This window comes from Corythoichthys intestinalis, chromosome 16 (assembly GCF_030265065.1).
Source record: "Corythoichthys intestinalis isolate RoL2023-P3 chromosome 16, ASM3026506v1, whole genome shotgun sequence".
NCBI classification, from domain to species: Eukaryota; Metazoa; Chordata; class Actinopteri; order Syngnathiformes; family Syngnathidae; genus Corythoichthys; species Corythoichthys intestinalis.
In genome coordinates this window covers 14,650,957-14,754,090 of record NC_080410.1, presented here as the reverse complement: position 1 = coordinate 14,754,090, position 103,134 = coordinate 14,650,957, and the positions used below count along the sequence as shown (strand labels likewise).

The window sequence follows — 103,134 nt, the reverse complement described above, 5'->3', positions numbered from 1 at the left end:
AAATTTTGTGTACTTGTTTTTGACTAGGAAACGAACAAATATATAACCTTGTAGAGCAGCAATTTTCCAATGTTTTTGGACCGGTCTAATGCACATGATCAAATGCAGAAGCAGTTCTGTATGTATAAAAAATATCATGGAATGATTTTACATTTGCCGTATAAAGAATTAATGGTCATCTTGCCTTCTGATTGAAACTACAATATTTTAAGAGTTTAAGATATGCAGTTCTTGAAACTTCCATTTGAAGTACAGTATAACGGTTCAGATTTTAGTCATTATTTTGAATGGAAGTAGTTGACACACTGACGTTGACACCGTATGAAAATGGAGGACCATCCGATACCATCTTGATATATGATAATTGGACAGAAATATAATAGAAAATCGCTCTGTCAGGCTGATTATAAGACACACGTCAATCCAACACTGACCTGTTTGTATGGCTCATTAGCAATGACTTCATATTGGAAGTGGATGTTGATGACAGACCTAATCAGGAGTTTTTTTTGCATGTTTTACATAGTGTATCTGTAAATTTTTGTGAGAGTGGCGGGTTAAGCTTGACTTTTAATGCCCTCCATTTAATCGGCAGGGCAAAAACAAAGCAGGCCATTGAAGGGAAGTGGGGGGGGTGACAGGGCAATGAGGGGAGCCTTGCCCATAGCTCCCTGGCCTGTCACTTCACCAGGATACAAAGAGACTCTCATACCGCCCCACCACAGACCCCATACCCCTCCTGACTGACCCCCACCCCTTGTGTTCTCATCTCATCTGCTGCATTTGCCCCCCAGTATTAAAGAACTGCTTGCACCCTAATGGCATTGAAATCTTTGCCAAATAAAGTGTTTACCAGGGAGAGGACATCAACGTGAGAAATGTGACAGTAAAAGCACAAAGACTACAACCAGTCGTGTACCCTGCTACGACACGGGAGGAGAGAGAAACGAGATGTGTCAGGAAAGGGCCAAAAAATGTGTTGCAAAAGATGGATTTTTAACACAAACTCAGATCAACCAGCACATCTATAAATACAACCGGTGGCATGTAAGAGTATATCTTGTGTGCTGAGAGATGACCAATTCTGCTGAAAACGGATCTGCATTGGTTAAATTAACAACTTATTAGAAAAAGTACTTGCTCGTGATGAGCACATGAGCCTCTGTTGACCCACTTTAACTACCTATATATAATATTCGTACCCTCATTTTTTGTGCTACTTGTTCAAGCTTTGCAGCATACTACAAGATAGCAACTAAACAGATATGTTGCTATTGTTGCTATAAAGTGAAACACTAATTGTTGCATGGTTTGAAGCACAACTAAAAACATACAACCAAGAAAAAAACTAACTATCTAAAGAAAAGAAAGTACCTGGAATGGAAATTACTGGAATAGAAATGAAGAGGTCAGGCAGTTCATTACAATTAGAGCAATACAATTTATTAAATACACTTTCCCAACACTTATTAATCTCAACGGTATAGTATTACGTAATTTTTAAAAAATGGGTTTATTGTAGATGATAAACTCATTCACTGCCATTTACAGTGATAGACATCAAGTCCATTTCAACTGGGATGGCTGGCATTGAGTGATCATGTTTTACTGCCATTGATGTCGATAGTCATCCAATCCAATTTTGCTGGGGGTCAGAGTCAAAATAGATTTGGACGTTAATCTCCGTCAGTGGCAGCCTATGAGTTAAAAATGATAATTGTTGCTGTGCAATAGTGTATTTGTGTAGTTTTTTGTATTTTGGGGGCTGAGAGCACAAATAGGCGGAAGAGAAAAAAATAGTTACCACACAGAGGTTTTGCACTTTATTTACATAGATTTTTTTTTTTTTTTCCAACATTTAACAGTTTCTAATGCTTTATAGGCAAGTGACTATTTTTGGTACTTTAAATAAAACTTTAAATCCAGCATCCACATACAGTGGGGCAAATAAGTATTTAGTCAACCACTAATTGTGCAGGTTCTCCCACTTGAAAATATTAGAGAGGCCTGTAATTGTCAACATGGGTAAACCTCAACCATGAGAGACAGAATTAAAAAAAAAAAAAAAAAAAACAGAAAATCACATTGTTTGATTTTTAAGTAATTTATTTGCAAATCATGGTGGAAAATAAGTATTTGGTCAATACCAAACGTTCATCTCAATACTTTATTATGTACCCTTTGTTGGCAATAATGGAGGCCAAACGTTTTCTGTAACTCTTCACAAGCTTTTCACACACTGTTGCTGGTATTTTGGCCCATTCCTCCATGCAGATCTCCTCTAGAGCAGTGATGTTTTGGGGCTGTCATTGGGCAACACGGACTTTCAACTCCCTCCACAGATTTTCTATGGGGTTGAGATCTGGAGACTGGCTAGGCCACTCCGGGACCTTGAAATGCTTCTTACAAAGCCACTCCTTTGTTGCCCTGGCTGTGTGTTTGGGATCATTGTCATGCTGAAAGACCCAGACACGTCTCATCTTCACTGCCCTTACTGATGGAAGGAGATTTTCACTCAAAATCTCTCGATACATGGCCCCATTCATTCTTTCTTTTACACAGATCAGTCGTCCTGGTTTCTTTGCAGAAAAGCAGCCCCAAAGCATGATGTTTCCACCCCCATGCTTCACAGTGGGTATGGTGTTCTTCAGATGCAATTCAGTATTCTTTCTCCTCCCAAACACGAAAACCTGTGTTTCTACCAAAAAGTTCTATTTTGGTTTCATCTGACCATAACGCATTCTTCCAGTCCTCTTCTGGATCATCCAAATGCTCTCTAGCGAACCGCAGACGGGCCTGGACGTGTACTGGCTTCAGCAGGGGGACACGTCTGGCAGTGCAGGATTTGAGTCCCTGGCGGCGCATTGTGTTACCGATAGTAGCCTTTGTTACTGTGGTCCCAGCTCTCTGTAGGTCATCCACTAGGTCCCGCTGTGTGGTTCTGGGATTTTTGCTCACCGTTCTTGTTATCATTTTGACGCCACGGGGTGAGATCTTGCATGGAGCCCCAGATCGAGGGAGATTATTAGTGGTCTTGTATGTGTTATGTTTTCTAATAATTGCTCCCACAGTTGATTTCATTACACCAAGCGTTTTACCTATTGCAGATTCACTCTTCCCAGCCTGGTGCAGGTCTTCAATTTTGTCTCTGGTGTCCTTCGACAGCTCTTTGGTCTTGGCCATAGTGGAGTTTGGCGTGTGACTGACTGAGGTTGTGGACAGGTGTCTTTTATACCGTCTCTCATGGTTGAGGATTACCCATGTTAAAAATTACAGGCCTCGCTAATCTTTTCAAGTAGGAGAACTTGCACAATTGGTGGTTGACTAAATACTTATTTGTCCTACTGTATGTGGACACCACATTTTGTATCATGTAGGCCACAATATTAACATTGCAGGCATGAAAATGGGTCAGGGGTTAAAAAGGTGAGAAGGGTGTGGAGGAAATATGTTCCAGTACACTGTATTGTACACCCCAACAAAATATTGAGCTCTGTCGACCCACACTGTGTTTCAGCAGGGCCATGCAGAGACCGGTGGAGGGGTGGGTGCTCGTAGATCAAAAGGGGCACATGAACAAGTATTTAATACACCTTAAAACAACATAACTTAAATTTTAACCAGCTTTAGATAATAATTGGCTGCGACTGTGACATACTTTAATTGGGAGGGGGCAACAGTGAATAGAAATCAAAACTGTCATCAACACTTTCTGGCTGTGACTCAGTCAGTCTGCCTCTTTTCTTCCTTCAACCTCTGCATCAAAACTTCCTTCCTCAACTTGTTCATCTGAGAACAAACCACATCAGATGGTCACTGAGCCACCAACAGCACAGTTTTCTTAAAACTATTATTTCATTATTATCCATACTTAACAACTCTAGCACCTAATGATTAATAAAGCAATGACATAAAAATCTTATAGAAAAATAACATTGTAATTGTGTTTATAATTGGATTTAATACCCGACTATCCTTGCAAACTTGTTCTTACCAGGTCTATTCATCCAGCTGATGAGGTATCCACTGCCTTTAGCAGCCTCATCTAACTCCTTTTTTTATCCCTCAATCTCCCTTCCCTACGACGCATGTCTATGTAATGAAATATAAATATTTAAAAAAACAAACAGACTCCCCGGTGGCTTTTAGTTTTAAAGCTTTCTTAATTTCTTTCTCACTCAATAACGATGGAGTTAGATTTGTGTTTTTATTATTAATCAAAAAACAAAGTTACTTCTATCAAAAACAAAGTTGCTTCAATCAAAATACAGTATATACTTTTAATCCCAAAAAGTAGCTTCCATTAAAAAAAAAAAAGTTTTTGATTGCAATAATAAATTTGAGACAAAAAAAGCATTTGAAAACTATTTTTCTTGATTGAAACAAATTTTTCCATTTAAGTAATGTTTTGCGTTTGGGCCACATTTTGGCTAGGACATTTGTGTCTTTATTATTCAATCAAATAAGTTGCTTCAAACAAAAAATATATATATAAAAAGAAAAACTTTGCACATGTGCCAATCACCGTTTACCAAAGCCTGAGAGGGTTTGAGTAGACTCACTATGAAGCTTTTAATAAAGCCAAGCATTTTCTAACTACTTTATTCTTGTTTAAAAATAATTCGGTGGGGCAGTAACATGTTTAAAACTTATCATAATTCTTACATTTTGAAGTGCTTGAAAACCATTTATAAATGATACTTTGGTGAAAAAAGTGAAAAAACATGTCTTATATATATGTATCTTTTTTCCAATGTAAAATCTGAATAAATGCATTGAACACGCACAAAAAAATGGGTGGGGGGGCGCTACTTCGCGGTTTTCACTTATTGCGGCGGGTTCTGGTCCCCATTAACCGCGAAAAACGAGGGATCCCTGTATTTCTGAAAAGCTTTAAGAAGCAGGACTCATTCCCACCACTCGTCGGGCCGCTGTTGTGCCGACACCGGCCGTCAGCTCAAATCCAAGCCGAAAATAACGCGTCTCCGGCGGACGACGGGAGAGATGTGAGGCGCCCCCTCCATCCGAGAGAACGCCGCTTAATTTGACTCAACAGTGTGTTTCTTCGTTTATATTACCGCTAAATACACAAGCTTGACGCCAATTTAACGGGAGCTTTTTTTTTTCATGGGAGATTTGGCTAGCTCTGGCAGTGTTCAACGCAAGCTGCAACGAATGGCAGTAACTTTTTTATATCGCAAAACGTGAAAACGATTGAAACCATTACTCACCAAATTCAATCTGCTGGCAAATACAGGCAAGTGTGTATGCTGCGCTCTGGTCTGCCCCGATGTGGATAAGGCCTGCTTTTTGTTTTCGCTGCTTTGCAATGCAACCGAAGGCTCTCCGAGCGCTCCATGTACACGGGTAAGGAGTGCGCGCGTTTGGAATAATGGAACGCAGCTTGGGCCGATGATTGGTTCTCGTCAGCGAAGCATCTAGAAAGATTTGCTGACTGTGTTCTTAAGTGCTCAGTTTACGTACTAAGTTAATCACATGATGATAATAATAATAATTAAATAAAACCTCCCGACCCCCCCCCCCCCCCCCCCCAAAAAAAAATTTCTCCTCGGATCTACGCAATTCACGTAGGTCGCCCTTTTTGACTTCAAAACGGCGAATTTCGCCGAAAGGTGAGAGATTTTCATGCCTGACATTGGGAATAAAAGCGTGTCCTGCATGACCCAAAAATTGGTGTCCGCATATGTGGATGCCAAATCTCAATTAGAATAATTATTTTATTTTAAAATAAATACAATTATACATTTCTAAAATCATATTAAAACCACTAATAAAGTTAAAATGAATAAAAAGAGGAATATCTTCTCGTTACACTGCTGGCCAAAAGGATTGGCACTCCTGCAATTCTGTTAGAAAATGCTCAATTCCAGAAAATGTTGTCTATCAGCACATGTACGCCAGAGGGGCTGTTTTCTTCGTTCATTCAAATTATAAAGCCAATCTTTGATACAATGTGTCAATCCTAGAACCCAATAAACCACATTAAAAAGGAGCTCTTCAAAGGGGGAACATGTCTGTACTTGTGTGATATGATTGTAAAAACTTTTATTGTTTCGAAAAAACTTGTTGAAATACATCCGACTTTTATACTGTACTAACAACACTGATACTGTCTGAAAGGTTTGTAAGGAAGTAGTGTTTTCTTATTTATTACAGTGCTGGTCAAAAGTATTGGTACCCCTGCAATTCTGTCAGATAATGCTCAATTTCTCCCAGAAAATGATTGCAATTACAAATGCTTTGTTAGAAATATCTTCATCGATTTTGCTTGCAATGAAAAACCACAAAAGAGAATGGAAAAAAATAAAGAAATCATTGTCATTTTACTCAAAACTCCATAAATGGGCCAGACAAAAGTATTGGCACCCTTTGAAAAATCATGTGATCCTTGTCTAATTTGTGTAATTAACAGCACCTGTTACTTACCTGTGGCACATAACGGGTGGTGGCAATAACTAAATCACAATTGTAGCAAGTTAAAATGGATTAAAGTTGACTCAACCTCTGTCCTGTGTCCTTGTGTGTACCACATTGAGCATGGACAAAAGAAAGAAGACCAAAGAACTGTCTGAGGACTTCAGAACCAAAATTGTGAGGAAGCATGGGCAATCTCAAGGCTACAAGTCCATCTCCAAAGACCTGAATGCTTCAGTGTCCACCGTGCTCAGTGTCTTCAATAAGTGTAAAGTCCATGGCACTGTGGCTAACCTCCCTAGATGTGGACGGAAAAGAAACATTGACGAGACATTTCAACGAAAGATTGTGTGGATGGTGGATAAAGAACCTCTACTAACATCCAAACAACTTCAAGCTGTCCTGCAGTCCGCGGGTACAACAGTGTCAACCCGTACAATCCGTCAGCGTCTGAATGAAAAGGGACTCTATGGTAGGATACCCAGGAAGACCCCACTTCTGAACCAGAGACATAAAAAAGCCAGGCTGGAGTTTGCCAAAACTTACCTGAGAAAGCCAAAAAAGTTTTGGAAGAATGTTCTCTGGTCAGATGAGACAAAAGTTGAGCTTTTTTTAAAAACGCATCAACATAGAGTTTACAGGGAAAAAACGAGACCTTCAAAGAAAAGAACACGGTCCCCAAAGTCAATTTTGCAGCAGAATGTAGGGCCCAGTGTGAGAAAGCTGGGTCTCCCTCAGAGGTCATGGGTCTTCCAGCAGGACAATGACCCAAAACATACTTCAAAAAGCACTAGAAAATGTTTTGAGAGAAAGCGATGGAGACTTCCAAAGTGGCCAGCAATGAGTCCAGACCTGAATCCCATAGAACACCTGTGGAGAGATCTGAAAATGGCAGTTTGGAGAAGGCACCCTTCAAATCTCAGAGACCTGGAGCAGTTGGCCAAAGAGGAATGGTCTAAAATTCCAGCAGAGCACTGTAAGTAACTCATTGATGGATACCGGAAGCGGTTGTTCACAGTTATTTTGTGTAAAGGTTGAGCTACCAAGTATTAAGATGATGGTGGCAATACTTTTGTCTGGCAAATTTTTTGAGTTTTGTATAAAATGATAATTATTTTTATTTTTAATTTTTTTTCATCCTCTTTTGTGTTTTTTCATTGCTGGCAAAATAAATGAAGATATTACTACCAAAGCATTTGTAATTGCAATCATTTTCTGAGAGAAATTGAGCATTATCTGACAGAATTGCCAGGGTGACAATACTTTTGGCCAGAACTGTATGTCCCCCAACTGAATTATAAAAGTTGTCTTGTTTTTGAAATTTCAATGTACTGTATGTTACTGTATTTAATGCATTGCCTGTCATTGACAATGATGCAAGTCCAATTCATCAAAACTCTGAGGACTGGCTGTTAGTGGTCACGTTTCAATGCTATTGACGGGGCTAGAAGTACACTTTATTTTGACAAAGTTCGCCCCTCCCAATCAGAATGAGTTGGACATCTAGTGTTGTCAATGGGAGGCAATGAGTTGAACGGGTGCTCTATAAAGTGTTAAGCTTGTTTTAAAGGGATCCACAGATAGAAAGACTTGTAGTTCTTAAAAGACAAACTTTATCATGAGTAAAATAATGTGATATTGAAACACCTCTTAATGTTTTCGTTTTTATACAATTTGTAAAATTAGTTTAACTAGTAGGTCGCCATTGTTGTTGACGTCACATGGTTACGCTGCCGGGCTTCCATAGTATAACTCTAGCGACATAAACATGTCATCTGTTCAGCCCTTTCAATTTGAACCCCAGAGTAACATTAATGAGCATGACAGCACTATCGATAGTTCACAAAACAAGCAGCAAAAGCAAATTGAACAGGAAAGACAGGATGAGACGAGAGTAGGGGAGAAAAAACGGTGTTCTGCCAAAATGTGCTACACCGGTGATACTGTATGTACACAGGAGGCGAATTTGACACCCAAAGTACTACCTTGCACTTTCAGCTTGTTTTGTTTAGATGCATACAGACAGAACATACTAAAGATGCCTTAAGAAAATACTTAAATGTACAGTGGGGCAAATTAGTATTTAGTCGACCACCAATTGTGCAAGATCTCCTACTTCAGAAGATTAGAGAGGCCTGTAATTGTCAACATGGGTAAACCTCAACCATGAGAGGCAGAGTGTGGGAAAAAAAACAGAAAATCACATTGTTTGATTTTTAAAGAATTTATTTCCAAATTAGAGTGGAAAATAAGCATTTGGTCACCTACAAACAAGCAAGATTTCTGGCTGTCAAAGATGTCTAACTTCTTCTAACAAGGTCTAAGGAGGTTTAACGAGGCTCCACTCGTTACCTGTATTAATAGCACCTGTTTTAACTCATTATCGGTATAAAAGACATCTGTCCACAACTCAATCAGTCACACTCCAAACTCCACTATGGCCAAGACCAAAGAGCTGTCGAAAGACACCAGAGACAAAATTGTAGACCTGCACCAGGCTGGGAAGACTGAATCTGCAATAGGTAAAACGCTTGGTGTAAAGAAATCAACCGTGGGAGCAATTATTAGAAAATGGAAGACATACAAGACCACTGATAATCTCCCTCGATCTGGGGCTCCATGCAAGATGTCACCCCGTGATGTCAAAATGATAACAAGAACGGTGAGCAAATATCCCAGAACCACACGGGCGGACCTAGTCAATAACCTACAGAGAGCTGGGACCACAGTAACAAAAGCTACTATCAGTAACACAATGCGCCGCCAGGGACTCAAATCCTGCACTGCCAGACGTGTCCCCCTGCTGAAGCCAGTACACGTCCAGGCCCATCTGCGGTTCGCTAGAGAGCATTTGGATGATCCAGAGGAGGACTGCGAGAATGTGTTATGGTCAGATGAAACCAAAATAGAACTTTTTGGTAGAAATACAGGTTCTCGTGTTTGGAGGAGAAAGAATACTGAATTGCATCCGAAGAACACCATACCCACTGTGAAGCATGGGGGTGGAAAAAATCATGCTTTGGGGCTCTTTTTCTGCAAAGGGACCAGGATGACTGATCTGTGTAAAGGAAAGAATGAATGGGGCCATGTATAAAGAAATTTTGAGTGAAAATCTTCCATCAGCAAGGGCATTGAAGATGAGACGTGGCTGGGTCTTCCAGCATGACAATGATCCCAAACAGACAGCCAGGGCAACAAAGGAGTGGCTTTGTAAGAAGCATTTCAAGGTCCTGGAGTGGCCTAGCCAGTCTCCAGATCTCAACCCCATAGAAAATCTGTGGAGGGAGTTGAAAGTTGTTGCCCAACGACAGCCTCAAAACATCACTGCTCTAGAGGAGAAGGAGGAATGGGCCAAAATACCAGCAACAGTGTGTGAAAAGCTTGTGAAGAGTTACAGAAAACGTTTGGCCTCTGTTATTGCCAACAAAGGATACATACAAAGTATTGAGATGAACTTTTGGTATTGACCAAATACTTATTTCCCACCATGATTTGCAAATAAATCCTTTCAAAATCAAACAATGCGATTTTCTGTTGTTGTTTTTTTCACATTCTGTCTCTCATGGTTGAGGTTTACCCATGTTGACAATTACAGGCCTCTCTAATATTTTCAAGTGGGAGAACCTGCACAATTAGTGGTTGACTAAATACTTATTTGCCCCACTGTAGTAATATCAAATAAGTGTGATTTAGATATGCTACGTGACTAATGTGGTCAACATATAAAAAATAAATAAATAAAGCTATAAGAAAACACAATGCTTAAAAGTATGAGAGGGAAACACCTGCAAAAAGTATTTTGAGGCAATGAAAAAGTAATAAAAGGCTCAATAAAAACACAAATAGTAAGTACTCTCCGCCTTTAACCGATGAGTGCATGTGTTGGACATCTCACCGCGTAGAAGGAATTGCAGTCACCTGGTAGCATTCGTCGAGTGACAGTGACACACTTAAAACATGGCGCCCTCCATAAGTCAAAACATGTGCTAAATATTATAGATTTTCAAATCAATGGGAATATTTTATGTGTTTCTAATAACATATTTTAGTAAAAGAGAACAATTGTGGCTTATTAGAGCCTAAAAGTCTTTAAGTCCGAGGTTCCCTTTAAAGATTTCTGTCTTTTGTTCTTATTGTCTCCTTAAAAAAATAGGAGAGGAGAACAACATCGGAAAAATCATGAGATTTTATTTTTAGGCCATATTGGCCAGCCCTTGCAGAGAATTTTAACATGACTTAACATGACATTTAAGCTGAAAGGTTTTAGGACAGTCACAGCTTGGAACTAATTCACCCAACATTACTTCCTGTGGGAAAATTTGTTTTGTGATAACAGTTGACAACAACTGAAACAACTTGGATTTCGACCAGCAATACACAACGCATTGTATTCAACTTCGGAGGTCCCGCTGTAGATTGTTTGGCTCAAGTTCTCGAGCTTTTATGTCTTTTCCATTTCCTTCAGCCTGAAGTAAGCTTTCGACTAAAATAATTGAAGTCACAAGACATGTTTGGAGCTGTTTAGCAGTGTTTGTTCATCCTCTATCTTTTTTTGCATCTGTAAAATGATCAATATTTTTTTGTTAAACAGTTGGTGGGGCAGCCCTAGAGTGAATACCAAAACAGCTTTTTCTGTTGATTAAATAAAGTTATTTAGAATCGTTTCTTCTGTTCAATTATGTGGTTGAAAAAAACAAACTACTGGCACTCAGACTAGAAACTATATTAAGCAAGAATGGGATGCAGTGGATCATTTCTTGAGAGGGATTAACACATCTATAAATTGAGACCGGTTGCTGGACAGGAGAGTTGTTGTTGGTGGTGATGTGAGCAAGGCCCTGCCACGTCCCAATTGCCGCAAAATTATACAGTTATTAGCTGCAAGAAACAGGATGAACCACTTCTGAATGCAAATCTATTTATGCAGACCTTTTACATAACTCAAGGTAGTTTAAGGGTATTTTCAGATTACTGTACTTCAGCTGCCTTCCACATTTCCGAAACATGGAAGTAAGGTTGGTTGAAGACTTTAAACCAGGGGTCCCCAAACTTTTTCCTGTGAGGGTCACATACTGTAACTTTTCCCTTCTCTGATGAGGGGCCGGGTCAGTTTGTAACAGAAAAAGTGTTACGATTGCAGGAGTGCTTAAATGCCATCCACCCATCCATCCATCCATCCATCCATTCATCCATCCATTATCTTCCGCTTAGTCCGGGGTCGGGTCGCGGGGCCGGGTCGCGGGGCAGCAGCTTTAGCATGGAAGCCCAGACTTCCCTCTCCCCAGCCGCTTCAGCCAGCTCTTCTGGCGGGATTCCAAAGCGTTCCCAGGCCAGCCGAGCGACATAGTCTCTCCAGCGTGTCCTGGGTCGTCCCCGGGGTCTCCCGCCGGTGGGACATGGCCGGAACACCTCTCCAGGGAGGCGTCCAGGAGGCATCCGAACTAGATGCCCGAGCCACCTCAGCTGGCTCCTCTCAACGCGGAGGAGTAGCGGCTCGACACCAAGCCCCTCCCGGATGACCGGGCTTCTCGCCCTAACTCTAAGGGAGAGCCCGGACACCCGACGTAGCAAACTCATTTCGGCCGCTTGTATCCGGGATCTTGTTCTTTCAGTCACGACCCACAGCTCGTGACCATAGGTGAGGGTAGGAACGTAGATCGACCGGTAAATCGAGAGCTTCGCCTTTTGGCTCAGCTCCTTCTTCACCACAACGGACCGGTGCAGAGTCTGCATCACTGCAGATGCTGCGCCGATCCGCCTGTCAATTTCCCGCTCCCTCCTACCCTCACTCGTGAACAACACCCCAAGATACTTGAACTCCTCCACTTGGGGAGGAACCTCCGCGACCCGGAGAGGGCATGCCACCCTTTTCCGGCTGAGGACCATGGTCTCGGATTTGGAGGTGCATCCCAACCGCTTCACACTCTGCTGCGAACCGCCCTAGTGAGAGTTGGAGGTCACGGCTCGATGAAGCCAAAAGCACCACATCATCTGCAAAAAGCAGAGATGCAATGCTGAGGTCACCAAAACGGACACCCTCAATGCTTCGGCTGCGCCTAGAAATTCTGTCCATAAAAATTATTAAAAGAATCGGTGACAAAGGGCAGCCTTGGCGGAGTTCAACCCTCACTGGGAACGAATTCGACTTACTGCCGGCAATGCGGACCCGACTCTTGACACCGGTCGTACAGGGACCGAACAGCCCTTACCAAGGGGCTCGGTACCCCGTACTCCCGGAGTACCCTCCACAGGACTCCCCTAGGCACACGGTCGAACGCCTTCTCCAAATCCACAAAACACATGGAGACTGGTTGAGCGAACTCCCATGACCCCTCGAGGATCCTTCCAAGGGTGTAGAGCTGGTCCACTGTTCCACGGCCGGGACGAAAACCACACTGCTCCTCCTGAATCCGAGATTCGACTTCCTGACGGACCCTCCTCAAGAGTGCCTAAATGTAAAAATGTATTGTTTTTCGGAAAGCCACAATCAAATAACCCTTTCTGGATTCTTCATGGAACAAAAGTAAATATAATATAATATAATATAATTAGGGCTGTCAAACGATTAAAATTTTTAATCGAGTTAACTACAGCTTAAAAATTAATTAATCGTACTGAATCGCACTTCAAACCATCTATAAAATATGTTATATTTTTCTGTAAATTATTGTTGGAATGGAAAGATAAGACAAGACGGATATATACATTCAACATACGGTACGTAAGTACTGTATTTGTTTATGAAACAATTAATCAACAAGATGGCATTAACATTGTTAACATTCTGTTAAAGCGATCCATAGATAGAAAGACTTGTAGCTCTTAAAAGATAAATGTTAGAACAAGTTATATAAATTTTTTTATTAAAACCCCTCTTAATGTTTTCGTTTTAATAAAATTTGTAAAATGTTCAATCCAAAAAAAAAACTAGTAGCTCGCCATTGTTGATGTCAATTATTACACAATGCTCATTCATGGTGCTGAAACCCATAAAATCAGTCGCACCAAAGCGCCAGCAGGGGGCGACAGAACACCAAAAAAACACAAGTAACAAGTGCACATGACACTGTGTTGTCATTTTAATCTGTTTGAGCGGGGCATGTGCGTTAAATGCGTCAAATATTTCAACGTGATTCATTTAAAAAATTAATTACCGCCCGTTAACGCGATAATTTTGACAGCCCTAAATATTAATATAATATAATATAATATAATATGATATAATATATTCATTCATTCATTGATTTTCCATACCGCTTTTTCCTCAAGAGGGTCGCGAAGGTGCTGGAGCCTATCCCACCTAACTACGGGCAGTAGGCAGGGGACACCCTGAACTGGTTGCCAGCCAATCGCAGGGCACAAGGAGACACGCAACCATTCACGCACACACTCATACCTACAGACAATTTAGAGTGTTCAATCAGCCTACCATACATGTTTTTGGGATGTGGGAGGAAACCGGAGTTCCCGGAGGAAACCCACGGCCGTCCACCAAAGATGACTCCATGAGTTCAGCGCAGAATACTCAGAGTGGTAATAAAGAACTTACAGAAATCACTGGCACATCCAATATCTCTGTGCACACATCAACTATATGTAAAACTATGGCCAAGAATGGTGTTCATGGGAGGACTCCAGGGAGAAAGCCACTGCTGTCTATAAGCATTAGTACACTTCACAGAAGTTTTGGCAAAATATTTTGTGGACTGGTGAAACCAAAGTTCAATTGTATGGGAGTAACATACAACACCATGTTTGGAGGAAAAATGGAACAGCTCACCAACATCAACAACTCATCCCCACCGTGACGCATGGTGGAGGGAGCATCATAATTTGGGGTTGTTTTGCTGCATCAGGGCCTGGACAACTTGCAATCATTAATGGAAGAATGAATTCAAGGGTTTATCAGGATGTTTTCCAGGAAAACCTGAGACCGTCTGTTAGACAGTTGAAGCTAAAAAGAGGATGGATGCTGCAACAAGACAATGATCCATATCACAGAAGTAAATCAACTTCAAAATGGTTTCAGAAGAACAAAATACACGTTCTGGAGTGGCCAAGTCGAAGTCCATTGAGATGCTGTGTCATGACCTAAAGACAGCGATTAATGCCAAACATCCCAGGAATCTGACTGGACTACAGCATTTTTGTGGAGAACAATGGGCCAAGATTATTCCTGATCGACGTGCCAGAATGATCTCTTTTGGTTGAAGTTATTGCTACCTGGGGGGGGGGGGGGGGGGGGGGGGGGGGGGCACAAAATATTAAATGTCATGATTCACTTACTTATGTATGTCATTCTGTCATTGTTTGCATACTATGTTCATTAAAATATGAAAACCTCTAAGTGTTTGGGTGGTTTTAGTTGTAGCAGACACTGATTTTACATCAGTGTGATTTTGACAAAGATCAGATCACATTTGATGGTGATTTTATGCAGAAATGTGAGAAATTCCAAAAGGTTCAGATATTTTTTCATACCACTGTATAAACTCTCACCTCAGAAACTTTAGGGTAGGGTTGCAAACAACAATTTATTTTTTTTTTAATCGGATTAATGGCACTTTTTTCAATTACCTTCACATTATAACTATGGGTTGTTTTCGGCATGTTGTAAGTAACAATGAAGACAAAATGGACGACTATTTCCTTTTAAAAAAAATTATTTTATCAATGCTTCCTTGACTTAACTGTAGTTGGCAACTGTACCGTTTTAAGGACATAAAACTTTTTAATAACGGTTAACACATAAAACAAATATCTCTGTATACAAATCAGACAAAAGTCCTGTTCATTCAAATTAAAAAAAGTGCTGCTGACTGACATTTTATTTTCTTGTGGGCCAAGCAATGATATGAATTGTGTCAATGACTCATTTATTTCCTTAAAACAAATAAACAACAAAATTGAATCCGGTGGTGGCAGATTGTAATGAATCAGTTTTTTGCTTTTATCCAACGAGTGTTCATAAAATAAATCCTAAATTCAAAGCACACTCTCTTGTAAGACAATTTACAGTTTGAATGGGAGTTTGTTAAAACTAAGGAGACTCTAAGCTGTTATATGAATGGGTTTGTGTGTGGTTTCTTTATATAGCGAAATGAGACAATTTTACGATCTAGCAATAACTCAAGTGCTAATATGCTTTTCAAAAATCATATAAACGAACACTTAAGGCACAGATTAACATAATCTAGTTTCTCCTAGCTGCCGGCAAAATGCGATTATCAAATTCATCGACAACTAATTTATTGATCGATTCGATTAATTGATTAGTTCTAGCCTTACTTTAAGGTTTATATCATCAACGCATGGATGCGAAGGCAAAATGTTTGATATTCTTTCATCGTTTTCTCAGATTGCGTCATGTTGAATTTCCTAACATTTGAAGGTGAAAATGTGATTACTTTGCCAATGTATGACCAATTCTTAAGTTTTAAAGTTCCCCATCCAGACAAAAATCTAACTATTCCAATTTATAACTACAGAGCGGATTCGGTTGAAGTTGGGAAATTGTGTAAAATGTTAAATAAAAACAAAATACAACGATTTGAAAATCCTTCTCAACCCATATTCAATTGAATACACTACAAAGACAACATATTTAATGTTCAAACTGATAAACTTAATTGTTTTTTGCCAAATAATAATTAACTTAGAATTTCATGGCTGCAACACGTCCAGTAGAAGTTGGGAAAGGTGGCAAAAAATACTGAAAAAGCTGACAAAAGCTCACCAAACACCTATTTGGAACATCCCACATGTGATCAGGCTAATTGGGAATAGGTGGGTACCGTAAAAGGAGCCTCCCCAAAGATGCTCAGTCATTCACAAGCAAGGATGGGGCGAGGTTCACCACTTTGTCCATAACTGCGTGAGAAAATAGTTGAACAGTTTAAGAACAACATTTCTCAAAGCAAAATTGCAAGGAATTTAAGGATTTCAACATCTACGGTCCATAATATCATCATAAGGTTCCGAGAATCTGGTGAAATCAATGCACGTTAGCGCCACGGCCGGAAACCAAGACTGAATGACCGGGACCTTCGATCCCTCAGACTGCACTGCCTTAAAAACTGATGTGAGTGTGCAAAGGATATCACCAAATGGGCTCAGGAAAACTCCAGAAAACCACTGTCAGTAAATGTAGTTTGTCCCAAATCAGTATGTGCGGGTTAAAACTCTACCATGCAAAGCAAAAGCCGTTTATGAACAACATCCAGAAACGTTCTCTGGGCCCGAGCTCGTGTAAAATGGACTGATGCACAATGGAAAAGTGTTTTGTGGTCTGATGAGTCCACTTTTCAAATAGTTTTTGGAAACACTGGACGTCGTGTCCTCCGGACCAAAGAGGAAGCGGACCATTCGGACTGTTATCAACGCAAAGTTCAAAAGCCAGCATCTGTGATGGTATGGGGGTGCATTAGTTTCCATGGCATGGGTGACTTACAGTTCTGTGAAGGCAACATAAATGCTGAAAAGTACATACAGATTTTGTAGCAAAATCTGCTGCCGTCCAAGCGACGTCTTTTTCATGGACGCACATTCTGCACGTGTTACAACAGCGTGGCTATGAAGTAAAAGAGTCCAGGTTCTCCCCTGGCCCCCTTGCAGTCCAGACCTGTCTCACATTGAAAATGTGTGGCGCATTATGAAGCGTAAAATACGACAGAGAAGACCCCGGACTGTTGAACAACTGAAGCGGTTCATCAAGCAAGAATGGGAAAGAATTCCACATGAGAAGCTGAGAATTAGTTTCCTTTCAAAACTTTTATTGTTATCAAAAGGAAAGGTGATGTAACAAAGTGGTAAACATGCCCTTTCCCAACTTCTGCACGTGTTGCAGCCATGAAATTCTAAGTTAATTATTATTTGAAAACTAAAGTTTGAGTTTGAGCATTAAATACAGAAGACGTATGTTGCCTTTGTAGTGTATTCAATTGAGTATAGGCTGAAAAGGATTTTGAAATCATTGTATTTTGTTTTTATTTACATTTTATACAATTTCCCAACTTCAACCGAATCCGGTTTGAATATCTGACTGTCTAATATTGGGGGTATTGCGACTAATTAGTGGGCTGTTCAGGGTATATATTACCGATTCTCCAGTTCAACACTGAAGTGGATGAGTGCCATCACAAGAAGGAGGGATAGTAGAGCTGGGTGATGTGGCCTAATACTAAAGCTCAATTTACAATTTTTTTCCCCGATTTTTTTTTTTTTCTCCTTTGAAAGGAGCGACTCCTAGTCAAAATGAATCCGACGTCTCGCTCCATCAATGGCATTGAAACGTGAGCATTCACAGCCACTCCTTTTAGTTTAAATGAATTGGTCCGATATCCTTGTCAATGGTAGGCAATTAGTTAAATACTTAAAAAAAGATATTTTTTAAAAAATAAAATTGTGTATATACAATTAACATTGGTGATTGATTTATTGTAAAAATACCAAAATAATGAATGGTAAAAATGAGATCTGGTATCCACATATGTGGACATAACTTTTAGGTCATGTAGGCCACAACTGTATTCCAAAAATTAATATTGAGGACTGCATGACCCAAACTAGGATATCCATGTATGTGAATGACAGCTCTTTATGGGTTAATTTTTTTTTTAATTACCAAAAAAGTCACTTGCTCAATTAAGGGTTAAAAAATGTTAAATGTTGAACAAAGTCATTTAAATAAAGTGCAAAACTTCCATCTTAAATATATTTTTCTCTCCCCCCATTTGTGCTGTCAGCCACCACGTAATGGCACAAATAAACTTTCTCCTGAGATAATCTATTGAATTGGTAACTAGATTTTCTTTAGGCAAAAAAACCCCCAAAAACTCCAAATAAGAATTTTGTGTAATCATCTGCAACAACAAAACAACTCGAATAAATTTATAAAAATCGATTTACAGGCCTAAATAATGGTTTAAGACATCTTAACTGCCATGATCTGGCACTCAACTAATGGAACGTGGACATGAGCTCATCCGTTTTTTTGTTGTTTTTTTACATCCCATTTATACTCATCATTGAAGGTACAGTAGTTGTATGGTACAGGGCACATAAAGACAATGAATGTACACTTGCATTCTTAATTCTAGTTATAATATGAATGTCTTATATATTATGTTTTATGAGATTTTAACTCTTCGATATTCACATTTTGAGAACAGGGGAGGAAAAAAATATGCAAACTCTACTCTGGAAATGCTTGACAATTGTGAGGTTGCTATGCATGAATTGATCATTTTTGGTGTTGTACAACATGAAATCTCGAATCAAACGTAAAGGTTTCTTTTTAAAAGAGTGAAACTTGTGATGAGTTTTTAAGCACAATTTTAAGAGATCAAACAGATTCGAACAGTGCTTTGGCTGTTCTAAGACCACTGTCCCAAAGAATTAGAAAAAAAAATGTGTGACTGAATGACTAAATAAAGAGATGACTAATGACAAATGTGGCTAGGCAGCAATCTAATGGCGTGCAGTTGGGAGATTAAAGATATTAGCAGGATCCTCAGCTGCGGGCGACCTGATGGTGTCCTTACTGTGGTTGGCGCAGCTGATTGTCACATGGCCTTGAAAGCAGCCCAAAGTCCCCCTAAGGCGCCGTCATCTTCTCTTATCCAAAGTCTTACATATGAAATCATCACAACCAGCATAAACTGGATTCATTGTGAAATTGTTGCAAATAAAATCACACCAAAGTTCTTGTTTGTTGTTTGCTTTACTTTTCTTAAGGGTTAGTCAACACAATCTTACTGATAGTCATAGATGTCCAGTCATGTGGCTCTTTTCAATCCTTTTGCTGTGAATGTAAATAGGTTTGTGACTAGAAGAAGTCCAGTCTATTTCAAACTCCCAATTCAAATAGACTGGATGTCTGTCAGCGTTAATAGTAGGCAATGAGTTTGGGAGAGGAGTTTGTATATTTTTCTATAGCCAATGATGACACAGTAGTCAAAGCCCTGTCTTACATACGCTGACCTAGTTACTGCCAACAACAGATTTTTCCAAACAATACAGAGACAGTGCCTCCTTTGTGCATGTTTTCACAGAGGGGTAAAGTTTGGTGGCAGAAAGTATCAGCATAGTGAGTAACCAGCTACTGTACATCTTTAAAATTCTTTCTATCTGAATTTGCATTTAACAAATATACATAAAAAGGAAATACAGTGGTACCTCTAGGTACAAAATTTGGTGGTTCTGGAAGTACGGTAGTTTCGTAACTTTAGAATTTTCTAACTAGGGACATGTTTTCCATGTAAATGCCCTAATCCGTTCCAAGCTTCCCAAAATTCAGACATAAATCTTTTGTAATGCACAAAAATGTATCAAAACAAATACATGTTACAATTACAGTGGGGAGAACAAGTATTTGATACACTGCCGATTTTGCTGGTTTTCCCACTTGCAAAGCATGTAGAGGTCTGTAATTTGTATCATAAGTTCTCTTCAACTGTGAGGGACGGAATCTAAAACAAACAAAAAAAAAACATCACGTTGTATGATTTTTAAATAATAAATTTGCATTTAATTGTATGAAATAAGTATTTGATACATCACAAAAATCGAACAAACTAGGAGTTTGTTTTTTCGCCATCTGCGTTCTGCTCGTCTACAATCTTGCTTTTGTTTTAAAGCTAGTATGGCATTTCTCCAGGGTGACCTCTTCTTTCTTGACAAAGTTTTTGTCTTAACCGGGGCAATAGTGTCAATTACAGTCATCACACTGGAACTGAAACTGTTTACAAGTTCTTCCACTAGAGCTGTTGTAGGGGTTAATGGTGAGGCATAGGCCTGTGTGAATAACGCACATGTGTTATCACTTATGTAACGCTTCCTAATCAGCTCTGTTTCCCTTTTCAGAGGATGGACAGGGGTGGTCATTTTAAACATAATGCAGTAGTGATCAGACAGAGCAACATCATTCACTGTGACCTCAGAGATGTTAAGACCTTTGGATATTATTAAGTCCAGTATGTGGCCTCTGTTATGTGTTGGAACTGTGACATGCTGAGATATACCAAATGTATCCAAAATATTTAAAAGCTCTCTAGCACATCCTTCTTCAGGATTATCAACATGAATGTTAAAGTCACCCACTAAAACAACACAATCAAAGTCCATGCAGACAGAAGACAGTATTTTGGTAAACTCATCAAAAAAACATTGTGTTATACTTTGGTGGTCTGTAAATTGAAATAACATACCATTAACAAGCCATCAGTAACTTACCAACGAATGACTTATTAAATATCAGTTGATAGGAATACATGTTATTGGGATGTTTTATTTAAAGTTGCAACTACTCCTCATGTCTTGTTACTAAATGAGGAATAAGTGCAACTTAGAATAATGTCCCAATAACATATATCAGCAAATTACTAATACTTCATATACAGTCTTAACACACACTTTACAGATCAGTTATTCATGTTCATCTGCTAAACTTTGAAGAACAGCAAATTGGTTGAACAGGGTCAAGTTACAGAAATTTCATATCAAATAAATCAATACCAATATAATATCAAAATTTTCTACCTCAAGATTGTTCCGCCCATAGGCCTTTCCGTGTGCTGTACTTTACCAAAGAAACACCACAGATTAAATGTTGATAACTATTGTCTGAGATAAAAGAAAAATTCGACTAATAATGTTGAACATTTTGTTTAATGCATAAAAAACATACATACTGAGCAATCACATGGAAGAACAACAAAATACAACAGTATAGTTTAAAAAACCATGAGTTTGGGATGCTTTTTTTTTTTTTTTTGCTAAACACAGAATACACTGCATTTATGAGGGGCATTTAATGTCCATACATAACAGCATGGGATTTTTGCTCACCGTTCTTATCATTTTTGACTCTTAACAAACACTTAACAATCCAACAATAAATCATTTATTAACAGTTTAGTAATGATGTATTAACTAGTTATACAGGATAGTTATTATAGTCTTTCCTTATTTTTCTCCCAACTAGTCTGCAGACTTTTTTAACGATTAGTCGACTAGTCTAATAATTTTTGTTATTTTTGTTATTTTTTATTTTTTTACTGATCTTGCAATTCTATTTTTGTTGACAATTATTAATTCACAAAACAATTTGGAAGACTAAAATTCTTTATTAAAGGGCAAATAAATACATGAATAACAATAATAAATCACAAATAAACAATGAGATCAAATGCTGATGGCATTAACTAGTGTTAAAGAATGGAATGTAAACAGATTCAGAACACTGTGACTTCACTTTCCCAATATGTTTAAAAACAATTCTTACTTTCTCTTTTTGTGTTATGTATACAGTGGGGAGAACAAGTATTTGATACACTGCTGATTTTGCTGGTTTTCCCACTTGCAAAGCATGTAGAGGTCTGTAATTTGTATCATAAGTTCTCTTCAACTGTGAGGGACGGAATCTAATACAAAAAAAAAAAAAACAGAAAATCACGTTGTATGATTTTGTTATAATAAATTTGCATTCAATTGCATGAAATAAGTATTTGATTCATCACAAAAATCGAACTTAATATTTAGTACAGAAACCTTTGTTTGCTATTACAGATACCAAACGTTTCCTGTAGTCCTTGACAAGGTTTGCGTACACTGCAGCAGGGATTTTGGCCCACTCCTCCATGCAGATCTTCTCCAGAGCCTTCAGGTTTCGGGGCTGCTGCCGGGCAACACGGACTCTCAGCTCCCTCCATAGATTTTCTATCGGGTTCAGATCTGGTGACTGGCTAGGCCACTCCAGGACCTTAAGATGCTTCTTACGGAGCCACTCTTTAGTTGCCTTGGCTGTGTGCTTTAGGTCGTTGTCATGCTGGAAGACCCAGCCACGACCCATCTTCAGGGCTCTCACTGAAGGAAGGAGGTTGTCAGCCAAGATCTGGCGATACATAGCCCCGTTCATCCTCCCCTCAATACGGTGCAGTCGTCCTGTACCCTTGGCAGAGAAGCAGCCCCAAAAAATGATGTTTCCTCCTCCATGTTTCACGGTTGGGATGGTGTTCTTGGGGTTGTACTCATCCTTCTTTTTCCTCCAAACACGACGAGCCGGGTTTAGACCAAAAAGTTCAATTTTGGTCTCATCCGACCACATGACCCATTGCTCCTCTGGATCATCCAGATGGTCAGTGGCAAACTTCAGACGTGTCGAGACATGCACTGGCTTCAGCAGCGGGACCTTGCGTGCGCTGTAGGATTTTAATCCATGACGGCGTAATGTGTTTCCAATGGTTTTCTTCGAGACTGTGGTTGTGACTGTGGTCATTGACCAGGTCCTGCCGTGTAGTTCTGGGCTGATCCCTCACCTTCCTCATGATCAGTGATGCCCCACGAGGTGAGATCTTGCATGGAGCCCCAGAACGAGGCAGATTGACCGTCAACTTGAACTTCTTCCATTTTCTAATAATCGCTCCAACAGTTGTTACCTTCTCACCAAGCTGCTTGCTTATTTTCCTGTAGCCCATCCCTGCCTTGTGCAGGTCTATTATATTATCCCTGATTTCCTTACACAGCTCTTTGGTCTTGGCCATTGTGGAGAGGTTGGAGTTTGTTTGTTTGAGCATGTGAACAGGTATCTTTTATACAGGTAACAAGTTCAAACAGGTGCAGTTACTTCCGGTAATGAGTGGAGAACAGGAGGGTTTCTTAAAAAAGAACTAAGAGCCGAAATATTTACTAGTTGGTAATGTATCAAATACTTATTTCATGCAGTTAAATACAAATGTATTATTTAAAAATTATACAATGTAATTTTCTGGATTTTTGTATTAGATTCCGTCCCTCACAGTTGAAGTGAATTTATGATACAAATTACAGACCTTGGCTTGCAAGTGGGAAAAATAGCAAAATCGGCAGTGTATCAAATACTTGTTCTCCCCACTGTATATAGTTCTTAGCAGAGTAGCTTAGAGTGAGCACCAGCAGAGTAGATAAATAAATGTCACATATCACTGGAGTGAAGTACGTGAAATAAACCTAATGATGCACGTTGATACGACGCTACGATGGAGTATTAGGGCCAAAAAAAAAAAAATTTTTTTTTTTTAAAGAACAAGATTAAAGTCGTAATATTGCTACGAGAAAAAAAGTCTATTACATAGGGGTAATTTAGCTGTGAGTCACTACGCACTTTACATGCATGTACCTTCGCTGCGAGCTATGATGAAGCATTAGTATAAATTCTTTTGATTATACTTTGATATAAATGAAGCAAAATTTTATGGATTTCCTTTTTTTGTAAAACCAATTCTAAAACACAACTTTCAATATTGTTGATTTTAACGGAGGCGACAACGCGCTACGTAAAGTACATAGCTGCTTATCAGCTACATTAGCCCGACATTAGCCACTAACACTGTCGTACGACCCACATAAAGGCAACTTCAATTAAAAAAATGTCGTTATATGGACTTACGATCCGCCAGCTTGTTGTCTCCTGTCGTCTTCCAAAATCATACCTGGGTGACGGCTCTTCAGGTGTTCATTCATGGCCGATGTGCTGCCGTGGTATGCAAGCTTGGCATAGTAGAGACTGCACACGACAGTATAAGTCCATGCTTTGGACACTGGTGCACTTATTTGGCTTTGTGCCACTTTCCCCTCTTGAATCTGAGCGTCTGCCATTCTTAACTTTCCACGCATATATTTTTTAAACCGTTGACGGGAATGGTGTGCTCGTTGACGCATTTACGTCATTGATGACGTAGTCCGGACAGCTCTACAATGAACTAGGGCTGTCAAACGATTAAAATTTTTAATCAAGTTAATCACAGCTTAAAAATTAATTAATCGTAATTAATTGCAATTCAAACCATCTCTAAAGTATGCCATATTTATCTGTAAATTATTGTTGGAATGGAAAGATAAGACACAAGACGGATACATTCAACATACTGTACATAAGTACTGTATTTTTTAATTATAACAAATCCACAAGATGGCATTAACATTATTAAAATTCTTTCTGTTAAAGGTAGTGTTGGGCATCGTTTTAAATTGAACTATTCCAGTTCCAATTCCAATTCTATGTTTCGATGCCGGTTCAGAACAATTCCCGATTCCGATTCTTTTAAGAGGCAGAGTCAAAAAAAAAATGCAGGGTCCAAAAAATTGCATAGTTTATAATAAAGTCTTAACTTCTCAACATTTTTTTTTAAATTAAATGAACTTTTTACAGGGCTAATGATAACTTCTGTGTATGTAAATATCAGTCTTTAAACTCGAGAATTTTTTTTTCGCTCGGCGATCAGGGCATCGAAACAAGGAATCAAAATTAAAAATTCGAACGATTCCGGGAGTACCAGTTCCCGTCGATGCTCGATGCCCAACCCTAGTTAAAGGGATCCACTGATAGAAAGACTTGTAGTTCTTAAAAGAAATGTTAGTACAAGTTATAGTAATTTTATATCAAAACCCCTCTTAATGTTTTCGTTTTAATAAAATTTATAAAATTTTCAATCAAAATATAAACTACTAGCTCGCCATTGTTGACGTTGCCGAGCGGTGACGTCACATGGGCTCACTGTCATTCTTCCACAGTGTCTTTAACTACGTAAGGTTGTGATTGAAATACATGACAAGATGTCAATGGCGAGTTTTACTTAGAAATAAAGCCAATGAGTGTGTTTTCAAGCCAATGAGCGTGTTTTGTCCCTCGACTGATGCCGTAGTTCCCTGTTTACTAGTCCATACAATGTACACGGTCATTTGAGTGCTACGAGACCTCTGATAGTTTGCATATTGTGACTATACATTGCCATCCAGTGTATTTATTGAGCTAAACGAAATGTTTGAATAGAGTTTGACCAAAGTCTGAGTAAGTTTTATGTGTATTTTGCATAGCTATTTTGATTGGGAATGAACTTTTTTTTTTTTGAGAGATAGGAATATTATTTTTGTTGTGCTTTCACTAAATTATACTTATGTTTGTTGTGAAGGAGTTGCCTAAGCTTACGCCAATAAACTGCGCGGTCCAATGAACGCCTGTGTCCACTCGCCTTTCTCTGCCTCTTAGCTCTCAATGTGCAAAAAAACGGCGTCATTGTAATCTGTTTGAGGCAATGCATGAGCGGGTCATTCCGTGCATGCGTTAAATACGTAAAATATTTTAACGTGATAAATTTAAAAAGTTAATTACCGCCCGTTAACGCAATAAATTTGACAGCAGTACAATAAACATAAAATCAGAGTTGTGCATAATGTAAAAAACCAAGAATAAAGAAAAAAAGTTAATATTCATGTAAAGCTGTAGGAACACGAGGGCCGAATGAACAGGATGCTGGGATACACACATACACATACAGTAGAGGTCCCTCTTTGCCAATTGGGTGCCAGGAATGCTAGGCAATAGCCAATGGCAGGGCAGCGATAAGTATGTACCGTTCAGGAAACTCTGGGAGCTGCGAGTACCAGCCATACTGTATTTTTGCCTTTCATATAAGAATTTTGTTTTCATAACAAGAGGCAACATTTTCTCGTTGAGGCGTGTCTCAACCTGAAAATTATGTATGTATAGACGTTTGTAAGTAGAAGTACCACTGTATTATACATAAGCATAATTAAATATATTTACAACAATTATATATATATACACACATATATATACCGGCCACTTTATTAGGTACACCTGTCCAACTGCTCGTTAACACTTAATTTCTAATCAGTCGATCACATGGAGGCAACTCGGTGCATTTAGGCATGTAGACATGGTTTAAGACAATCTCCTGCAGTTCAAACCGAGCATCAGTATGGGGAAGAAAGGTGATTTGAGTGACTTTGAACATGGCATGGTTGTTGGTCCCAGAAGGGCTGGTCTGAGTATTTCAGAAACCGCTGATCTACTAGGCTTTTCACGCACAACCATCTCTAGGGTTTACAGACAATGGTCCGAAAAAGAAAAAATATCCAGTGAGCGGCAGTTCTGTGGGTAGAAATGCCTTGTTGATGCCAGAGGTCAGAGGAGAATGGCCAGACTGGTTCGAGCTGATAGAAAGGCAACAGTGACTCAAATAACCACCTGTTACAACCGAGGTAGGCAGAAGAGCATCTCTGAACGCACAGTACGTCGAACCTTGAGGCATATGGGCTACAGCAGCAGAAGACCACGCCGGGTGCCACTCCTTTCAGCTAAAAACAGGAAACTGAGGCTACAATTTGCACAAGCTCATCGAAATTGGACAATGGAAGATTGGAAAAACGTTGCCTGGTCTGATGAGTCTCGATTCCTGCTGCGACATTCGGATGGTAGGGTCAGAATTTGGCGTCAACAACATGAAACCATGGATCCATCCTGCCTTGTATCAACAGTTCAGGCTGGTGGTGGCGGTGTAATGGTGTGGGGAATATTTTCTTGGCACTCTTTGGGCCCCTTGGTACCAATTGAGCATCGTTGGAACGCCACAGCCTACCTGAGTATTGTTGCTGACCATGTCCATCCCTTTATGACCACAATGTACCCAACTTCTGATGGCTACTTTCAGCAGGATAATACGCCATGTCATAAAGCTGGAATCATCTCAGACTGGTTTCTTGAACATGACAATGAGTTCACTGTACTCAAATGGCCTCCACAATCACCAGATCTCAATCCAATAGAGCATCTTTGGGATGTGGTGGAATGGGAGATTCGCATCATGGATGTGCAGCAGACAAATCTGCACCAAATGTGTGATGCCATCATGTCAATATGGACCAAACTGTCTGAGGGATGCTTACAGCACCTTGTTGAATCTATGCCACGAAGAATTGAGGCAGTTCTGAAGGCAAAAGGGGGTCCAACCCGTTACTAGCACGGTGTACCTAATAAAGTGGCCGGTGAGTCTATGTGTACGTATATATATATATATATACTGGACTGTTTCAGAAAATTAGAATACACAATATTCTAATTTCCTGAGACAGTCAGGAAATTAGAATATTGTGTATTCTAATTTCCTGAGACAGTCCTGTATATATACACAGGACTGTCTCAAAAAATTAGAATATTGTGTATTCTAATTTTCTGAGGCAGTCAGGAAATTAGAATATTGTGTATTCTAATTTCCTGAGACAGTCCTGTATATATACACAGGACTGTCTCAAAAAATTAGAATATTGTGTATTCTAATTTTCTGAGACAGTCCAGTATATATATACTTATATATATAGCAAGAGAAAATTAAATAAAAAAACACAAAATACTTGTAAATTCTAAATTAATAATTTATTACATTAATATTTAAATATAAATTAAAAAATAGAAATATATAAAAATTAAAACCAAAATTCTAATTAAGAATTTTAAAAATATACAGAAATTTTTGAAAATTAATGTTGAAGTAAAACATCTTTAAGAATTAAATATATTAGTGAAAATATTTGATAAAAAATTTATTCATTACTCCTTTATTTTTCCCCAATTTATAATTTAAAAAATAATTTATTTTTTATTTTCAAGTCAGGTTTTTTTTTTAAATTCATTTATTTAACGTTTTATTTTTTAAGCTGAATTTTTCAATTTCAGTATTTTTTTTTTTTAAATCAATACTACATTTTCTGTGCTTATGCATTCCCCCAATGCTTTATGTATATTTGTTAACAGTTTGGCTGCCATTGATGGCCCTTGACGTTCAATCCATATGAAGTGCGAGGATGGTAGCGAATGATTTATTCGCTGCCACCCTCTCACTTCAAATGGATTGGACTTCTACTCGTGAAAAATTTGCATCATTAATGACACAGAGTTAAATGTAAATTCAAGCATCAAGGGGTTAAACACTGATGGCCACAAGGGTGACAAAAGCCTTCAATCATGAAAACCTCCAAATACGAGCATTTTAAAAACTGGCATTAAAACCAATACCGAACAGGGAATTGGAGCATGAATTGTAAAAAAAACAAAACCAAAAATCCATTTGGCAATTTCCGACACAATAACTAGCGCAGGTCTTGCAATAGAAACTTTGTTTGTCACTCCTCTTCTCCACTTCATGACTATGTCAACAGCTCAAGGGCTATTTGGGCAGCACTAAATGGAATTGTCCAAACACTAAATAACTATCAGCCATCGTGTTGTTGTATTCCTAACATCTTTCTTTTGTACGGGAGTATGCTCAAATTAAGTTTTATGTAGATACAGTGCTGGCCAAAAGTATTGGCACCCCTGCAATTCTGTCAGATAATGCTCAATTTCTCCTAGAAAATGATATTGCAAATGCTTTGGTAGTAATATCTTCATTTATTTTGCTCCCAATGAAATAACACAAAAGAGAATGAAAAAAAAAATTAAATCATTATCATTTTACACAAAACTCCAAAAATGGGCCGAACAAAAAGTATTGGCACCCTCAGCCTATTACTTTGTAGCACAACCTTTAGATGAAATAATTACAAACAATCGCTTCCGGTATCCATAAATGAGTTTCTTACAATGCTCTGCTGGAATTTCAGACCATTCCTCTTTGGCCAACTGCTCCAGGTCTCAGAGATTTGAAGGGTGCCTTCTCCAAATTGCCATTTTCAGATCTCTCCCCAGGTGTTCTATGGGATTCAGGTCTGGACTCATTGCTGGCCACTTTAGAAGTGTCCAGTGCTTTCTCTTAAACCATTTTCTAGTGCTTTTTGAAGTGTGTTTTGGGTCATTGTCCTGCTGGAAGACCCATGACCTCTGAGGGTGACCCCGCTTTCTCACACTGAGCCCTACATTGTGCTGCAAAATTTGTTGGTAGTCTTCAGACTTCATAATGCCATGCACACGGTCAAGCAGTCCAGTTACAGAGGCAGCAGGGCAACCCCAAAACATCAGGGATCCTCCGCCATGTTTGACTGTGGGAACCGTCTTTTCTTTGAAGGCCTCGTTTTTTTCCCTTGTAAACTCTATGTTGGTGCTTTTTCCCAAAAATCTCAACTTTTGTCTCATCTGACCAGAGAACATTCTTCCAAAAAGTTTTTGGCTTGCAGAGGTAAGTTTTGGCTAAGTCCAGCCTGTTTTTTAATATCTCTGGCTCATAAGTGGGGTCTTCTTGGGTATCCTTCAATAGAGTCCCTTTTCATTCAGACGCCGACGGATAGTACGGGTTGACACTGTTGTACCCTCGGACTGCAGGACAGCTTGAACTTGTTTGGATGTTGAGGTTCTTTATCCACCATCCGCACAATCTTTCGTTGAAATCTCTCATCAATTTTTCTTTTCTGTTCACATCTAGGGAGGTTAGCCATAGTGCCATGGATTTTACACTTATTGATGACACTGAGCACGGTAGACACAGGAACATTCAGGTCTTTGGAGATGGACTTGTACCCTTCCCAAGTCCCCAGACAGTTCTTTGACCTTCTTTCTTTACTACATGCTCAATGTGGTACACACAAGGACACAGGACAGAGGTATAGTAAACTTTAATCCATTTTAACTGGCTGCAAGTGTGATTTAGTTATTGCCACCACCTGTTATGTGCCCCAGGTAAGTAGCAGGTACTGTTAATTACACAAATTGGAGAAGCATCACATGATTTTTTAAAAGGGTGCAAATACATTTTTTGAGTTTTGTGTAAGATGATAATGATTTGATTTTTTCCCCCAAACTCTTTTATGTTTTTTCATTGCAAGCAAACTAAATCACGATTACTACCAAAGCATTTGTAATTGCCATCATTTTCTGGGAGAAATTGAGCACTATCTGACAGAATTGCAGGGGTGCCAATACTTTTGGCCAGCACTGTAATAAATGAGAAAACACTACTCCCTTACAAACCTTTCCAACAGTATAAGTGTTGTTAGTACAATATAAAAGTTGAATGTATTTCATAAGTTTATTCAAAACAATAAAAGTTTTTACAATCATATCACACAATTACAGACATGACTTTCTAAAGGTTTTACGGTACTTTCCCCCTTTGAAGAGTTCCTTTTTAATGTGGTTTAGTGGGTTCAAGGTTTGATACATTGTATCAAAGATTGGCTTTATAATTTGAAATAAGGAAGAAAACAGCACCTCTGGCGTACATGTGCTGATAGAAGCGTGGCTTGTCCAAGAAACTTAATCACTAATGATGAGCTCGTCACAGCCCCAGTCTTCATAACTTCCGTCTGGAAGATAGCGGCGGATGATGATGGGGATCTTACCGCATCTAGTGGATGAGAAAAGAAGGCAGGCTAGTGAATGTGATCCATTGTGGTCCAAACTGACTCCTATTATGTTCAATCAATGATGATGGAACACTTCACTTGGTGTGTAGGGACTCTCAGGCCTTGTTCAGACTGGCAGTCAAAATGTGATTTTTAGCCCAGACAGACAGAAATTGAATGGCACTTTTTTAGTCTGAGCAGTCACAAATCACAGAAATGTGATTTTTGCGAGATATTGAAACCACATACAGGAGGTAGTTTCATATCACATATGGAAAGCTGCTTCTCAGTCTGAACAGCTCAGATGGGTTTTGACTGTCCGTCACTTCACTATGGTAGATGATCACTTCGTTGCCATGGCAACCTGTCAGGTGTCTATAATGTGGCCCAGTCTGAACGGGCCCGGATCTGATTTGGACACGTGCTAAAAATGGTATGAACAATCCGCCCTAAAAATCAGATTTGAGGAGGTATTGGATGGGAATCGGATATGCCTGCTGTCTTAACGCAGTCTAATTAACACAGCTAACATTAAAATTTTTGGAGTACACTTAAAGACTAACTGTCAATGCAATGGTGAAAAGAAAATAATAAGAATATAAACAAGTTCAGGCAGTCCTAATGTGTTTAACCTTTAGAAGAAACTTCACACACTTCTGTTATTTATTTATTTTTTTATACAGTGGTACCTCTACTTACATGCTAATTGGTTCTGGAAGTAGTTTCATAAACTGAAAATTCCATAAATAAATACGCATTTTCCATGTAAATGGCCTGATCCGTTCCAAGCCCCGCAAAATTCAGATATAAATCTTTTATAATGTATAAAAATGCATAAAAACGTGTAACAAGTACATGTTACTAGGGCTGCAGCTATCAAATATTTTAGTAATCGAGTAATCGACTGAAAATTCTATTGATTAATCGAGTAATCGAATAAAACATTTTTTTTAAGGTAAAGAGCAATTATAAATATACATGAGAAAAAAAGACATTTAATCCAATATTGAACCATTTCAGTCAATCATCGTCTTTATTTTCGATGTACATTGTTGAAAACAGCCAACAATTACACCTCAGATGTGACTAGAAACAAAAATTCACTGCTTTCACTCAAAAAAACTTTTAGATTTAAAAAAATATATGTTTACATAAATTATATATTTCTTACCTAAAAATGTAATTACGCTTGATAACACACATCACTTGAAAGCTACGTGTTTTTCCCACCTGTTTCAATTGAATTTCCATTTGTGTCAAGCTATTTTTAAGTTCTAGTTAAGTTTTAAGTTAGTCCAAACTAAGTAAGTACTGATAGGATTTAGTTTTTGCAGTGTTCAAAATAAATGTATGATACCTGCTGTATTGGAGCACATTAGGGACCAGTGCTACTTGGTGTTTTATTGAGCAATGACTACTGAGCTAAAACTGACAGGCCGAGTCTGTCATTTCGCATCTAGTCCTAAATGCATGCGATATCTCTGACGCATCAGACACTACCTGCTACCACACTTGCATCACGCGGGCGTAGTTTTTAGAAACGTCGGCGTAGTTTGTAGCGACTGTCGGCTGCAGTAAGTTTTGTTATTATTTATTTATTTATTTTTAATTGTTTCTTCCTCTACGCACGTGATGTCAGCGCGTTGTGCCGCATTAAAAGTAGTCCGGGCAAAACGTGATGTTTATAGCTGGCAAAATTAAACGATTCCTCGATTCCTAAAATTACTCGGATCAGTTTTTAAACTCGAGTTACTCAAGTTGCTCAAGTATTCGTTTCAGCTCTACATGTTACAATTAGATTATTGCACTATAAACATTAAATCTGAGTTATGCATAATGTAAAAATCCAAGAATAGAGTAAAGAATACAAGTTAGTGTAAAGCTCTCGGAACACGAGGAGAATGAAGAGGATGCAGGGATACACACATACACATACAGCAGAGGTCCCTCTTAGCCAATTGGATGTCAGGAATGCTAGGCAATAGCAAAGCAGCTATAAGTACGTTACATTCAGTAAACTCTGGGAGCTGCGAGTACCAGCCATACTGTATTTTTGCCTTTTGTATCCTGAAATTTCTTTCTTAACAAGCGGCAATATCTTCCTGTTGATGCGTGTCTTAACCTGAAAACTCCATATGTAGAGACATTCTAAAGTCGAGGTACCGCTGTATTTTAACAACAATGACGATACCCTATAAATATGTTGGTTCCCTAGTAGACTAAAACAAAAAGATTACGTAACATTACCGTGCGACGTACTAATAATCATTTCAAACACGTGCCATTTACACCTGCAATAGTACATCAACTAACCCATCACTTATAGTCTTGAAATATAACACAGAATAATGTATTAATAATAAGGAGTCTTTCACATTGATATTTTGTCTTTAATACAGTGGTGGTCTTGTTTTCATATACATTTTAGATACATTGACTGACAATCAACAAAACTCCAATGTTTGCATTTATGTATCAATGTCATCCAATATACTGTACATACTATACCAACATAAATGCATTACTTACTTGAGCTCCTTCATGGCAATTTGTAAGGGGTCCGTTTCTCCTTCCAGCTCCACCATGACTGGTGCACACATCCTGTTGTTAAGTTTAAAACAAAAACTTTGAGATTAGTCATCTGTTCAGTTTCTATGACAGCGTCAAAAGTGTGTTGTAGTCTATCCTTTTCGACTTCGGACGAGAAGCAGTGTACATTCTGAATTAGTTTTCCATAAACTCTTGTACAACTACAGTTGTAAAAAGTATTGAAGTATCAATACTGAAATGTTGTATCCGGTTACAATATTTGAATTAAAATACACATAAAGAATCAAGACTCAGTAATTTGTTTTTTGCACGACCAAAAGTCACCAATTTTTTTTTGTCATGGGGTAAATTTAAATTTTGCTCTACTCTTGATAGTAATAAAGGATATTTAGTCATTTTCCTTGTGAAAACATTGGCTACCATTGACGGCGCTAGACGTCCAGTTCATTTTAAAGTGATCCTCTAACTTAAATACATGTAGGCTCTAATAAACCACAATTGTTCTCTTGTACTAAAATATGTTGTTAAAAACACATAAAATGTCAAATCAATGGCAATATTTTATAATATTTAGTCCATATTTTGACCGTTAGTTGGCGCCATGGTTTGTGGGCTCGCAGTGATGACGTCATTGGTATCTTTCTGTTCAACAATTGCTTATTGCTGCCTAAACTCGCGAAGTAAAATGCCACGATGTGCTGCTTTTGGATGCAATTTCCAGTCAAATGGAAACAAGGGGAGTGAAGTGAGTGGTCAAGGTGGAATTATTATTTTTAGTGAATAAATGTGCATAAGTGGAAGCTTCTCCCCCTTTTTGGTCCCTGTATGCACGTATCCTACCCACCACGCGTTACAACAAGCGCCCGAACATTTTTCCTTGATCCTCAGTCAAATAAGGGATCCGTCTATTTTCTGGATCCGACAGTCCCACCGCGTCTGCAATATTGGGTTCGGAGCTGTACATTTTTTTGATTCGTCGGTCCCACAGCGGCTTTTAGGATCAGTCTATTTGTTGGAATCGACGGCTGCGACATTGCCATGGGATCGGTCTAATTCCTGGATCTTCGAGTGAGTAAAAAACGCGGATTTGGATTACTATTGCGGTCTTTTTGTTGACTATTCTTCGTGGGAGTTTTCCCCAAATCATACTAAATAATTAAAGCACTATGGCACGCTACAGTGACGACAGTGACTGACGTGGACCTTACAACAATGTTGGGAGTTCGTCAGGGAACGCATGTTTGCGTACTGCTGAGCTCCCGAGTGAAGAGTGGTCAAGGTGGAAATATTATTTTTTGTGAAAAAATGTGCATAAGTGGAAGCTTCTCCCTTTTTTGGTACTTTTATACACGTATCCTAGCTACCACGCGTTACAATGTACAAGACATGGATTACACAAGGTGTGCTCTTTGGCCTGTACTGTAACCGGACTTCCCAACAGGACTCCCTCGCATCACAAGTTTTGCCCAACTTTTGTCTTATCAGGTATTTGCTGCACGCATTTTTCCCTGAAGCTCGTCTTGTGAACGACCGACAGTGCTGTCCTGCTCTTCACTTTTCAGATCTGGTTCAAATAGGAAGGGGAGAACTGACGACATTTTGGGAAAGCTAACGAGTGACACGCTGGAATTTCGGCAACGGGGCCAGTGACGTCACGCATTGCGACGTAACATGAATGGCGACCTATTACTTAAAATAATTTTACAAACTTTATTAAAACAAAAACATTAAGAGGCCTTTTAATATCAAATTATTATAACTCATACTAACATGTATCTTTTAAGAATTACTTGTCTTAAAAACAGAGGATCCCTTTAAGTGAGAGAGATGCCACCCTTTCTGTTCAAATGGGCTGGACGTATACTGGTGGTGATAAACTCATTTAAAGAGTTTTTATTTAGTTTTTATGCACTTGGAACTGAAATTGGAAAGCACTTTTCCAGAAATTAAAAACACACAAACGCAACAGTGGGTAATGTTCACTTACGCTATCTGAAGCGCTCTCGTTCCCAAAACACGGGCGCGCTCATATTTCGTCATGTATGACGTTGTTATCCTCTTCTGGTTGGCCTGCTGACCCTCCCCTGCCGGTAGAATTTGTACATTCTCCTGATCGTCCTGTTCACAAGAGACAAACATTGAGTTTCACAATAGTGTCACAAAATGTTTTATTATAAAAGCACGTCTAACAGAGTCAAAGACACAGTCTTTTGCGGCCATAGACGGCAACACAATGCCCTTCCAGTTGAAATGGATTGCACATCTATTGCTTTCAATAGGTGTTTTCAATATCAATTCCCCTCTTTTACCATCACATAAGCTGATGCAATATCATATCGTCAATTTCAAAAAGCAAGAGTAGCACGGCGACATCGACTTTGTTGAGTATTCAGTAGATATACACAGGAAATCTTAGAGAACTTATGATTGTTTCCGGGTACCAGAGAAGTACAGAACAGACTTTTGCTAGTTAATTAGGCCATGCACGCATGAAGCAAGATGAAAGTTTACATTTCAAAAAATGTTTTTAAAAAATGGTGTGAAATGTCTAGGCATAGTTTGTACTGCACCCCTTGAAGCATGCACATCGCTCATTGGGTGGAAAGTTATTGTGCTTAAAAATCATTAGCCAACATGAATTAGTATGTTAGCTTCCGCTAACTGTTTGTTGTTAACACAGATGTATACAATTAGGTAGTCATTGAATTGGGCTGCCAATTGGACCCAAAGTACCAGACGGCTGCCATCTTGGGTGAGTCATATCACATTTGATTGCATTTATTACTACTGTAGTCTTAGGTTCTTAGGTGCACGTCACCAATCTTTCACCGGTTTTTACATTGATTGATTGCTACAATATACACAAATAAAATAAAACAACAATATAATAAAATATAGGACACTATTAAGCATTAAAAATAAGCACTTCTTTCCCCCAAATACACTGTCTGCTTTTTAAAGTCTATGAAGGGGCATCATTTTCAGTTGCCCCAGGAGGGTGAGGAGGGTAGAAACGTCACTGGCTGAATCAATCCCGTTAGATTTGCGCTATTTTATGGTAAATGGAGAGTACTTATATAGCGCATTTATCTAGATTGTTACAATGCCCAAAGCGCTTTACATTAGCACACATTTACCCTTTCACGCACACATTCACACACCAATGGTGCTGCTGCCATGCAAGGCAAATTAGGGTTCAGTGCCTTGCCCAAGGGCACTTCGACAGTGGGCAGTTGTAGACGGGAATCGAACCGCTGACCACTCGAGCTCCCAACTGCGTCACGGCTGCCCCTTTTATTGTGTATAACTGTGTAAATTTGGTGGCTCAAATATTGTGTGCATTGAAAATGCACAAAATCCGAAAGAGAAATTACATATCCATTGATCCCTCGCTATTTTGCGCCTCAAACTTTGTGCCTTCAATCCATCGCGGACCCCCCCCCCCCCAAATTAAAAAAATAAATAAATAAATACAGATGAGCTGCCCCAAGCTGATTACGTAGTCTCACCCTCCTTCCTGCTGCTCTTTGCTGGTCAGGCAGTGCACTGGAGTTGCTGATTAAAGTTAACAATGATTGACAGACGCCAAGGTTTGATCTTGTCACAGATGCCTGGAAGCCGAGACTTCAACGCGCCACATGCGTCAATCATCGTTTAACTTGTTAAACAGTTGCTGTGGAAACTCATTGAAAGTGAGCAGATTGAGTGGATTTGAGTGGACTCACTCAATAATTATACGTAAAATAAAAATAATTCGGTGGGACAGTAACATGTTTAAAACTTATCATAATTATTACATTGGAAGTGCTTAAAAAACATGTATTGATATACTGTATATGTATACATTGAGTTTATTTCTTTAATTATACTTTGGGGGGAAAAGTGAAAAAACATGTCTTATACGTATCTCTTTCCAATGCTAAATCTTTTAAAAAAAAAAAAAAAAAAAAAAAATCTTTTTGGGGAGCGGTGGGCACTACTTCACAGTTTTTCACTTATCGCGGTGGGTTCTGGTCCCCCACTAACCGCGAAAAACGAGCAATCACTGTATAATTTTTATAGGTACACGATAATTATGAAGATAAGAATGAAGCTGCCCATCAATTTCCTACGCCAGCTAAGAAAGCCGTGGTTGTACCATTTACCGAGGCCTTTGAAAAGTTTCACAAAGATGACCAAGGGCTATAGCGATCACAAACATGATCACAGAAATGATGGCACTAGACAACCAACCTTTTTCCTTCGTCGAAGACATAGGATTCAGGCGGCTACTACGTCATTTGGAGCCGAGGTTCATCATTCTAAATCGAATGTTTACCAGCAAAGTATGATGAGATTGCCACACGCTTCCATACTTCGATCGGCAACCATGCACGGCACGTAAGTTTCATCACGGACATATGGATGTGTAATCTTAAGTCCTGTCAGCATGCTTGGTATGACAGCGCAGTGGCTCGACAATGATTTCGTACTGTGCAGAGAAGCCCCATGCTTTATTGAAAATGGGTTCACTCACTGCCGTTTATATGGATTATTATAAGGCAATAAGGCAAGCCATTAATCCTTTTTGTTGTATTTGTACCATATTTTTGATAGTGAGGAATGAGTGATAATAATGTTTGCGTTTTACAGCGTTAGTTATAAGTTAGTAAGTTACTGAGAGGCCTTTTGGTTATTGATAGGCTTGCTGTCCTATAATTGCCAGGTTAAGAAAGGCCACAACAGTCTCCTCTCCTGTAGCCCCAAATGTTTGTATCTGATGACAAAGCATAATACCTGTTGGGTTTATGTTTTAGGTCAGTTCTCATTGTTCAGGGAATACATTTTCACTGACATTGACTAAATGATTGTGATGGACTCAAATTATATTTATTTGAAGAAATAAATATTGGCACATTATTTGAAGTCGAGACTATTTTTGTCTTTGTTTTGTTCGTTATAATAATGATCACGTCACCATGAAAAATCTGGTTAGGTCAAAGGCAAATCTATGTTGAATCCACCACTAGTTTGTTTGGTTTTTTTTTTTTAACTTCCAGGTGTTCAAAAACTCAGGTGAATATTCATTCATTCATTTTCAACGCCGCTTATTCCTCACGAGGGTCGCGGAGGTGCTGGAGCCTATACATTTTTAAATTATATATTTATTATCGGTTATCGATATCGGCTTTGAGGAGCAGGAAGTTATCGATATTGGTTTTAAAAAAAAACAGATATAGTGCACCCCTTATAATTTTCAGCATTTTTAATGCAATACCGACCAAAATATCGTTTCTGCACGTTTTTGAAATATCGTGATATAATTTGGAGGTCGTATTGCCTACTCCAAATAGTACAACCTTCGTAGGTCTTGCAGTGAAAGTTAATGACTCACATCTTCAGGATTTTCCAAATCATCTAATCCCTCATCCTCTTCGGCATCATCAAAATCGCCATCGTCGAAGCTAAAAATTGAGAGAATTAGTTAATTAAAACAACAGGACATTTTTATCTACATCAAAAATACGACTGTGTGAATGATTTATTGGGCGGCCACACGGTAACCATTCATTTCTTTTATGAATATCCGTTATTCTATTACCCATTTTGACAGAAAATCAGCATTTCGGATTATTTACTTATCCTCGTTGTCCGACATATCCTTCTGTTGAGTCACAAATATCCAATGTGAATCGTTTTAATGGCTTTAAACACGAGCTACTTTTTTGTAAACATTAACACGCGAGAGTACGATGAGCGTTTCGTTTCCGGTTCCTCTGTGTGTGCACTGAATAAGAAATCCGGAACAAAAAAGTTTGAAACTGTCGTTCCGCTTTTACCCCTTCTGTTTTTCGGCTTTTTTTTTTTTTTTTTTTTTTTTTTTTTTTTTTTTGTGATGATGAAAGCTGGAAAGATCCATTAAAATAATTACCAATAAATTGAAGAAATTGAGAATATATGATGTCGTTTTCCCTGCAGTCTTAAAAATGTTTATAGTATCTTTACATGTAATACTGTGTATGTTACCGTTTTCTTTTCTGGATACTGTAACTATTATTGATTTGTATTTTTGGAGGGTGAGGGCAACACATTTTTATACTAATTATGGGAGAAAATATGTATTATCAGTAATAATAAATACAGCATTTAAACTTTAATGCTACTGTACATACCATATGCTTTATTAACACACTAGAGCCATCTAGTGTTTTCTTAGTACATGTCACATAGTAATAAATAAATGGCTACACATCATATACAATACAGTGAAGAAAATAAGTATTTGAGGGTCTTTATCAATATAAAGGGCCTTTTGGTGTCCTCATCAAATACACCCAGTTATCATGAAAATGTATACAAAAAAAATAAATTAAAAAAACTCATATTTTATTACAGGTGAACCAAGATTTTCACACATATCTGGACAACAATATGTCTCTTAAAATCTGTTTCCTTTATTTTATGTGTAGTTTTTTCATTTTGATATACTCCATTTTGGCATGTCCCACACACTGCACTGCTAACTTCAGTGTGTGTAACAAATGGTTAAATGATAAAAAATGGAACATTTTTACATATGAACTTATTCTCACAAGTTATTTGCTAGAATTGTTCATTTTTATCAGTATACCCTTACTTTCATATTAATATTTAACATTTTTACCCCAAAATACAATGTTCCTGAAAAAATTGTACACCCTGCCATTTAGGGAAAACTGCCTCTTTAAGAAACCTGCTGATTTTTTTTGTGTGTGATGTCACACCACCAATTTTGTCTTTTTTTATCGGTGACCGAAACAGAGGTGAGTTGCAGAGTAGGTATTTACACTTATGTTTCGCAATTTTTGTCATATTACGTGTGTAGTCAAATGTTGTCAAGTTTAACATGTCCACTCTGTCATTAATAAATATCAATTAAGATAAAAACATTTGATAAATTTGAAAGATATATATTAAAAAGTCCACAGTCTGCTTGCAAATTGAACCATTTTGCTTACTGAAGGCCCGCCATGTGGTTAATAAATGCTAATATTAGATAAAAATCTCCAACCTGTCATGGTCCTCCCTGTCAGCAAACCTTCCATGACAGGGTGGACATGGTTCTTCTAAGTTTAAGCCAAATACTGATAATGTTGACATGCTAATATGATAAGAGCTATTAGATGCTAGAAAGCCTAGTCTGATCAGGCAAGCCAAATTTACACCTAATTACTGTAAATTGGTTAAGGAACACTTTTGTGTTGAACTTTTCAAGGTATGACATCAAAAGGAACTGAGATAGCAAGGAGATAATCAGGAATGTCGTGATGCTGACCCAAAAGAAGAAGAGAATATCTGGAGAAAGAATGACCCTCCAAAACAGCTCAGTTATGTTCATTTGTTTCTCTTCAGGTCAATCATTCTTCACTTTAGCAATTTACCATCTTATTGTATAGTTCAATGTTTGGCTCACTCAGTAGAATCATCCAAGGAGTTATATTGTATAATGCAACAATAATGGCTCATTTTGGTGTTTTGGTAGGTTCTGGTAGTTTCCATCTGAAGGGGATAGGACCTTTGGTATATATATTTAAACTTAATTTCTTTGATTCATCCACCGATCTTTTACAATTTGTCCACCCTGTCAGGTTACTGTCCACTCTGTAATTTTTATATTCTGAGAAAATAAACAATTTATTTTCACACGTTAGCAAACCCACTGTGTGATTTCTGCATGAATAAGTAAGGTCCTTATAGTATCAGTTGAAAATTTGACCACATATCTTAATTGTCAGATTTTATTAAGAAAAGAATGTCGAACTTTTGCTGATTTTAAGCAGATTCGAATAATTTGCCCTAATTTAATTACTATCCAAATACTTTTCCAATTCAAAGGACAAAAAAACTTTCTGAAAATAGACATTTTAAATCACTAAATCATTAGAATGTATTTATTCTGCTTTGAATTTGTCCATGACAAAGTTGACATAATTTGCTGTTTACGTGTACTTTCTCTGCTTGTAGTTATTTTCAAAAAGTGTGTGAGCTTGACCAATGTGTATTCCTAACAGTATAACAGCTACTTGATACTATAAATATGAAATTAAATGGAAAATCCCAGGTCATTTTGGGAGAAGTTGGGAGTTCTCAAAGGTACCGTACATTGATATAATGATTTTGCAAGTTCTCCCTCTTAGAAATCATGGAGGGGTCTGAAATTTTCACTGCAGGTGCATGGTGAGAGAGATAATCTAAAAAGATAAATCCAGAAATCACAATGTATGATTTTTTAACGATTTTAGTTGTATTGAGTTCATCTTGTCTACACTTAAAGATTAGTTGATTTTTTTTTTCTGTTATCCCAGACAATAGTTATACGTTGTTTTAGTTACCTGACATGTTTCGCTGAACACTTCCGCCTTCATCAGAGAGTCACTGGTGTTTGTGTGACGCGTCTTTATCACTGCAAAAGGGAAAACCACATCATGGACAGGGAAAGGGCCAGAGTCATCCACGCCAAGAAAGCCAACATCAGCGCTGGATCAGGGAGGCCATTAGGATCCGCAAGCGGGGCCCGAGGGCCATCAAAACGGACAGGGGTGCTTACACGCGCTCTACTACCTGGACCAGCATCCTGGAAGAGTGAATGCTCAGCAGAGAGCGTGACTCTCCTGTCAATCTGACAGGTGAGTCACGCCATCATCCATCAGCTGATAAAGACTCGTCACACCCACACCAGTGACTCTCTGATGAAGGCGAAACACATGAGGTAAAAAAAAATACTAACTTAACTTCCTGGCTGTGTGGGTCAGGCCATTGTCATGTTGGAAGACCCAGGCACGAACCATCTTCAATGCTCTGACTGAAGGAAGGAGGTTGTTCCCCAAAATCTCACAAAACAGGGCCCCAGTCATCCTCTCTTTAGTACAGTGCACTTGTCCTGTCCCATGCGCAGAAAAACACCCCCAAAGCATGATGCTACCACCACCATGCTTCACAGTAGGGATTGTGTTCTATAGATCGTACTCATTATTCTTCCTCTAAAAACTGTGGAATTATGGCAATTAAGTTCTATTTTACCCCCATCTGACCACAAAACTTGCTCCAATAACTCATCTGTATCATCAAAATGGTCATAGGCAAACTTAAGACGGGCCTTGGTTTTAGCACGGTAACCTTCCATGCCATGCATGATTTCAAACCATGACATCTTAGTGTATTAGTAACCTTGGCAACAGTGGTTCCACTTCTTTTCGGATCATTGACCAACTCATTTCATGTATTTCTGGGCTGATTCCTCACCTTTCTTGAAAAATTGAGACCCTACGAGGTGATATGTTACATACCGTATTGGCCCGAATATAAGACGGCCCTGATTATAAGACGACCCCCTCTTTTTCAAGACTCGTTTGAAAAAAAGACTTTTTGAACACCAAATTAATTTTTATACAGAAAATAATTACAGTACATCCGAAACAAATGACTATAACAATATATTTGAGGGAAAATGCATGTTATTTTGCCTCATTCAAATCATAATATCTGAACATTTAAACATGTAAACTAAAGTGCAATCACATTCGTAAATGAATGGCTTCTGGTTTTTGAAATGTAAATAAACCAATCTATTGTGATAAAACAACAACATTGCAATAACTGCATTAACCATCAAAGTGAAGTCTAACTGTAACTGTAGTCTTGAAACAAATCTGAACAAGGAAAAACATTGCAATAAAATAATGCAAACTGAGATCTGTCATGACAGAACTACGCTTCAATGATATCTGGCGTCATTTAGCGTCGTGAATGGGGGGAGTAGCTGAGATCTGTCATGACAGAACAGGGATTCAATGATATCTGGCACCATATAGCGTCGTGAATAGGCATAATATATAGACCGCGAATATAAGACGACCCCCTCTTTTTCAGTCTTATTTCAATGCAAAAAACACCGTCTTATATTCGGCCCAATACGGTAGTATTCCGATTGAGATTGACAGTCGTGTCTAACATCTTCCATTTTCTAATGATTGCTCCAAAAGTGGACCTTTTTTCACGAAGCTGCTTGGCAATTGCGCCATGGCCCTTTCCAGCCTTATGGAGGTGAACAATTTTGTCTCTGGTGTCCTTGGACAGCTCTTTGGTCTTGACCATGTTACAGGTTTGAGTCTTACTGATTGTATGGGGTGGACAGGTGTCTTTATGCTGCTATCGACCTCAAACAAGTGCATTTGATTCAGGATAATACATGGAGCGGAGGTGGACTTTTAATAGGCGGACTAACAGGTCTTTCAGGGTCAGAATTCTAGCTGACTGACAGGTGTTGAAATACTTATTTGCAGCTGTATCACACAAATAGTTAAAATATCATGCATTGTGAATCCTGGATTTTGATCTCTTTCATAGTGGACATGCACCTACAATCAAAATTTCAGACTCCATCATGATTTCTGAGTTGCAGTACCTGCAAAACAGCAGGGTGTTCAAATTCTTATTTTCTTCACTGTATTTCTTTATTTCTACATGTATACATCTTGGAAAATTGTACAAACGTTGTGTGTCTGTAAACTATCATCATCCAAATTTTAAAGAAATAAATCATTTCACTCTGTGTGTAGTCAAGATAGTCATTTGCTTTTCTTAACTGCTGAAACAAATTCATTTCCCCACAATATTACTTTATTTATCTGCAATAAAACACACATATTGATTGCAATTCCCCATATGATTACACACTGCTTATGCATTGCATGAGCCGAATAGTAAATTGCCGGAGTCATTGTGGGGGTGGAGGGGTTGTTGACTTTCTCATGTTTATTCTTGCTTTCCTAAAATATTCAAAATGACTCAAATAACTTTGGCATTAGGCTGACTTAAAAGTTGCACTTTTGAGAGTGATACATTTTTCAGTGTGACTTATTTTTCATTCACGTTCCGTTTAAAGCCACAGTACAGTAAAATAGAGCTAACACATCATCATGTACAAGAATAATTGAATCAGTGGTTTTAGACATTTTCTTTGCGATTTATCTGCAGCGTCAACAAGGCTTCAGCTCTTTTAGTCAAAAGGCTTCAGCTCTTTTAGTCCACGGAGTCGTTGGTGCGCTCGCCTTTCTGGTTGCGCTTCTTAAAAACCTTGGAGGGCTTGAATTTTCCTTTGGATTTCTTGAACTCTTTCAACCCTTCTTTCTGGAGCTCTGTGAACAGGAGTCAAATATTTACGCAAATCTGACAATATCATAAAACATTTCCTTAAATATTAAAATATAATACATTCTAACCGTGGCTGGTCATCATCCCTTCTGAAAGTACATCCTCTTGTCGCTCCCTAATGTGGAAACAGAGTTTCATTTCACATTTTTAGACGCTAAAAAAAAAAAAAAAAAAAAAAAAAAAAAAGAAATCCATGCTGATATGGTCTGATCTCAATCTACCTTTTTCTGTCTTGATCCAAAATGCTGACGATCTGGTTCCTCTGCTCGATAATGACAAGCAGCTCAGCCATCAGACTTTGCTCATGACCTCGATCTTCTTCACTCCAGATGTTTTCTGAAAGGGCAACAAAAAGCTCAGTCAAGGCAGTGTCTTACTGTAGCTCAAATTGTCACACTAGTTTACATCACATGAAATAATTTCACCAGGTTTATTGAGCAGACGTCTAAGTTCATATTCCACATCGGCCTGCCTCTCTTCCAATGTTTTCTGCTTTGTCCTGCCACACACTCAGTTTAATACTTTGCTAGTCCCACTCCCACGGGAGTATGGAAGGCTACTTACAAATAAACCAGCTCAGTATCTTGTCGCATCAGTATTTGTCTCTCATGAGTAAGAGCAAGCCATTCGGTCAGTAGACGTTCTTCCTCTTCGTCTAAATGTTCAAAAGGAATGTGCTCTTCAGTATTTTACGTGATATGTGGAGTAGATATTTGATTTGAAATGAAATGCCTAATGGACCATTATTGCACTCTCTGAGATTTCTCTCCAGCTCGACGCCTTTTTCTTCCATTGCCTCTAATTGTTCCTTCAATTGTTTCATTTCCTCCTGTAGTTCTGCTGCAGAAGCATACTGGTCTTCCTGCACCTGTCAAACAATAAATAACACTCAGCATTTCTAGATACAATTAACATACATGGGGCAGTCCAGAATTAGAGGACATTATATATGTCACGCGAAACGTGGAACTAGAAGAAAAACAGCATTTTAAGAAGTATTACAGACTTATTTGGTATTGATTTTTTTTTTTTTTTTTTTTTTTAAGATTTGGTCGCATAGCAAATTAATTCACTCAGAAATTGCATGTTTTAGTATTTTGTATGTGGATTATTTAAAATTTGCAGGATGACCAAATTGAATATCAAATATAACAAGAAATTTATGACTTTGCTTCAGTTTTTTTTTTTTTTTTAATAAAATTGTCAGCACCGATTGAATGTCTCATTCTACCACATACAATCTTGTAATGCATATGATCGGAATAATGCAATCATGTTTTTTTATTTACATATGAAAGTTTGACCTCTGGGTCAGCAGTAACAGCTAGCTTAACAGCTAGTTTCTACTGTACTTCTGACAGACAGCTAACATTAGTACAGTAACAGTTGCTACCCTTTACTCAGATTATGCCAAGTATTGTAACTATCACATAAATCTATCAATTTAGAGACAAGAAAAAAAGTCCTTTCAGGAACAGTGGTCACTACAATGGACAGATAGTCAAAAGTTAACATTTAAGACCTTTCAAGTCTTTATATAGCAAGTTACTAGTTTTGGTCATTTAAAACAACTTTTTTTGACACTTAAGACTTTTAACCTTTTATAGGGCAAGTGACTCTTTTGGTAATTTGTAAAAACGTAAATATTACTAATTATTGTTATTAATGTTGATAATAGCATTGTAAAATGATATCGAAAAATATCAACATCAGTTTTTCATTATCGTTTTTTTGGGCCAATATGCGTGTTGCATTCAAAGTGAATGTAGAGGTTAGGAGGTTACATTTATCAATATTAATGCATCCAGCATCACAATAAAATTAACCATAATATGTTAGGTCCACAACTGCATTTATCGGTATTGTTTAGATATCGGTATCTGATTTTTTTTTAGTTTGCCAATATCGGAATATTGGTTATGGGTTAAAAAGCCTTAATCGGACAACTCTAATTATCCATCCATCATCTAAAGCTTAATCCGGGGTCGGGTCACGGGGGCAGCAGCTTTAGCAGGGAAGCTCAGACTTCCCTCTCCCCACCCATTTCAACCAGCTCCTCCGGCAGAATCCCAAGGCGTTCTCAGGCCAGCCGAGAGACATTTCTCCAGCGTGTCCTGGGTCGTACCCGGGGCCTCCCACCAGTGGGACATGCCCGGAACACCTCTGCAAGTGGGGCGTCCAGGAGGCATCCGAACCAGATACCCGAGCCACCTCAACTTGCTCCTCTCAACGTGGAGGAGCGGCTTGAGGAAGAGTCCCTCCTGAATGACCGAGCTTCTCACCCTTCCTCTAAGGGAGAGCCCGGACACCCTGTGGCGGAAACTCATTTCGGTCGCTTGTATCCGTGATGTTGTTTTTTCTGTCAGGACCCGCAGCCTGTGACTATAGGTGGGGGTAGGAACGTAGATCGACTGTTAAATCGAAAGCTTTGCATCACTGCAGGCACTGCACCGATCCACCTGTTGATCTCTCGCTCCTTCATATCCTCACTTGTGCACAAGACCCCAAGATACTTGAACTCCTCCACTTGGGGCAGAATGTCATCCCCGACCATGAGGACCATGATCTCGGATTTGGAGGTGCTTACCTTCATCCCAACCGCTTCACTCTCAGCTGCGAACCGCTCCAGTGAGAGTTAGAGATCACGGCTCGATGAAGCAAACGGCACCACATCATCTGCAAAAAGCAGAGATGCTGAGGCCCCCAAACCGGACCCCGTCAATGATTCGGCTGTGCCTAGAAATTCTGTCCATAAAAGTTATGAACAGAATCGGTGACAAAGGGCAACCTTGGCGGAGTCCAACCCTCACTGGGAACAGATTCCACTTACTGCCAGCAATGCGGACCAAACTCTGACACCGGTCGTACAGGGACCGAACAGTCCTTTATCTAATTTTTTTTTTTTAATTCTTATTATTCATTATTGTATTTTTATAATATTTTTTAACAATTGTAAATGTTTAAATGAATAAAATGTTAATAAAACAAAATTATTAAAATAACAATTTATAACTACAGAAATTCACACGAGTCATAGCCCAAGTAACACTCAGTTTGATTTTTTTTTTTCTCCATAGTATTTAACTCATTGTCTGCCATTGAAGGCGGTAGGCATCCAATCCATTTTAACTGGGAGTTGAACTTTCATTCACCCCTACCAGTCTAAATGGATTGGACGTTCTAACGCCGTCAATGGCAGGCACCCAGTTAAATGAGAGCCCTGTAAAGGTTTTTTTTAAAAAATCATAATTTGAAAATGAAAGGGTTAATTTAGAAACACACCTTCCTTTTAATGAGTGGGAAGCCATGTCCTGGAGCAGGGGCCCGTCCAGATGTGAGGGCCTGGCAAGTCTTTGATTTGGTCATTTCAGTTTTTGCATCAAAATGTTCCTTCTCTTTGCAACCCTGCTAAAATTGAAAATTACAAATTCCTATGAAATATTACTGAGATTTCCCTGAAATGTTTATGTGACTGTTCATAAAACACCATTTACTTCAACAATAGTTATTAACCTGTAGGTTGAAGTCAATGATTTTGAAAGTTGAAATGACGTCCATACCTCACTTAGTGTTGAAGAATGTAATTTCTTGTCTCCTGTCATGTCAAAATGGATCTTTTTCGATTTAACAGCCGGTGCAGAAAGACTTCTCGTCAAAAGGGGAATATTATTTACTGTTTTGGGGACGTTGGAGGTCACTGGCTGGAATTTGTTGCTCCTCTTCACTCCCCCCAAATCTGAACATTTAGGTTGATTGGTATCTCTAATATGAGTATCTTTGAGCTGTAGCTCTGTCTTGACTGCATCTTCCTCCTCCAGGTCTTCACTAAAAGGATTGGGAGGAGGGACTTTTGGTCTGTACCAATACACTTGGCCATTTGGGCCACGTTTGGAATGCACGGGTGGTCCTGGTGATTGAACTGGAGGCAATTGTGTCCATGGTCCGGGATGAATGATTCCCAGCCATGGGTGATTGGTTTTTATAGGACTTCTCTGCCTCCTGTAATGGCAACAAGGAAAGTGTTAACTAGTGTTCTAACTCTCAAGATTGGTTTCAAGAGTTGCAACAATACATAGCAAAGCCTCTTCAGTGTTTCACAGTAGAAACAGTGTACATTTCTGTGAGCACAGTGGGTTCAACAGATGGGTGCTAGCACTTTTGAACATGTGTCTAAACCAGGGGTGGGCAATCTTTTCCACAAAGGGCCACAGTGGATGCGGGTTTTCGTTGCAACCCATCAAGCGGACACCTTTTCACCAATATGCTGTCTTACAAGTGCAATCATTTGAGCACCAGTTTGCCCACCCCTGGTCTAAACCATAAAAAAGAGAGACTGAAATTTGACAAAATGCATGTTGCCAAACCACAAAACCTCAGTGAGAATGTCCAATAGAAAAACAAGACAAAAGTGGAACTTGTTTTGCAAAGCAATGATGCAAAATGGAGCCATTCCAAGGAAATGACGCCCTCCCTACTGTGAAACCTGAGGGATGGTCTTTTATGTACAATGCAAAAACTTGTACATCAGTCCACTTACGTGTTAGATGAAAAATGGGAAGACTGACTTTGAACAGTGGAACTGCCTAAATAAGACAATGAACATTGGGGAAAACATGTGAGCTTTTGATATACAGCAGCCTCAATCTACTGTATATTCAGACCTAGTCAGAAGTTTGGAAAAAGTTATTTCAAGAGCATGAGCAACAACAACTAAGTGATGCAGGTTTTATTGTGCATGCAAGTCCTTGACTTTTGTTGCGGTATCTTATTCAGTTGTTAATGCATTTAGTAGGATCGTCAAAAGCAAGGGCGTAGGTTTGGTCTCAACATTGGTAGGGACAGCATAACCTGCATGAACACTTTTTGCAGGGGATGGGACATTAATAAGACCAAATAGATAGGGTGAACGGGGGTCAGGTCTACATTTCTCACGAATATGAACCTAATTAATTGATGGGCTAAATGATCAATGCAAAAATATATCTGTATTGACTCCTACTAACTTTCATGTGTATTGGTTCAGGTAATACCCTATCCGATTCAAACCATTGTTTAAAAAAAAACAAAAAAATACTACGAAAGAAACATTTTGAAAAATTTTATAAGCAAGTTTATATTGCAACATTTGGACATAAACTTCAAATATATTAACATACACAATAAATACAAAGTCTAGGGCTGTCAAACGATTAAAATTTTACACATTTTTGCACATTTAATGCAAATAAGGTTGCTTTAAAGTTGGTGGGGACAATTTGAGCATGTCCCCACCATCCATACGCGGAGTTTAAGGCTGGGGCCGGGGGAGCCAGCCCCCACCGCTGGTGGCCGAAAAGTGTCATTACATGTAATTGATTTTCCTATATATAATTTCAAAATTAAGAGTTTTCCGGTAAAATATTGTCTATAAAAATTGCAAAGCAATAAAACAAACAGCAAAAGTGTATGAAATGAACAAAATAGATATTTTTATAATGGGTCAAAATGATCTTTCCAAAAGATCATGTGACTAGCACCTTAGATCACAGGTGTCAAACCGATTCCAGAGAGGGCCAAGTGGGTGCTGGATTTTGTTCCAACCGATACCGTGCAGAGAGTTTACCCAATAAACTTCCTACTGAAACAAGCAGCACCTGACAAAGTTTAACTGATTACACATGTAAAAGATCTGATTGGTGAAAAGGTGTCTTCATTGGTTGGAAAGCTAACCTGCACCCACTTGGCCCTTTCTGGAATCGGTTTGACACCTGTGCCTTAGATGGTCATTTGCTTTAAGAACCAAAGAGGCAAGATGGATAATACGTAATTTTTTCAAACCTAAGCTTTGAAAAGCGACAACAACTACCAAGTATTAAAAATGTGGACCATGACACGCCAGACAGCACCGCCAAAATGGTGAGCGGAGTTTCAATTTCCCCCACTAAAGACGCTCATTGTAAAACAGAGTCACCACCGGTGTCTTGCCAATGTAGTTACCCCCATCAAAAACTGTATCCCCTGGTTGAAGGAGCGCACATACACACACACACACACACACACACACACACACACACACATTAGTTATGCGTTATGTCGACTTAAACAATTAACTGAAGCCAGAAAAGAACCAGTTATATATTTTGGACACTGACGTTTATTAAACTGGAGAAACTCCATACAGGACTTGAATTACAGTACAAAGTTATAGATCATCCTATGAGTAAAACAGTAAAACATTACCTTTTTTTTACGTTCAGTACGTACAGTATGTTACGTTATACGACAGGAAAAAAAAGTTTTTTTGATGGATGGGCCATGTTTTAAAACCTCATAGATAATTACATCACCAAGAAAAACAAGCAAATAAAAAAAAGAATCGCTGTCCTAACCAGCCTGATTTAGAATTCCCCTCAAGAATGATGGGTAACAACCCCCCCCACCCCCCCCCCCGCTAATTTTCAACTTATAATAATATTCTTGTAAGTTAATTTTATTGCTGACACTGCGTTTCGGGGATATCAACATGTTGTGCCAACCTCTGCCCCTAAAGTCAAACTCCGCCTATGCCACCGTCCCTACGCAAACATACGCCCTTGGTCAAAAGCATGGAAAATATTGCCGTATCATACTAAAACGTCGTATCCGGATACGATATTTGATTGCAAAAGGTTGATACTCAGTTATTTTTTTTCCCCACAACCACAGCTAACTAGAATTTTTTGTAATAGGGTAAATTCTAATGGAGGCTATGTCTGCATTTCCCTGTTAACTAATTGGCTGCCATTGACCATGCTTGACGTCCAATCCATTTGAAGTGGAAGGGCTTTGCTGCTACCTTTCCACTCCAAATGGATTGGACATCTACTAGTAATAAACTAAATTGATTAGTTTTAATTTAGTTTTTAAAAGCCACATGAATATACGTCTCTCATCGTCAGCGGTGCTGAATAAAAACATTACATTTAATTTTGGTGTTTTTATTTATGTTGTATCGAAAATGCTATAGAGTATTTTTTGAGTATCGATATAGAATAAAAAGCTTTAGTATCATGACAACAGTAGTGCTTAGGTATTATTTCCTAATCTGACACTGTACCCTTCCATGATAAGAACATAGTTTGGCACTTCTACCCTCTTGTTTTCCCTTTTCTTATCTTAAGAACCGGGCGCTGATAGCAGTAACTGATTAGCATCCCAGCAGGCTCCTCGCCCTGTTTTCCCTTTATGTGTATGTTTTGGGCGGGCTGTAACCGAGAGGAAGACTGGTCGTGTGAAATGGTGACCATGTCAGAAATGAAAATGACTGCACCAAGGTAATTTTACATGTCGTTTTACCATTTCATGATCATTCTATTCAAAACAATGGCACGGGGAAAGCCTAATTTTCTTTTTTCAGCAATTCTGGGTGTGACATCACACGCATCATTGATGATCATTCCTAGGTTTCTGGTGCTGCACTTGCTTGTACTGTACATATTAACAGAATGACAGATTGTTCTGATTCTATTTAATAAAGTGCATTGAATAATCTCATATGTGAATATTATTAATCATTTCTATATATTGATCTACACAAAATGAAATGTCGTTGCAGTAGCTTGTGCTGAAAATACAGCCTTTTATTCATTTGCACTAAGTTCTAATTCAATTTATGCATAAGCTATAACAAGAAAAAGTAGATGGCAGCTTTCAAATAAAGTAGCGTTTCTTTACCTGAGGTGACGCTCACTGATTGGGAAGCTTGAGCCAAGGGTGCAGGCACGGAAATTGGAGTCTGTTCTGATGCCAGCTGCTTACTTTCTCCAGTTACTTGAACACAAGGTGACGAGAACTCCAATAACTCCTCAGTATTGGTCACTTCATTCTTCCCGTTTCCTGCCTGAACTGATGGCGATTCATCCTTGCCATCAGATGTTTCTTCAATGCATCTTTGAACAGGAGATGGGGGCTTTGACATTCTTCTCTGCCAGTCAGATGACTCATGCTGTGCTGTTTGCTCTATCTCCTGTGGTTTATAAACCAGTTTGTCATGTGACTTTGTTTTTTCAGAGTACTTAGGGATGTTGATGAGAGTCAATCCACTAAGATGTAGGCAGTCTTCCCATAACTTAAACTTTTCTTCAGTTTGAAACGCTGCACCACCTGTTGTTATGTGGTCGCAACAGATAAAACCACCAGCATCTTTTCCTGGAGTGTAAAAGCCTGCTGCAAGGGTGCCGTGGCATACTTGGCATCTGAAAGACAAAGGTTTGTATGTCTAAATGTTACTATATGTTTGCATCATATTTATGACTTTGCAAAATACACTAGTGCAGTGTTTTTCAACTGGTGTGCCATGAGAGATCATCAGGTGTGCCGCAAGATATTATCCAATATCGCATTCTTATTTACGTCTTCGGGCAGAGTTGCAGTAGGAAGAAAGGAGTAGGTAGAAAGTTTTGGTCGCGTGCAAATGAGCAAGGTATTGCTAGTGTCACTGTCAAGTACTGCTCGGATTTCCAACCATCAGGCACCTTGCTGTCAGCGACAATGTGGACCCCAGCACGTCTACTGTACATCATTTGATTAGACTCGTCAACTGTCGATATACACAAAAGTTTCCTTTCCATTTTATCTATATGTGACGACCGTCAATCCTCCCCCTGTGTTTTGTTCCAGCACATTGTCAAAGACAGCAAGGTGGCTGATGGCTAGAAATCCAGGGAGTCCTTGAACGCAACACGAGCAGCTATGGTGCCAAGCAAGCCTAAACGTTATCTCCAAATGAAACGACCGTCGCTTCAAAACAAGTCGATGGACTATTTTGTTCGCCTTTGTGAAAACACAGAGAAACAGACATTTTTTTAGAAAAATTACAAAGGTAAATGAGAACGCCCCCAAAGCCAGTTACCTTGTTGCTGAACTTGTTGTTAAAGCCAAAAAGTCCCACACTGTGACAGAGACAATACTACCTGCCTGCAAAGCCACTGTCAGCGAGATGCTGGGCCCTGATGCGGTTAAAGCATTGCTTTAACTTTATCTTGCCAAAATCCCCCTGTCTGATAATTCTGAGCTGTTGACAAAAATTACTGCCAGGATATCAGCTTTGTGTTCATCTAAACAGGCTTAAGTTTCACACTGAGTAAGTATAAATATTGAGAAATTATTTTATAATTAAATATACTGTACAGAAAGTAATTTTGGAACATTTTTTGATGTGTGGTGTGCCGCAAGATTTTTTCCAATGTAAAAACGTGCCGTGACTCCGAAAAGGTTGAAAAACACTGCACTAGTGCAACAATGATTAATCGATTAACTCGATTAAAAAAAATACTTCGCATCAAATTTTGCTTCTTCGAGGATTCGTTTAGAGTAACATTGTAATGGTTTGTTTTGAAAGTGTTGCATTTAGTTTTAATGATAGGTAGGTAAACGTTAGCATTATTTGAGTGAACACACCTAAAACAACTGCGGTGCCATATCTCCCCGTGGATCACATTTCTCTGAATGAGATGAACAGGTTTGATGCAAAAGTGACAAACACTGTGTAGACTTCTATCAGAATAATGATGTTCTTCACTGCCGGGCATGGAAGTTGAACGCTGTTGAAAAAAAAAATAGCAACAAGAGAATTTGAATATACAGACCAGATGATTGAATAGGTATAGGCTGAAAATTGTTTCGGGGATTCTATACATTTGAAGATTTACATTTTCATCACCTTGTTTGATGACTTGATGTGTGTTGACCTCAAACTGGAAGAACCTGCTGCAAAGTCAGCAGAGAAAATGTAAATGATGAATAAAGATTACTTGTAAAAAAAAAAAAAAAAACATGTTTTGGCTTGATTAAAGATAAAAGGCGACACGTCGTATCCACGACATTGGTTATAAGTAATGTGAAAATCGCGTCAGAAGATTGTTGCATGGACCATAACAAATTAAATTAATATCATTACTAAATACCACATGTGAAAGTTACACAACTGTGGGCATGTGACTCAAGAACGGGAATATTTACTGTTCTCAAAACAAACGTATTGACTTATGCATCATTCGCTGTTCAACATTATGAATATTTGCAGTCATATTACTTATGCAACATTTCGAGTCTTCAGTTAACTTATAACGCATGCTGCTTTTGTAATGTGGGAGGTACAAAATCTTTGCAAGCACGAGAATATGCAGCCTTTAAAAAAAGAAAAGAATTATATTTTATTAAATAAAATTAATTTATTTATAATAAATAAATAAAATAAAGACTTTTGACGCTTTGGCAAGGTGAAGCAATTTGAAAAGTAAAATATACTTCAATGTGGCAATGAAATAGAAGACCGCCAAAGGGCCTCAAATGTATACTGGATTATTGAATTTGTATGTTAAGTCATTGGCTGCCATTGGCGGCGATAGACGTCCAATCCAATTTATCCTGAGGGTTGCCTAGCCCTCTCAGCTAAAATGGATTGGACATTTATCGCCATCAGTGGCAGTGAAACATGATCACTTAAAGCAACACTATGTAACTTTTTAGTTTTGGTCGATTTTAGCGACGCCGGTGGATAAAAAGCGGTAATGTTTTGCCTTTAGGAAGACCGTTTCCCATGGGGACTACCGCACTGTGTCGTAAAATTATGATCTCCCGGTCGCCTGCGGATGGATTAAACGACATTTCTGTTTCCAGCGGCTGTGTGAAGGATGAATAGTTGTAATAAGAATAAGATAATGAATCTAATTGTGGCTAAACAATAGCATATAACGGTTAGCAACCGTGTGGCTAAAGCCGGGTGAGTGAAAGTGAGAGCTGGGCCAATGTTTATTCTTGACTATCCTTTTATCCTGAGAGCCTCTCTTTTTTTTCCTCCTTGGACAAAACATTTTGTCTCTTTTGTTGCTCTGCCGTCTTTTCAGAATTCGCGTGAAAGCGTTAGCATCGACTTCTGTCTTTATAATGAATGGGGAAAGGGGAAAGTGACGTATGCCGTAAAGCAGTCTGCACATTTGTAGTGTTTTTTGTGTGGAAGAGTTCCTGCCAGCCTCCTCAAAGTTAATTGGTGCCGGCTAAAGAGATACAGACCCCCTCAAGATATAAAAGAAGTGTCATTCAACTAGTTGTCAGTCGACGTATCATCACAAATGTTATGAAAATATTTCATAAAGGTTGAAAAGTTACCTAGTGTTGCTTTAATGTCAGGCATCCCATTACAAATTAATTTGATGTCTATCACTGTCAATGGTAGTCAATGAGTGAATAACTACCTTTATAGCTTTACTGTTTACATACTTTGTTTCTAATGAAGTGTCTCTCAACTTGACGAATACAGTGAATATAAAAAGTCTACACACCCCTGTTCAAATATTATAGATGATAATGTAGTACTTCATGTGACCTAGAATTCGAACAATACAATTAAAAAAACACTCTGTGAGAGGGGAAGTAAAGATAAACAACTGAGATAACGGTGGTTGCATAAGCGTCCACATCCTCTGAGTTGTGGCTGTCTAAAGAAAGAACCAATCACATTTAAACTCATGTTACTGGGTGTCACCATACACCTTTTGATGAGCTCAAAATAAGTTTAACTCGTCTAACCTTTCCTTAGAGAAAATGTTTTGAAATGATTCATCTTGGTCTTGTTTTTTTATCTCACAAAAAAACTGGCATTTGAACAGTGGTGTGCAAACTTTGTAGCCACAGCACATTGTGCTCATTGAGCTGCTCCCAGAGCAAACAAGCTGATGAACACTTCGAATTAAAATAGAGAGAGTGATGTTTCCTCACACACCGTTAGATGGCCTGCTGAAGTAGTGGTAATACTGTGAAAGGTAGGTGATGACACTCAAATAGTCAGGCACCTCAATAGCAAGCATTTCTTTAGGGATAAGGAAAGCAGGAATGCCCAGTTTTGTCTCTGCAACCTCAAAGGCCTGAAAACAGAGATGATGCCAAATGGAGAAAAAATAGTTTTGGACAAATTTGATAATTTCACACTCTTAATGGTCTATCGCAGACTATTACACCACAGTACATCGTTTCGGAATCATTGCTGTGCAGTATTACATGTAGACATGTGCCGATTCCCGGTTTCAAGGTATAACGTGGTATGAAAACGTCACGGTTTCAAAACCGCACAAAAATTCCATCATACCGTCCCTACGGTATTATCTATTTTTTATGTCCCAAAAATGCAGGGAGAAGTCCCTCGCTTGCAGCTGCAAGGCTCAACCCTTTCCCACTGGTCGTTGCTCAGTGTAACTGTGCTCAGCTGTGCTACACAATGGCTGGAGGAAGTGAAACTCTTGAACCTTTTTCCCTCATTGGAAAAAAACGAAATCGCTGGTATGGGAATACTTCGGCTACAGAAGAGTTACAGACGGCCGCGGCTTAGAGGAGGAGGACTAACCGACATGTAAAACATGTTTGCAGAGTGTGGCTGTTGAGGAGGCAATACCTCCAATTTGATTCGTATTTATACAAAATTAAAGGTTAGTAAACACTAGGGGTGTAACGGTACATGTATTTGTATTGAACAGTTTCGGTACGTGGTGCTTGGTTCGGAACGGAGGCGTACCAAACGAGTTTCTGACGTAATGTAACTCTTACTTTTCGAGGCTGTGAGTCGATCGGGTTACAGTTTCTTTGTGTAGATTATATTTACTCCGTCTTCTCTACTATAATGAGGACCAACACGGTAGGACAGTATAACCCAGAAACGTCAACGGCGCGAGAACGTGGCCACCGCGAGAACGCAGTGAAACGCGGGCGTTAAAGTCAATCAGCCAATGCACACCAGTCACAGTGCGGCCGCGCGTTAGACGCGTCCCAGAAGTGGCTCAACAAGACGTACGCGAAAAGAACGGCAGAGTTTACTATTTGACGTGGGACGCGACCCTCCTGCCTCAATACTACAACCGGTAGCTAGGATCGGGCAGATTCGTGTAAAAATACGGTGGATCCGGTCGATTTTCAAACTAATATGCAATCGTAACCCACTTTTTGAGTCCATCAGATCTCTTGAGTGGTAGATCGGGGCACAGTTGACTTGTCTTTGCTGATTTACTGCTGTCTTCTCTGCTATAATAATAACCAACACGGCCCCGTGTTCAATACAAAACCCTCCTACCACAACAAAACAAGTAGGAACTAATATTCACATAGGAAATAAAGTTATAAAACATAAAATTTACAATATAAATGAATACTACATCACATCTGTAAAATATAAACACATAATAAAATAAATAATAGCCCATTTAAATAAAATACATTGAAATGAGCTAAAACAACTGTAAATAAATAATAAAAATAATACACAGATCCTGCTTACACAATTAAATTTATTAATTTCTGTGTGGCGGTTTAACTTGAGAAAATCCACCAATAAAGCTTTTGAAAACCGTTCATAAGGGGAAAAAATGATTCATTGAGACATTTCATTAGTAAAATACATGTTAAAACCTTTGTCACTGGGATTGCTTTTCTCTTTAGCACAGGACTTCTTTTTTCTTCTTTCTTTCAGAAAGAACGCTGACCAATACACGGAGTCTGAAAGGCAAATTGTTGTTGGATTATCTTTAAATACCTGCTACTTTTTGAGCAGAATTCTAGCTTTGTGTAGGCTAATGTTCCTATTGTTGAAAGCACAAGGGTATGTGATAAACACCTAGTACATTAATATTTTGCATTTTTTTTCTTACTGTACCGAAAATGAACCGAACCGTGACCGCAAAACCGAGGTATGTACCGAACCGAGATTTTTGTGTACCGTTACACCTCTAGTAAACACTGTCATGAACGTTTCCCACCAGCTACGAGAGTTAAGTCCAGCGTGTTTAGTGTGTCTAGTGATGGTGAAACGTGTTTTTTTCTCTCTGGCAACTGTGTGTTGAGAAAGAGATTGTGTGTGTATAATGTAAAAATGATACGAGTCATACACACGTGCTTTTTATGGAAAATAATTCAATTAGTTTTTCTTCTGATAGTAATAACGTTAAGCTGTGGCTGTGGGTTTACGCTCACCAAAGGGACAGTATTTATTTTATTTTGAATAGCTGTTTTTTTCAGTATTTTTTGTTATCTTATAAAAATGTATTTCACCTTAACATTATACTTATGTTTCAATTTGCTAATGTTTTTCAAAAATAGAAAAAACCTGTTAAATTGATTTTATTTTTTTATTTTTTTTTTAAACCCAGATACCTCAAAGTAACATATTTTAGAGCTGTAATTGAAATACCGTGAAACCGTGATATTTTTGCTTAAGGTTATCATACCGTCAGAATCTCATACCGGCACATGCCTACTGTTTGTTGAAAGGGACACATTACCATTGTGTGCAAATGACTCACCAGTTGGTTGTTTTCATAAATATTAGCTCTGGAGAGGGATTTGAAATCACTGCATCAATGTGAGAAGAAAGAAAAAATATTTAGATAAGAGAAAATATATAAATCAAAGTACAAATGAGCAGTCTTCGAAATCATTTTTAACTACAAAACAACCCAGAGTAATCCAATTTGGTGTAAAGGGAAGAGAAGATGTCGAGGAGCGAGATTATGGTTGAAGAGATTAGTCCCACTCACAGTCACTGTCAAATCCAGATTAAACAGCATGCTAAAGCAAATTGACATTTTTGGAAGAACGTTACCCCGTGGACCCCTGTTCAGAGAGTTATCCTCCTTCACAAATAAAGAAAAACATGAGTACTCACATGAGATCTGGGCGGTGTTTGTGAATGATGGCACAAAACGCAAGTCCATCTCGAAATGAAGTAGACAGGTTGGTGATTTCCACTTGAGGGTAAGAGATGCAGATTTGGCTGCACCACTTCAGCAAAGCTTCTTTCGATGCCATCGTGTCATGTGGGACTCTGGACCTCATGACACGAGGTGTTGGTCAGCGTGACATACATCAACATAACAACGTGGATGCAGAAGGAAAATATCTCCGAGGCTACATTTAGCACACTAAAGTTTTCTCAAGATACAACACATTCGAGGAAGTTCACAAAAGTTAAGCTTACGCGTTAGCCTGAATTTATACAATTTAGCGGGTCAAGATCCTGTCGCAGCAGTCATTTAGCAGTATGAAGCAAAAGGAAATGTGTACGTGAAGTACGATTCCAAGTCAGTTCGCTCGCTGAGGTCCACAAGCAGTGTAATGAACTAAACAAAACAAAAAAAAAATCCCCTCGGTGGCTTTCCATCCATCTTGTGCTTCACACTCGATGAACTACATAGTAGCTGCCGCTAGAGGGAGACAAAACGCAGTCATAAGAATTTTCTAGCGAGGCAGTCACTAGTTTATGGTAGGTTTATAAAGCCCTAGCCAAAATGTGGTCCAAAAGCATAACTACATTACGTCAATCAAAAAAGCCGTTTTAATCAAAAAAAAAAAAAAAAAAAAAAAAAACCTTCAATCAAAGAAAAATTGGTTCCAAATACATTTTTTTGAGTTTCAAATTTATTTTTGCATTCAAACACATTTTTTTTAATTGAAGTGAATTTTTCTTTGATTGAAAATAAATATTTTGATTGAAGCAACTTTTTTTTTTTTTTTTGATTGAATAATAAGGACACAAATCTACCTCCATAGTTTCAGCAGAAATGGGAAGCACCTGACTGCAATCAACTGATTGTACTTCAGATTGGTGAAAAGGTGTCCTCTTAATCGGTTGCAACAAAAACCCGCACCCACTGCGGCCTTTTGTGGAATAGTTTTCCCACCCCTGGTTCAGACTCTAAACCTAGTGAGTGAACGAGTGAGTACTCACTCACTCACTCACTCACTCACTCACTCACTCACTCACTCACTCACTCACTCACTCACTCACTCACTCACTCACTCACTCACTCACTCACTCACTCACTCACTCACTCACTCACTCACTTCCTTGCCAAGATCTTTTGACTTTGTGTAACTTGTGATCTCATCGACTGTAAAGAAAACAAATGGAGAACTACCAGTAGGGGAGAGTGGGGGGAGTTGTGCCAGTTTTTACTTAAAGTGACTTTAAAGTGAGGTCATGATAGTAATCTATTCAACTGCAATATGAACATATATTTCAGAATGTGGTGCATCTTTGGGAACAATCATTTTGAATCTGAACTATAGTATATAAGAAATATAGCTTTCTCAAAAAAAGTGGTCTTTTGGCACAACTTGCCCCCAGTGCGGGGTAAGTTGTGCCCTTGGAGAGAATGCATTGGGGTAAATTGTGCCATTGATTATTGAATTGAAACAGTATATTTTATCTCTGCTAGAAAAATAAGATTCAAAATTATTCATTTAAGGTTTATTTAAACTTATTTTGCAACATCAAAGGCTAATTTTCTTCAAGCCCATTGTGCCTAATGAGCACATCAGAGGTAGATTTTCAACAAGACCTAACGCTCCATGAGCATATCAGAACAAAGTTTAGTCAAAAGAAACAAGAAACAACCGTTTCAGAGTCCCTTTTTATTTTCATTCCTTTTCTATTTTTTCACCCCTTTCATTTTCTCTGTCGTGTGTAGTCTGCTTTATCACCGTCAGTGGTGTCATTAATTCAGGGGTGTCCAAACTTTTTGCGAAGGGGGCAGATTTGGTGTGGTAAAAATGTGGGGGGCCGAACTTGGCTGATGTCCTTAGAAGAGGGGTATCCAACATCGGTCCTTGAGGGCCCCTATCCAGCTTGTTTTTGTGAGGAGCAGCATTTAGTGTGTACGCTACTTCATATGCTGGTAGCAGGTACTACTGACCAATTTATTAAGTCTGTGTGCGGGCCAGACGTTATTTATTTTATGATAGAGGCTGGGGGCCGGATGAAATTTGACCAGGGCCGCATTTGGCCCCTGGGCCGGACTTTGGACATGTCTGCATTAATTGGAATGGCCAAGGTGCTTTCTTCTGAGCGACTGTACACAACTGCTTTCTTAATTTTCTTGAGTTTAGTTTGATTTGATTCTTTAAGAGCTCTTTTCATCTGCCTGTGAGTTGTGCCACTGGCACAACTTACCCCAGGCCCTGTGGCACAAATCACCCCAACCCCAACTTTTTGGAAAAATTGCATCATCCATCAATTTTGAGCTAACATTGTGACAGCTGTGCAAATTCATAGAGTAGCTTACCAAAGCACTAAAACATGTGTGAAATGTTTTCAAACTTAACATAACTGTTCAGACACAACATTCAAAAAAACAATATCATAGAAATTTTACTTTGAAAGGCAAAAAACATTTTTCTTAACTTAAATGTGCTTACCTCTCATGCAATAAGGCTCTCTTCTTTTCAGGATGAGTGAAATGACTGAGTCTTCAAAAATAATTGGTCACATGACCATTTTTTTCTATGGTTGCCTAGAAACGGGGGGTGGCACAACTTCCCCACTGGCACAAATCACCCCACTCTCCCCTATAGTGTGTATTTTCGAAATATCAAAACACCATCAAATGAAGGAAACATTGTCAAATGATCATTAACCTTTATCTAACCATCTACGGGATTGCTGACACAAATACTGAAGATCGCGTCATATCATTTTGCAACAATGACATTGAAACAACTGCTTATACAGTATGTTCTCCTCATGTCCAGGAATAATACAATCATTATGGAAGGACGTTCACCGTTTCTGGCTTGATCAATTGACATTTCAAGCCATTCTTCAAAACAAGAACGATGAGCTTTGTACAAATCTCTTTTTTTATGGCAACGTGCCCCCCCCCCCCACACACACACACACACTCAAAACTTTCAAAAATCTACCCCCGATTTAATTGGGAATTTAAATTAATTTAAACAAATTTATTAATTAACAGAACACATATTAGATTCATGTCAATTCTTGTATATAGGGCTAAATGTAAATGCTTGTATATTTGTATTTTTTCTGTTAGTGTTATTATATACTGTACCTCTCTTGCCATTTTATTGTACATTGCTGTTAAAGCATTGACGATTTTTAAAAATAAATAAATACATAAATAAACAAGACCTTAGCCTAGAACAGAGGTCAGCAACCCGCGGCTCTAGACCCACATACAGCTCTTTAGCTATATGTGGCTATAGGGAGCTATAGGGAGCCCTAGCTATAGGGCTAGGGCTCTATATAAATAAAAAAAAAGTCTTAAATACAATAATCTGAATTTAAGGATGCCTTGCATGGAAAATAAATATTTAATCATGAAGGCTCATAATGTATTTGTAGCTAACTTAATCACTGTGATATTAGGCTAATATAGCTAATATAGATTAATACAGCATGTGTTGCCTTCAATACAAGGCCTTTAGTTTTAAGCGGCTCCAGACATACTGGTCCTTCTCACAAAAACTTGCATATCGTGATAAAGTTCATTATTTTCTGTAATGTTGCTGTAATATAATTAGACTTTCATATATTCTAGATTCATTACACACAACTGACGTTTCTATTTAAGTTTAATATTGATGATTTTGGCAAAAAAGTAAAGAGAAAAAAAAAAGAAAAAACAAAAATCCCGATCTCAAAAAATTTGCATATCATGAAAAGGTACTCTAAAGAAGCTACTAACCTAATCATCTAAATCAACAAATTAACTCAAAACTCCTGCAAAAGATTCATGAGGCTTTTAAAAACTCCCAGCCTGATTCATTACTCAAAACCACAATCATGGGCAAGACTGCCGACCTGACTGCTGCCCAGAAGACCATCACTGACACCCTCAAGCAAGAGGCTAAGACACAGAAAGAAATTTCTGAGTGAATAGGCTGTTCCCAGAGTGCTGTATCAAGGCACCTCAGTGGGAAGTCTGTGGAAAGGAAAAAGTGTGGCAGGAAACGCTGCACAACCAGAAGAGGTGACCGCACCCTAAGAAAGATTGTGGAGAAGGGCCGATTCCAGACCTTTGGGGACATGCAGAAACAGTGGACTGAGTCTGGAGTAGAAACATCCAGAGCCACCGTACACAGGTGTGAGCTGGAAATGGGCTACAGGTGCCGCATTCCCCAGGTCAAGCCACCTTTGAAACTGAAACAGCAGCAGAAGCGCCTGACCTGGGCTACAGAGTCGCAGCACTGGACTGCTGCTCAGTGGTCCAAAGTACTTTTTTCAGATGAAAGCAAATTTTGCATGCCATTCAGAAATCAAGGTGCCAGAGTCTGGAGGAAAACTGGGGAGAAAGAAATGCCAAAATGCCTGAAGTCCAGTTTCAAGTACCCACAGTCAGTGATGGTCTGGGGTGCCATGTCAGCTGCTGGTGTTCGTCTACTGTGTTTTATCAAGGGCAGGGTCAATGCAGCTAGCTATCAGGAGATTATGGAGCACTTCATGCTTCCATCTGCTGAAAACCTTTATGGAGATGAAAATTTCATTTTTCAGCACGACCTGGCATCTGCTCACAGTGCTAAAACCACTGGTAAATGGTTTACTGACCATGGCATTACTGTGCTCAATTGGCCTGCCAACTCTCCTGACCTGAACCCCAAAGAGAATCTGTCGGATATTGTGAAGAGGAAGTTGAGAGACACCAGACCCAACACTGTGGATGAGCTTAAGGCCGCTATCGAAGCATCCTGGGCCTCCATAACACCTCAGCAGAGCCACAGGCTGATGGCCTCCATGCCAAGCCGCATTGAAGCAGTCATTTCTGCAAAAGGATTCCCGACCAAGTATTGAGTGCATAGCTGATATAATTAATTGAAGGTTGACTTCTTTGTATTAAAAAACACTTTTTTGTATTGGTCAGATGAAATATACTCATTTTTTGAGATAGGGATTTTTGGGTTTTCTTGACTTTTTGGCCAAGATCATCAATATTAAAACAATAAAAGGCTTGAACTACTTAAGTTGTGTGTAATGAATCTAAAATATATGAAAGTCTAATGTTTATCAGTACATTACAGAAAATAATGAATCACAATATGCAATTTTTTTTTTTAGAAGGACTAGGTATTTGTTTTTTGGGTGTTTTTGTATGGATCTTTCAACATTTTGGGTTGCCGACTCCTGGCCTAGAACAACTACCACTAGATTTACTAATGACAAATTTGAGTTTAGATAACGATGAGTGGACTGCACACTACAGTGATGGCCAAAAGTATTGGCACCCCTGCAATTCTGCCAGATAATGCTCAATTTTCCCCAGAAAATGATTGCAATTTCAAATGCTTTGGTAGTACTATCTTCTACTATCTTCTTTGCCTGCAATGAAAAAACACAAAAGATAATGAAAAAAATGAAATCATTTTCATTTTAAACAAAACTCAAAAAATGTGCTGGACAAAAGTGTTGACACCCTCAGCCTAGTACTTGGTAGCACAACCTTTAGACAAAATAACTGCGAACAACCACTTCTAGTATCCATCTATGGGATTCAGGTCTGGGCTCATTGCTGGCCACTTTAGAAGTCTCCAGTGCTTTCTCTCAAACCATTTTCTAGTGCTTTTAGAAGTGTGTTTTGGGTCATTATCCTACTGGAAGACCCATGATCTCTGAGGGAGACCTAGCTTTCTCACACTGGGCCCTACATTATGTTGCAAAATTTGTTGGCTGTCTTCGGACTTTATAATTCCATGCACTCGGTCAAGCAGTCCACTGCCAGTGGCAGCAAAGCAACCCCAAAACATCAGGGAACCTCCGCCATGTTTGACTGTGTGGACCGTGTTCTTTTCTTTGACGGCCTCATTTTTTTCCCTGTAAAGTGTATGTTGATGCCTTCTCCCAAAAAGCTCTTCTTTTGTCCCATCTGACCAGAGAACATTCTTCCAAAACGTTTTTGGCTTTCTCAGGTCGGTTTTGGCAAACTTCAGCCTGGCTTTTTTATGTCTCTGGGTCAGAAGTGGGGTCTTCCTGGGTATCCTACCATAGAGTCCCTGCTTTAATTCAGACGCCGACGGATACTACGGGTTGACACTGTTGTCCTCTAGGACTGCAGGACAGCTTGAACTTGTTTGGATGTTAGTCGAAGTTCTTTATCCACCATCCGCACAATCTTTGGTTGAAATCTCTCGTCAGTTTTTCTTTTCCGTCCACATCTAGGGAGGTTAGCTTCAGTGCCATAGGCTTTACACTTATTGATGACACTGAGCATGGTAGACACAGGAACATTCAGATCTTTGGGGATGGACTTGAGATTGCCCATGCTCAATGTGGTACACACAAGGACACAGAACAGAGGTTGAGTAAACTTTAATCCATTTTAACTGGTTGCAAGTGTGATTTAGTTAATGCCACCACCTGTGCCTGTGCCACAGGTAAGTAACAGGTGCTGTTAATTACACAAATTAAAGAAGCATCACATGATTTTTCAAAGGGTGCCAATACTTTTGTCTGGCCCATTTTTGGAGTTTTGTGTAAAATGATAATGATTTTTTTTCATTCTCTTTTGTGTTTTTTCATTGTTAGCAAAATAAATGAAAATATTACTACCAAAGCATTTGTAATAGCGTACCGCACGCTACACGTCACTTCCGCTCATTAATATTCACGAGCTTAGCAACTGTTGCTAAGGGGGGACACGCTGACGCTTGTCCCTCATGTTAGATGCATGTAAATAGTGTACGAACGAGATGTTTACTGAGCTAAACCTACCAATTCTGTCTGAAAATGATGTCCCTGGTGCCAAATTCACTGGTAAAGATGTGGAAGAACATACAAATGTTCAATTAAAGAGAGTGAGTGTCGAGGGCTGAAAAAGAGCTGACCTGATCCACACCTTTTTCCGTACGCCATTGACAATGACGTTCTCCCGTTTCAACAAGCTATCCTTTACCACCATATGCCCTGTCCTTCTTATATATTATATCCTCTGGTTGTCTTACGTCTCTGACCATTCTTGGGGGCAATTTACATTGGTATTTTTGTGTAGCGATCGCAAATGCTACTCAGTTACAGCCAGCGAACACTTTTAATTTTTTCATTAATAACAAATCTTAATTCTATAATTTATTTACACTTCCCCCTTACTCAAGTTGTTTTTTACAACAAAAAAGAAACAGTGGCAGTCAGAGACATTTCAATTTTTTTAGGTCATTCATTGTCAGACAGAAGCAGCACGGCAAAACGCCACGCCCCCCCCCCAAAAAAAGTCAAAATATCAAAATGGCTTACCTCTTCGTCCTCTGAAGGACCATGGCCCCCAACAAAATGTTTACTGCATATGAAATGTCAACGGCTTCATCTTTCTGCCATTAAACTGGTCTTTTGGACGTCGGCAAAAGTTGATCCATTCTTCAGCTAGTACAGAATGCTGCAGCCAGAGTCCTCACAAATACAAGGAAACTGGACCACATTACACCGGTTTTGAAATTGTTACACTGGCTTCCAGTGAGTCAAAGGATAGACTATAAAATACTACTGCTCGTCTACAAAACTCTTAATGGCCTTGGACCCAAATACATGCTTGATATGTTAGATTTTTATGAAAAATCTAGACCCCTAAGGTCGTCTGGAACCCGCCTCCTGTATGTCCCAAGAACAAGAACCAAGCAGGGTGAGGCAGCATTTAGTTATTATGCTCCTCACCTCTGGAACAAGTTACCTGAAGGTCTGAAGTATGCTCAAACTGTTAGCTCCTTTAAATCAGGGCTAAAAATGCTTTTGTTTAGCACTGCATATCCATAACTGTCTATATATTTCAATCTATTTGCTCTCTATTCCTCTTGTGCTTATCTCCATTGCTGATTTCAATTATTATTATTAGATAGTAGTAGTATTTTTTTTTTTTTAATTATTATCATTATTGTTATTCTATTCGTGACTAAATCCGATTTTTATGAATAATTTTATTTCCTATTTTGATTGTCTTTGCTTTTATGTTCTAATTGATTTTAATGTGATTTTAATGATCTTCATGTGATGTAAAGCACTTTGAATTGCCTTGTGTTGAATTGTGCTATAGAAATAAATTTGCCTTGCCTTGCCTTGCCTTGCCTTCACATTTCTTTCTCAAAGTTTTTGGTTTCGGGAAACGTATGAAGAAAACATCCTTCATATGTCGTAATGTCTAGAGTCGTTTCTACAAATGCCATAGCAGCCGTGTTTGATCGGCATGTTCTTTTTTTAAAGATTACCGGGGAGAAAAAGCTGAAATGTAATGGATTTTACGCGAGGGCGTGTGTATTATGTCCCACTTCCGCGATGGCGACGTCACGGTCTAAAAATAACATTCGTGTGGTACGCTATTGCAATCATTTTCTGAGAGAAATTGAGCATTATCTGACAGAATTGCAGGGGTGCCAATACTTTTGGCCAGCACTGTAAATGAAACAGAAATAATTTTCACGTAAGATACAAATATACTAAATATCAAGTATTTTTAATTCTAACAATGTATAAATGAATAAAGACTTGGCTAAAAAAAAAAAAAAAAACAAACAAAAAAAGTAAACAAAATCATAATGGATCTCTGCACCACTGATCTATCAAATGTAGTTCTATGCTTGCTCCGCCTTTACGTACTTTGCGTACCTTTACGTCCTCCGTCACGAGACCGACGCACGCACAGACGACATAAATCTCGCAGTGATGGCTGCTCCTCCTGATACGGAGAATTTAGAGTGTCGCATCAGTGAGTATTTGTGCTTAAATGAAAGAATTATACTCTCATTTGGTCCCGGAACAGCGATAGTATCAAATCTGCATCCTAAGTGCGAGGTGTCATTGTAGTTTAAGCGGGCAGAGAAGGCTGAAGGCGTTTCCGTGACATGCAGAGTGCTAACCTAGCTAAGCAGCTACCTGGACATGCCAGCTGTCAACAAAACACAAACTGGCGGACTTTTAGCTTCGTGTCTTCATTTATTAACACTGTGCTACACGACAGGACGTCGCGGACTCTCGGTTGCAATATTACGGCGTACTTTGACTCTCAATTAAGCTGTTGACCCGTAAGAAAGTTCTGGATTTGAACTAGCTCCGTCGAGACCTCTTTGCTTAAGCTAGCTAATGTTGACACGTAATGGTACACCTGGACAGCACGAATTTGGATGATTTAAAAGTTAATAATTAAAATCAATACGTTTGCAAGCTTGTTTAAAGAAACAAACGAAAATAGATATGTTACAGTAACTTTCGAATCATTATGTCATCATATCAAACAGAATGGCGTTTGATAGAGATCCAAGAAACAAGTTTTGTAAGAATCGTTTAGGGATTAAGCCTTTAAAGTCCAGGCCTATTTTGTCTGATTTTGCATGCCTTTGATGTTACCTTTATTAAACAATTTTTCACAATGGCATGGTTTGGTCCCTTTTTTTTTTTGGGTCACCTTAAGCTTCCCGTCCAAGCTGTTGTTTTCTTTACTGGCAAATTATAAATCAACATTTTGGGACCAAAAATCTTTTTTGGGGGGGGTCAAAATTTGTAATATTGATGTCCTATTGCCAACCAAACATGCTCAACAAACCATTTTGAACCTTGATAATATTTATTCAACATGTTAGGATGGACATTCAACCCCCCCAAAATTTGAATAAATAGTTTTATATTTGATAATTCAACATAAACAGCAGGTATAGTCATAGGCGTTTTTGGCCTTTATACATGCTCTGGTCAAAACAGTTTATGTACAGTGCAAAACGGTGAAAAAATATATACCATCTGACGCAAAAAGTGTTTGGAGGACATCTCTACGGTGAAAAAATATATACCATCTGACGCAAAAAGTGTTTGGAGGACATCTTTTTGTGAGTTTAGGTATTGCACCCATATCCTCATGAAAACGATGTTCCGTATTTTTCGGACTATAAGTCACAGTTTTTTTCGTAGTTTGGCTGAGCGTGCGACTTGTACTCTGGAGCGACTTATATGTGAAATTATTAACACATTATTTTTTCATTTCACATGTTATTTTGGTGTTTTGGATTGACACTGGTGGTTTGGTAAACTTGTTAGCATGTTCTTTATGCTATAGTTATCTGAATAACTCCTAATAGCTATGTTATGTTAACATACCGGCCACGTTCGTATTTCGTTGTTCATGCATCATGTAACATTATCATACTGTACACTTATCCAGCATGTTGTATTCTATTGTATTTTTATTTTAAATTGCCTTTCAAGATGACATATCTGTTCTGTGTGTTGGATTTTATCAAGTAAATTTACCCCAAAAATTCGACTTTATTCTTCAGTGCGACTTATATGTTTTTTTGCTCTTCGTTGGGCATTTTATGGCTGGTGCGACTTATACTCAGATGCGACTTATAGTCCGAAAAATACGGTACACACAATCAAGCTTCTTGAACACACATTTATATACACAAATTGAGGAGACTGATTGTGGGGGAAAAATTAAAATATGTAGGCTGTGCCTGTGGTGATCAACTTATGCCGCGCTGACTTCTCCAGCCTCTCCTCCTATCATCCCTTTTCCATGCTGACCCCTTCTCCTCTTTCCAGTGGGGCAGTGGGTGTAGATTGCTCATTATCACTACGCATGTATGTGTGGGGGGGGGGGGGAATGTAAGCGTTCATGAAAATAACAGAATATATGCAGATATTAATAATAATAATGAAATCTATTAAGAAAAAAACGTAACTGAATATCTGCTACATCCCTAATCTTCATATAGAAAGAGCAACACAAACTGTAAATGTCTGCCTGAGATAGTCATACACTACACAAACGACCTTGATCTAACACACACATTTTATTAGAACATTTTATTAATATATATACAAAAAGACATACTTACTGTAAATAGCATCAAAAGTAACTGACAGCATTAAAAGTAAAGTAAGTTGTCTTACCTCTGCTCGTCGATGGCGTCGCCCACGTGTTCAACTCCGTTACCCTTTCAGTTTATTAACAAAGTCACACAGTTGCTCGCTCAATCAAACCAGCCGTGGCTCGCTACCTTGCTACTTGCCTCCCTCCCTCTCATTCGGTAAATCCTCGCTCGGGCTCAGCAGGAGAGGTGGGAATCTTGGGGCACCTAACGATTCGATTACGATTCAGAGGCTACAATTCGATTATAAATCGATTATTGGTGCACCCCCCAGCTATTAGCTGCGTTTAATGTTTCGTACATTAGTTACAAAAATTATACAAAAATCCTCTCAGGCTTAAATAAATTACTATTTCATTATCTAGTTCACAGTTCAAAACAGTAAAATACTCAAGTCCCCATTCTGTATTAGCAGCTTTAAACTGCGTTCAACTTTGTGAATCAACCTTTAAAGTTGTTAAAATTGCTCCGGTTATTCTATAATTTCCCTTCTATTTTTGACATGTGAAAGTTTTAAAACTGCTTCATCATTTAAAGATGGATTAAAGTCACGATTTTGCTGATTTAGAAGTATTTTAGATAAAAAGTTAATTAGGTTCGCTCGGAAGGTTCGCCACAACAGCCTTCCAGAGATGTCTACTGTTTTAAGATGATGGCTGTTCACTAACGCTGGTGAGTCTGCCATTTCGCATCTAGTTTTCTATACATGTGGTATCTATCATAGCATTATTTGGGCGTAGTTTGTAGTGGCTGTCGGCCGCAGTCAGATATTGTTTTTTTATTTAGCGGTATGAGTTGAGCATGATTTTACTCTCGTTCCGTTCCTTATTGCGTCCCGAAGACCACGCTGTGTTCTAGTTCCGCTTTACTTTGGATATTTCAATCATCTGAATTTGGATGTTTGTGTATCGTTCTCCAATCTTCCACGGCCAAATCGCGAATAATCTAAGAATCAGAAATTTCGCACACCTTCACTCAGCAATATGTTTATAATTTTCTTATTGTGTGCTTCCATTATGACGTCTGTTGTTTACTTCTTGTTGTTTACTCTGTCGATCATGGTTGAAATGCATCAGTGACTGTATCATCCTTGGCAACATAGGAAGGAAATATAATTGACCAAATGTACAAAATGCATGCTCAACAAATCAAGCAAACAAGAGCAAACCGACTAAAACCGGGTGAATGAAATATTTCTTGGTAAGGGTGTATATCGTGATAAAAACGTACGTTTGATAAGTTATCGACAACAAAAAAACAAACGTGTACATCTATTTTACTGTGCATACTTTGAAACTATGATGCAAACAAATACAATTAACAACTGCTAATTGCATTAGATGTTTGAACAAAGATGAGCGATACTGGTTTTTCAGGACCGATACAGATTATTAATAGTCAAAGGGGCCGATAATCGATTTTTGGAGCCGATATTCATTTGCAGTAAAAGTGTAACAATTGGCGTAAAGAAATTGAAAAATGCAAACCGTGAACTTCATTGAAATAGAAAATGCATGTTTATTGAATCACACAAATAGAAAATAATAGTTCTAGAAGTGCCTGAATTTCCTTGATTCAGAAACATCTCTTATAAAGTTGAATAAAAGGTTAAATATATAGCTTTCTGAAAAATTTCCACTGAAAACAAAAGTACCGATGAATTCGTCTAAGTATCCTTGAGCAAGATAATGAAACCCCACATTGCTCCTGGTGCTGCGTCACCAGTAGGTAGATGAGGATCTAGTGTGAAATACTTTGAGGCTGTTAAAGAAGTGGAAATGCGCAATACAAGTGTAACTCCTTTTACCAATACCATATAAACAAACAGAGGACGGGGTGAATACTAGTGCAGGAGAGAGAGGCCTGGATGCATCTGAGCTGAAATAACCCAGTTTTAAATTGATTTTTTCATATCGGCTGGTCAGATTTAAAAACAAACGAACTGATACCTATGTACGTCTAATTTCCAAATATTGATGCTGATAATTGACCTGGCCGATAATCGGTCTATCTGTAATTATGACCATTTCATTCTCTGTCTCCGTTTTCTTACGTTCGCATTATAGACAGAGCAACCAACCCACTGAATAGGGAGACTGACTGGAGCAGCATAAATGCGTTCTGTGAACAGCTCAACAATGATTCGGAGGGGTAAGAGGTCATCACTTTCACCCATCTGACATTTTGTCGCAGTCGAAAAAGAGCAATTAAAACCAAAACCCATGATTCCAATCTTTTAAATCAAATGCTACTTCTGTCAGCCCACGCAGGCCAGCCAGATAACGTGGCGCAATTGTTCACGCTCTGTTTTGTGTGTTTTTGTAGACCTCAGCTGGCTACCAGGCTGCTGGCCCACAAAATCCAATCTCCGCAGGAGTGGGAGGCCATGCAGGCTCTTGTGGTAAACTAATCTCAAACACTTCATGTCAGAATTAGCCTGAACTACATTGATGATCCCGGTTTACGACAGCCTTTTTTACAAGGAGCTCTCGCAACAAAGCTTCATCAAAGCCCTAATTGAACTTCTTTATGTAAAAAGTACGAGGGGCATTCAAAAAGTAATGCACTTAAGTGCAGAGCTCGTACAGGATTTTACCAATCTTGTTTATATTTACACAAACATGATAGGACACACCTTTTTGCGATTGTTATTTGTGTTTTTCTTATTTTCATATTTTTTTTAAAGCTAAAACTAGCTTCCAAAATGGCTGCCCCTCTTGAAGCTCGTCAGAAACAAAGAGCTGTAATCGAATTCCTTGTTGCAGAGGGAGAAACCCCTCTTAGGATTCACAACCGGCTGGAAAATGTCTACAAGGATGATACCATAGACTATAGTACTGTAAAAAGATGGGTACAGCGGTTTAAAAACAGTACTGAAGACCATGAAGAGGTGGGTAAAGCCAGCATAGCCAATAAACCCCGTAGTGGTCGGCCATCCACTTCTGTCAATCCTGACAACAAAACGTATGCTGATGAGTTAATTTAAGCTTTAAAAATCTGAAAATAAGAAAAACACCTATAACAATCGCAAAAAGGTGTGTCCTATCATGTTTGTGCCAAATATAAACTAGATTGGTAAAATCCTGTACGAGCAATGCACTTGAGTGCATTACTTTTTGAATGCCCCTCGTATGTGTTGAGCAGCAACAATTTCTTTTGACCGCAAACAAAAAGAAGATAGGAGGGCGGGGGGTGTCGGGTTTTACACGTCCCACCTACACCATGGTATCCCAGTGTTTCATATGAACTAGATCCGGTTTAACTAGTGCCTCGCTAATCTTGTGGCTGCTTGATATGCTTGTTTAACCTGCTAAGTTTCATTTCAACACACACAATGCTGTGCCACCATCTTATGGTATCTTGTTGTCAATGCAGTGTTGAATCAAGTTTAAGTAGTCCCCGGGTTACGAACAAGTTCCGTTCCTATGCTGGCGACGTAACCTGAATGGCGTACCGCACGCATGCTATTTTTAGACCGTGACGTCGCATTGTAAAGCTGAAGTCGGACATTATAGACCCGCCCTCGCATAGAAACCTTGTTAATTCTGCTACTTTTCTCCGGTAATCTTTCAAAAATGAACATGCCGATCACTCATTGCTTTTTTGGAACTTGTTGAAACGACTCTAGACATTACGACAAATAAAGGATGTTTTCAAAAAACTCGGAGGAATAAATGTGAAGAATGAATCAACTTGCGCGGACTTTTAACGGCAGCTCGGTGAATCCATTCATATGCAGTAAACATTTTGTTGGGTTGGCATGGTCTTTCAGAGGACAAAGAGGTAAGCCATTTGGATATTTTTACTTATTTTTTAGCGTGGCGTTGTGCCGTGCTGCTTCTGTCTGACAATTAATGACCTGAAAAGAATTAAAATGGTATCTGACTGCCAGTTACCTTTTCTGTTGTAAAAAAAAACAAAACTTAAGTAAGGGGTAACTGTAAATAAATTATAGAATTAAGATTTGTTATCAATGAAAAAATTAAAAGTGTTCGTTGGCTGTCACAAGTAGCATTTGTGATCGCGCCACCAAACTAACGATATAAATGACCCCCAAGAACGGTCAGAGACGTAGGTCAACCAAAGGATATAATATATAAGAAAGACGGAGCTGGTGGGAAAGGATAGCTTGTTGAAACAAGAGAATGTCATTGTCAGCCGCGTAAGAAAAAGGTGTCGATAAAAAAGCTAAGGCTATGCGTAGGTCGGCTCGTTTATTTCGTCTTTTTCAGCCCTCGACACTCAAGCCATCTCTTTAACTGAACATTTTTATGTTCTTCCACATCTTTGCCAGTGAATTTGGCACCAGGGACATCATTTTTGGAGAGAATTGGTAGGTTTTGCTCTGTAAACCTCTCCTTCGTACACGATTTCCATTCATTTACTATTGGGGACAAGCTCCCATTTGTCCCCCACTTAGCAACAGTAGCTAACGCCATGAATATTAATGAGCGGAAGTGACGTGTTGCTTGCGGTACGCCATTTCCGCGCAAGTGTGAATTAGCCCTTTAGGTACCCCTAAATCTTGTTATTTTTATAAAATAAAATATAAGATACTGTACATACCATCAATTCTGAGAGGTGTTATTGTTACGCGACTAAAATGAAAAAACAAAACTAGGGCTGCAGCTATCGAATATTTTAGTAATCGAGTAATCGACTGAAAATTCTATCGATTAATCGAGTAATCGGATAAAACAAATATTTTTAGGTGAAGAGCAATTATAAATATACATGAGAAAACAAGACATTTCATCTAATTCTGAACCATTTTCAGTCAATCAATGTCTTTATTTTCGATGTATATTGTTGAAAACAGCCAACAATTGCATCTCAGATGTAACTAGAATTAAAAAAAAAAAAAAAAAAAAAAAAAAAAAAAAAGACTAATTCACTGCTTTGACTCAAAAAACTTTAGATCTTATTACAAAAAAATATATACCTGTATCTTACCTAAAAATGCCGTTACGCTTGATAACACACATCACTTAAAAGTTTGGATTTTTTCCCCACGTCTTTCAATTGAATTTCTCTTTATGTCAATCATTTTTAAATTCTAGTTAAGTTTTAAGTTAGTCTAAACTGCAAGTCCTGATAGGATTTTGAGTTTTTGCAGTGTTCAAAATAAATGTATGATACAGGCTGTATTGGAGCACATTAGCACCAGTGCTACTTGGTGTTTTGTCCAGCAATGACTACTGAGCTAAAATTGATAGTTAGCATGATTAAGTTTTTATTTTACACCCTCATCACTCCACAATGCTATGTTATGTTAAAGCCTGTATGTAAGACACGTTAGCCAAACATCGACAGTGGTCATAATTAATAGAAACCTAGCCCTCCGCAGGGCTAACGTTACTTCAGAACAGTAACGTTAATCTTATTTATTAGCGCTTAGCGCTCTCTATTAGCGCTTAGCGCTCTCTATTAGCGCTTAGCGCTCTACTGCTTTAAGATGGCGGCTGTTTACTAAAGCTGCCCAGACGCGGCCGAGTCTGTCATTTAGCATCTAGTTCAACATACATGTGATCTCTATGAGACGCTACCTGTACCAACGTAGCATCGTGCGGGCTAGTATTTAGCAACGTCGGCGTCGTTTGTGGCGGCTGTCGGCTGCAGTAAGTCCCCCCCCCTCCCCCCCTTCTTCCTCTCCGCACGTGACAGCGCGTTGTCCCGCATTAAAAGTAGTCCGAGCAAAACGTGATGCTTAGAGCTGTCAAAATAAACGATTACTCGAGGTGAATAAAATTACTCAGATCAGTTTTTAAACTCTAGTTACTCGAGTTGCTCGAGTACTCGTTTCAGCTCTAAACAAAACAAAAAAAAACTACTGGAGACTAAAGCCCCTTTCAGTCATGTATCCCGCTAAATTCCCATGTAATATGTGAGACTTGTCCCATATTTGCGACTCGGCACGCTCTGTGCGGGGAGGGCGCGGGACACGATTTTATAGCCTGGACATGATGTCATTTTTGGTCGGCATTGGCAACAAAATAAACTACACACCTCCAAAGATGGATGATGGACTGTCTGTTCCCTGGCTCTATGATCCGGTAGCAATTTAATTTTGTTATGTTTTCAGTTTGATTTAGCTATCTTTCCAGTTTGCCATGTTGATAATTACGATGTTTACCGCGTGTCGTCAAACTGCGAAGAAAGACTAAATGACGATCGGCCCGCCATAATATTTACGTCATCAGCCTTCGCGCTGTGAGCCGGGAATTAACCGGCTGCTTTCATACATGCCGCGTCCCGGTTAAGTCCCGGACATTATACTAGGATCTGGCCCTGTTAATGTCAGCGTCATCTCCTTGTCAGTCGACCTGGGCTAAAATGGCGCACGAGACTCCAGCGTCATAAAGTCAAAATCACGTCAGTCGGGTACGTCATAACCGGGCGACTACCTGTAGTTTGTGCTATTCCATCTGTGACAAAAAGCAATTATCCTTTAAGGCATTGATTGACTATAGGCAATTCATTTTCATATGTAGCATTACTGTTGTGACTGTTTACACTTACTGAACACCTGGAATAACCTGGATTCATTAATGTTAGGGATATGCGGATTAAATATTTTTTGCCTGCAAGTCCGAGTCAGTGTCTTCTGATTTTGAAATTCTGCCTATAATTAGTCCCGATCCGATAGGTTGTAAATGAGGAAAAAAATAGAAGAGTGCCCTTCCACCATTTGAACAAGGCTAAAGTGAAAAAAAATCACATCCCGTTTTTTTGTTGTTGTTGTAAATTCAGTCGTGCAGCACTAAGTAAACAAATTTCATTCAAATATTTTGTTTCACATGAATAAAAAGTTCATCCAATGTGATTAATCTGCGTTATTATTATATTGATTTTATTTTTTGCTGTTGCTGGAAATTTTCTTGCTCTGCAAAGTTTGTTTCAGTAGTGTAATTATGTATAGTATATATTAAGGGAGTGCCAAAAAAATCAATTATTAGATGTGTGGCGATTCGACACGTGACGATTTAATTATGATTCATAAAAGTTTAAAACCATAATTTTCCCTAATAACTTCATGACAGCCGCTCATAGGGGAACAAAATTCAAGACACGTCTGCCGCCCGGACAAAGTTATGATGGATGCTGCGGTTACTGAGCGAGAGATTTGCGCCTTTTTGAAAAGACTGAAAAATAAATTTGTGTATGAGACAGGCAGAGACCGCTCTTCTGTGCGCAAATTATTTTTCAGAGCAAGAGGGGAAGAGAGATAGTTCGCTGCTCCTTGTCTTTCAGTTGTCCAGCTATAGCAGACATGTCCAAAGTGTTTTGCTACATCCAGTGTCCGTCTATCTAAGGTGAATACACAAACCCTCTTGTACTTCTTAGGCTTTATTGTTGTTGTTTTTGAGATGTTACTAGTTTGCGCCGAGTGCTATGCTAATTAGCGACTTCGCTAACATATATTTCCATGTCAAGTTGTGCATTGTTTGGTGGTGTACATAAGTTACTCCAGATGCAGAACGTTTAAAACCAGGATTACGTACAGCGGTAACACTACAAACATGCAAAATAGTACAGAAATATGTGAAAACAAAGTATATTGGTTAAAAGAAGTCTTATTTCTAAAGACACTTTGTTTCCAGAAAATGTGGAATTCATTCCACCAGTGTAAATTTTATTGTTGAGAGAAATAAGTACTGCCTTTGAAACGGCTAATGTTTTTGCACCTTCTTGTGAAAAAGAATATCTTAAGGTCAGCTGTGTGTTGTATGGGCATGTTGAAAAATAAGTACTGCCTTTAAAATGGTTAATGTTTGTACATTTTCTTGTAAAGATATTTTTTAAAAAGCAGTTTAAGGGCAGCTTTTTGTTGTATGGGCATGTTTCCATCGTTCCTGTTGAATCATTCGGATATTTTAAATAAATAATGGACATAAATTCGTTTGGCTACTTTATCAATTAGTAATGTATGATGCATTGATAACCGTGATAATGGTTAAATGGTGTTATACTTGTATAGCGCTTTTCTACCTCTCAAGGTACTCAAAGCGCTTTACACTACATTGCCATCTACCTACTGGTGACACAGCACCAGGAGCAATGCGGGGTTCAGTATCTTGCTCAAGGATACTTAGGCGAGTTCATCAGGGTGGAGAATCGAACCCACAACCTGTGGGTTGGGGGACAACTACTCCACCTCTGAGCCACGCCATCCCCGTGATCATCCGTGATCATCATTCAATCATCGAATCGTAGCGCCCTGAATCGTTATCGAATCGTGGGGTGCCTAAGATGGCACACTCCTACTGTAGACCCTACTCATCAACCTCACAGAATGACGTGTCGCTGTATCCGGCCGCCATATTGTCCGTCAATGTTTATCCGTATTCTCAATGGTTTCAATTTGTCGTGCAATTTATAGTGCAATTCATGGAAGCCCGGGTGCTTTCAGACGCTGTAAACTCATTGGATGCGTTGCATAAAAGGCGTTATGTGGAAAAGCTTCAGTCTATCCATTCGCCAGATCCATATTTGATACCTAAATCGATATTTTTCGACCCGCTGTCTTCGCCCTCTCTGCCTGACATCTGCTACCCTGATATCTACAACTATCTTGTCCACACAAAATCAGCCTATTCTCACGAAAGTTTGAAAAAGTTTAAGAGCAGCACTCTAAGCAACATTACCCCGTGTGACCCTTTACTTCCAATTTTCTAAAATGGCGACAATCAATAATAAAAAAAAAGTTGATTGCGATGGCCGACGCTTCAAGGATAGGTGGATATTGGACTATTTCTTCAATAAAACACACAACAACTGTGTCTGCCTCATTTGCAAAGAGACAGTCGCTGTTTTCAAAGAGTTCGATGTGACGCGATAATGATATTACCGAACAAGATACGCTGACATGTACGACAACAATACAGGGAAGATACGCAGCGAGAAATTACAGCAACTTGAAGCTTGTTTAATTTCACAGCAGGAGCATTTCGCAAGAGCCCGAGTATCGAAAGAGAACGCCACAAAGACGAGACTGTTGAAATTATGGATTAAAAAAAATAATAAAGCAAATGTGACACACAGAAGGGCTTGCTAAAATTTGTTTAAATATATTGTTCTATGTAAATCAGCCAAGGTAGCCCCCCGCATTTTACCACACCAAATCTGGCCCCCTTTGCAAAAGGTTTGGACACACCTGTTTAACTGATGATCCGTAGACGAGGCCAGCTTCTTTCACTTGGTACCAGCTAAATATTATTCAAAATGTAATGATGGTGGAAGAAATAAGCATCTTGAATTTGAAACTGTATGTTGTCGGCGATTAGCCTCGCAATGATCTTAATTGTAGTTGTCAGCCCAAAACCCTCTAAATATATATTAAATGCATCTTACCAGATATAAAATGACTACTACATAATCCGTGGTAATCGTTTGGAGCCCAGTTTTCTCGTCCAATTGCAGCAGTCCATCTCGCTCTCCTCTCCGGGTCTCTCGGAATACGGTAGAACTTCAAGTCTGTCCGTCTGTCTTCTCTGTTATTGCAACCAACCGCCACACACGCCTTCACCATTTTGATTATTAATGTTAACGAGCAGAAAAACACGCCATAATAGGAGGAATTTACGTAGCGGTAATGCTTCAACACGACGAGTTGACGGACAATATGGCGCGGAGGCGTGGTTGTGACGTCATATGAGTAGGGTCTATATTAGGGCTGCAGCTATCGAATATTTTAGTAATTGAGTAATCGACTGAAAATTCTATCGATTAATCGAGTAATCGGATAAAACAAATATATTTTTAGGTGAAGAGCAATTATAAATATACATGAGAAAACAAGACATTTCATCTAATTTTGAACCATTTTCAGTCAATCAATGTCTTTATTTTCGATGTATATTGTTGAAAACAGCCAACAATTGCATCTCAGATGTAACTAGAATTTAAAAAAAAAAAAAAAAAAAAAGACTAATTCACTGCTTTCACTCAAAAAACTTTAGATCTTGTTACAAAAAAATATATATATATCTTACCTAAAAATGCCGTTACGCTTGATAACACACATCACTTAAAAGTTTGGATTTTTTCCCACGTCTTTCAATTGAATTTCTCTTTGTGTCAAGCCATTTTTAAGTTCTAGTTAAGTTTTAAGTTAGTCTAAACTGTAAGTCCTGATAGGATTTTGAGTTTTTGCAGTGTTCAAAATAAATGTATGATACAGGCTGTATTGGAGCACATTAGCACCAGTGCTACTTGGTGTTTTATCCAGCAATGACTACTGAGCTAAAATTGATAGTTAGCATGATTAAGTTTTTATTTTACACCCTCATCACTCCACAATGCTATGCTATGTTATGTTAAAGCCTGTATGTAAGACACGTTAGCCAAGCATCGACAGTGGTCATAATTAATAGAAACCTAGCCCTCCGCAGGGCTAACGTGACTTCAGAACAGGAACGTTAATCTTATTTATTAGCGCTTAGCGCTCTTTATTAGCGCTTAGCGCTCTACTGCTTTAAGATGGCGGCTGTTTACTAAAGCTGCCCAGACGCGGCCGAGTCTGTCATTTAGCATCTAGTTCAACATACATGTGATCTCTATGAGACGCATGAGACGCTACCTGTACCAACGTAGCATCATACGGGCTAGTATTTAGCAACGTCGGCGTTGTTTGTGGCGGCTGTCGGCTGCAGTAAGTCCCCCCCCCCCCCCCCCCTTCTTCCTCTCCGCACGTGACAGCGCGTTGTCCCGCAATAAAAGTAGTCCCAGCAAAACGTGATGCTTAGAGCTGTCAAAATAAACAATTACTCGAGGTGAATAAAATTACTCGGATCAGTTTTTAAACTCGAGTTCCTCGAGTTGCTCGAGTACTCGTTTCAGCTCTAGTCTATATACTTGTTTGTATTACGGATGTACCAAAAGAAAGATTCTTGGCCAAAATTTTAGATAAATTGGTCAAATTCATTTCAACTGGGGAGGCTGGCATTGAGTGTTCATGTTTTACTGCCATTGACGGGCTTAGATGTCAAATACAATTTCATTGGAGGGCTGGCAGCAATCAAACGATCCCTGCCAACCCTCCCGGTCAAAATTGATTGGACGTCTAACGCTGTCAATGGCAGCCAATGAGTTAAATGAGTGCTCTATGAGTGTCAAAAAAAAAAAAATCGTGGCTACACTGATCTTTTTTTATCCGATTCTGATCCTCTGAAAATGATGTTATCGGGCCCGATCAGGGACATCCGTAATACATGTAAAGGTTTTTCAGGAGCCACAAAACATTTAGTTTTGTGATTTTTACCGAATAGATTTTTTGTTCATTCGCAATAGAACCGCAGTAAGACATCTTGTGCACTTTTTTATATTGCACATGCTTCTTCACCAGGTTCTGGAATCATGTATGAAAAACTGCGGGAAGAAGTTTCACAGTGAAGTGGGCAAGTTTCGCTTTCTTAACGAGCTTATCAAAGTCGTTTCGCCAAAGGTAAGATGTTCTCTGGAGAGTCTGCCTGTGCACATTCTGCATCTTTTGCTCTTAGTACTTAATGAAAGCTGTAAATGTTATTATTGTCCTCACGCAGTACCTGGGTTCACGCTCTTCAGAGCCAGTCAAGAAGAAGGTCTTGGAATTAATCTACAGCTGGACGTTAGGGTTGCCTGATGAGGCCAAAATCTTAGAAGCTTATCAGATGTTAAAGAAACAAGGTAAGTATGATGCACTGGTGAGGCAAAACAGTGTACTTTTAGTCGTCATTTACTGTTTTTTTCCTTTGTCTTTAGGTATTATCAAACAAGACCCTGAACTACCCCCTGATAAGCTACCTCATGTTCCTCCACCTAGGCCTAAAAATGCCATTTTTGAAGATGAAGAAAAGTCCAAAGTAAGAGCCCATAATTAAATAGGTGGTCTTTTTCACCTGACAATAATGTTTATCAGCCCTTGCATGTCATGCTTTCTTTCAATATTCATCTTGCCGTTTGACAGATGTTGTCTCGCCTGCTGAACAGCTCGCATCCTGATGATTTGAAGGCTGCAAACAAACTCATCAAGGAAATGGTCCAAGAGGTGAAACACAGTTTTAATAAAGTCATTCAGTGTCATTTGCTATGATAGACGTCTAATTATGTGGCTCTGAAACGAAATTAAAACTCTCTAAATGAGTTAACCACTTGTAGACGCCCAACTGGACGTCTATCGGCAGCAAATGTTTTCAACGAGTGCTCAAGTGCGATTTCAGGGTACAGTGGTACCGCTACTCTTCTGGAAGTGGTCTCATAACCTGAAAATTCTTTAAGTAAAGACGCGTTTTCCATGTATATGCCCTAATCCAGTGATCCCCAACCACCGGGCGAGGGACCGGTACCGGCTCGTGGTGCATTTGCTACCTGGCCGCAGAGAAATAATTTGTTAACGACCGCAATCTGGCCAGTGCCTCTTGACACATCAGTATGCCTGTCTGCTCTATTGACTAATTAGTGTAGAGATTTGTGTACGTCGCCATCTAGTGGTTGGCTGCCATTATTGGGGTGTTTGCACATCTATAACAGCCCAGAGTCAGTCAATGCGGCGATGTCTTTGGACAGCTTTTTTACGGTCACTGCTGAGCCAAAAGCTACAACCAAGTCCGTTACGCATTCTATGTGGCTAAAACCTAGGAAACCAGGTAACAAAAGCGAATGCGCTGAGCGCATCATATCTCGTGGCGACGGTGTTGCTAATGCCGAGAAAATTTAGGAGAAGAATGAGAGAAGAACTCATTATGCCTGCAACGAGGATATTTGCCGTCAAGTTTTAGGAGACTCCTCTTTTAAAAAAAGGTTGATTCAGCATATGTTAAGTTACATTTTCCCTACATTTAATGTTCATGTTTAGCCCCGTCATGTTCTTTTTATTTACTGACATTTTCTGCCACACATTGCCGGTCTTTTTAAAAAAAAATTTTTTTTAAACGTGACCGTGGTGCAAACAAGGCTGGGAACCACTGCCCTAATCCGTTCCAAGCGCTACTGACACGGCACATTAAATGTTATATTTGGGGAAAACTCGGAAAAAAACAACAGCCAAACCCATCTGAATCATTGCACTTAGCTAACTTCGCTGTAATGACGTAGATAGTAAAACATATGCAAAGGAAAAATTATATATCTTTCCATTGAGGCAATGTCCTCTTTCACGAGATCGATGGTCCCTATTTTCCGCTTCGTGACACAAAAATGCAAGGTGACCTGTGCTCTAATGCACTAATTTAGTGAACCGTGTGTCGGCTTAAAAAACTCTTTGTGAGACAAAAACGCGAGATTTTGCTCTTTTGGCTTAGACGTCGACCCGCAATACCATCGTCGCACCTGTGCAAGTCATCATACTGCAGCACCCAATTTGAAATGTCATTAACAATAGGCCAACAGGAGAGCAGAATCCCATTACAGAAGCATGATGGGAAAGATAATGACCAATAAGGCAGTAGGATCTTATGGCGCAACATTTAAAACCAGGAAGTAGATACGTATCTTTTACAGTATTCGATCGTAAGTAGGGGTACCACTGTAGTCCCATAATGTTTTTTTATTGAAACACGATCACGAAATGGTCCCTTCGAATTCATCTTAGGACCAGAGGCGAGCAGAGAAGGTGTCCAAGCGTGAAGGCGCCATTCAGGAGGTGAAGGAAAGCATCAGTCTACTGACTCAGCTCCTGCAGGACTACGACGCCAACACTATAAATCAAAGCAACTCTGAGCTCCTACAGGCGAGTGCAGCGATATTCCTGATAATCCAATGACACATCCTGCCTGTCATACCCTAATCTTTCCTGTTCTCCCTCTCTGATGTCTAATCGCCGGTGTAGGTACGAAAGGAACCTGTGGAACCCTTTTAAAACATTTGTTTTAAATTGCCTGCTAACTCTTTAATCTCAGGGTTCAATGCGTGTTCGTTTTCGTAAAAGAACTCTAATGACATGTTCAAAGCCAACAATTTATTGCCCTGGTTTCCTGACAGAGGAATCTAAGCAGCATGCTGCATCATAAAGCAATTCCTCCCCAGCCCTTAACAAAATCGGCGTAGGCTGACCAAGACTTTCTGACTTGCAAGCGATATTACTGTATATATGTTAGGAGTGCTTGTAATTGATCAAATGGACATTATTCCTACATAGGGAGAATGTTTATCTAGACATTTGCGGTCGGCTTGGCCCAAATAGCTTGACACCCCTACGCTATCCTCCGACCTGATGAACAGTGCCCTTTACTCTCCTCTCCTCCACGGGCCTCCACGGGCCTCCACAAAGCAAATATGCTCGAGATGGCATGTTGTTTTTTGCCGCCTTTTCACCCTTGAAGTTGTATGTTATCAAACAGGCCCCCCTGCCTAAAGAAACAGACTCAACTTTCTTGTAGCAGATGCATTTGATTGTTTTGTTACATTTAAATGTTTCTTCCCTTTAGTACAGAAACAGTTCGGAGGCCTACGTCTGACGGTGAAGTTATTTTATTCTTACTGTATATGACTGACCGAAGAGTCGAAATGCTCTCCTATTAAATACCTGTTTAAAAGTGTGCTGGTCGCACAAGGGAGTCGTAAAGCGCTCGTTAAAAATGCATGTTTAAAAATGCGTGTGTATAGCTGTTGATGATATCACACACAAAGATTATTAATTAATTTGAGTTATATAAAACAACAAACTTGTGCGCACATGTTTGTCTCTCTCGTATTGGAAGCCATTAAATATCAGGCCCCGTCACTGTCCAGTTTTAAAACTTGTGCCAACATTTGTTTGTAAGTGCTATATATATAAACGCACACATATATACAGTGGGGAGAACAAGTATTTGATACACTGCCGATTTTGGTGGTTTTCCCACTTGGAAAGCATGTAGAGGTCGGTAATTTGTATCACAAGTTCTCTTCAATTGTGAGGGACGGAATCTAATACAAAAAAAACTGAAAATCACGTTGTATGATTTTTGAATAATAAATTTGCATTTAATTGCATGAAATAAGTATTTGATACATCACAAAAATCGAACTTTATATTTGGTACAGAAACCTTTGTTTGCTATTACAGATACGAAACGTTTCCTGTAGTCCTTGACAAGATTTGCACACACTGCAGCAGGGATTTTGGCCCACTCCTCCATGCAGATCTTCTCCAGAGCCCTCAGGTTTCGGGGCTGCTGCCGGGCAACACGGACTTTCAGCTCCCTCCATAGATTTTCTATCGGGTTCAGATCTGGTGACTGGCTAGGCCACTCCAGGACCTTAAGATTCTTCTTACGGAGCCACTCTTTAGTTGCCTTGCCTGTGTGCTTTGGGTCGTTGTCATGCTGGAAGACCCAGCCATGACCCATCTTCAGGGCTCTCACTGAAGGAAGGAGGTTGTCAGCCAAGATCTGGCGATACATAGCCCTGTCCATCCTCCCCTCAATACGGTGCAGTCGTCCTGTACCCTTGGCAGAGAAGCAGCCCCAAAAAAATGATGTTTCCTCCTCCATGTTTCACGGTTGGGATGGTGTTCTTGGGGTTGTACTCATCCTTCATTTTCCTCCAAACACGACGAGCCGAGTTTAGACCAAAAAGTTCAATTTTGGTCTCATCCGACCACATGACCTTCTCCCATTGCTCCTCTGGATCATCCAGATGGTCACTGGCAAACTTCAGACGTGTCTGGACATGCACTGGCTTCAGCAGCGGGACCTTGCGTGCTCTGTAGGATTTTAATCCATGACAGCGTAATGTGTTTCCGATGGTTTTCTTCGAGACTGTGGTTCCAGCTCTCTTCAGGTCATTGACCAGGTCCTGCCGTGTTGTTCTGGGCTGATCCCTCACCTTCCTCATGATCAGTGATGCCCCACGAGGTGAGATCTTGCATGGAGCCCCGGAACGAGGCAGATTGACCATCAACTTGAACTTCTTCCATTTTCTAATAATCGCTCCAGCAATTGTTACCTTCTCACCAAGCTGCTTGCTTATTTTCCTGTAGCCCATCCCAGCCTTGTGCAAGTCTATTATTTTATCCCTGATGTCCTTACACAGCTCTTTGGTCTTGGCCATTGTGGAGAGGTTGGAGTTTGTTATTTTGTTTGAGCATGTGAACAGGTGTCTTTTATACAGGTAACAAGTTCAAACAGGTGCAGTTACTTCCGGTAATGAGTGGAGAACAGGAGGGGTTCTTAAAAAAGAACTGAGAGCCGAAATATTTACTAGTTGGTAATGTATCAAATACTTATTTCATGCAGTTAAATACAAATGTATTATTTAAAAATTATACAATGTGATTTTCTGGATTTTTGTATTAGATTCCGTTCCTCACAGTTGAAGAGAACTTATGATACAAATTACAGACCTCTACATGGCTTACAAGCGGGAAAACCAGCAAAATCGGCAGTGTATCAAATACTTGTTCTCCCCACTGTATATATCTGTATATGTATACACTAGTAATATGGCGGAAAACACTCAGGTGACTTGAAGTTCCGCTCTGAGACCCCCAATTTGACCAAATTTCAAAATTGTCCTAATTGCATGTGTGATACATCATTGGAAAGCTTAAAATCTCTATTTTCTGGGGGAAGAAAAATTTTGAACAGGAGGGCATTTTTTTTAACAAAAAAAAAAAATTAACAGTAAAACCCTAACTGGAGGCAAAAGCACGTGAGAGCAGAATTAAAGACTCCATGATTTTAACGAGATCGCGTACTTGCCTTGTTTCGATCCAAAAACTCCATGAAGCATGTATCATCGAGTGTCAAGACACAGATGTGCCGGATTTTTGGGGGACTTTATGGGTGAAACATGGTCATATAACAAGGGTCGTGATGCAGAAATGGCAGATATCAAGGAGTGGTGGAGATGTTCTTTTTCTTATGTTTACCCTTTTAAACTTTTTTTTTTTTTTTTTTTTTTCTTTGTTATGATCGATTATTTATCATCTAACATATTGGCGAAAATGCGACAGTAACAAAATAGTACAATTAATCGATAGTTATGAGGTAGATATCCGTGAATTTTCTAAAGACGCCATTTTTTTCATTGTGACGTGATTTGTTTAAACGTTTAAAATATGCGAGTGAATAATTTTTTAAAGTATCTTTTTTCAACAAAATATTACACATCAATTAATGATTAAAAATGACAGACATTTGGATTAATATAATTACCTTCTTTTTATGGCTGGGTTGAAACAAAAGCTGTTGCGAGACGTCTAAACGGGTTTACAGGGTAAAAGGGAAAAATTAAAAGTAGTTCGGGGGCTTAATGCGCCATGAATCTGCTATGGCAGCATATAGACACGTTGTTCTAGCAAACAACAGTTCTTTTGGCTTAAAATACAGCAGTTTATTTTAAAGAGTCTTGTCTGTGTTTTCTGCCACATACAGTGGGGCAAATAAGTATTTAGTCAACCACTAATTGTGCAAGTTCTCCCACTTGAAAATATTAGAGAGGCCTGTAATTGTTAACATGGGTAAACCTCAACCATGAGAGACAGAATGGGGGGGGGGGGGGGGGTTGGACTGAAAATCACATTGTTTGATTTTTGAAGAATTTATTTGCAAATCGTGGTGGAAAATAAGTATTTGGTCAATACCAAAAGTTCATCTCAATACTTTGTTATGTAACCTTTGTTGGCAATAACGGAGGCCAAACGTTTTCTGTAACTCTTCACAAGCTTTTCACACACTGTTGCTGGTATTTTGGCCCATTCCTCCATGCAGATCTCTTCTAGAGCAGTGATGTTTTGGGGCTGTCGTTGGGCAACGCGGACTTTCAACTCCACCCGCAGATTTTCTATGGGGTTGAGACCTGTAGACTGGCTAGGCCACTCCAGGACCTTGAAATGCTTCTTACGAAGGCACTCCTTTGTTGCCCTGGCTGTGTGTTTGGGATCATTGTCATGCTGAAAGACCCAGCCACGTCTCGTCTTCAATGCCCTTGCTGGTGGAAGGAGATTTTCACTCAAAATTTCTCGATTCATGCCCCCATTCATTCTTTCCTTTACACAGATCAGTCGTCCTGGTCCCTTTTCAGAAAAACAGCCCCAAAGTATGATGTTTCCACCCCCATGCTTCACGGTGGGTATGGTGCAATTCAGTATTCTTTTTCCTCCAAACAAGAGAACCTTTGTTTCTACCAAAAAGTTCTATTTTGGTTTCATCTGACCATAACACATTCTCCCAGTCCTCTTCTGGATCATCCAAATGCTCTCTAGCGAACCGCAGACAGGCCTGGACGTGTACTTTCTTCAGCAGGGGGACACGTCTGGCAGTGCAGGATTTGAGTCCCTGGCGACACATTGTGTTACTGATAGCCTGTGTTACTGTGGTCCCAATGACAGCCCCAAAACATCACCGCTCTAGAGGAGATCTGCATGCAGGAATGGGCCAAAATACCAGCAACAGTGTGTGAAAAGCTTGTGAAGAGTTACAGAAAACGTTTGGCCTCCGTTATTGCCAACAAAGGGTACATAACAACGTATTGAGATGAGATGAACTTTTTAGTGATGCACGATAATACATTTTTCAACCGATACCGATAACCGATAATTTCCTCCTCATTCCAACCGATAACCGATAATGTCAAGCCGATAATTCTATTAAAAGATTTATGGAAAATTTTAAAGTATACACAAAAGAAAATATTACTGTGCAAAAATATAATTTATTGCTCTTTTTTTCAACATAAAATATGAACAAGTCGTCAATTCAAACATCTAAATAATGCAGATTGTCTGACATTGTGTAATGGTAAACCAATTACTTACAGAGTAAATACCTAAGTTGCACAAAAATGCCTTTAAAAGTAAGCCATTCCTAACATATATAACATTAATACACTGCAAAACACACCTCCTTAAAACTAGTCAGTTTTAAGTGTAAATCTATTGGCAATAAGTGAAATTATCTGCCATCGCTTCAAGTGTATTTCTCTCAGATTTCTTGGAAGAAAAATAGCTAGCTGAAAATAATCTTAACAGCCTTTTTTTAAGCAATGCATTATTATACTTAATCCTAAAAAAAAAAAAAAAAAAAAAAAAACTTGGAAGAAGGAAAGATTTTGAATAATATTTGTGGCTACAGAATATTGATTTAAGAATTTGATTATCTACTGTGACTGTAATTGAGCAGAGAAATAAGTTAAATAATTTGAAAAGTGATTGCTAATGTTATATGCTTTGTTGCACACTGTGAAAATGATTAACTCAAAAGAGCGAGATGTCATGTACCCATTCTGCAGCGCTTTGTTTACATTTGCGGCTTTATCGACATTTGCTTTACAGCAGCTAAACTGATACACGGCAGGACTATTTGGACGGAGTTGGAGTTCGCATCTCCGTGCGTGTTGTTTTGTGCCTGAGTTTTGTTAAGCCTAAAATAAAGGCAGCGTTACAAAGTCATCTGACCGCTCGTCATTTAACATACTGAATGCATTATTGACTGGCTGACTTCGTTTTCTCCATGTTTAAATTATCATCTAACCACTGCGCCGTCATGATAAGCTTGCTTACTGGACATACCTTTTTCATGAAGAATGGTGGTCGTATAAACTGCATTATTTTTTTATCCAGGGCTTTGGCTCTCGGGTCATTTAGGTAAAAAAACAAAAACAAAAAAAAGACGTGTCTCGTCTCGGCGGCGGCGGCAGCTACGTTCGTACAGGATAATCTGCCCGCCCCGGCCGGTTCACCGCGGCGTATCCGGGTCCTGGCTCTGCTCAAAAAAACCGTGTCTCGTCTTGGCGGCAGCTACGTACCGAATAATCCGCCCGCCCCGGCCGGTTCGCCGTGGCGTATTCGGGTCCTGGCTCTGCTCGCACGCCGTGGGGGAACGCACCACGAAACCGGGGTGTTCGCTGGAGGTCCCGAGGCCGGGGAACCGGGCTCGGCGGCGGCCTGCCGGACCGGCCAGAGCGGCGGGCTCCGTCGGAAGACGGCTACTTGCCGACTATCGGTCTCCAGTCGTGCCGGTGTTTAGCCTTAGATGCGAATTTACCACCCGCCTTCGGCTGCATTCCCAAACAGCCCGACTCTGTATCGTCACAAGCCCTGTAGTTTAACTTAGTGTTTACAATAGCTTTAGCATTCCCGCTAGCAGCAGCCTCGTATTCGTTCCAAAAATCTTTGTGATGCAGGTTTAAATGGCTGCTGGGTTAGTGGTTTTGAATGAGGACGCTTTCTTTCTGCCTCGTGGAACTTCTACGGTACATATTTCGCAGATGGCGAGAGCGTCGGTTTTTTTAGTAACAGCCGCCATAATATTCAACTACTTCTTGTCGTGTAACTCCGCCTCCTCAACCCCTCCTCCCTCAGGGGCTTCAGAGAGGGGAGGGGTTGAGGAGGCGGCGTGCTGAATTCTTTGGTTGCGCCCATTTGGAGGCTAAATCAAGTATATAATTATCGGATTGCATTATCGGTTGATTTTTTTTTATTATCTGGATTATCTGTTTGACGTCAAAATTGCCATTATCGGCCGATAATTATCGGCGACCGATATTATCGTGTATCTTTAGAACTTTTGGTATAGACCAGGGGTCATGAATTAAAAATCCTCTGGGTCCGAAATGAAAAAATTACAACAATCTCTGGTCCGGAAATATTTGTAATGCTTCTTTTTTTCCAAAAAATACAAACGTATCTTTACGTGGCCATGCTGATAATTACAACATTCAAAAATGTAAAGAAAATATAAAAAATAAATTTATATTAAGTAATAAATAATATTTAATAATAACTAATTAGTAATAAACAATAAAGCGATCATATTGAGCCCCTAATTCCGCAATTTTTTGAGAACGGATGGCAGAGTTGATAGGGAAACTTTGCGACAAAGCTGTGTGCTTCGTCTCATAGTGCCTTTTGAAATTGCCCCTTTTTACAAGCGTTCGTTTATCGTTGTTCGGCCATTCCTTACTACGCGGCGAAACGTCTACACAACGCTCAGCGCGCTTGCGCAAGCATCCGCACGCATGCGCACATCGGTCAGAAGTGGCGAGTACTCACTATTTTTGTTTTTATTTAGTTTTTTAGAACCTTTTCATTGCCTCAAAAATACTTTTTGCATGTATTACCCTCTCATACGTTTAACCATTGTGGTTTTTTGTGTTAGCTTTGAAGCAGTTGACCACATTAGTCACGTAGCGTATTTAAACCGCTCTTATTTGGTATAACTGCATTTAAGTATTTTCTTAAGGCATTTTTAGTACGTTCTGCCTGTATGCATCCAAACAAAAGTTTAGCGCGCACGGTAGTACTTTGGGTGTCAAATTCGACTAATGTAGGACGTTTCGCCGATGTAGCAGATTTTGGCAGAACACCGTCTCTGAACAGATGAGGCATAGTGGTCTTGTGCTGCCGCCAGGTAAAATGAACAAAAATGTGTTGGTCTACTCCTCCTTAAACACTCTGTTTTCTGCATCAGTCTTGCGTAGTTTTGAGCACGCCATTTGCTGTACCTTTTCGCCTTTTCCTCCAACTTCTTTCGGCTCAGTTTTTGGCTGTCACTCCGCGGAGTCTGGAAAGCGAGTTTTAGACATGCTGTTCTAAAAATAACTTTCAAATGCTTCACTCCCATTGGCTGGCTCACGCGCGTCACCGCTAAGGTTTTTGTTTGTTGCCCACCACCGCTCTTGAAACCCGCAGAAAAAAATTATTTTTGTTGTTGCAACGTGTATTAGTCCGGACAGCTTGAGATCCAGTCCAGACGGCTTGGGGTTCCGGAACCGGACCGAGGTCCGCGGTTCCGTGACCTCTGGTATAGACCAATTAGTTATTTTCAACCATGATTTGCAAATAAATTCTTTAAAAATCAAATAATGAGATTTTCTGTTTTTTTTTTTTTTTTCACATTCTGTCTCTCATGGTTGAGGTTTACCCACGTTGACAATTACAGGCCTCTCTAATATTTTCAAGTGGAAGAACTTGCACAATTAGTGGTTGACTAAATACCTATTTGCCCCACTGTACATAATTTATATATTTTAAGTGCTTATATGTTGAGAATGAATACCGATAAATCCGAGGTCAGGTAGATTTGTTTAAATAATGAAATACTTCTTTGTATAATTCGTCCATGATTTCCGATTGGGTTTGGTTCAAATCAACGATGAGCTACCAGCTACGAGTATTCGGAAAAATTACAAGTAGTTTTAAGTAGAGTTCGACCGATATGGGATTTTCAAATGCTGATGCCAATACCAACATTTAGAGAAAAAAAAATTCAGCCGATTGGCGACATCCAAAGCAGATTTTGTAAGCCGAAAAAGTTTTTTTTTGTTGTTGTTTTTTTTTTTTTTTACAGTACGTAGGTTATGATGAAAGGCAATTGTTAAAAATTGCTTCAACAACTATCAATTTAAAATGATGACCTAAGATTAAGGATTACTTAGGTCTAGAGCTATGAACCAACGAACGCAGCACTTCTTTTTATGATTATACACACACTCAGCAAGAACAGTACATTTTCAAATAATTAAACCCACCAGGGTGTCACAACAAGATGTAAGCGAGTGAGAGTTTAAGAGGATGTCCGCCATGCGAAAGCTAATGCTAACAGAGTTTCAGTATCTTAAAATGTTTACAAAAGAGTAAGCTTGAACCAGCCTGCTATTAAGCTGCTGCAGGGTCCTTCCGGGGTCCTACCGTCAGTCAGCGGCAGACACAGTTGCCCACACAGTTGCCAGATCAAAATCCTTTTTATATAGGCTTATTTTCTTTGTTAATCAACCTATGGCCGATGTAGAAAAAAAAGTCCATGAATCGACCCGATATATTGGTCGACCTCTAGTTTTACGCAAAGCTCGTTCAAAACTCACACCGTGTGATATCATCAGCAGGCGTCTTGTGCAACCTGAGCTGTGTTGTGACGTCATCAACAGATGCAGGCCCCCAAACAGTTTGTGTACCTATACCGGCAATAGTCCTTAGTTGGCGCCAGGTGAATCACAATTTTGATCAGAAGCCTTTGTCACATTGACAGGACCTTTACCAACGCTGTGAAAAAATGAGGCCTACATTGTTCAGATTGGCCAGCGATACGGAGGATAATGACGAGGCTTTGGGTGAGCTTTATTATTCCTACAGTATCCGATGAACATAATTAAAAAAATAAATATTTGGAATAGTTGCTCTCTATGTTGTCACTAAGTCATGATTCAACCTCAGTCCTTGTCAACACAATAACATGCGTGTTATCTTGGCTTTCCACAGCGGAGATCCTGCAGGCCAATGACAGCCTAACCCACGTCATCAATTTGTACAAACAGCAGGTGAAAGGAGAGACTGTGAACAGCAACAACACGTTAAACACACAAAAACAGACAGGTTGGTGAAGCATTGCGAGGTGATAGGCATCAATACATTAATTTCTGGTGTTTTTTAAGACTTTCATGGACATTTTTTTTTTTTACCCCTGCTGTTATTACCTATATGACAATGGTCTGAAATTTGCAGCCCATGGAACAATATTTTCTGGCCACCATTTCACATTTATTTATAGTATTCGTGTGAGTAGCACATATTTTGCTGTGGGCATGAAAAATATATATATTTAAATATAATGAATGAATTAATGGAAGGATTCATATAGTCACAATCAAAAATACCATAATTTTCGGATTATAAGCCGCTTCTTTTTTCCCTTTATTTTGAATCCTGCGGCTTACTTGTTGGTTTAGTTGGCTTAATGGGTAACACTTTATTTGACTTTATAAGACTGCCATAAGACCGTCATAATTATTACATGACATTATCATGGGTATTAATGGATGCTTATGAGTGATTTCCTTATCCATTAAGTGTCATCCGGGAAATTTTGTTACTAACTCTATTAACGTCGAGCTCGGATCTTTTGCATCCATTCAAAAGGGAGATCATTTGCCGGATGACACAAAATGACATGTGTCATAAGCATTTATTCATGCTCATAGCAGTGTCATGTCATAATTATGATGGTCCTATGACAGTCTGATGGTGTCACTATAAAATAAAGTGTTACCAAATTCCAATGAAACAACTAGTACAGTAACTGAAGAAATAATTCACACAGAACATGAATTTTGATTTATTTACATTTGTAGAGCTGCAATGCATGTGAGGAGGCATGTTGGACGACAACAGTGTTGACAGCAGGTGGCAGCAGAGGTTGAACTGGGATGGCCAAATGAAGCTTCTTGAAGCAATGAAGCTTTGCAGCCAATGGGTTAAAAGCTTTATGGTGGTTCATTTGGTCTTAAGACAGTCTTATGATGCCGCTGTCAAATAAAGTGTTACCGGTTGATATTTTTTGGTTTAAATATCCCAAATACAGTGAGGACAGCTGCGGCTTAGTCTATTGCAGCTGTTCAATGAACAAATGATTTTTTTGTGTCAAATTTGGTGGGTGACTTCTTGTTGCAAGGTGCACCTTATAGTGCGAAAATTACGGTAGTAATAAATAAAACACAACTTTTAAAAATGCCATGAGTAATAAAAAATATAAATCTAAACCTAAACCTAAAAAAAATTAAAGTTGAAAAAAATTAGTTAATGCTTGAATTTATTATAATTAGTTTTAACTCTTAAATTCAAATAAGTAAGTGTATTTTTCTCGTTTTATTATATTATAAATCACTTGTGACCTTACATAGTGTATCTCTTTGGCTGCCATTGCCAGCCCCTCCCAGTTTAAATGGACGTTTATTGCCGTCAATATGGGTTTTCAATATCAGTTTCCCTATTTTACAAACTATCACACTCTTTGACCTGGGCTGTTAATGAGTCAAGCTAATGATAACTTTTGAATAGATGTCCACTTTAGTGACCATCGTCCCTGTAATTTTGGACGTAGGAGTTGGGTCGGCACTGCTGGATTTGTCCGGGTTGGACACGTCACCCCAGTCGCCCCCCTCCTTTCCGGAACTTCCTACTCCAACTGACAGTCTCAACGCAACTTCGCAGGAAACTGGCGTCTCTCTGCTCGACGATGAGCTCATGTCTCTCGGTAATGACACTTTTCATTGGAATTATTTTAGAGCTTTGAAATAAAAAACATTTTTAACCTGGTGTCACACACAGGTTTAAGTGAAGGAACATACACGTCGAACCCTCACTCCCAGCCTGAAGATTCCACAGCCTGGGACTCTTTCCAGGTTCGTGGCAGCAAGTCGATGGAACAGTTCAGTGAGGAATTTGTATGAATTTGTTCGTCCTTTTACTTCTCTCAAGTCGTCCGACAGCATCGACGCAGACATCCCGGCACCTCCTAGTCTCCTCCTGAGTCCGGACCCTCCTTCTTATTCGCACCCCGTCTCTCCGGCGTCTGCTCCCAAAGGCTCGGTCCTGGATGAACTTGACTTGTTGGGCAAGACGCTGCTGCAGCAGTCCCTCCCTCCTGAGGGATTGCAAGTCAAATGGTAAATCATTTTTAGGTTGTAGGGTAGGGATGTAAATCTGACTTCAAAAGCAGAAGCAAGCACAATGTTTTTGTTCAACAACTACTTATTCTAAAAGGGCTTTGGAAGCAAAAAAAAAAGGCTTGAAATTTTTTTTTTTTTTTTTTTTTTTTTTTTTGTGATGCTTTCACAGGCCATAAAAAAAATCACTTGAGTTTGACACCTATGTTCTAAGCCTTCAAACAGTATCTCTTCAGCTGGGGTCAAACTTGAATGCAAAATTGAAAATGGCCTCAACATTTTTAATTTTACGGGACCTATTTAATCATGAGCATTTAGTAAAGATACATGCAATTCGGTGCAAAAGTAAGTTAGGCGAGCACTAGGTGCCACAAAGAGGCATTTTGACCGATCAGAAGATTGTGCAAATACTGTAAACACTGCTCAAAAAATAAAGGGAACACTAAAGTACAACATTGTAGATCTGCAGATGAGCTATCCCAAGCCGATCACGTGGCCTCACGCTTGCTCCCTCCCGCCCTCTCTCTTCCTGCTCTATATTCGTCAGAGAGTGCTTATTAAAATAAACGATGATTGACACAGGTGGTTACACAGAGACTAGACCTTCAAAGCGCAGCGTGCGTCAATCATCGTTTAATTTGTTAAACAGTTGCTGGGGCAACTCATTGTTTGTAAGTGAGCAGCTGGAGTGGATTTGAGTGGACACTCAATGAAGCATTTAACAAAAACAAGCATTTTTTTTACTTTTTTTAAATGGATTGAGCATCTACTTTTTTTTTTTTTTTTAAATAATTCTGTGGGACAGTAACATGTTAAAAGCTTATAATTATTACATTTAAAGAGCTTAAAATCCATTTATTAAATATATAATATGTTATTTTTAAATTATACTTTGGGGGAAAGGTAAAAAAAAAACTTATATGTAGCTCTTTCCAATGATCGATCTGAATAAATACATTGAACAAAAAAACTTTTTTTTTTTTGGGTGCGCTACTTTGTGGTTTTTCCACTTATCGCAGCAGGTTTTGGTCCCCATTAACCTTGAAAAACGAGGGCTCACTGGACATTTCAAAATTGATAATAATCCCTTTATTCCTTCTTGAGTTATCTTGATTGAATGAATGAATGAATGAATTAATTAAGGCTTTATTTGGACATACAGGTATGCCAGAAGAAAGAAAATAAGAAAAACAAACAAAAAGCAATTAAAAACTCGGGCAAAACCATTGTGACAGTCAAGACAAAAATAGTAATAACAGAATTTATTTAATATGCCTAAAAAGGAGTAGGGTGAAGCAATTGCTTATTAAAACTTTCCCCCTTTTCTATTTTTCAACTATTAGTCCATTATCATATTACTAGTCCTCATATTAACAAAAGAAATAAAGTAAATAACAATATACACATGATGAAAAACCACAAAAATAAAACTGACCTAGCCAATATCAGATCTTGAACACAGACAAAAAAAACAAATGCATTACCTCCATCATCAGTAGGTTTCACCTACTGCCAGAGGTAAAAAATGTAACTGACACATGAAGTAAGTATTCGGTTTCTTAGTAAACCAATGCAACTTTCAATGCTTCAGTCACTTGTGTTTGGAGAACCAATTCACAGCACTTGTGACACCTACCAGCCCAATTCTACAAAAACAATTTACATTTTTACATCTACACATACCTATTCAGCAATTCTACTTGCACAAAAAGGTTAGTCTTGAAACAAGTTAAAAAAAATTCAATTTCACTTAAATTCTCATACCTCCACATCACACCGTAAAAGCCTCACTTCGTTTTAGCTCAACTCATGTGCCAATGTCTGCGATAGACGTCCAATCCATTTCAAGTGGGACCGTGGCAGAGAATGAAACATTTATTCGCTGCCACCCTCCCACTTCAAACGGATTGGACGTCTATTGCAGACATTGGCAAATGAGTTGAGCTAAAACGAAGTGAGGCTTTTATGGTGTGATGTGGAATTATGAGGATTTTAATTCAAACGGATTGGACATCTACATTTCTTTATATAAAAGAGTTTAAAATTAGCTTTTTAGAGCCACAATGACATTAATCAGTGTTTGTATGCACATGTAGGGACAAACAGCAGGTCAAACCGACACTAAGAGATCTACAGAACAAGTCTGCCTCTAACATCACCCCGAGCCCAATTCCGGTCTTTAACTCGGACCGAACAACGCGGCCCCTTACCTCAGGGGCCACCACCCGAGACAAAGAGAATACAGACATGTCCCTGGCGGATGTTTTTGTACCGCTGGAATCCATTAAACCTAGTAAGTTGATACTTTATGCATATTTTTTGTTTCTTTAACACTCCACATGATTCCAAGCTTTTCTTCCACTGTCATAACATTGATTCACTTTCCAGGTAGTCTGTTACCTGTGACTGTCTTCGATGGCCACAGTTTGCGGGTTTTGATCCACTTTGCCCGTGATTCGCCCCCATCTCGCCCCGACGTGCAGGTGGTGATTATCTCCATGTTGTCATCTGCTCCCGTGCCAGTCACGAACATAAACTTGCACATTTCTGCTCACAAGGTCAGCAAGGAACTTTTTTTTTTTTCTCCAACATTTGTCAGCAATTGTTATGTACATTATTTTTGACGTCTCTATTGCAGCCAATAGCTGTAAAATTGCAGCCTCCGTCTGGAACAGATCTCCCGGCGTTCAATCCCATCCTTCCTACCGCTGCCGTCACTCAGATCATGTTACTAGCAAACCCGAACAAGGTAGGCCAAAGTGTCGACAGGTTAGAGCCTTAGCCTGGAAAGCCAGCTTGACTTACGCAATGTAAAAGAGCTGCAAATCTTTCGAACAGGCTTTTAACGTTTGTTCTAATTTCAAAAACAAGTACAGTACGAAGTTAAAGGGCAGCTGAAGAGCTTTTCGGATTTCATTCTTGAGCGTTTTACTCTGTTTAATTGTATTAAATGCATCATTCGCTTTTGTTGTTTTTTTTTATTGACTGCTTTGTGTTTTTTAGTTCCTGCCATAGCAACACCCTAGCAACGAGGGACGCGCCTCGCTGCTGGCCATTACCTAATGACATAAATTCCTGCGAAAGTATAGCACCACGCTATCCTTGCCATATATTTAAAAAATGTTCTGGGTTTTACCCGCGAGATTCGTCTTGCCATCTCAATGTGTAGCGATGAATTGCTCACACGAAGGCTCAAGCGTCTATGAGTGGCCTAAAAAACTTCTACAAAGATTTGAACCACTTTATGGTGTTATACTTATATAGCGCTTTTCCACCTTTCAAGGCGCTCAAAGCGCTTTACACTACATCGCCATCTACCTACTGGTGACACAGCACCAGGAGCAATGTGGGGTTCAGTATCTTCCTCAAGGATACTTAGGCGAGTTCATCAGGGCAGAGAAGCGAACCCACAACCTCTGGGTTGGAGGACAACTACTCTACCACTGAGCCACGCCATCCCCAAATGTGAGGGAAGTGGGGAACCACTTTAAAGTGCCTGTGACACGAAAAAGCATGTTTATTTCATAATACACACAGTATTTTATGCTCCTGAATGAAATGGACCACTTGGATGTGTGAAGAAGCGATCGATATATTTATTCAATTTTTTGAATCCCGCCCTACGAAAATGACAGACTTCCGGCTTCGGTCTTGCATTGAGGAAGAGGGCGCTGTGACGTGTACGGGAGTAGGAGTCCTCTTCACTATACAGCCGTACTGTTGTATGAGAAGGACTAAGGATTCAGTTGATTTCGCGGATTAATTCGTTTATTTTTCGCATCACGCCAGCCAAACGGCTGCAGAAAAATCTTGCTATACGAGGGAGAGGCGTGTGAGCCTTTTTGGGGTTTCAAAAGGTTCCCATTCTTTGGTGGATATTGACCAAAACAAGCCCTACTACTGTGGGACCATGGGACTTACGAGGAAGTGTGTAAACATTGTGTTTTGTATTATGTCAAATACTGGGATCATTTTAATATGTAGGTGGCTTGCATTTTGTGGCTGACATACTCCTTGTTCCCTCGGCCGACGACCAGCGGACGACCCCAGATCATGATTTTGCCACCACCAGACTTCACTGTTTTTGGCAAAAGGTGAATTTTTCAGATGAATCTTTATTGAATTACTCCACAGTCGCCGCAAATATTGCAGGAGACCTACTGGAGCCCGCATGGATCCGAGATTCACTCAGAAAACAATGAAGTTTCGTGGTTGCAAAATCATAGTCTGGGGTTACATCCAGTATGGGGGTGTGCGAGAGATCTGCAGGTTGGAAGGCAACATAAATAGTCTGAAATATCAACAAATCTTAGCTGCCCCTTACATTCCTAACCATAAAAAGGGACAAATTTTGCAGCAGGATGGTTCTCCATCGCATACTTCAATCTCTACCTCAAAGTTCCTCAAGGCAAAGAAGATCAAGGTCCTCCAGGACTGGCCAGCCCAGTCTCCAGACATGAACATCATTGAGCATGTCTGGGGTAGGATGAAAGAGGAAGCATGGAAGACGAAACCCAAGAATGTTGATGAACTCTGGGAGGCATGCAAGACTGCTTTCGTTGGTTTTTGTACATTCAACATAATTTGGGAGGGTCTTAGCTTACATATGAGCCATTTCTGAAACCAATTGAATAATTAAAAGTCAGATTATTAGCAATTGTTTCTACAAAATGGATAAGCGACAAGACTTTTGTCAGGGACTGTATTCTTATGGGAAAATCCTGCTCCACATACGAACATTTCGACTTACAAAGTCCTGAAACGAATTAACTTCATACAGTGGGGCAAATAAGTATTTAGTCAACCACTAATTGAAAAAATCACATTGTTTGATTTTTAAAGAATTTATTTGCAAATCATGGTGGAAAATAAGTATTTGGTCAATACCAAAAGTTCATCTCAATAATGTAACTCTTCACAAGCTTTTCACACACTGTTGCTGGTATTTTGGCCCATTCCTCCATGCAGATCTCCTCTAGAGCAGTGATGTTGTGGTGCTGTCGTTGGGCAACACGGACTTTCAACTCCCTCCACAGATTTTCTATGGGGGTGAGATTTGGAGACTGCCTAGGCCACTCCAGGACCTTGAAATGCTTCTTACGAAGCCACTCCTTTGTTGCCCTGGCTGTGTGTTTCGGATCATTGTCATGCTGAAAGACCCAGCCACGTCTCATTTTCAATGCCCTTCCTGATGGAAGGATATTTTCACTCAAAATCTCTCAATACATGGCCCCATTCATTCTTTCCTTTACACAGATCAGTCATCCTGGTCCCTTTGCAGAAAAACAACCCCAAAGCATGATGTTTCCACTCCCATGCTTCACAGTCTTCAGATGCAATTCAGTATTCTTTCTCCTCCAAACAAAGGTTCTATTTTGGCTTTATCTGACCATAACACATTCTCCCAGTCCTCTTCTGGATCATCCAAATGCTCTCGAGCGAACCGCAGACGGGCCTGGACGTGTACTTTCTTCAGCATGGGGACACGTCTGGCAGTGCAGGATTTGAGTCCCTGGCGGCGCATTGTGTTACTGTTAGTAGCCTTTGTTACTGTGGTCCCAGCTCTCTGTACGTCATTCACTAGGTCCCCCCGAATGGTTCTAGGATTTTTGCTCACCGTTCTTATCATTTTTACACCACGGGGTGAGATCTTGCATGGAGCCCCAGATTGAGAGAGATTATAAGTGGTTTACACCAAGTGTTTTAACTATTACAGATTCAGTCTTCCCAGCCTCGTGCAGGTGTGCAATTTTGTCTCTGTCCTTCGACAGCTCTTCGGTCTTGTCCATAGTAGAGTTTGGAGTGTGACTGACTGAGATTGAGGACAGGTGTCTTTTATACCAATAATGAGTTAAAACAGGTGCAATTAATTCAGGTAACGAGTGGAGCCTCGTTAGACCTCGTTAGAAGTTAGACCTGTTTGAGAGCCAGAAATCTTGCTTGTTTGTAGGTGACCAAATACTTATTTTCCACTCTAATTTGGAAATAAATTCTTTAAAAATCAATGTGATTTTTTTTCCTTCTTCCACATTCTGTCTCTCATGGTTGAGGTTTACCCATGTTGACAATTACAGGCCTCTAATCATTTCAAGTAGGAGAAGTTTTATAATTGGTGGTTGACTAATTACTTATTTGCCCCACTGTATGTAGAGGTACCACTTTGCTCAAAGTTCATGTGTAAAATACGCATTTGGTCACAAAGGCTTAACAAGACCTCCTTTTGTTGTTGCACCCTAGGATCGAGTTCAGCTGCAGTACAACTTGCGCTTCACGTTGGGCGAGCAGGACCACAGCGAGAGCGGCAATCTCGAAAACTGGCCCGCTCCGGACACGTGGACGAATCTATAGCGTCGTTGAAAGCAACTCGACAGACTCTTTCCCACTCTTTATATTTTAACACTCCATACCTGCTCTAATTTTAGCCCCCCCCCCCCCTTCTTTTGACTCCTCCTGCTCTGTGTGTGCGCTTTGCTTTTGCCAACTGCTTTTAAACACCGCCTGTCCTTTTTTTTTCCCCTTTTGAAGACTGCGCTACAAATCAACTGATATTCACTACTGCATGTGCAAAAGTGCTTCTGTTCGACTGTAGATTTTGAATTTCACCCTTGCATGCTCTGCCGTCATAAAATGCCAATTCAGAAAGGACTTAAGCGTTATCTCTTCTCAAATCAAAACTGCTGAATCACGGTTTTTGTCTCCAGTCAGACAGGACTTTCCTTTTTTTGTGTGTTATGAAAAAAGAAGTACTGTGAAAATTGGTGTGTATTTTCTGCCATATGTGCCTCTCTCTATTCTGTTTTAGCACATCTGAATGGATCTGTTCTGTAATACATTGTTTCATTCAACAGGTGTATCTTTATTTTTCTAACTCTTTCACTGCCACTAGTTATGTTAGACATCCAATCGTTCGGCTCTTTAATTAAAACTATTTGAATCCGTTTATCACTAGTAGATGTCCGATCCATTTGAAGTGGGAGGGTGGCAGCGAATGAACGAACGTTCATTCGCTGCCACCCTCCCACTTCAAATGGATCGGACGTCTATGGCTGTCTGGGCATATGGATTTTAGTAGGATATCACTTTATTTGTGACAGACCATCGCTCTTGATATTTCACCGCTATTGCATGAAATGGTTCAATGACCAAACTGCAACCCGGAGTTTGGCGTCTTATCTCGAGCATCTTCATTTAAGCGCTGCAGTCTCTCAACTCCCTTCATCTTAGCACGTCTGCTTTGTAAATAACAATGTACATTTGACCTGTGCAAAAGCGTAAACAGTGCTAAGACATGCTGAAGGGGTAATAAAGGTCTTGGTGGATGTGGGAAGAATTTGGAGATTGTTGTGGTAAGTTCTTTCAAAATCAAACTGTAATGTCTTATATGGTTATCACCAGTGTTGTCAGTACTTTATTCAGTAACGAGTAATCTAACGCGTTCAGTTTTCCAAGCCAGTAATCCGATTAAAGTTAGTTTCGCTCGTGCCTGTGCGTTACTATTTTGTTTTTGCCTCATAATGTATGTAGAATGAAGAATACTGTAGTCATGTACGAAGAGTATTTCTCATCGGGGGGAAAAAAAACGGGTCACGTGTATTACAATGCTGTTTGAGGCTGTCTGCCACGGCGGGTAACAACATAGCATTCTGACGAGGCAGCGAGGCTAACAGTGAAAGGCAGGATATATGCCGCAAATGGATGCCTTTGCTCACTGGAAATACAGCCATTACTTCACATTTCTGTCCAGTAAAGATGACAAAAATATCTCTGTGCGTTGCAAACTTTACGCTGGCTGAAAAGACTGTGTGCCGCTAAAAACTCTTACTTCCAATTCAACAAGGAAGCACTTGGAATTACAGGACAACGCGACAAAACTCGAAAAAGCCTATAGGT

The 103,134-nt window shown here is 39.3% G+C and overlaps 3 protein-coding genes across 9 annotated transcripts; 1 reads left to right on the top strand and 2 right to left on the bottom strand.

Annotated features, from left to right (window-relative positions):
* Positions 1-27,827: 27,827 nt before the first annotated feature.
* Positions 27,828-38,870, bottom strand: polr2f (RNA polymerase II, I and III subunit F). The gene is made up of 5 exons (XM_057816992.1): positions 38,715-38,870; positions 38,471-38,540; positions 35,084-35,214; positions 33,076-33,147; positions 27,828-30,548 (listed from the first exon to the last, which is right to left on the bottom strand). The coding sequence occupies exons 1-5, from the start codon at positions 38,732-38,734 to the stop codon at positions 30,458-30,460; spliced, it is 384 nt and encodes a 127-aa protein (XP_057672975.1). The 5' UTR covers positions 38,735-38,870; the 3' UTR covers positions 27,828-30,457.
* Positions 38,871-42,751: 3,881 nt separating this feature from the next.
* On the bottom strand, positions 42,752-59,824 carry LOC130904873 (MICAL-like protein 1). Of its 6 annotated transcripts, XM_057817958.1 has the most exons (17): positions 59,810-59,824; positions 59,246-59,471; positions 58,934-59,092; positions 58,572-58,620; positions 56,009-56,150; positions 53,948-53,994; positions 53,686-53,828; positions 51,961-52,481; positions 48,806-48,851; positions 47,829-48,267; positions 47,551-47,676; positions 45,010-45,136; positions 44,833-44,923; positions 44,694-44,767; positions 44,490-44,604; positions 44,337-44,383; positions 42,914-44,252 (listed from the first exon to the last, which is right to left on the bottom strand). In XM_057817958.1, exons 3-17 carry the CDS (start codon positions 59,074-59,076, stop codon positions 44,137-44,139), a joined length of 2,226 nt encoding a protein of 741 aa, XP_057673941.1. In that variant the 5' UTR covers positions 59,077-59,092; positions 59,246-59,471; positions 59,810-59,824; the 3' UTR covers positions 42,914-44,136. The 6 variants fall into 6 exon arrangements, with proteins under 6 accessions (XP_057673942.1, XP_057673940.1, XP_057673941.1 ...); XM_057817959.1 differs by having other exon boundaries at positions 42,752-44,252; positions 44,329-44,383; positions 58,934-59,471; XM_057817957.1 differs by having other exon boundaries at positions 42,913-44,252; positions 53,948-53,991; positions 58,934-59,471.
* A 7,816-nt stretch (positions 59,825-67,640) lies between these two features.
* On the top strand, positions 67,641-102,220 carry gga1 (golgi-associated, gamma adaptin ear containing, ARF binding protein 1). 2 transcript variants are annotated; one of them, XM_057861619.1, is made up of 17 exons: positions 67,641-67,748; positions 71,973-72,057; positions 72,232-72,307; positions 81,251-81,349; positions 81,447-81,570; positions 81,646-81,746; positions 81,851-81,931; positions 83,474-83,611; positions 92,832-92,913; positions 93,062-93,175; positions 94,680-94,832; positions 94,907-94,980; positions 95,057-95,244; positions 97,341-97,537; positions 97,633-97,802; positions 97,883-97,993; positions 101,482-102,220. In XM_057861619.1, the coding sequence occupies exons 1-17, from the start codon at positions 67,706-67,708 to the stop codon at positions 101,590-101,592; spliced, it is 1,947 nt and encodes a 648-aa protein (XP_057717602.1). In that variant the 5' UTR covers positions 67,641-67,705; the 3' UTR covers positions 101,593-102,220. The 2 variants fall into 2 exon arrangements, with proteins under 2 accessions (XP_057717602.1, XP_057717603.1); XM_057861620.1 differs by lacking the exons at positions 67,641-67,748; positions 71,973-72,057; positions 72,232-72,307 and adding an exon at positions 77,161-77,219.
* The last annotated feature ends 914 nt before the right edge of the window (positions 102,221-103,134 follow it).

Coding starts and splice junctions, on each gene's coding strand:
- LOC130904873 (XM_057817954.1), bottom strand. CDS start 59,103: ATGAGGTCCAGAGTCCCACATGACACGATGGCATCGAAAGAAGCTTTG. Junction 47,677..47,828: donor ATTCTTCAACACTAAGTGAG/GTATGGACGTCA, acceptor TTTCAATTTTAG/CAGGGTTGCAAAGAGAAGGA. Junction 44,768..44,832: donor GATACTGAGCTGGTTTATTT/GTAAGTAGCCTT, acceptor AGTGTGTGGCAG/GACAAAGCAGAAAACATTGG.
- gga1 (XM_057861619.1), top strand. CDS start 67,706: ATGGCTGCTCCTCCTGATACGGAGAATTTAGAGTGTCGCATCA. Junction 72,058..72,231: donor CTCAACAATGATTCGGAGGG/GTAAGAGGTCAT, acceptor GTGTTTTTGTAG/ACCTCAGCTGGCTACCAGGC. Junction 83,612..92,831: donor GCAACTCTGAGCTCCTACAG/GCGAGTGCAGCG, acceptor TCACATTGACAG/GACCTTTACCAACGCTGTGA.
- polr2f (XM_057816992.1), bottom strand. CDS start 38,734: ATGTCGGACAACGAGGATAA. Junction 38,541..38,714: donor ATGTCGGACAACGAGGATAA/GTAAATAATCCG, acceptor CTCAATTTTTAG/CTTCGACGATGGCGATTTTG. Junction 30,549..33,075: donor ATTGCCATGAAGGAGCTCAA/GTAAGTAATGCA, acceptor CTCATCCACTAG/ATGCGGTAAGATCCCCATCA.